General features: G+C 45.3%; 2 protein-coding genes across 3 annotated transcripts; both read left to right on the forward strand.

Annotated features, from left to right (window-relative positions):
* Nucleotides 1-52,015: 52,015 nt before the first annotated feature.
* LOC126546955 (uncharacterized) lies at nucleotides 52,016-93,918 on the forward strand. 2 transcript variants are annotated; one of them, XM_055062918.1, is made up of 5 exons: nucleotides 52,016-52,891; nucleotides 66,735-67,288; nucleotides 71,941-72,792; nucleotides 89,572-89,615; nucleotides 89,732-90,146. In XM_055062918.1, the coding sequence occupies exons 1-5, from the start codon at nucleotides 52,189-52,191 to the stop codon at nucleotides 90,060-90,062; spliced, it is 2,484 nt and encodes an 827-aa protein (XP_054918893.1). In that variant the 5' UTR covers nucleotides 52,016-52,188; the 3' UTR covers nucleotides 90,063-90,146. The 2 variants fall into 2 exon arrangements, with proteins under 2 accessions (XP_054918893.1, XP_050050640.1); XM_050194683.2 differs by lacking the exon at nucleotides 89,572-89,615 and having other exon boundaries at nucleotides 89,732-93,918.
* Nucleotides 93,919-105,760: 11,842 nt separating this feature from the next.
* Nucleotides 105,761-107,693, forward strand: LOC126546897 (kinesin-like protein KIF18A). The gene has a single exon (XM_050194616.2). It carries the CDS (start codon nucleotides 106,047-106,049, stop codon nucleotides 107,109-107,111), a length of 1,065 nt encoding a protein of 354 aa, XP_050050573.1. The 5' UTR covers nucleotides 105,761-106,046; the 3' UTR covers nucleotides 107,112-107,693.
* The last annotated feature ends 13,756 nt before the right edge of the window (nucleotides 107,694-121,449 follow it).

The raw sequence follows: 121,449 nt of genomic DNA on the forward strand, positions 1-121,449 counted from the left end.
TCCGTCATTCTTTTCTGTTTTCTCCTCTCGAACATACTAACATTGGCTCCATTATATTTAAAGGTGTGAAACTGTGCTACAGTGACTGTTGAACTCGCTTGATTGTTAATGTCCACCTATCCAAGCCTGTGTCCCTTCGCTCCTCTGTGAAGCAATGTTGTCCCTTATATATCGCCATTACGTTTTGCCCTTTACTTAGAAACACTGAGTTTAAGCGTAATACACTCTCGCAATATTCATGGCTTCAGTGCTTATTGGAACAGCGGTAAAGGTACTGGCATGTCCGGACAACCTCGCTTTCTTTTGTACAGGCAAATCTAATGTCAGAATTGTGGTGCCCAAAATAGAGAACTTCGGCGCCATTTCTAGCGCACGAATGAATACGCTATAGAAGCTTGACTTGGCTCATGGATCTTTAGGCCGACACAGTTCGCTGGTACTTAATGGTCTTGCGAGGCAGCAGAATAACTGGTCGTTCCGTTGGACGCATATAAGTCAAGTGCACATTACTAGAAAGAACGTGTACCAACCCTAAGGCGTTATGCCCAAACATTCGTTCCCCATAATCTCTCAATCTGTGGCAGAGTTAAAGCGGGCAATTTATTTTTGCCAACAAAACTCTTGTATGTGCTGCAAATAATTCATTGTTCCACGGTTTACATTCAGCGGTTTCGCCAAACCTTTGCAACCTTCATTTGATCATCAGCTTATGAGCCAATGAGGCGTGACAATATTTTCGGACCAGTTAGTGCAGACGGACTTCGACTAGTTGATCTTTAGGTTAGACAATACGTGTCTCGTTTCTTCTTTTTCGTGACTGTTCTCACCTATTACTCCGGGCGTTCTTGCAAGTTAACCTCGTCAACGTTTTCCCAAACCTGCTAATTTCGGCAAACTTTGCTTCACGTCCATATCTACAGGGACTCAGGCGTGAAGTGTGCCTTTCAGTGCGCTTTCTGGCAGTGAGGTTCTCAAATGAATACTTTTCTGTCTCACGGAAAAACTTGTATAAAGATCTTACTTATATGCTTTTTCCACCTCTGTTATACTGATCACTGTACATCGGCTTACATGGACATTACGTGCTTGCAAAAGTCTGTAAACTGCCTATTTCTCCACACTCCAAAACTTTATTTTAGAAAGTGCATACTGAAACGGTACCTGTTAAAGTCTGGTTAAGTAGAAAAGGCATTTTTGTATCTACGATTAACTCTCGTCCCTGTAATGTAGCGGACACTATAGAACACTCGTTTATTGGCTACAAGGACGCCATCTTGTTTTGGGACGTTCTCCAAAGGACATTTAATAAAGGATCTTGATGTAAAACTTCGTACAATACGATAGCTTATGCCACCTAAATATGAAGATGGGCCTTTTGACATGCTGCTACTTATGGCGTTGCACAGTTTATGGAAACTCGGATGTTAGATCGGAATACAGAACCAGTTGTATATTCGCAGTCGCATTTCATTCAGATCATTTCACAAATGAAAGACTTTATGATCAAAGAGACTTCCAAGAAGACTGGCATCCGTTGTTGATGAAGTCTATCCTTTTGCTTCCCTTTTAGACAATTGTTTACTGTCATAAGTGTACTACGAAGTGTTTGTTCTATGTTTGAAGACACGGCTACGACTGTTTTGGCCGCTATGTAAATACCTTACGCATGTATGTTTTATAATTGTAATAAATATCATAAAAGAAAAAAATTGATCATGGCCTAGTGGTTATAGAGCACCGGGCTGCTACGCTCCCCGGGCATAGGTTCGATACCACCCTTGGTCCCACATTATTTTTTTTATTAAACCGAGGCAACACAGGCAACCTACTGCAAAGTGCCAAGAATGAGGCAAAGCATGGTTTGCATGAAACAACAACAAAAAAAAAAATTATTGAGCCCGCTTCGACGGCTCAGTGGCTATGACGTTCCGCTGATGAGCACGAGATCGCGGGTGCGATACCCGACCCAACGCGGCCGCATTTCGGTGGGGGCAAAAAAGAAAGGAAAAGAGGGAAAACGCTGGCGTAGTTAGATTTACAGGTGCACGTTAAGGAGCGAACGCCAGGTGGTTGAAATTAATTCGGACCTCCCACTGTGGTGTCCCTCAAAGTCTCTATCTCGGAAGCCTATCATATCACCAAGAACGCCCCCCTATGTGTAAGCCAGCCTTCGTTATTACTGCATGGCAAAGAATTCAGTTTTATTAATCGATGTTAACACGAGTCTTGGATGCATGCTTGTTTTGTACCTCGTCGGGACATGCGCGATGAGTCCATTTTCTATGTATGTATTTTTTCCATACGTGCATTAATAAACATTACTTGTGAGTGAGCGCATGTGGTGTGTGTTCCTGTTCTACGTCCTGTGTGTTCCCATAGCGCTTTAAGTTTTTCTAGCAATCTCAAAGTCCGTGTGTTGCTTCGGAACGCATCTGATTGCGCTTTTTCTTTTTCCTTTCCTTTAATAAGTTCGTCCACCCCCTACTTACGTAACTAGGTGCTCTGGTTTTTGTAGGTGATAGCCTATATACTATAGATTATACCTTCGTGTTCCTCGCACAGCTATTCTGACGCTGTCAAATGCGAAGCGATGATGCACGCTTGCACCGCATGCAATTTAGGTCGCTCGTAAGTTATACCAAAAACGACGAGCCTTCACATCGACCTCATGCTAATGGCTCGGCGGACGCTCGCGAGCGAATGAGCAACGGAACACAGGAAGCGCAAAATGACGTTAAATAAATGTATAGAAGAGAAAGGGAGCCGCGCTGAACCTCGCCGGAAGCGGGAGAGCGTGGAGTAGAAAGGTTGGGGAGAGGCTACGCGGGCAGGCAAGGCGAAGAGGGACTGGCGCCACGTCAACTTAGGCCCCCGCGTCGCACACGAAGCACACGAGCGTACTTTCTCAAAAGTTGTGACGCGTGGTGAGAAAGCTGTGGCCTCTGCAAAAGAGGAAAACAGAGCCATTTAACACGGTGCGTGCTGAATGTTTTAAGGTGTCTTTACTCACAAGCATGTGGGTGTGTATATGTGTGTGTGTTCCTCTCAACAGTAATGTATTTTCTGGGGGGGGAGGAGGCTTCTTTTTTATTCTTTACAATTTTCTCCTTTTCCTCGAAAAGAAAGAACGCGTGAAATCTATTAAAATGGACTCGGCGAACAATTTCTTTTTCTTTTTGCTTTTTTTTTTATTTCCCTGTCTTCCTTTCCCTCCCCTCCACAATACGAAGACGCACAAAGGAATTTTATCTGATCTTTCGTGACCTTTTAATGAGCCTCGCCCGCATACCAGGCACGAGATGCCGACCTGCGCAGATGGAAGTTTATTATTCTTTGTCTCTCTGACATTCTGAAGCGCCCGTTGATTGTTGTATTTGCGTCGCTATAAGTACACACGGACGCCCCTTGGGGCCACCACTTAACCCAACCCGGCTCTCGTCGATGGAAGTAATTGTGCCGAGAATGCACATTTCTTTCCATTTCAAGCAAATCAAAGCGCATGAATCAACGCAGCCACTTGAAGTAAGGACTAGCGCATTCAGCGCCGTTCACATTAATTGTTTCGCGTGCTAGAGTACTGTTTATTAGCGTCATTTTTTTTTCTCATCGCAGCAAGCTCGCGAAGCCAATGAAAATTTTGCACGGTGTCCTTCCTCGGCACTGTCTGTAAAAGAAAATGTCAAAAGAAACTGCGAAAATAAAACGTGGCTTAGGACATAGGCGGATCAGGTCATAAACAAGTAAATTTCCGTATTAACATTTAATCTAAAGATGTTGAGGCTTGGAATTTCATGTTCCCCCTTTCAGAACAAACACTTCAGCCTTGTCACGACACGCGCGAGGGTCTACTTTGTCCTTTCTTGTTTTTTGTTCATAGGTCCCGTTTTTTTTTTTCATGGTTTTTGTTCCATTGTGGTATATTTCATCGCCACCCTATGGACATACTTGAGAAAAATGAAGACCTATGTCATGTCGCCACCTGTTGAAAGAACGCGTGCGTCGCCAAAAGAATCCGTGAACCCTATGACAAGAACAATGATCGATCCCCTTTCGGTCGGCATCCGAAGAATGCGTCGTCGCTCACGGACTGTTTGGATGCGCAGCTAAAGTTCCACTTCGCAAAACAAATGTCGGCGGCCGACGTGGTCGACGGCGGAAATTGCTGTGTGGATATCGATTCCTCGCGAAGCGGCACGCAGCATTCCGTTACGGATGCAGCGAGCTTCGCATTCGCTTTTTTTCTTCTTTTTTTACGTCGCCGTGACGCAGTCCGCAAGATGCCTTTTGTTTCTCGTTCCATAGCGCGTTCTTTACCTATACTTGCGGACAACCTTCTGTGGCTATGAAACCAAAGCTACGGGCGCGTGGCTGCTGCACTTGTGTTACGGCCCCAAGTAGTCCGGCAGCGTTGATAGTGCCAGTGGTTGCTGCGAACAGATGCTGAATTGACGCAGCATCCACGTGCGACGGTTTCACGTTTCCCGCAACGCGGAAGGGAAAAGTCGCAAAATAAGTAAACTTTTACACTCAGAGGTGTGTTCTGTCTTATTTAACTGTTGCTAATAAGGAGTCTATGTATTCTTTTCCCCAGCCTAAACCAACGTGGATTAAAATGCCGGACTCTTTTCAGAAGCGCTCTCACTTGTGCGCGCTTCGCTTCCGTAGTTTTCCCTTCATAGCAACATAAATCCGCGAGATAGGTGTACTGCGCCTGCAAAGAAAAAAAGTATTGAACGTTGAGGTTCCGCGAGATGTACGGTAACGTTGTTTACAGCGAATTGAGATTCAGTAGTGCACTTTCTCAGAGTGTGGGGCTGATGCGGAATCAGTTGATGATGTAGCATATTTTGCTGCGATTACCGGCTGCTTATAACGTCAACGGTAGTAATACGCAAAAAGTGAAATAGAGGGCACGTTCTGCTGCGTAATATTATCTTCGTTAAGTGCACTATCTGGCGACAAAAAGAGAGATACTCAGATGACGCAGTATTGCGCATATTGTTTTGAGCATCCATGTTTGCGTTCCTCTCCCTCCGCACTTACCCTGCACAAGCTATGCGCTTGCTTGAGTCGTAATCACTGTATCCCAACTTTCTGTACCTGGAGCTCCATTAAGTTATATGCCGCTTGCAAGCCAGAAAAACACGTACACATTACATAGTTTAGGCTGATTTTCTTCAGGTTGCCCCGGTATAGTTCAAACATTGCTGTCTCACTATTTTTAATTGATTATAACAAGAGCGAGACGTTTTGGGGATTGGGTTCATAATTATTTCAGCAAGAATATGCGAGGCGGTTTGAAAACAATAATGTCTCACCAACAGTTAGTTTCAACAGAAACTGTTACTTGATGCCACTGGTAGTTTCTTGTCTTTTCTTTTTTATTTATTTTTTACCCACAGAGTAGCGTCACTTCAAGAAAAAAATATAACAATCAGGAGGAAGCAGGCAGCAGTATAAAAGAATGTATTGAATCTCTGGGGTTCTATAATACGTGCCAAAACCTCAATATGATTATGAGGCACGCCGTAGTGGAACTCTGGATTAATTTTGACCACCGGGGTTTCTTTAAGGTGCCCCTATATGTAAGTACGCGACCATTTTTGCATTTCGCCCCCCTCGAAATGCGCCCACCGCGGCCGGGTTCTAACCAGCGATCTCAACCTCAGCAGCGCAACGCGGTAGCCACGTGTAACCACTAAGCTATAGCGCGGCTGGTCGCGCCGCAGTACAGGATTAAGTGACGCGTGACGTCACCGCGTGATGATGCACGATGTCTTGGTCAGTTGTCTTATGAAATATAATACCGAATAGCTGTGCCGGAAGCACGGCATCTGCTGCTATACAGCGTACGCATGTCATACGCATAACGCGGCGTTGTGCTAGCTAGCGCACGGTAGTTGACACTTTGGGCATTTGTCTTTGTTCGTCTAGCTTACGTTGTCTCGCCTCGTTCACTATCCTGCTCATGCACATGTGGGCGATCATGAGCATTTACGACAGATTTTTTATTCATTTTTTTCGCTCCTTTCAGCACGCCCGAGAACAGCTTGTAACATTTGATAAGTAACAAAGATAAGTACTTTTCGCACGATTTGCCATCCCTGCTCACAACTAACACAAGAAAATTTTGGGAATCAGTGTGTCCGGAGCGACAGGACATCAACATCATTTTGCATGATAACGACCACGTTCCCATTCCAGACAATGACTGTCCAAACGCGTTCAATTCATTCTTTTCGCCAGTATACAGCATAGAAGACGACTCAAACGTGTCTGAGGTAGCTGATCTTGACTACCCTTTTTTACAGCCCATCGACATTACTGTCGACGGCATCGCATCCATTATAAATAATCTGAAAGTGTCCACATTAGCAGGCGTTGACGACATAAACTCAAAGATACTAAAAAACACGATATCAGTCTCGAGTAAAATATCTCATATATTCCGACAATCGCTATCGACAGGAATGCTTCCCCAAAACTGGAAAATCGCTACGGTCATTCCGATCTTTAAATCTGGCAATAGAAATTCGCCACTAAACTACAGACCCATTTCACTGACTTCCATCTGCTGTAAGATGCTAGAGCATATAATCACCTCCCATATTTACAATCATTTAGAGAATAATAACTTTTTCTTCACAAACCAACATGGATTTAGGAAGGGTTTATCGTGCGACACGCAACTATTTGAGTTCACGACTGAAATACATATTAATCTGGACAAAAACCTGCAAACTGACTGCATGTTTTTAGATTTTTCAAAAGCCTTTGATCGCGTAGCTCACTACCGACTAATTTCTAAACTGTCTTCGTTGTCCTTAGATTCACTAACGCTATCTTGGATTCGGAACTTTCTTACTAATCGGCAGCAGTTCACCGTGGTTAATAATATTTCCTCCCCGCTCTCTTACGTTTCCTCTGGTGTGCCACAGGGCAGTGTCCTCGGTCCACTACTTTTCCTGATATGTATTAACGACTTACCGAATAACATTTCTTCTCATGTGCGGATCTTTGCCGACGATTGTATAGTTTACCGAGAAATTGCTAGTACTGATGACCACGTAAAAATGATCTTGACCTTATTATCAGTTGGTGTAGCATCTGGCTAATGTCGCTTAATCCAGATAAACGTAAAGTGATGTCTTTCACTCGCAAAAATTTCCTTTCCGACTTCTCATACTATATTAATAACAATCCTGTGTCTGTAGTTGCTTCTTTCAAATACCTAAGCGTAACCCTGACATCAAACCTTTCCTGGACTACACATATCAACAACATCTGCGGAAATGCCTCCCGATCCTTGGGATACTTACGCCGAAACCTCCGTAAGAGGCCGACAAATGTCCGCAAATTAGCCTATCTTACATTTGTTCGCCCTAAACTTGAATTTGCTTCTTCAATATGGTCCCCTCATTACATTTATTTAACCACTATGCTAGAATCAGTTCAAAATAGAGCCACTCGATTCATTTCACAAAATTACAACTGGAACGAAAGTATAACGCAAATTAAGAACAATCTATCAATTCCTTCATTGAACAATCGTCGTGATGTAGCACTTATATTGCTGTTTCACAAGTACGTTCACGGACCGAGGCCATCAAAAATAGCTCTGCAAGTTTCTCCATTCACCTCACAAAGATTGCATAATCATCTTTCTTTCACGCGCATCTACGGCAAAACAGACGCTTTTAACTCATCTGCACTTCCACGTCTCATCCGCTTGTGGAACGACCTTCCCGATATCCTGGTAGCTGAAGCTAACAAAGAAAATTCCGTCACGACATAAACATTCATTTCCTACTTAAAAAAAAAAGCTTCTTCTCTGCGTTGCTTCTTGTATACTTTTTTTTTCTTTTTATCTTAGAATTTTAGAGTTTGTGTAAACTGGACTGTTCGTTGCTCTTCGTTGTATTATTATTAACAAAGCATTGTATAATTGTATAATTTTGTATAATTGTTTGCTCTTTATACTGTGTAAAAAAATTTTTCCCTTACCCAATGCCCATTCTTCGGGCCTGTAAAGTATTTTGAATAATTAAATAAATAAATAAATAAATAAATAAATAAATAAATAAATAAATGATATTTAAGATTAGAATTGTTGGGCCACAACAGCCTCACGTCCGGAAAAAGGTAGGGCACCACAGTATTGATGTCAGAAACCTTGACAACAGCAGCGTAAATAATAAGAAAACAATACACACTTATATAAAAACTAAATGTCAGGAAGCATGTTTAGGGAAAACACGGGGAAGGTGGGAGATGGAACTTCCAGACGATGAGCAAAACGAGAACAAGGTAAAAGCGGGAGCCAACGCTCCGACAAGACCATTTGTCGAAACATTGGCTCCCGCTTTTACCTTGTTCTCGTTTTGCTCATCGTCTGGGAGCATATTTGAGATTCCTGTGTGTGTATATATATATATATATATATATATATATATATATATATATATATATATATATATATATATATATATATATATATATATATATATATATATATACCGCCATCAAGCTTTCCGTAAAAATGCAGTTGTACTAGTTACTCTTTAAGAGAACGCCATTTTATGTACTGAAGATTGAAGCACAACAGTAACTGGAACGCCCATGTATTTCGTCCACACTTTGGGAAATATCTCGAAACTGGTGCCATCCTGGAAATTCATTTCAATCGGATATGTATTGCAAGCTCTCCGGTTACAAATCGTATTTGCAATATGTGCCGTAAAGTGATTGATTCAAAAGTGAATTAGTGGATATTTCTTAATTAGTTGAATATGTCTTTTGATTTCTCGTGCAAGTAATGTTTGCCTCTGAATAATCCAGCTCAAGGACTAGAATTATGTTATCTGCAACAGGCGATTTTTAAAAATTTCTTAAAACTTAAAAATGATCACCCGGTATAATCATTCACACAAGGTGCCTTCGTTACCTTCGACGAGAACACTCATGCAACACAGAAACGTTACTGATAATAAGCTATGTTTAAACAAATCCTCACAATATATCGCTACCACCGCTGCTGCGTTCATGTCTGCTGTGTTCCGATACTCCGTTAAGGGTAATGGGGTATACGGACATGCTAAAGCTTCGTATACTGTTCTCTTTCCATTCATCCAACGTGCAGGATATTTCTTTTCCCCTTTTGTTTCTCAATCTAACATTTGGCGCGACTTGCGAGACACGGGTAGAGCCAAAAACAAGCATTTCCAGCGCACTCATTTCTCCCTTCATTGCAGAAATTTATTTCAGTGGTGGTTTCTTACGAAACAGAGCAAGGCATTTCGAAGACGTAATAAGGTCATGCTATCTCACCCCCACTAGTACTCTCGAATCCCAATGACGCCTTTGTTCTTCGTTCGTGTCTTTCTTTCTTTCTTTCTTTCTTTCTTTCTTTCTTTCTTCGCATTGGTCTTACGGCCCAACGCATGAAACCAAGATTCACTCATGAATTTTTTTCACTCTGCACACCGCCCTAATCATTTGCAAGGGTCGGTGGCGGTAGCTTGCCCGCCCTCGCTTTCAGAGTTCACCCTGGCCGATCGACCGCAGTGTGGTTATCGTGCTTTAAGTCTTTCGGCCGCCTTAATGTCTTAATGGGAGACAAATGAAACATAAAGCAGGGACCTGCGTGTGTTGCTCGTGACTCGCGTTCTCCCTTTGCCCCGTTTTCGCCCTCTCCCCCGGATTCGTGCACACTTTCTCGTGCCACGGGCAGCGCACACAGAGCACGCTGGCGCGCGACTGCGTATGCATGCATGCATGTAATAGCAGGCAGGTTCAAGAAACGCGGTGCGCGACGCCTTTCCCTCGTAGGCGCAATGGAAAAAGGACGAGAGGGTGCACCAACAGGGGGCACGGTGGCTCCGAAGGTGAGGCGCGGAGGTCAACATACATTGCGCCACAGGCGCGAGGGGCGGCTCGATTCGTTACGCGACGGCCCGCGGCGATCGGCGCGAGCGAGCCGCGGCGGCACGCGATAACGCAGCACGAGCAACACGCGCCGAACACGCGCCTGCTCTGGACTCTTTCAATTGGAAGTGCTAGGAACCCGACACGCACTGCATTCTCGCGCCACCAGTGCATCGGGCGACCCACGGTGGCGAGTCCCCAAAGGGGCCGAGGCCACTCGCGCGAGCGAGCGACCCATGACAGCTACAATAACGCTGGCCTGCTAGACTTCGCCGAAATATACGCAGACTCGGATTGAAACAGTCGCGGCGACAGGACACAGTATTTGAATGCGGCGCTTTTTAATGCGCGTGTAAGATAAGCTGTCTGAACGAAACACTGATGGCGAAGTGTCGGTGGCGCTAGCACGGAACACACTCGTCAAGGTAATTGAACGAACGTGAATGGTACATGCAAACAAGAATATAACTCACTAAGGGTGGCGAAGCTCGGTCTTTAAGGATTTCTGTAAACGGGTCCTCTTGAACAGAAGTGTCATATAACTTTAGCCACGCATATACCACGTTGCGACGTCTCTAAGTCCGTGTGTCCAGCCCAGTGGCTTGTAGAAAGACTTCAGCTGCCATCGTAATCCCGCCTGTGCTGTTTGCGCCAAGCCAAGGACCCAAAATAAAATAATCAGGTAGTGGCCGGCTATCGACCTGTGGCTGTCGAAGGGGCCAGCTTCTGAATGTTCTCGAGTGTACGCGTGACAAAACGCCTAACACGTCCGAAAATGTTTGAGGCGCTTGAGAATGCTGAACTTTTGGACCAATTGATGTCACTGCAACCAATATTCACTTCCTTCTCTTCAGTCTCATCACTCTTCATTTTTCCCTTCCCCAGTGCAGAGTACAGCAGGGCAGAAGTTATAGCTCAGGCCGACTTCCTGCCCTTTCTGCAACTATCATGCATATAGAATCCTCAACGTAAAAAATGGGACCGCACACCTTGCTGTGGCTTTACTTCTCATACTCAAGCTGTGGCGTTTACGTAAACAGCGATAAAGGATTAACTCTACAGACCTTCCACAACAACCCTGTGCCTACACAAGCTAACATTTTGTTCGCTCCACCAAGGGCGTGCCAACTATAGCTCGAGTGGGAGGGGGTGGGGGAAGGGGGGAGGCAAGCCGCGAGCTTTGTGACCTTCTTTTTCTCACTCACGTTTATTTATTTATTTATTTGGAGCATTGCGAATTACAACTGCACTGAACGAATGAGGCTGAAAATGCCTCATTAGGGACCGGGTAAATTATAAGGCTTTATTCGGACCTGTGCCCTGCCCTTAGGTTACAGATAGCAAAGCTGTCTCTGTGTTTTCGAAGGTGCTTAGATGAGCCCAAGACAGACAGACAAAGAACGTTCTTTACAAGGTCCTGAGAAGCTTTGCCCTAGGGCAGAGCTGCGGGCCGCTCCCACGTGGGGACTGGTAGGCCAAGCCTAACCACCGCATCGTGGGCTCTCTGGACAGCCCAAGTTTGACGTCAAAGTTCTGAGCTCTGGATGGCAGAGCTCCATTCTTCTTTCGTGATGCGATTGGGTCTCTATAACGAGGGGCATCGCCAGAGTAAAGGAATTCTCAATTTCCAAGAATAGACCAAAGTAACATTCTTTTCCCATAAAGCGCAACTGATGTTTTGGAGCACAAAAGACAATCCTCACTGCAGACGCAGAGGATATGTAATTACATCCTCTACTAGGGCCATAAATGGCCTCACCTGTCATTTTGTTTTATTTGACAGTGTGCAGGCAACAGTGCCCCCTTTGAAAAGTGTGGGGGAGGGGGGGCAACAACCAGCAAAGATACTTTGTCCCCACACCACGTTTCTCTGTGGTCTGGGGGCACATTTAAGTGTTGCTCAGCGCCACTAAGAATGTCGATCTCGATACACGAGATTCTGTATATAGACCTGCTCCAGTTCCATCAATGTTGGCACAGAACCGGTGAAGCACATCCACAGCAAAAAGCGCGTTCTGAGGTGCCGAGCCAGGTGGCTCTTCACCCTGCAGCGTTCAATATATCCAATGTCCAGTTCGTTATGGAGCAGCTATTTTGTTAATATCGGTCAGTAAGTTTCAAGCGTTCGATATAGGGAATAATTTGCTTTATCCGGTTTCGTTCTATTTGCGTCACACTGTATACATCCCTTTAAATATACTGACTGACTGCTGGATCAAAGCTTCTTTAGGCTGCACATAAATGTTACAATTAATGTGGAGTACCGACGACCGGTCAGCACGGCCATGCCGACATGCGAGGACCGAGTTCACAGGTGCATTGGTTCGTGCATTGAGCACCGTATTGAATTTCGCGAACCAGCTGCTGGATCAGCAGCATATACTCTGGGGCTGCTCAACTCTTGCCGAGCACCGTAGAAGAGCGATAGCCACCCTCCCGCCTACTCTGAGGCCTCAGGATTTGGACGTCTGGCGCCTTCCCACTGGTCCCCCCGAGAGCCGGCGCCTCATATTCCAGTCATTCCTCCGATTTCTACAAGACTCAAAAATGGTCGACAATATCTGAACTGACCTTCCCCTTCGTCGCTCCCCCCGCCCTGATGGATCTACTTCCTGGGGCGGAAACTTTTTATGGTTATTTTAATAAACGTTTTAACAACAACAACGCGCACTTATCATGTATCTTATGGCCGGAACTGTATATGTAGGCACACTGCTTGCATATAGCGGCACACAGCGGTAGGTTGGCATGTCGAATTTCAATCAAGTAACGCTGCAGAAATAACACAAAATATACAAGCACGCGGTGGAGCAGGCGACCGGCTGAGATATTTCCCTTAAAGGGAAGCTGAAACGGTTTTCGATTTCCATGAATTGCTGGGATTGGGAAGAACAGACCTAATAATTTACGGTTCCGAAATTTTCTCTTCGTTTTGTTAATATAAGGGGCGGAAATCGCTTTCTAAATCACCCCCGCGGACACGCCCCCATCGCTTCCCGGAGCGCCGGGTGAGGTGGTTGCCAGAGGAGAGAACCGGCGAGAGTGACGTCATTCGCGGGGACCGAGCTGCCGGACCGGCGTGCTGGCATGTGCTGGCATGCCTCTTTCCGTCCTGCGCTTTACTGAACGACGCTACGAGAGATCTGCCGCCGCCGCCGCTCACGTTTGTTTTCTTTTGCGATTTTCGTAAACTGGTTCTTTCCTTCTGTGCTTCGTGAGTACCTACAGCCAAGGGCGCCCAACATGCCCTCCTTCTGTGCAGCATTCGGCTGCGCGAACACAGGCGGGCGAAGGACAAGAAGCTTGCAGCGCAATGGGTGCGTGCGGTGAGGAGAGATAAGTTCGTGCCGACGAAATCAACTGTGCTGTGCTCGGACCATTTCCGCGACAGTGGCTATCACCGGAGCTTGACAACGATGCGGGCAATCGGTATTCCAGTTAAATCGGCGCGACTGAAGCCCGGCGTTGTTCCGTTGTTCCGCTTGAGATACTTCTTGCAGTGGCTGCGTTCGCACTTAGAAAACGTTCGGTGTTTCTTGAGCCGATTTTTGAGAAAATTTTTCATATATAAGCTCAGTTCTGAATGAAAAAAAAAAATTACCCATGGGAATAAAGAAACCGTGTACTTATACGGCTGCTAACACGTTCTTTTAAATCAATTTTCTTTTCGATATTTTTTAATTGCAGCCCGTCGCGGCAGCTTCACGTGCATGCTCGCGCGAGCAAACGCCGCTGGCACGCTGCGAAGCATAGACGGAAACGCGCGCAGTAATAAATTTTGGTGACCGGACTTCGTGCGTAGCTTCCACAGCGTTGCACCTGAGGTATGAAATGGAGTATAGGCTTGCCTAGTGACATGCGACGTACGGTTGCAGTTATCGTGTTTACCACACGGCGGTGCGAAAACTGCCTAATATCTTTATGTCAACACTAGCATGGAGCACGCATACCGATTCTTGATCGAGCCACAATCGCAAAGTCGTCGAACCATAGTATGAATATTGCACATTTAATACCTCTGGCCATCTCTGGATTTGTATGATAAGCAACTTCCATGACTGTACCCCGCAGCACTGCATGTGCGCGCTTTGAAACGCGGCACTTATGTTCGCGATCGTGTATCAACACTCAAAAAACCACGGGACTACTTTAGACAAGCAGCGGCAAGGTGCTTGTCATCGCGGAATTGCACCCGTGTTTACAATCTAATGAGAAGTTAGTGCATCGGCATTCTTCCAGCAGCAAGTTCCCGGTGACATTTTAGCGCATTTTTTCTCCCGTCATTGGAACGTGCAGCTACATGAAAAAAAAAAACGTACGTACCAGCTAAGATTTCCAACGCGCGAGAAGGTGCACACATCACTCTCGCTGTTGGCACACTCAACATCGCCGTTGCCGCCGTTGCCACCATCGTTTTCCGTATCGGCTGTCGGTTCGAACATGTACGGCGAAAAAACAAGCCGTCCGAGACCGCGAGAACGTTCCGTAATGCTTACAACTCAGCTATGAAGCCAGAACAGAACAGCGTGCTACCGTGCTACGCTCTGAAACGGCGGCGCCGACCGGCGACTGCCGCGAATGACGTCACAGCGGCCCCGACCAATCACGGGCAACAGCGGCGTTCGCGCGATGCCCTGAGGCGCTGGTGCGCGTTTTCTTGAAAAAACAGCCGCTTGCGTTTGTTTCCGCCCTTTTTGAACGAGATATTCGTGTTCAGGGGACTCAAAACTGTAGAATGCCGCAGAGAACTCATTTTTTTCGAAAAGTGTTTCAGCTTCCCTTTAATATACGTATATCTCTCAAAAACAGCTTCGCCGGAAAACAGCGTCGTCTGACTGTAGCAAACGGTTGTCGGCTTTATGCAAGTCTTCTGCAGAGGTAGCTCTCCTGCCAGAGCCGATGAAACCAAACCGAGTTGACGAAAAATTGAAGATATTTCGAACGATAGGATCACGCCTGCTTCACCGTTTGCTTTGATTTTGTGTGCCTGATTCTGCCAAGTGCATGTGTGGCCACGCTTGAGTGGATAGCTAGTCTAGAATTAATGCGTACCCAGTTAAGCAGGGCATAGGTAGTTTTTACATGCGACAGGGCCTAGACTTTGGGCGTGATGCCGCTAATAGCAGCAGCCTATTTTTATGTCCACTGCAGGACGAAGGCCTCTCCCAGTGATCTCCAATTACCCCTGTCTTGCGCTAGCTGATTCCAATTCGCGCCTGCAAATTTCCTAATTTGATCGCCCCATCTAACTTTCTGCCGTCCCCGATTACGCTTCCTTTCCGTTGGCATTCCGTAACTCTAACTGTCCACCGGCTATTTCTACGCATCACGGGGGCTGCCGAGCTCTACACCTGTATTTTTTTTTTTCTCTTAATGTCAACTATAGAATATTGGCTATCCCCGTTTGCTGTCTGATACACACCGCTCTCTTCCTGTCTTCTAACGTTACGCCTACCATTTCATTGCGATATCAATTGCATGGACACTCCAGGCACATTGCCGCAGCCGTCGCCGTGATGTTCCCTATAAAGTTCAAGTATGCTGTGGTGCGAGTGAAAGCTTGCGAGGGTGAGCCGAGAACGGTGGCTCGATCTCGCGCCCTCAATGGAGGAAAGTGGGGAGGAAGCGCGCCCTCTTCCATCGCGTGCAAGGCACCGGAAGGGAGGTTACTCCAGCGGCGGCTGCGAATGACGCGGCTGAGCGCGGCTGCCCGGACCCTGTCTTGAAAGCAACCTGCGATGGGTACAGGATCTAGGCGCGCCGAGGGCTGATAGCCTCGTGTTCGCTGTGTTCTCGTCGCTTAGTTCGCGCTAAAGCGAAAGGCAGCACGAAGGGCAATTCGATCGCTGCTGCTGCCGCTCTCCATCACTCCAGCGTTTTGATCCGCCGTTACCGAGTGAGATGTGTTCATGTTTCCCTGTGCGCGCGTGACACTATGCTTGTTAATTTAGTACGCGAATGTTTACAAGTTTACACCGCCGATAGAACTACTATCCTTACTTCGTAGAGCTGTATATGCCATCGCAATCGATGCTTCGCCTTTCGGGCGAAACTGCAACTTATATCGTTACAGCGCTGTTAGCGTCGTCGTTAACTTGTTATTGAGCATCTTAGTTAACATGCAATTTTCTGCCCCATATGTTAGCCACGGTAGAATGTAATGACGGTACACTTTTCTTTTCAACGACAGTAGTAAGCTCCCAGTCAGGGTTTGTTCTGCCGTATGCACTCCAACCCATGTTTCTTCTTCTGTAAATTTCCTTCTCGTGATCAAGGTCTTCTGTAAGTAATAGGCCTAGATAAACGTAGTCCTACACAGACTCTAGAGGCTGACTGGGGATTATTAATTCATGTTCCCTTGCCAGGCTATTGAACATTAACTTTGTCATCTGCATATTAATCTTCAACCTTACTCTTACACTTTCTCGGTTAAGGTCCTCAATCATTTGTTGCAATTTATCCCCAGCGTCGCTGAACGGGACAATGTCATCTGCAACACCAAAGTTTGTTAGATATTTGCCATTGATCCTCACTCCTAAGCCTTCCTAGTATAATAGCTTGTATACTTCTAAACATGCAGGGAATAGCATTGGAGAGATTGTGTCTTCTTGCCTAACACCTATCATGATAGATAATTTCCTACTTTTCTTGTCTAGGAAAAAGGTAGCTGCGGAATCTTTGTAGATTTTCCCAAGATATTCACGTATGCCTTCTGTACTCCTTGATTACGCGATGTCTCCCTAACTGCTGGTACCTCTACTGAATCAAATGTCTTTGCATAATCTATGAAAGCCATATAGAGAAGTTATTTGATTGTACTCCGCAGATTTCTCAATTACATGATTGATGACATGGACGTGATCCATTATAGAATAGCCCTTCCTGAAGCCAGCCTGTTCTCCCGGTTGACTGAAGTCAAGTGTTGTCCTCATTCTATTGGAAATTATCTCGGTGAATATTTTATACAATACTGAAAGCAAGCAAATGCGCCTACGATTCTTCAATTCTTTAACGTCTCCCTTCTTATGGATTAGTATAACGTTGGCACTCTTCCAGCTACCTTGTACACTTGAAATCGTGAAGCATTGCGTATAAAGGGCCGCAAGCTTTTCAAGCATAAGACACACTCCAGCTTTGATTAAATCGACTGTTATTCCATCTTCTCCTGCTGCTTATCCCCGGAACACGTCTTGCAAGGCCCTTCTAACTCCATCGCTAGTTAAAGAAGGAGCCTCTGTATCCTGTTCATCATTACTTCCAATGAAGGTTTTGTGGCTGCACTGGGTACTGTACAGCTAAGTATAGAATTATTCTACTGCTTTTAGTACACATTGAAATTGCTGATGGCACTTTCCTGCTTATTTTTCACTCCATACGCCTTGCCCTGTCCTCTGCCATGTTTTCTTCTCACTGATTTCATGCTGCGGCTATTTTTTGCTGCTTCCTCATCCTTCCCAACGTTATAATTTCGAATGTTGCTTGCTTTCTCCTTCTTTATCAGCTTTGACAGTTCAGCGGATTCTACCTGATCTCTTGAGTTACACTTTAATGTATTGTCGTTTCTTTATCAGATCCGTTGTTACTTGGGAGAACTGACTTACCGGTTGCCTTCTTGCCTTACCTCGCACTTGAATTGCTGCTTCTGAAATCAGCCTAGCTACAGTTTCATTCATTACCTTTGCGTTATTTTCATCTTCCTGTTCTAAAGCTGTATGTTTGTTTAAGAGCACCAGCCTGAATTAGTCTACTTTTACCCCTACTGCGCCTAGGTAGGCCTATTTCTTTTTGATAAATTTTTCTCTTTCTTCAAATTAAGGGTAATCCTAGACCTCACTAACCTATGATCGCTGCCCTTTACCGTATACCTGACACTTCTACATCCTGCACAAATATATCTCTGCAAAAATGTTTACACTGTTAAGGGTGTTGGCTTGTCTCATGGGTAGCATACCTACCGTTAGGGCTTTATAAAATTTTATAGCTCACGACAGTAAGCTCAACTAACACGTGCGATGAGAAAGGCATGGTGAAAAGCTGTGTAATAATTCTGACAGATTTGGCTGCACAGAAATATCTGGCAAAATAATTTAACAGCGATAGCTCTGAAAGGTTGTTTAATGCACTTTTCGTGTGGTCTGTCACAGCTACCATCATTTTTAGTTGCCACAAAAGTCGGCAAAGAAGGCGCCTTCATTGGTCCCAACCAATGATTCGATCTTACCCCTTAAACGTGAGAGTGTTAGGCATGAGACAAACAAACGCGTTTTATACCACCATAAACGTGTAAAAATGTTTGCTGTGTACGTAATGCCTTAATATGTTCTGGCGCTACAGATAGTGCGAAAACTTTTTGCGAATGTTTCTATTTAGCATGATTTCGCAGCTGATGGACTCCACATCAGCCTCTACATGTTCACACGTCAGTGTATAGAAACTACAGGACTGAATTTTATTAGTTCTCTAGTACGCCTCGTACATTCTATGTCGCGCCTGATTTTTCTGTCAAACGGGTTCTTGCAAGTCTCATTTTTCAATGATTTAGCAGAAATGCACCATTTGACACATGGTAACATGCAAGGCTTCAGTTGTGACTGCCTTGGCTTACTGGCTATAGTATACCAAAAACGATTGCTCTCCAATGCTGCCTAACGGGTTTCAGCGCACATGCATTCAGAGCAAGCTCGTCTGCCCAAAACGACCTTTGCTTGGCGTATACTACCGATGCATACTCTGTATAGTATATACTTCGTGCTCGCGATATCCTGGCACTCTGTGAGGTTGACGTGAACATTTCCTACTGATATTCTGGCTCTTTTTTTTTTTTTCTCGTGCCGCACGGGGCCACACTGGAGGTGGCCAGCACGCACGCATTCGCACAGGTGCAATCGAAAGGGTCAAATTAGCCTGACGGGTCGGCAGCGTACGCGCAAGCGTACTCGCGCGCGAGTTGCCGGTCAGTCCAGGGACGGTGGCCGGCTGCCGCGCATCCGATCGGCGCTGACCCGCGACAGGGGCTTCATTAGCGGCCGGCACTCGCACCCGCTCTGACGCAACCGGTTCTGCCGGCGCGGGCCTACTACAGCCGCCTCAATAGGTCGACGATCGCACGCCACCGCTGCGGCCGCTCCGAGCACGCTCATTGAAAACGAACGCGATAGGGGTCCGCGCTCTCCGGCTCGTTCCCAAAAGGGGCGCGCACGCCGAATTCGAAAACGCCGGCAAAACGCACCCCTTTGTGTTCTATATCGCGGGAACTACGGCGCGCCAGCTTGCGGAGAGCACTTGTTGAAAGTGTACCGAGTATGACCGGGGCTTTCATGGGCGTTGCGTCAGCAATGGTGTGTCGTTATTAGCACGCCGCTTCGCAAGTGCGGGAATCGGTATGTTGTAGCACACGTTGCGGTTCCGCGAGAGGCGCCAGCTGCATCGCCTATTTCGAGTCATGAGTCTACGGGCACCAGGAACCTTACTTACTAGCCCCCAGTCCCGTGCTCCTTATACGGATACAGAAGAAGGCACAAACGCTGTTACAAATGTAAATGCTTTTCATTGATGGGTACGGACGGCCGTACTAGAACACGGGACCGACTGTGCGGCGAACCGTGAATGGACAGGACACACCAAACTAAAGCAAACGATGTATCAAGCGTGTGTCCGTTGTTCATAATGTCGTATTACTTCTGTCAACACTCCTACAGCTTGATAGCACCGCGAAACAAGCCCAGTGCTTGCCGTTTTGCACTTTTACATGTAGAAATAATTATAGACTTCCCTTTGGGACACTGCAGACGTAATGAGAGGCACATTTTATGTAGCCCAACATTAGCTGTGAGTAAATCACATGCTGAAAAAGCCGTGAGTAAGCCCGCTCTGTCAAAAATTAAATTATGTGTTTTTACGTGCCAAAACCACGGTTTGATTATGAGGCACGCCGTAGTGTGGGACTCCAGAATAATTTGGACCACCAAGGGTTCTTTTGCGTGCACCTAAATACACGAGTGTTTTCGCATTTCGCCCCAATCGAAATGCGGCCGGCCTGGCCGGAACTCGATCCCGCGGTTTCGTGCTTAACAGCCCAACACCACAGCCACTAAGCAACCGCGGCGGGTAAGCCAGCGCTACGAAAGGTGTACTGTGTGTGGAAGGTGTACGCAGTACACCTTTCACAGACTCTGAACAGTTCCTTCTTGCATCATTATGGGATGGCAATCGCTTGACACGAATAAAATTGAGACAATTAATAAGCATCACGCAGTGCATGTACGCACGCTGCACTAAGCAACAGATGCGGAAAATGTTGACAGGAAGCGCGCAGCCAAGTCTTGCCGCTAGAATAATCACGGCAGGGGCGCCCTTATCAACTCGACCCTGAACTCAGCGATTTAAAAGTTGTTCTACAGGCTATCACTATGAAGCGTATCAAGAGCTAAAGTAATGCTTTTTTGGTTTTGCGTTCCTTCTATATAGCAAACCAGGATAAATTTGAGAGCGAACAAACGGACCGACTCCAACTCGGCAAATTTATCGAGAAAACACCGCATCATGAAGAGCAAGGCCGACAGATCAAAATGTGTGCGGACCAAGCTTCCTAACGTGAGCAGGCCAACGGCAAATGATCGGCGTTGCTCGAAGAGCTTAGAGGAGTCGCGGCATGCACCCGAAAGACCGAATCAAGTGTGCCTCCGCGCTCGAACAGCGATATAAATTTAACGTGCATCCTCGGCTGGCTCTCCGTCCACCTGATTGCGTAAACACGTGCGCAACGCTGCAGTTTTTCCGCGGAGACAAATCACCCGACCATGTCCTGCAGAGGCCATGCCACTCGTAAAGGAGTCTTGCCAGCGAGCGATTGCCGGCCGTTGGCGGTACGGCAGCCGCAAAATGCGCGCATGCGCGCGCTGGTTATGGCTCCCACCGAATGGATATCCGTGTTTATCTACGCAGCCCGCTACAAAGTGCAGCCATCATCGCTAGGAGTTGCCCGCGCACGCCATGTCCAGCGAATTCGGCGAAGCATAGCGCTGAAGCCGCACGAAAAGGCGCGGCCGCCAAGCCTCGCTCCCGGAACTTCTAACAGCTTATATGGCTCTCCGAGCAGGTGGCATCGCAATCGTTCTTTAACTGGCGTTGCGTAAATTTCCTTAATACCATGATGTGCACATAGTGTTGCTGACATGAAACCATCCATCGGCGTTTTTGGCAAGTCCGTTGACCTCAACAGGGTACGTACCTGACTGATCTTATTGTTACGAAGCTACGTTTAAGACCTGAAATCGGATGTTGTAGCGTAGAACTCTGGCTTAAATCGACCGCGTGGAGTTCTAAAATCTCGGCGTCCGTTCATACCGCCCTCACAGGAATGGCGGACACCAGGGCCGGAAATCCGAACCGCAACATCGTTCTCAGCAGCGGGACCTTACAGCCCCTCAATAACACCGTATAAGTCTATAAGCCATAACTTTCAGTGCTTGTAAGTGCATGGCAGCCATATTTTACCGGGAACTGGTGGAATGAACTGGTGCGATAGAGCTCAGCCGCTTTATCTCACATGGTTTCCACCAGCGTTCGCTCGCCATGGGTTTTCCGTCAGCTGCCAGGCCATCAACGCGTAGTCAGTCCCTACGCACCCCGCGCCAGCAGATGGCGACTATAGGTCGAGGCCAACGCTTGCTCTAAACCGCGCTCTGAACGGACGTACGAGAAGCAAAAAAGAAAAAAAATCAGGTCTGTTCATAGAGAGTAACAAAGTAGGTCAGGCTGCTTTGGTTGCGAAATGTCCACAATGTTAAACGAACAAATAATGTGTCTTCTTAGCGACGCCTTCATCAGAATGGCTATACATTTCTGCAAATTTCACTAACGTGCAATCGGCTGGTACAGGTGCACGCGGGTCAGTCACTTTCGCATTTCCTCAAAGCAACCAACGCGGTGAGCTTAACGAGAAATTGACAAAACGTTGGTGAACCCTATCGAGATCCATGTTGCCATTAAAAAAAAAGAAAAAGATTGTTTGGTTCCATACGTAAGAATGTATATGCTAAATTCAAAACAGAATACTCCAATAATTGGCGCTTGTACACAACGAGAAAGTAGGGGCCGAATTCACGAAGCTTTTTTTTTTTCTTATTCTTATTCGCCGGACGCCTTCGCTAATAATATGTCGAGCATCAGGATCGGCTCGCTTATTCTCTTACGATCGATTCCAGTGCAAGAGTTTTCTGTGAATGGTCTTTTCTGTGTGAACGTGGTCTGTAGTGCAAACGTAACGGAGGGTTCGCAGGAGGATGAAAACTTGAAGTGATCAACGGCGTGTGAACCAGGGATGTCTCACGCTGGAGATGTTTCGATGCTTGTCTTCGTCAGGACAACAACATATCTGTTTCCCATTGTAGAAATGCCGGAAACCCTGAGGCTTCCCTTTGTCATCAGCAGTTGATCACACCAGGTCTGTAGCACGGAACACCGAAGTTGTCAGCAGATTTGTGGATAGCTATGGCCTTGTTCAATGCGTCTTGTTTTCGCGCTTCTTGGATAGCTACAAAGGTCATACAAACTCACCTAACTTTCCGTTCTTGTGTACTTCTGTTTGTCCAGTCTATGTTTGTGTTTTATAAACTATTGTAACTAGACAATAAACACTAAGAAATTAATATACCTTGCGGAACGTCATAAGGATGCCTGTGGTGTCTGCTCAAGCGGTGAAATGAAGAAAAGTCGCCGGTGACGGAGAGAGCAAACGCGAGGAGATAGCTTTCTGCTTTTTTCCTGGGCGCTTTGCAACGAGAGAGAGAGAGAACACTTTATTGAAGACCATGGGAGCGGGAAGCGTCGAAATATTCATCGCGTATCATTACGAACGCGAGCTCGATGCGCCGCACTTTTTTTTTTTTTCGAAATCTTGAAACCTGTTTACTCGCCATCCTCCCCTTTATTTAGATGAGCTGCGCCATCGCGGTCACTGCGTCCGGGCAGATGACTTGAATTCTCAAGGCACGCGAACATTTCAGTTTAGATTTCTTATAACCGCCGCGGTGGCTCATGGTATTGCGCTGCTAAGCACGAGATGGCGGGGGAAAATGGGGGGCGAAATGCAAAAACGCCCGTGTCCCGTACATTGGCGGCACGTTCAAAAACCCCCAATGGTCACGTTTAATCCGGCGTCCCCCACTGCGGCTTGCCTCACAATCAAATCGTGGTTTTGGCACGTAAAACCCCATATTTCAATTATATTTCTAATCTAATAAGGAACGACCGAACGTAGTACACATACTGCGGGCCGGTGCCTCGTATGAGCGACAGCAAACATTTTCTGCAACATGAACATATCGCCGCGCGTCCTGCGACTGCGCAGTTGGCGATGATAGCCTCTCCGGCCAGTGATAGCCGGGATAGCCTATAGGGAGGTATAGCCTTTTGAACCGGCGCACTTAAGACGTGGCGAGAGCAAAACACAACTGCATTCTGCGCGCAGTAAGAGCCTTTTTTCAAAGAGCCAATCAGATGAGCGTCACGAGTGAAGGAGATTGAAAACGAAATAAAATAGCCTCTCGAAGATCGTGTGGCCGTGTGGACGTTATACGTATAGTACAAGTGCGGCGTTCTGATAACACCCTCATGAAGTGCACATCTCTCCCATTTACATCGCAAACTGAGTCGTCAATGACGAACCCGCCATCACCTAACCTCATCTCGGCGATGCTCATCTGACAAGGTGTAGCAAAAGCGCGCGGAACCCCGCGCGTCATCCACGCTGTAATGCGCATTGTAGTCAGCCTCCTCTAAACTACCGGCAGTGAACCTCTATATAGCTAACTGGCAGCGCACCTAAGGAAGCGAGGGTGGACGAGGGAGATTGCTATTGGAGAGAGCTAAAAGAAACAAAATAAGCGCGGGCATATAAGAAGATGAGAAAAGGAGAAAATGAGCGAGCCGTGGCGCTCTCTGCGCAGCCGGCGTTGTCGACATGCAGCATACCACAGCGTCCGGTGGCGCCTCGCGGCCTAACCATCACGACCGCTAGTTTGGTTGACCACCACCCCCCATTTACGGTGCTATTGCAGCTCGCGGCTTGCTCACCGTCGGGTGCTGGTTCGCCTTCGTTGCGCCTGCCTTGTCGCTTTCTTTCTTGTATTATGTCTTTTGCTCGATGCTTGTTATACACGCTCGTTGTCTATTCATTCCGTTGCTTATTTTATTTTGTGTCTTGTTTCTGCTATGCTGCGCGCGGTAGCGCTTGTCTCCGTCTGTTTCTCTTGTTGTTTTTTTCCCTGTCAATTACCCATGCACAGAACGGCGGGACTGGTTCTGAAAAAGAAGTATGCTTGTTTGTGCGTTTCTTTTTATTTTTATTTATGGTAAGGTGTTCGTGCGCGTGCAGCCCGCTTTCTTTATTCTCACTTCGTCTCTTAGATCACGGTGGCAGCGAGCACTTGTTCTTTTATTCTTATCGACTGAATTCCCACGCAGTTTTCTTCTTTTTTTCTTACACCCGGCGTTTTCCCCCACCCTTGGCACGAGAGGGCCAGCAGAATTCGCATATGTTTCATCCTGCTTCACCCCCCCCCCCCCTCCACCCTTCCTAACACCACTCTTCATTTCTTTTTTAATTTTGTTTGCGTGTCTTGTCTCATGCAAACTGTTCTCTCATTCCTGTTCCCTCTACTTCTCCCCCCCTATCCTTCAAGTATTTCTGTTTTTTTTTTAATTTTTTCTTGTGACGACGGACAGTGCCTTTCTTTTCCCTTCCATCCACTTCCGCTTAGTGAAGGGGCACGAGACCGCTACATGTGGTGTGACCTCGAATTGCTTCGCTCCTGTAGCATCTGCTCAGTCACTGCTCGAGCATCCTGCGCATCCTCTTTACAGGTGGCGCATGCATACTCAATCACTCTCTCATGCACTCGGTTTTTTTTTCTTTTATTAAGTATCCATGTTTTCTTGTTTTACTTCTCTCAACACTTTTTGCACCAGTGCCGTTCGTAGGCAGGTCTATTCTTTCTTCTCTGTCTCTCTACAGCAGCAGCAACAGCAGCAGCCCAAGCGGTTTAACTTACCCAAGTCACCCGACCCTTCCCTCGTATATCGCTCCCTAGACTATTCCATAATCTCTCTGCAGAAACATTCTGGCATTGATGTTATCAAAAGTAGTGTGTTGGGCACACTGTGCAATATAACGCAGCTGGTCAGCATCAAAGTCCGGTGTCCCATACCCGAAGACGCTGTCACCACAGTCGGCATCACCTATGATATTGACATGGATACACAAAACACGAACCTTCCGATATTTATAATGCTTGCTGCCCACTGGTCGTCTTAGGAACACGCGATATTTCAAAGTTATACCGGGTGTTTCTGCAGAGATCTTAAGCAATATTTAACAATACCAGTTCTGAGATAATCGGACGGTTCATTCGGAAACGTGTCGTCAGCGGTGCCGGCCTCGGTGGACGATTGGTACGTCATACTTACTCGGTAATTAACAAGAAATCAATTAACTTTTAAACTTTTAGTTTTAGCGGGCCTATTGTAATTGGGAAATTGAATCTAACTTTCCTTACAAGCCATATCAACTTATTGACCTAGAAAAATACCATTACCCGCGAAATTAGTCATCTTACAGTCATAGATAGAGGTGCAAGGTAGATTTTGAAGTGGGCAAAAACCATTAAGGGGATGTGCACAAAAGTGCTAGATAAAAAGCTTGTATAGCACACCTGATTAAATCAAGCAAGCTAGGTAACTGTTTGTCACTACCTCGTTTCGAAGAGGACATCATTAAATCATCGTCATCTCAGCGCACTCCTTTGTACTTTCCCCGACGCGCGATTCCCTTCACCTCCAGGTGCCTTCCTCCTCCGCTTCACTCGCGGCTTCGAACAAACATTCGCCGATTGCGCTAGCTGGCCTGTTAGGCTTGCGCGTAAAAGAAAAATAACTGAGCGGGTCATGAGCACATGCCTGTCGAGTATAGCGTCCAGCGACACAGTCACGAGTGCTCACTGAAGAACTTAAAATTGGTTCTAGTTGGCACGGGTTCGTTGTGGTGTAATGGGCGCCGAACAGAACTCACACACAGGTAGATTCATCAATGTTAGATTGAGAGAACACGCTTAAATTGTCAACAAGAAGTCCAGAAGCCGAACATTGTGCAAGTTGTGGCTGCCTTCCTTGGTATCGCACAATGGATATCTTATTACGGCGCACAAGAAAGGGTGCCCGAAAAGTTATGGACGCTTACCATATCGTCAAGAAACTCGGATGATTGTGTTAGTTGCGTCTGTTGCTTTGTCTATCAGGGAGATAGACCAGTTAGAAGGCACGTTTATAGTGTTGCTCTCTGCTCGGCCCCCCTCCGCCACTCCTTGTCTGGCCTTTTGAGCCATGCGTGAGAACTGTTTTGAAATATGTATTTGTGTGGTTGTAATAATGTCTTTCAGTCCGTCTCTTCCCTTGTGTGCTATGTTTGGCGTCCATTACACGAAGATGAATCATAAGCGGTCTTGTAGTGCAATAGCCTACAAGGAGCGAACTAACACAGTGGAAGCCTCGCACATACAAAAATTAATTGAATTCTGGAGTTTTACGTGCCAAGACCACGATATGATCATTAGGCGGGCCGTAGTGGGTGACTCCGGGTTAATTTTGACCACCTGGGGTTCCTTGACGTGCACCCAACGCAAGGTACACGGGTGTTTTTGCATTTCGCCCCCATCTAATGCGGCCGCCACGTCCGGTATTCGATCCCGCAGCCACCGGCTTAGTAGCGCAACACCAAAGTCACTACGCCACCACTGCGGGTTACATACAAGAGTCCCCAAGGGTCTTCTGGGAACGGCTGGGTCTGTCAAGTCAACGGCTCAGACTTTCACGCTGACAGACTCATTGACAGTCGAACGAGCAGTGCTATACACAATGCTACATTTTGTTCATGGACGAATAAAATCGACTAACAAGAAAGAAGTACAAGAATGTTTTTTTATGCTAGATTTGAAACTCTCTTTGTTCGTAAGAAGCGTTTGTTATTGGCTGTAGCCTTTGCTGATGTCGTTCGCTATCATGATTGGCCTGCTGGCGCCATGAACTTTTAAAAGCGCTCTTCCACAAACAAATGAATTTTTATACCCGGCCCGTTTTATTTTTTTATTATTGCAAAGCGAATGCAGTTTCGGGGCAACAAATAATCCGTCTCACTCTATTCGATCCATTTCTATCAAAATGACGAAACGACAAAACCAGTGGAAACGATATAAATTGTTGCACTGTTCAGGTCTCAGGCGTCGTCGGATACAGTACGAGCTCCTTTGCCTTACTGAAGGCCGTGAAAAGAGAGGCGGCCAAAACCATGCGTGCTATCTAGCCGCGCTGCCGTGGTGACGCCCTCATAGCAGAGCCAACAGCGGGGTCACGACCGTGACAATAGTTCATCGTACAGCGCTCGCTGAGGGATCTGGGATCCCTTGTTCGGTCTGAGTCCCTGTCTACGACTACCAAAAGACGACCAAGGGGCCAAAAGATGCAATTCAAGTTGCCGCGACCATGCGACAGCAACCACGAGGAGTGAGACATTTGTATAACCACACTCTATTTTTTTTTTTTTTTTGAATGCCAAATCAACTGCGTGTGGCTGAGTCTACAATATGTAACCCTCACCAACGACATTTTTTTACCGGCCGGAAGAAGACCGCCGAATGTTAGGCATTTAAGCACAGAGACCGTCCTGTTTATGAAAGAATGCGATCTGATGAAAAGTGAAATTTGGAACTGCTCAGCTTGCAACCCTGCATTTGCGCCCATGAACAGATGCAGCGTCCTTTTTGGGCTGCATAATCAATTTTTTACACAGGTGAGCATGGAGACTGGCGGCAAAGCCTTCTACGCATGCAAATGAGGCTATGGAAGAGTTGGAAGACACTTATCAGCAAAAGTAAAAGCGCGTATTCGCGCATTATGAGAAACCGGAATGATTCGCATGTGGCTGCGATCAATTCAAGGCGCAATAGAATGACTTGCTCAAATGGGGATATCTAGGATTGCGAGCAGCTGATTTGGTTCGGCGCCAGTGATATACGACAGTACTAGCCGTGAAGTACATAAGTTGCGCCCGAGTATGCCATACATTTAAGAGAATTGTGCTGAAATATAATCTTAGTTGTGGCTTTATAGCAACTTTTCTGACTTCGATCCAATAAGCTGCATGCTCATTGTTTATCTCCGCGGCCTGTTAGAGCAGTTTTGGTTGACTTTGATGCATGCAACGTGTGTTTTGCCTCTTGTCCCCGTATTCAGAAGCAGGCCCGCTGGATACTCGTGCCGTCACTTTGTAATGGCTTTGAGCGTTTCAAGAATTATCCTGGCAAACAAGTGCGTCCTTGCGCATCTTCATAACCCCGAGAGGTTAAATGCTTCTCAAGCTAGTTTTCAGCGTCATGAATCACCACTTTTCGAGGGCAACATTGCCACCGACGACATTTACGAAAGCAATCTTTCCGTGTTCGCGTTTGGGCTATGCCCATGGCGAAATAACGCACGGTGATTCCTGCACAGCTGCGCACACAAAGCGGCCAGTGCTCAGGGATCATACGAAACCTTCGCGCGAAAATGTGCAACGACGCCGACTTTTGATCAAGGCGTGACTTCTCGAAGCAAATCGTGTTGCATGTAATAATGTAAATCATGTAATGTAAATCATGTAATACCCCTTCTGGGGCCTTTAGGGATATTATGAAATAAACATATACACACTCTGCGGCTGCGCTTGACGGCGAAGTTCGCCGAAAGCACTTTGCTTCGCATTTATTCCAGCGCTACGTGCTTCCACACTGAAGAAGGATATTAAGCTGCAATAATATATAACGCTCGCGCAATAATGAAATGGCACCTTATCCGGAGAAAGAAGGCTTGGCCAAAAAGAAGGAAAGGCGGGCGGCCGGGAGTTGTCGCATCAACTGGCCGTGTTTGACAGCATCTACTCGAGTCCATCTACTCGAGGATGGTGGGAACACTGTCCTAGAAAGATTGGCCGCCCTATATACACAATGCCTCATGACCTCAAACGTGCCGGAATCTTGGAAGAACGCTAACATAATCCTAATCCATAAGAAAGGGGACGCCAAAGACTTGAAAAATTATAGACCGATCAGCTTACTGTCCGTTGCCTACAAAGTATTTACTAAGGTAATCGCAAATAGAATCAGGAATACCTTAGACTTCTTTCAACCAAAGGACCAGGCAGGATTCCGTAAAGGCTACTCAACAATAGACCATATTCACACTATCAATCAGGTGATAGAGAAATGTGCGGAATATAACCAACCCTTATATATAGCCTTCATTGATTACGAAAAAGCATTTGATTCAGTCGAAACCTCAGCAGTCATGAAGGCACTACGGAATCAGGGTGTAGATGAGCCATATGTAAAGATACTGGAAGATATCTATAGCGGTTCCACAGCCACCGTAATCCTCCACAAAGAAAGCAACAAAATCCCATTAAAGAAAGGCGTCAGACAGGGAGATACGATGTCTCCAATGCTATTCACAACATGTTTACAGGAGGTATTCAGAGACCTGGAGTGGGAAGAATTGGGGATAAAAGTTGATGGAGAATACCTTAGCAACTTGCGTTTCGCTGATGATATTGCCTTGCTTAGTAACTCAGGAGACCAATTGCAATGCATGCTCACTGACCTGGAGAGGCAAAGCAGAAGGGTGGGTCTGAAAATTAATCTACAGAAAACTAAAGTAATGTTTAACAGTCTCGGAAGAGAACAGCAGTTTACGATAGGTAGCGAGGCACTGGAAGTGGTAAGGGAATACATCTACTTAGGGCAGGTAGTGACCACGGACCCGGATCATGAGACTGAAATAACCAGAAGAATAAGAATGGGCTGGGGTGCGTTTGGCAGGCATTCTCAAATCATGAACAGCAGGTTGCCGCTATCCCTCAAGAGGAAAGTGTATAACAGCTGTGTCTTACCAGTACTCACGTACGGGGCAGAAACCTAGAGGCTTACGAAAAGGGTTCTGCTGAAATTGAGGACAACGCAACGAGCTATGGAAAGAAGAATGATAGGTGTAACGTTAAGGGATAAGAAAAGAGCAGATTGGGTGAGGGAACAAACGCGGGTAAATGACATCTTAGTTGAAATCAAGAAAAAGAAATGGGCATGGGCCGGACATGTAATGAGGAGGGAAGATAACCGATGGCCATTAAGGGTTACGGACTGGATTCCAAGGGAAGGGAAGCGTAGTAGGGGGCGGCAGAAAGTTAGGTGGGCGGATGACATTAAGACGTTTGCAGGGACAACATGGCCACAATTAGTACATGACCGGGGTAGCTGGAGAAGTATGGGAGAGGCCTTTGCCCTGCAGTGGGCGTAACTAGGCTGATGATGATGATGATGACTCGAGTCCATTTACCTAGCAAGTATCGAGAAATCTTCCTGGGCCATAATGGCACAAATACGAGAAAATAACTTTTAAATCCGTGACGTCATATGGACGTACCGGCAGCTGAAATTTAGGCCCGAAATTCAAGTATACAGCAAGTTTGGGCTTCATTTTTTCTAGCAATTTATTAACCTTTTCCGGTGAAATGAATTAAGATAGACCTTTAAGAGCATACTTTGCGAGACTAAGGTAAATAAGCGCTGTGCTTTAGGGTGCTCTTAAAATAGGAACAAATAAAAGAGAAAACGTCTTTATTTATTCTTTATTATCTTTTTTTTTTTTTACTTTTCTTGCCGATTTCGTGCCGGCCGGGCTTTCGAAAACACCGCAGCGACTACTCAGCAGTTAAAAGAGCGTCGCACACCTTTTACGCAGATAAGTTGTCCATTTCACTTTTACCCAGAGTTGCTGCTTCTGCAAATAATAGATTTTAGCACACATTCGCCAGACGTAAGAAACCACTCTCGCAGAGGAGTTGAATACTATAGCTGGTATATCTTGCCAGGTGGCAATCCGTTTGTCAGTGAAGCATGGGCTAGGGCTCTCGAACAAGACCGCCATCGGGTGATCGGTCAACACCTAAGAACTATCAGCAAAACAGCTCCGAATTCTACCAACTAAATTGCAATTCACGCCTGCAGCTTTCTCCTCCAACCCGTCGTGGTTGCTTAGTGGCTGTGGTGTTGGGCTGCTAAGCATGAGGTCGCGAGATCAAATCCTGACCGCGGCGGCCGCATTTCGATGGGGGGCGAAATGCGAAAACACCTGTGTACTTAGTTTTAGGTGCACGTTAAGAAACCTCAGGTGGTCCAAATTATTACGGAGTCCCCCGATTCGGCGTACGTCATAATCTGACCGTATTTTTGGCACGTAAAACCCCATAATTTAAATTAATTTAAAGCTTTCTTCTCCCAACTTTGCTATATAAAAAAGTTTATAAGAAAGAAAGAAAGAAAGAAAGAAAGACCGAGCGTAGTTTACATACGAAAGAGGGACAAGTAATTCGGCAGTGCAGACTACATCAACGCAGATGTGGTGGTGGCGGCTGGAGGACACATATGCGTGAGGACGGAACAGGTGCGTATGAATGGACATCTTTGGGTGGATGTGTATGGATGGACGTATAGATGCATGACCCAGGAAGCAGTGGCGCAGGCACCCGGGAGAGCCGTCCCCGCCCAATAGGATGGGCGCGCGAGAGGAGCAAAGCCACGGTGGTGCCTATATACCGCGTGTGGTTGGGGCGTGCCGGGAATCTATGACGATGTCTGATCGACTGCAGAACGAGCCGGGAGCAGAGGAACGGACAGAATGAGGGCTGCCGTTCGAGAGGCTTGCGCCTGCACCTTTCGCGGCACAGGTTAACGTCGTGAATTGGGTTGCTCATCTGCTCGGGGAGCCTCATCTATAGCCGGGCATTTATTTGCGCTCCGCTTCGCAAAACGGGCGCAAGCAAGGTTCTGGCGTCGAAAACGTTCAACTCCTGTACGCCTAGGCGGTTGTTCCAGCTGCCGAGGTCTCTCTCGTTCATCGTATTCTGCACAGCTTGCGATATAGGGGAAAAGAAAAAAAAAGATAGCGAAGAAAACGTGATGGCTATAGAATCAGGAGCCCACCCATGGCCCTATACCGGCACCTCTCATCCGCGATGCCGCTGAACGAGGGTTGTCAAAGCGGGTACGCCGCGAATAATATCACGCATTCAAAGGATATATATATATATATATATATATATATATATATATATATATATATATATATATATATATATATATATATATATATATATATACACTGACTACTAAACTTCCCTCACAGGATGCGCTTGTATTGAAATAGAAAATAAACGTGAACCTAATTTCGCAGCACATCTGAGAGATAACTTGTATTGTACGCAGCAACGTGTATTTATTTGTTCATTTTTTTTCAACTACTGGTGTGCTCAGCTGACTCAGAACTATATATAATGCGAATTTCTCAATGCAATCGAACCCAGAAGTTATTACGCTAAATATGTTCTAAAGATTAAATACCAGTCAACTGTAATACAGGACCCGCCGTGGTTGCTTAGTGGTTATGGTGTTGGAGTACTAAACACGGGGTCACGGTGTCGAATACCGGCAACGGCGGCCGCATTTCGATGGAGGCGAAATGAGAAAACACCCGTGTACTTAGATTTAGGTGCATGTTGAAGAACCTCAGGGGGTCCAAATTTTTCTGGAGACCCCCACTACGACGTGCCTCATAATCTGATCGTGGTTCTGGCACGTAAAACCCCATAATTTTTGGTAATACAGGACATATTATTAGTGAAGGTGGCCTGACAGTGGCTAACAGTACTTGCGAATGAGAAGGTTTGTGAATACAGCTCCAAATGTCACCGAATACAATAATAATAGTAATAAATTTATTTACATCATAGGCAACATACATGATGCCGCAGTCGAGATCGACTGCTTCACGAAGCCACAGGCCCCGATAAATAGTAGCTGTACAGTTTACATTATGCCACATACACAAACAGTCGCACACTTACCGATGCATATTAACAACGCTAAGGTACAGAATGAACAAATCGCGACTGTTTAGAAAGAACACATTTACAGCCGCCAGACACACCATTAACGAACTCCGAGGACCCCTAAGCACTTCTTATGAGTAGCGAATGTGAATGCATTAATGTCCAATTGAACGCCACTGAGCGGTCCATCAAGTTTTGCGCTGCGAGTTTTGCGGCCGCCGTGTATTTGGAGGGTTGCTGACGACGGTAGACTTCACTGCCTGCTTCTTCGCTCGTTTCGGTGCGTTCTGCCGCTCCCTTATTTCGTCTGCGGCGTACTGGCGTGGGCAGCCACGTTTACCTACTGCCATGGTTGCGGCCGCCGCCGATTTAGATGCTTCAGACTCCATAGCGGTACGTGCTGCCAGAACCAGCAAGCGCAAGCCAGCGTGACGTGGAGTCGTAGCCAACCGGGAAGTTGGGTGGCGTTTTTTCGCTTCTATATGCAGACGCCGCCGGCTTTTTCGCTCAATGGGCCATTTGACGCTTTCGCATCAAAAAGTAATGTCCCGTTCACAATTTATGTCCCGTTCACAATTGCCACCTGGCAATTAAAGCCTCGTAATCAACATCACGCGTGCCACCACCTATGCGGCGTGTGGTTCTGGTCGCCTTGCCCGCCGGAAAATATAAGAAACGTGGAAATGCGTGCACCTATACTTGCTCACGCTTGCGCCGGCAACACTCATGCCACGTGGTGTGCCGCAGTCTTATAGGCGTTGCTGCCATATATTGAAGCAGCCGATCACGCACATCTCTTCAGAGCACTACGCGATAAACGCAAAAAAAAGAACTCCCTGGCTCGCTGCTCGGCTACAAGTGAATTCACGTGGCACTAAGTTTCCACCAGGGGCTCGTTCGGATTAAAACCGCTCGTATTGAGTGACATTCAAAACGTGACATACCCGGCGTTCGCACCGTGGCACGGAAAAGTTCCGGCGGCGAAGGCTAAGGAGCCGTCGAATGGGGCGACAGCCACGTTAGCCCGCCTTTCGACAATACATCACGAAAACCGTGACTCGAGCCTTTTGCTGACGTTTTTTGACGTCACCGCCAATCAGCGAAAAGTCTCGTCAAGCCCACTACATGCATTGCTCGTCGGTTCAAGAGCTCTAACGGTAAGAACACATACACACGATGACGAGCGCTTAGCTAATTGCTCGTCATCGTGTGTGTGTATGTGCGTACCTGCTTACGCTGGTCATCTCTTCACGTCACTCCCGTATAATCATTAGACAATCAAATGTTGACCAAAAGCGGGCGACGAAAATTGCCAACATTTCCCATGTCATTCAATAAGTCAAACCATTTCAAGAGTATGAAAAAAAAAAAAAACTGGAACGTGGTCGGGAATTCTGCGGAGTGCTCCTTAATTAACAGCACTGCTTCTGTTATTCTGCGCAGGCAAGAAAAACAAACAAACAAAAAACGAAATCCGGGCACTTCAGTGCCAGAGAGCCCATGTTGTTTGGCTCATCGCAGGTCACACTGTTCCCAGGGCGCTGCCCCGGCGAGCCCGCGCCGCGCTTTCGTCTCGTCGAGCACACAGCTGGGGTGCGCGGCAGTGCAGCAGCGGGGACGGTGTCCCGCTGCGCCGGGCTCCGGCCGCGTGCGCGCACAGGCGCGCGCGCTGCGCGACCGTGGCGGGTCACGCCCGAGCGAGCGCACAACTCGAAGCATGTCAGGGACCCGTCGGCGAGCCCCGAACACCTGCACGCGTCTGCGCTGCCAGAGGGCATTGGGTTGTTACGCGCGTCTGTGCGCTCGAACCTCCTCGTATAGCCCGCGGCAGCGACCCGTGGGGTGACAGAAGCGCGTTGCGAGAATGGCCACAGTTCGCGGGGCTTCTGGAATCAAATTTAGGCGAACATTTACGTTCTCGAAAACTGTGTGGCAACTTGGACGGGCGGCCAAAGGCAATAATGGGTATTTGTCACGATTCGTCGGCGCCTATTCTTACGAACCACTCTAGCGCATATCGCAGCTGGGTGCATCAGGTCATTTATTTATTTATTTATTTATTTATTTATTTTATTTATTATCTTTCTGTTGTAGAAAAAATGGGATGGTACCCTCTATAGAGCGGGGTATCCCAACATCCCAAGTACACTACTCAGGTAAGACTAAAGAAGAAAGAGAAAGCAAGAACAAAATAATATATCAACAAGCACTGCACACACGAACACAAGTCACAAGCACACAAATGGACGAGAAGAAAGGGAACCGAAGGGCCCGAAAGGGCCCGAATTTTTCAGCTACAATTCAGTACCTGGGACACTTACCTATCACGTAGAAGCGAGTAGTTCACACAAGTCATTTCATGTATACATATATGCAGTATGTTGTTGATGTTGTTCCGTAGTCCTCGTCGTCGTCGTTAATGGTGGAGATTGTGGTGGTGGTGACATTGTTACTGGGGCAACGATACCTGATCGACTACATTCCTGCGAAGCCTGGTAATGCTTCTCTTTTTGAACGTATTCGTGCCGCATCCGTGTACTGTTCTTGCTAGTGTAAGTGTATGCCTTGTGCGATGAAGTCGTGACTGTCCTAAATACTAGACCGTGCCTTCGGTTCTGACGCCCGTGGTGACATCACTTGTGTGCTCGTGACTCGTTTTAATGCGTGTACTGCTTATTATTTTCTGCTTTCTCTGTCTTTATTTTCTTTCGAATCCTTTGCCTAGTGTATTTTGATATTTTGAGATAGCCAACTTTAAAGAAGTCAACCTTCAGCTGCACCAGATCAGCTGCACCAGATCAACAAATATTTTCGCTCGTAATAGCCACTTGTTGCTTGCAACCGCTACAGCGAGAAGCGGCTTTGGGTCACCATATCAAAATTTACCTGCTCATTTCTTCGTAACATCCCTTTTGCAATACGAGAAGACGGTAAAAAAAATGAAAAAAAGGATGAAAAAGTGTTTCGCACCCAACACAGGAGGGCTCCAAGGTTAGGGTTTGGCTGCACTTCTCTTCAGCGCTGCATCTTGTGCCCTTGCTTGGCAACTGCAGTGGATTCGGGACGTGATTTTCTGGAAACGCAACTATAACAGCGCGAAAAACACAAAAACACAGTAAGGGGACACATGTAGAGCTGGGTGTTTGTTGCCTTATATAGTGTGTCCTGTGTTTCCGCGCTATTATAGTTCCGTTTCCAGAAATACCGTACTAACCAGCCCAGGTCACTATCCTCCTTCGGACCCGCCGTGGTTGCTCAGTGGCTATGGTGTTAGGCTGCTGAGCACGAGGTCGCGGGATCTAATCCCGGCCACGGGGGCCGCATTTCGATGGGGGCGAAATGCGAAAACACCCGTGTACTTAGATTTAGGTGCACGTTAAAGAACCCCAGGTGGTCCGAATTTCCGTTGTCCTCCACTACGGCGTGCCTCAAAATCAGGAAGTGGTTTTGGCACGTAACTCCCCCCCCCAAAAAAAAAAAAAATCCTCCTTCGGACGTGAAGTTTCTAAGCTGTGCTGACGACGTCAGATTGTGGTCTGCTCGCAAAGATGCCACACGAAGAGGCAAGCTCAAGAGCTTCAAGAAACGCTTGATATTCTTTAGACATATGCAGAACAATAAGCTTATTAAGAAATTTTGCCTAAAATGTCCAGCTATTTCTTATAGGGAAGACGGCACGGCGTAGAAGGGTCACGCACTCTCCTTATACACTGAAACTTCAGTTGTCCTCCTCATAATGGGTCATGGTAATCACCACTCCGGCACCGGGACGCACTGGCTCTGTAAGATGAGGCAAACTTCCACAAGCATGTTCCATCTTATTCGTCTACAGCATCAAAGTTTGCGGGAGAGACATAGCGCGGCGGCTAGTATACGTGAAGTATTGGAACCGCGAACTCTATACCAGGCGCAGTTTGGCGACTTCTTAAGACTCAGTTGTAGCCACTTAATCGGGAGGCTATGCGCACAATCACAGTACCACCACGCATTATTCTGACAACGCCCACCCAGCACATTTCGCAGGATAGAGGCGGTTCTTCTTCGCCGAGCCCAGACCGGCCAGCTTCTGTCACCAGCAAGGCTACACCTCATCAACCCGCACTCATACCCGAGCCCTAAGTGCCCGGCATGCCCGGCCAGAGGTACGGCCGAACATCTTCTGTGGAGCTGCTCTGCCTTTGACATGGTCCGAGGACACTACGCTCCCTGGGCGGGAACCGACCTGGCACCCTGCAGGAGTGGCTCGACCCGCCATCGCACATCGGGCTCAAGGACTCAGTCCAGCTTTGGAGTGCTTTTCTTGACTTTTTCAGGGACAAGGAAGGGCCTGGCCGCCTCTTTGCAGAGCCGACCTCGGGACCACTCCACCTCGAGGAAGAAGAGAGCACCGGTCCCCCTCCCCCATAGAGCACCCCTTTTCTGCCGCAAGGCTTGGCCTATTAAACGCAGAAATAAAGACGTATTAAAAAAATTCTGACAACAACTTTACAGGAACATTTTCATTTAAATACAATAAGAACTAATTTCGCAGAGTTAAAAGCTTGCGAGCTTAAAAAGGCCCACGTGCTGGCTCTCGCTGGGTCGCGTGTGCATTTTCAGCATGACCTCCGGATCAACAATCAGTCCGAGCCAATGCCTCCTATTAATTTCACCAACACCACCCCGAACAAGACAGCTAAGTTGCGACTCAGGGATACAGAAAATAACCCCTGCAAGAGCCTCACCATCACGCCTAAACAGATGCTGCTATCCTGCCAGATAGCGAGATGACATGATTTCTTGGACACAGATTATTTCAAAGCCAGCGCTCTAGTAATAGAACTTCAAGCATCCGATGCGGAGAGAAAATTGGGATCTCTGTATAATCCTGCTTGCAGCCAAACACGCCAATGTGTTCACAGATTCTTTGGCAGCCCCTTCAAGAGCTCAAAAACATTCACGAGGCACTGTAATTAGTTTGCTAGGTGATACACGCCCTTCATCGAAATAAAGTGCCTGCGTCAAGGTGCACTGATCATGCTACCAACCTTCACAATATTGCTGCTGACCAACTAAGCTGGCACACAATTCATTCCATTCAGTTCCTCCGTCCATCTCCATCGTGTGCATCAATCCCTCGCCCTGCGCCCGCCTAGGTTCCCTACTGCAGGACATACGATATAGTCTTTGGGAGTGTGGTCTCGGAGTTGGGCGTCACGCTGAGGGTCGCGCTCTAGCCACCGGTGTGTCTGGGAACGGGTAGCTGGCCCAGCTATGCTACCATGGCGTCACACGGAGCCTTAGCGGGCCCACGCCGTCGTCCGAGCCTTCTTGGCGAGGGTTGTTTCTTAGTGATGAGTGCGAGGTCGAGAGGTTGGAGGAACGGAACAGGCGATTTATTCACATAAGAGATGCAAACTTATTTGCAGAGACAAGTCAATACTCGTATTCGCGGCAGCACGGAGCACAGCACATCGTAGCAAGCAAATTTACATGTCGGAGCTGCTACATCGTTCTGGGAGAGCACCCTCCATACACTCAAGATGTCTCTTACAACCACTCCGCCTTCCCTAGATCACTCGCTATGGAAACGGGTAATGTTCCAATCAACCAGTCCGGTGGTTCGTAATGGCGCAGCACACCGCCTCCGAGGAGAAGGATGACACAAAGCACACACACCGCCCTCATGCTGATCCTGGAAAGGGGGAAGCAAGCATACCCGACCCAGTGTTTCACTGACGACCGGGGAGAGGTCAACGTCCCAAGCTAGCCAGAAGGTAAAGCCACTCCAGGTCCTGGCATCTCTCGCTGAAGTTCTGGGAATCCCTCCGCCGCCTCTTTGCCACGCTGAAGTCTACCAATTTGCCGTCACTGAAAAACTCACCTTCTGGTAGGAAGGCCAAATCTTTCAGCATTTCAATGTCCGCGTTGACTCGGTGGAATACTGTTTGACGTCAGCACAAGAATGACCCCAGCCTCCGCTCTTCGTTGAATACGCCAAACCTAAAAAATTCACGCAGAAACTTATCCGGGAGTTGTCTAAGTATGTGTAAGCATTTTGCCACTTACTCATCGCAGCCCGATGCACGCAGCCCGATGTCGTTATCAATGTTATGAAAATTGATCGCACCACTATAAACAATTATCAACGCTTATCGGTCGCTATCAACGTAATCGCATTAGATCCGACCCTTATCAACCCTTTTCGGTCGGTATCAACTTTATCTTAATCGATCCTATCCGTATCAATCTTTATGTCCTTATCAACTTTATCAGACATGATCCAACGCTTATCTACTCTTATCAGTCCTTATCAACCTTATTAAAATTGTTCCGACCATAATAAGCCTTTATCGCTCTTTAGCACCTTATCCATCCGCGTCGAACCATTATAAACCGTGATGAGAACCATGTAACCCCTCATCACTCTTTATCATCCTTTACAACTCACTGAGTGCTTATCTGTCTGTGTTGCGCAACGTCAAGCGTATGAACCCTCAGGGGTCGGTGGCACTTCTGTCGCTGAACGAATGCCCCAACGAAAGGTGCATACCGCGACCACCGACACGCATCGGGGAGTTGGTGTGTTTGGCATCAATTTTCAGAAAATCGTAATTTTCCTGATGTCTACAATGCTCTAAGTTGGCTTTACATGTGGTCCTACCAAACCTTTCAACAAAGCCTTCATAGAAACTGTTCTCCTTTGACATTAGTATTGTCGGTACAGCACATTCATATGGTTCACGTATATTCACCTTCTGCAAGCGTGGGTGTTCAGCCGAGTGCATATGACACTCGGCTTCTGAGCCTGAGGTCGCAGCTTTGAAACTCACTGAAACGTTTGTTCTTTCGAATTCGTTTTATACATTATTTTTATAGCGATTCGCCTTACAGGACGGACGGACGGACGGATGGACGGACAAGTTTCCTCGTTGGATATGCATTAAAAAAATGCCGGAATGCGCCGCTGTTTCTAACCGGATTGGGAACCAAGACGTCCTCCCGCAAAATTTCGCGGCGAATAGCGGCTGAAATTTTCGCCTTCTCGCGATTTCAAAGCAGCGCTCGCATTTAGGCTGTCTAGTGCCAGCTTAGTGCTAGCGGAACCTCCCCGCCACCTCCTGCCAACTGTCGAGAGCTGCGAAGCTTGTTCTGCATCGTTCATCCAGACGGCAGCACTTGGCGCCGCGGCCATCCGTGGGGACTAGTTGCCGAGCCGCTTATTCGAACACCAAAACGATGTAAAACTGTACGCAGTGTTGAAAACTGTTGCGCGCTCACAATAAAAAACTAATACGTAAGAACTGTTGTTCACTGCCTTATTGTATGATGACTCGCACGCGGGCATTGTCGCTTTTGGAACGTTCAGGAGAAGGAGAAAGAAGCAAATACAGTGCATCAGCATTACAGTGCATTCTCGACAGGAAAGTAGCGAGCGCAGCGTTTCCAAGAAAGGAGACGCAAGCAAGACAGATGACGATTATCATTATATGGCAAATATACACCACAAATGATGTACATTTGTTTAAGAGTACACTCTTAAAAAATTGCACCCTTTGGGGCTTATCTCGACCCACAACGATACACTCTAAAAAAGTTTGCACCCTTTGGAGTGTATCTCTGCCACACAACAATAATCGCCATCTGCCTTGATGCATTTCCTTTCTTGAAAACGCTGCACCCGCTGTTTTCGTGTCGGGAATACTATGTCATGCTATAACGCGCATGCCGTTCGTTACTGGAAAGTATCGGGCTCGCAGCGTTAAAGAAAGGAAACGCATCAAGACAGATGACGATTACCGTTGCGTGGCAGATATACACCTCAAAGGGCGCAAATTTTTTTTTTTTTAGTGTAATCGTCATCTGTCTTGTCCGCATTTCCTTTCTTTAACGCGGCGAGCCCGGTACTTCCAAGTCACGAACGGCATGCCCGTTATCAGCATGACAGAGCATTCTGGACAGGAAAGTAGCGAACGCAGTGTTTTCAAGGATGGAAACGCAAACAAGACAGATGGCGATTACTGTTGTGTGGCAAATATACACCCCAAAGGGTGTACATTTGCTTAAAAGTGTACCCTGTAGCGCTCTGTCTCTGCCTTCGTTTGTCCGTACACCAAAGTATTTGTATTCATTTGCCCGAGGTATTTCCTGGCCCTGTATTGACACTGTCTGTTCACTGTTTTCATTGAGTACCACAAAACCTGATTTTTTAACGCGAAATTTTAATCCTAAATTCACAAATTCCTGTCCACAGATATTAGCCAGATGTTGCATATCCCTTTGCTTGTTAGCAAGCAAAACAATGTCGCTTGCATAAACCAAACCTGGAAGTTGCTGCTTTGCTGTTGTTCCCGCCTTTTTGTATGAGAGATTAAACCCCATATTGATTCCTTCTAGCGCCCTTTCCATGCTTACCGTGTACATAATAAACAGCAGTGGGGATAAAGGGCACCCATGCCTCAGTCCCTTGTTGATATCAACTTTCTCTTCGCTCCTCATTAGTTCACATTCAACGCAAACTGTATTTTAGGTAACTCTCTCTCAAAAGCTGTAGACAATCGTCACCTAAGCCTTCCCCTTCCAGATTATCCCACAAAATGCTGTGTTCTACGTTGCTACACGCTCCGGTAATGTCTAAAAAAAGCAACATGTAACGATCTGCTTCTCTAGATATTTCAATACACATTTTAATAGTAAGGACAAATAAATTGTCATCCAGACGCCTACCTATTCTAAAGCCATTCTGAAGTTCTCCCAAAATGCCATTATTTTCTGCCCATGCTTGCTGCTTTAATTTAACTGCCGGCATTGCTAACCTGTATATTACAGATGCAATGAACAACGGTCTATACGAGTGAATTCTAGCTTTCTCCCCCTTACCTTTATAAATTAAATTCATTCTACTTTGTCGCCAACACGTTCTCGTATTCGTCTATCTTTTAAACTTTTTTCTAGTGCTTGCAGCAGAGTTTCCTTACTTTTTGGACCAAGTTCATTAACCAGCCTAACGAGAAACTCGTCTAGTCCTGCGGCTGTGCGCTTCGGAATTTTCTCTTCGGCTTTCTTCCAGTTGAAATTTGTCAGCACCAGCTCCTTTCCCATCTGCTTCTCTCTCATGTTTTTTTTTTTTTTTCCACATTTACAACCGCTTCATTGCCTGGGAAAGATTCGGCTGTTATTTTTCGTACGTAATTTAATGCCACGTCCCCTTCCAGTTTGTTTCGATCTTCGTCTAGGATATGTTGTTGTATTATTCCAGAATTCCTGCCCAATAAGTAATAATAATAATGTGGTTCCAAAATATTCTAGGTGCGGCCTTCTTTTTCTCACTTATTTCTGACAACCAATGTTCACTTTCACCTTTTATCTTTCCTTGAACCAGTATTTGAACTGTAGATTTTTTTTCTTCCGGTATATTTTCCATTTTCCGGCTATTTCATCCTGCGGCAACTGCGCTTTCTTTTGCCTGCCTGTGCTCTCGGGATGCTTTCTGTCGTTCGGCGATCGCTTCTCGTGCTTCCCTGTTCCGCCAGCTTTTCGGTTTCCTTTTTTCCTTTCCAACGAGCATGTTCCTTCTCTTTCTGTATTTCGGTCGCTATTACACTTAGAAGTTAACTATATTCCCACTCTTCGTCATTTGCCAAGTTCTTCCTCGACTCTTGTGACAATATTTGTTATTTGCTCCACGTTCAAACTTTATTTGTTATTTGCTCCGCGTTCAAACTTTATTTGTTATTTGCTCCGCGTTCACTGAACTTGGACTGGTCATTCTTCGCTGCTTTCTCTTTCCCAACTACATATCCCATTTTCAAAATGATGCATTTATGGTCATTCCCTATGCTGCTATACCCTTCCTCATCAATCACCATTTCTCTCAGCTTATCAAGAATTCCTTCTGTCATCAGACAGTGATCAATGGTCTATTGCCGGTTTCCCACTTCCCACGTGGCCTGCCCGTCAAGCTTAGGCCCTGTATTGACGATAACGAGGTTATGTAGCTCCCAATATCTAGCATTGACTTCCCCTTGTTGTCGGTATAGCCATCTAGATCCTGTATGTGGACATTCATGTCAGCTGATAGGATAATTTGAGCATCATTCCCGAAACCCTTAATATCAGCACTTAGGCATTCCACTAACTTTTGATTCTTCTGTGTGCAATTATTTCCGGTCCACAAATACGTTACGTCCAGCCAAGGTTTCTTTCCACTCATCGTACATGATAACCAAAGATGTTCTTGCCATTTTCAATTTACTCTTTTTCCATTTGGCTCCCCGATGGATGAGCTTTCCGACTCCCCCTCCCTTTCTTTCCGATTTAGTTCTGTTTCATCGTTCCCAAACATAATTCTCAATCACTGGCAGCTCTTCCGAGTATCTACGGTGCATTTCTGTAAGCGCATACACCCCTATTTGTTCTCTATATAACTGCTCCTCAATCTCTACCCACTTTTCCTTTCTTCTGCCGACCTTCATGTTTATCTAGCCTATTGCATGGCGAGCTCTCTTTCTTGTTTTCCTCCTTTTTCTCTCATTGATGGCGATGCTATTCCGAGGTTCCCCTAGTGGACCTTCTTCATTACTACCTACACTGGCCTCCTAATCGCCCGTGGGCCTCCCAAAAAAGCAACAGTGCGACCAACAATTCGCCAGCCCATTTCTCGTCCAAGCCTGTGATTGAAATGGATCCCGTCTCGTTGGAAACCACCGCACCTTCTCACTTCCCAGTTTACTACTACAACCTCGAAACCTTTCTCTCGGCTCATTGTCCATATAGCCTCATTAGCAGCCACTGCGGATCTTTGTACGTTATTGTGACGTGCAGGTACATGCGGCACCGTGTACACCACGATCTGCACCTGAGGGGACAACTCGCGCAAGTCGTCTACCCCCTTCGCCAAGCGCTGGGCTAGCCCTGTCCCTTTTCTGTTTAGGATGTCATTTAGCCTACCTGCTACTACGACAAGGTTGCGTCACTGAGCATTTTCCATGAGTTTTGCTTTTGCTCGCCCCATGGCAGCGCCCAATGTCCGTCCTGGAAATGTCTCTATACCACCACTCTTTTGTCACCTTTCCCCCTCCCCACAATTGCCTTGAGCACCTAGCCAGGTTTGAGTCGCCGGCGATAATCGCCCTTTCACTCTCTCCTACTGCCGAGGCCTCTCCCTGCTTCCCTTTGTCATCCTTTTCTGTGTGATTTGGCCTTGACAAAGGGTATTGACCCGTGCGTTCCTGCTTTCCCTTTGTGGCCACATCAAGGTAGGTGCAGCTCTTTCTCGCTACCCCCTCCCCACGTTGCGCGCATTCCACGTGCTTTGTTCACGCGCAGTCTCTCCTGTCACGTAGGGAGACTGCGTTCCACGGAGACTGCGCCATGGAGACTGCGTTTTATTATGGTCCCTAAAATACTGGCTAGTCTGCCGTCCGGCGAACGGGAGCGAGGAATGTTTTCGAATGACGGTGGCGGTGGCGCGGCGAGCAGTCCTCATGCTAGGGCGTGGCGCTCGGCCAACCGGCTACGTGTTGGCGAAGTGCGCTCGCGTGCCAGTCCTTTATCTTTTCTCAACGATTTTCTGCCGCTGTGTGCTTGTGCCGAATTAGAGCCATATTTGTTGCGCGTGTGATGAGATGTTTTGGCTTCGTAACGTGGTATTTGTTCGCGAAGACATTTGCTGAGCCGCATCACAAGCATGCCTGTGGAGTGGAGATAAGATTCTTCTACCTTGCTCGCTGACTTCCTCGAAGTCAAATGAAAGTTAATCAATGACGTCTTTGTTCAGGGAAAAAAATTATTTAGCACAAGCAATAATGAAACACTAGAAAGCACTTTCCTCTGGCCAGAAAGCGAACACGAAGCCTTGGATAGGTTGAGCATTCAATTTATTTGTTCATGCAATACTGCCAGCTGCCCTTTGGCAGCTAAGGTCGGGATAGTTAAAAGTGAAACAATAACTATCATAAGGTACAGGTGCGCGATTTGGCATAGTACGGGGTAAAAAAAAAAACATGCTCGTTCAAAACCTATACAAGATCAAAAGAAATACTTCTAGTTAAGGGTTAAAACAGCAAAAGCAAATTATAAAGACAAGATTGAAGAACCTTTAGAAAACAGTGTAAGCAAATTATAGCATACAACAACCGATGAAATGGCAAGAGGTTCGTGTAGAAAAAAATTATAGAAAAAAGACAATTACAAGGCCGCTGAGCGTGCGTCTTAGATGTGATGCAATTGTCAAAGTGTCATTATCTGCACCTTCTCATATATAAATGCTTTAGCTTTGCTTTCTTTGCTAGTCCTTTCATTCTTGAGAGACTTCATCAAAAACCGGAGATGCAGAAGAGTGTAAAACTTCATTGTCTCACGAGTGATTTGCTGTCCTTGTTCAGGGCAGGCTAGCGCAGGAAAATGAACCTGAGCAAGAAATTCAGCAAAGTTGAGAATGCTTTTCTCATGCAGTCTACTTAAACTGAAAAATGTGGTGAAACTGTCTTCAAGGACAGTAATATTATTTTTTAGAGGGTCTGAAAAGTACAGCTAGCCTCCATTATCACAATGCGATGTGAATGTTGAAGGTTGCTGTTATCTGTCAGCAACAGCGCACATTCCTTACATGAGATCTTTAAAGCCTTCCTTGCCGCATACCCTGTTACATAATATATGAGCTTGTCATGGCTTCTTGCAGTCACAAGAGCAGTGTGGTCCGAAAAAAATGCTTCTGCGCAAAGTACGACATTCCAGTGCACTTTCGGCATCGCCAAACTTTCCTGCATCAACCAATTCGTCCGTTATTAATATCTGATTTCCTGGTTTCACCTTAGCGACATAAACCAGTGCAGTGATACGTTCTGGAGCACAGTTTCCTGGTTTAGGTGGTTTCGCAAGGTTGTAAAACGTAAGTGAATTGATTATAAGTAAGAACGGTGCAGAAGTAGGGTGATCATTGGTTCCAGAAGATTACCTGACAATGCCAAACAAATTTTCGAGTGTGTCTTGGCTCAATTCAGCAGTAAGTACGTACTTGAAGCCAATGCTACCGAGGTGTGAAAGCAATTTCAGCGTGCTTTCGATTGTCACTCGGAGGCCCTCAGCGGTACTTGAGCTTGAAAAACCGCCAACTGTTGCCTATGCGTGTTCTTCCCATTTCTTCTACTACTCCAGGAACTCCTCCAGAAACATGTAGTCCAGTGCTTGCGTGTACAAACCCGCTCTTGGAATACGAGCAGTCATTATCCACAGTTTGTTAATTTTTTACAAGTTAATCTGTTGACTGAACAGATCCATAAGCTATTTCCAAGTAGGAGCGCTAAAGGAAGAGCCCCTTGATTACTTTGTCGCCAAATGTATGGAAAGCTGGCGCAGCCCTCATTGTTTGGAATGAATTGGCGTGGATATCACTGCTGGTAATCGTTAGCATTACTTTCAGTGAAACACTGTTATTACCCTTTTTCCTAGCTTCTTCAATGGGCCCTCCATGCACGCGACCTTCACGTCTGTTGAAGCCGGTAGTGACAAATGCGCTTCTAGCATGTTAAACTATGTGGGGAAAATATGGCAAGTGCAAATGACGAACTGTCACGCTTTTCACATTTGCCTGCGGACATTACGTTTTGTCAATCAGACCACCTGAGCACACACACAACGTAAAAGCACATCACCACTGGCGATCGCAGACCGCACCATACAATAAAGAACCAACTTTAGAGAAGGGAAACTGTACCTTCCACAGTGGTACGATAATAAGAAGCGGAAGCGCTTCTTATTTCTCATTAGCTGCCACTACGGCTCTTTGTACGTGACTATCACGTAGAGGCACGTCCGGCACCGTGAACGCCACGATCTGCAGCTGAGGGGAAAGCTCGCGCAAGTCGTCTACCCCCTTCGCCAAGCGCTGGGCTAGTCCTGTCCCTATATGTTGATTTGGTTTGCATCCCTGTTTTCCACATATCCCTCTCTGTCTCCTTAACCTTTTTCTTGACGGATGATTCCTTACCTGTCCACCCACTGCTGTCCAAGTATTTGCTTGACAATTTTCTAGTTCGCTTCCTCCACCTTGTGTCAACATTCCTCGTGTATAAGTAATTGAAAACCTTCCTAGCGCACCGCATATCCCCCATTTTTCTCAGTCGCTCCTCAAATGCTATCTTGCTACTAGCATCTCTGCCCTCGAAAGAAGACCATCCCAGATCCCCCTGCACCCCAAGATTTGGTGTCTTGCCATGTGCTCCCAGAGCGAGTCTACCCACACGACGTTGCCTAGTTTCCAACTGTGCCCGGATCTCTGCTCTCATACATAGAACTGCATTGGCAAAAGTAAGGCCCGGAACCATTACCCCCTTCTATATCCCTCGTACTACATCGTACCTATTGTAGTTCCACAGTGCCCTAATCTTCATAATCGCTGCACTTCTGTTACCTTTAGACCTTACATATTTTTCGTACTCTGTCAGATACTCAATTCCATTATTTATCCACACCCCAAGATACTTGTACTTATCGACTATATCAAGCATGGTCTCCTGTATCTTATTCTTGCCGCAAAAGTTATCATTAAAAATCATGACTACTGATTTTCCTTTGCTAAACTTCAAGCCTAATCTGTCTCCTTCTGTGCCCCATATGTCCATCAATCCCTGCAGATCTTCTGTATTGTCAGCCCTTAATACAATATCATCCGCGTACATCAGTCCTGGTAATGACTGTTCAATCAGTTTTCCTTGTTTGAAAAATGATAGGTTGAAGCCGAGTCCGCTTTGCTGTATTTTGGCCTCTAATCCTTGTAGGTATACAGCTAAACAACAAAGGTGACAATGGACACCCCTGCCTAAGCCCCCGCCAAATCATTACAGGCTCCGAAACCTGCTTTTCCCATTGTATAATCACCCGGTTACATTTATAGATATCTTTTAAGAAATTGGTTACTCCATCTTGCACTCATAAAGTTTCCAGAAAGCGCCACAAGCCCTCTTGAAGTACACTGTCATAGGCTCCCTTGATATCCAAAAAAGCCAGACATAGGGGTCTGTGTACCTTTTCAGCTATTTCAATGCACTGTGTCAGTGACAACGGATTGTCTTCTAGCCTCCTATGCTTCCGGAACCCATTTTGTAGCTCTCCAAGCATCCCCTCGTTCTCTACCCATGCCTGCAGTCTGTCCTTTATAATCTGCATAACCACCCTGTAAATAACTGACGTCACTGTTATAGGCCGGTAGTTATTTATGTCAGCTTTGTCCCCCTTTCCCTTATATATCATTCTCATCATACTTAGCGTCCATTTGTCAGGTACTTTACCATCCATTAGCATTTTGCTCACCACCTCCCTTAATGATTTCTTAGATTTCGGGCCTAATTTCTTTATTAACATAATTGGAGTACCACCCGGGCCTGCCGATGTGCTACTTGGTACCCTCTTCTCGGCCCTTTCCCACTCTCTTTGTCAAGCGAAAGCAGTGGATTGACCGGGCTATCCCTCTCCGACATACTGCATGTGCCATTTCTCTGTTCCGTAAATTTTTCCCTCATCATGGTTCCTATATGCTCCATTGCATGCCTCCTCTCCTTCTAACCGAGTACATTGAGCTGTTACTATATACCTCTGCTCTAGGCTTGTCCTACTACCCAAGGAATTCAGATGTTGCCAGAATTTCCTAGCTGCCTGTTTATCTTTTTTATTGCTTACTTCTGACAGCCATTGGGACCCTTTTGTCTTGATTTTCTCGTTGATCAAATATGACGCTTGCGTTCTGCATTTTATTTAGTTTACCCATTTTCTCTCCACTTCTGCTTTAGGTTCTCCCTTACCTTAGGAATACCTGTGTTCTCTGGAGGCTTCCTGACGTTTCTTTATGGCCTTAACCTCTTCATCCCACCAGCTCTTGAGTTTTTGTATCCCCTGCCTTGTTCTCCTGACTCGCATCTTACCTAGCTCACGCTCAAATAGTCTCGTTAACTTTGGGTAAATCCAATCAGTTTCAGTACCCTCTGATATTTGCTCTTCAATTTGTTTGGCCGCTATTTCCACTTGCTCTTCTGAGTAAAATATCCCATCTGGCTGTTCCTCACGCCTCGTTCGTGCTTTAGTTTCCCTGTTAAAACTCAACTTGATACGGTTGTGGCCGCTACCTATATTTCTGGAGCCCTGTTCGTCTATAATCATGGCTCCTAATCTATCGTACATCTTACGTGACATTAACGCATAATCTATTGTCGAGTGTCGACCCCCTACCTCCTATGTTATGATCCCGTCACACTTCTCAGTAGAGTTACAGACAACTAAGTTATGCCTCTCACACATATCCAGCCGCATGTTACCTGTGGAGTCTGTGTACCCATCCATATCTTCAACATGCGCATTCATGTCTCCTAAAACAATTATCTCACATCCTTTTCCTAGCTCATTGATGTCCGCTTCTATACAGTCCAACATTTTTTTGTTTTCCTCTTTAGCATTTGATCCTGCCCAAAGGTATACAAAGCCTAGAAGTGTTTTCTCCCCCACTACTTTTTCTTTTAGCCATAAATGCTCCTTGCATTCCTGTTTGACCCTTTGCCAATTTTTATTTCTATGAATGAGTGCTCCGATTCCCCCGCCCTTTCTGCTACCCTGCACTCTGTTGCAGTATTCCCATGCATAATCAGGGTCACAGGGCGGTTGTTCCATGTCCCTTAGATGTGTCTCTACAAACCCATATACCCGCCGTGGTTGCACAGTGGCTATGGTGTTGGGCTGCTGAGCACGAAGTCGCAGGATCGAATCCCGGCCGCGGCGGCCGCATTTCGATGGGGGCGGAATGCGAAAACACCCGTGTACTTAGATTTAGGTGCACGGTAAAGAACCTCAGGTGGCCGAAATTTCAGAAGTCCTCCACTACGGCGTGCCTCATAATCAGAAAGTGGTTTTGGCACGTTAAACCCCATAATTTAATTTTTTTAATTTACAAACCCATAGACAATTCAGTTCTCCTGCCTTAGTTGCTCTTCGATTCCCTCCCATTTTAGCCTATTTTTGCCACCTTGCATGTTAATGAACCCTATGTCTGACTTAATTTGGCTCTGGTGCTCACTTCTGTTGCCTCTCCTACAGTACCGATGCTTGCTTGTTTGTAGCTCCTGCCTCGAATCGTCTACGCCTACACTGGTTCCTTCAGGGCTCTGGATCCCCCTAAAAAAGCTGTTGCCTGGCGACCCATCCTGCCCCCTATCCTTTTGCCAGTGGCACCACTGTAGTGAATGCCATCCTGCACAAAAGGCCAGGAGCCGGCTCCGTACACGTCCCTGTTGACCTCCATCACGCTGTACCCAAGTCGTCGGCTCAGACTCCTAATGACCCGATTGGCCTCAACCACCCTCCTTTCTATCTGGTAAGTCTGGCCCTGGACCTCTGGGATAGTGCATATATATATGGTCACATGCACACTCCCAGAGGCCTCTCTAAGCTTACGCAGCCAATGTGCCTCAATGTGCCTGCATGCATAATGACCAAGCTGTCGCTCTCCGTGTTGTCCCCTACCACTTCCCGCGCCTTGGTCATCGCTTCCGCCATGCCCTTGCCCGCTTGCGCCTCCACCTGCACTCGCCCGTCCGCCTTCACTCTCGCCATCACGCCTTCTTCAGCTCTCTCCACGTTGGAGTCCCCTATCACCAGGACCCTTCTGCGTGCGAACTGTTCGCCACCAGCCTGTGTCTGCTGCCCCTCTCTTCGCGCCCGCTGGCGCCCCTGTGGCTGCAGCGTCGCCTCACTCTGGGCGTGTTGCGCTGCTTCGCTATAACTACGCCGATTCACCGGCGGCGAGCCGGCAACCGCTTGCCCTGCCTTCCTGCCTCCCACTTCGCCTGTAGGGTCTACCCTACTTTGAGTTTTTGCCACCGGCTTGATGTCTTGACCCGACATTCTCCGCTGCCCGCGTCTCAAGCGCATCGAGCCGCCTTTCCAGTTCGGCGCTCCTTTCCCTCTCTTCCCTAAGCTCGGCCATGGTCCTTACTAATTGCGCGGCCTGGGCCGCCTCCACCTTGACCAAATTGTCAACTTTCGCCTGCAGTGCTTCCCGCTTCTCCTTCTCCTCCCTCGGGTCTGTTTTAAGCTCTTCGAACTTAGCCGCCCAAGTCCCTTCCAGTTTTTGGACTGCTTCCCTGACACCCTCGCACGACCTGCACGTGAAGCTAGACCCCTCCGCGTCTGCTAAACTCTGGAATTTAGTCTCGTCGAGGAAGCACCATCGCAGGCACTCGTAGCACTGCACTTGCTTCCCGTTCCCCGCGGCCTTCACGTTCTTCGGTTTCATCGCTAGGCCTACGTCCCTAGGTCCAACGGGCAAATTCGCCAGATCACTCGAGCAAAGCCGACCTTGACCGCTATTCCAAACAAAAATAAAAAATTAGCACTCCTTGCCCCATGTAAGAATACAACCATAGGGTGGCGCGGCGCCCTCTAGGGTTAAAATGCGCGCCTTAAAGGCTATGCTTTTGCTGGTTCAGTGCGACTGAACCGATTTCGGGAGCCAGAAATACGTCATAGATGTCGGGTTCACGGTGGTCGGGTTTCGGACACCACTAGAAAGGGTGCAATCTTTTCCTAGACAGTGCTAGACCAGTAGAGTTGACAGGATATTTGCAGGTCAAACGCACAAAGACACGGACTTCAAAAAGAAGACAATCAAGGCGCTTGTTATAAACTCCAGAGTTGACAGGTCGCGATGAAGCCGAGTCTTCCCAACGAGATGCAACAAGGAGGTTTATAAAAATAATTCTGGAGTGGAGATGGTGCCTTGAAAGTGAAGCCGGGCGCCGCCATCTGTCTGTGTCACTCGTTTTAGATCAAAATTGAACGTCTTGACAACTTGTTATGGGAGATCGCGATATAACGACTAAGCCAATGGCAATATTAAAGCCCGAAACAACAAGCTTTTATTTTTCAATCACTCGAGAATTTATGATCACAGAGCAAGAGTAGCTGCACTGCCACTATTCTTAGCCTATTTCAGCACGCCATTAATGATGAAGTAAGGGAAAGCGCTGGCTTCACCTTTGCTTGTAAAAATCTGCGGGAGTTGCCACTCCAGAATTTTTCGTAAAACCTCCTTGGACTCAACCACATGCAACGTCGAGTCAGCACCAGTCGCAACAAGACAATACAATCCACTTTGCGTTGGCGCCATCCAAAACTGTCACTTAGGTTGGTACTGCGCTGTACAAGCGTTGTCCGCTCTAATCTTTTGGTTACGTTCTTTTATTTAATTTATTTTTGAACACTAGCGTGATTTGAGTTTGTCAGGTGTATAGCCGCGTATGTTATGCAGGATAATTTGAGTCTTCAGCACGATGACGGAGATAAGCGACGAGTTGACGGGGCAGCCCTTCAGTCAAAATATTCGCGTGTACGTGAACGTCAAGACGGACGCATTTTGCACCGACCTCATCTTTCCTTTCGGGATTCCAGCTAACGGTGTTATTTCTGTGTTCGTGGGTGACTTTTCGGCTTCATACTCACGAGAATGCTGCGAGCATCCGGAAGCTGCAGAGAAAGTCATCAATCAGAAACTGGTTGTCATGTGCCGACCGCACCAGGGCAAGCCCACCTGTGTGCCTGTGCCCTGTCCCATGTCAAGCCAAGGCGACGATGTCACGGGAGAGTCGAATGAAACCACTGTTCCTGCGCAAGACTTCATGGAGCCCGTGTGGAAGGAAGCCAAGTCTACGAATGATAGATTGACAGTCAGCGCGGCTCACTTGAGGGTGCCCGGTACTGAGCTTGAAGAAAATGAACAAAACGACGGCTCTTTTGAGATGGATATTGAAGAGTTCACTGATGGCTCTCCAGTTTTGAGTGTAGGGGACGCTAATGCGTCAGTGTCACGGTCGGAGTCTCCAGATGACACCGAACTGCCACATATCATTGACGTTACTGCGCCGGCGTTTCACTTATTCTCTTCTTCAGAGGAGTCTGACGACGATTCACCCTGCCTAAAACAACGAAAACTTCGCCGCAGAGGAGGAGATGCAGCAGTGTCGAGCTCTGTGCAATGTTGGTAACAGTTCCCTTGTTATTTGCAGAAGTATTTGAATGCGAAACAGTATGTCTTTTGACATAGTGTTGATATTTCGCTAAGGATATAAGTGAAGCGAGTGATCGTGCTGAATTGGCATAATCTGCTTCTATTGTTCTAGTGAAGTGCTGCCTAACTAATAAGCTTTAGTTCACACTTACAGTTCACACTTTCCCTGCCATGAAGTAGAGCTTTCAGTTTTTGTCAGTTAAAAATTGAATACTTTGTTGTTTGTGGTAGCATTCTTGCTGCCTTTGGCTTATGAACTGTCGAATACACAAAAGTTAAACAGCATTGATACAATGGCAGAACACTTTGGTTGATTTACATCAAAGTTCAAAGCACACTCACATTGTGCTTCTGCCATGCAGTAAATTTCAATGTTTATTGAGTAGTTGACACATGTATCAAGTGACAATGTTTGAACAAGTAGCGCGTAAAGCACTTTTCAACACTATGCTGTGTTTATGTTTAGAATTAGCCACAAAAATGCATTAAGGTATATATTAGGCTGACACTGAGTAGCACTGCTTACTCTCACTACACATTCTTTAATAACACAAAAATACTGGTGTATACCAGGGTCCTTCAAGTTCCTTCAGAACTAGATTTTTGAACCATATAAACAGTTACATTACACCTATTTTCTCTCCAAGGACCTTCCAGGAAACAATGAAATAGTGGCGTTTCTAAAGTTTGTTTTTTGTGCGTAGAAATGGAAAAGTAGTTCTGAATGCGCTGTGATCAGTGTACTATTCCTGCCACCCATAGAAGTACAAACATTTCATACTGGCGCTCTTCTGCCAACATACTTTAATCATGTTGTCAGCTTTAAGGTCTGGAACACTACTGAGTTAAGGACTACTGGCACAAATGTTCGAGCATGTAGAATCTCTACCACACATTGCTTGTGCATAACAGAGTTACGCTTATAAGTATGCAGGTTGGGAACCACAAGATATTTTAAGTTGATACTAAATTTGTTCCAGAAATGCTGGACCTAGCATCATCAACATTATTGTGACGATCTGAAACAATAAAATTTGCTGATGTTATGTAGCAATAAGGCTAGGTATGGCAGTGTTGCTTATACATAATAACCAAGAGTACTGTGGGCATTTCCTCTGTCTGTTTGCTAGTGGCAGCCGCATCAATTGCAGACAAAGTGAGCCAATGTATCATGAGGCATCCACTTCCTTTGTATGAAATTGAAACTGCTTTGCAGAAACAAGTATTATGTTAAGCTCGTAGGTTCGAGTGCCTTAATTAACTATATCTTAATTAACTGTGCCTTAATTCACTTTGCCTTAATTAACACCAAAGGTAGTGGGTTTGACTCTCGACCTTCACAATGTCAATTGAAATCCAACATGGAGAGACCGGTTGGCCTATATCTCCATATTGGGGCATGGGTTCAACTGCCTTAATTAATTTGCCTTAACGCCAAGGGTTGGATTCCCACCAAGGTTGAGGGTTTGACTCTCGACCTCCACAATGTCAGTTGGAATCCAACTTGGAGATATGGCCAGCTTACCCATATCACCAAGTGGGTTCCACTCCCACCAAAGGTCGTGGGTTCGACTCTCGATATTCGTGATGGCAATTAGAATCCAACTTGGAGATATGGCTGGTTCATCCATATCTCCAAGTGGGTTCGACTCCCACCAAAGGTCATTTGTTCGACTCCCTATGAATTTTGGTGCCATAACGCCAGGCAGCGTAACACCAGATGTCGGATTTTTCATCCCATGAGCCATCTGAGGCTTTCACCTTAAGTTGAAAATGGTTCGAGTACTCCTTCAAGGCAGTCATGCGAGCTGTTTTGCAAGTGCTACCAGTCAGTGCCGTGGCTTCAGTAATAGCTTCTCTGAAGAGCTCTGAGCAAATGTGTGCTTCAAGTGAGGCAATACTTTTACCCCTCAAATTTTTTTAGGAAGGAATTAAGGGCTCTACATATAACATATTCGCCTGACTAAAGTCCACTGATTGCATATGCTTAAATATATTTTTAGTGGGTATGTGTTAATAAATAAACATTTTTGTTGTATAGATGCAGACTGCGCATGCTTTCATATTTCAAGGTAATTTATTACATTGGAGCAGGCTCTTTTATGAGTCAAAAACTGTGATTGTCATAAGGTCACATGCACACGTAGTATGCGTGGATATGGAGGGCAGCTTATGGGGATGTTCGTATATGGGTGGTGAGTTTATTTAGCATGAGCACATGTCCGGCTGTTGTCACTGGCTCTCATATCACCTGATTTACACAGCACCAAGGTGTTTAGTAAGTTCAGTATGTTCGACCTCCTCTTAGTCTGTTAGCCTTAGTGACAGGGATTTCAATGCAGTTTATGGTGTATTTTTACATATCCTGATCAGTCTCTAGGTTACTATGCTATTGTGAAAAAGGCAATGCATATGTTGGATGCAAAGCATCTGGGGAAAACTTTTGAAGCCGAAAATTGGGGGAGGGAGGGGGGACTTTGAACACCACATGTAGAAAATAGCATGAAAATACAGTGTATGAGGCTACGTCTTTTCTTGTTCTTTTTTTCATTGCATGTTTGTTTAATGAACTTGAAGGTACCAATAGCAGTTCCCAATGCATCTAGAGAACTATAATTGCTATTCACATAACCATATTAAACCCTGGATTGTAGTTTAATGTAGTAGTAGTATTTGAGTCTCAAGCTGGATTCTGTTTAGGTGAGCATTAGAAGGGAGAGAGGGCAGGAGATAAATGTTATTAATTTCATGATGGTTACGGTAGCCACTCTTGACAGGAGTTATCCATAGATGGAGTGGGTGAGGTGTTAGGTTTAGAGGTATGAGGGCTAAACATTAGATGGTCTCATGGACCTCCTTGACTTTTTCTAGCAGCCACTTTGGGTGTTACAATTTAGATGGTCAGATGGAAGTCGCAGAGGCTGGTTCTTGATGAGCCTGTGTCTGAGCTGAGCAGTGGCCATGCAATCCTATTAAGTGGGATGGGTGCCTTCTGAAGTATGCATTTTGCATTTAGAACAGTGACCTATCTCAAGTACACAGAGTGTCTGTGCTGAAAATGCAGCTGTAGAGCTGGTGTGTGGGCCATAACCATCCTTAGCCACTTCAGCATCATTGTTTGCCGATGACATAATCCCTCTAAAATTTTGTGGTCTTTGATTTGAAGAAGGTTTCACAGGGCCACTTTCTATTCTTGTTTTCTTTGGGCTTATCTTTCGCATTGATCTGTTAGGTTGTTCTCTTCTTGTAGCTACATGAGTTACATGAATGCGCTATGTCAATGAGAGCAGCCAGTCTAAATGACCTGAAAAAAAAAAAAGCATTGTTGGTATGTGATTTATGAGTGCCCTTTCTACAGAAATGTTTGACAAAACTTATTGCAGTGTCTGGATACCTCTTGTATCGGGAGGCCACCTCTCAATTAAACACTCAAGAAAAACTTAGTCAGCTTGTAATAGTGTTCATTTAATCATAATTTAATACCTTCACGGCTTTGGTTTCGATATGTTGTGAAACAACGTACATTATTTGATCTTTTATCTGATTTCTAGTTTCATTCTTTATGCAACTTAGCACCCTCTGAATGTGGCTGTGGGGATGGAAGGGAGGGAGCATTCACATGCAGAGCTTTGTTCCAGGTTTCAATCATGGGAAGCACTAGAAGAATACAGAAAGTGGCAGTCTTGGCTGCCTAATTACGAGCCATTTCTGATCATTAGAGACCGGATTTTCAGGCACCAAAAATGTGTGATTTAGATGGCTAAAACAGGCACTTGAATCGGGACTCATTTTAAGCACAATGGGGGTTGAAATAGTATGCACGGTAAATTGGCCACAAGCCATGACCTCTTCTATATATTGAATGTACGTAAGCCATTTTCATAGTAAGGAAACTGATGTAGCATTCAGTTGTGAAGTTTAAAGGTCAACTGCAATGAAATTTTGGACTATGTAGGAAGCCTAGTTTAAGATAGTGTAGATATAAAGGAGCCTCCATGCAAAATTTTACATTTGAAATATGTGAAAGTATTACGAAAAGCTTGCAAAAATAGCCGCTTGTGCTACCGAAACTAAAGAAAAGAACAAGAATGCCGCCATTACCACTCGCTCAAAGTGGCTCATCACCTAAAATGTGCGGCTGCATGGCATGACCTCAGATTTTAGAAGCCGCCCGCGGCTGCTTACAGCTCGTTGAAGATCTCAGAGGCAACCTGCTGGGACTTTCATCACAGCCGCTAACCACCAGGTGTACACATTGTCTGCTTAGGTGCGGTTTTCAGGCTGCGAATAAAAAAATTATGCAATTATCAGCCCTGCAGCTTTATCAGGATTGTTTGAGTATTGTAGGCTACTTATTGACAATAGATTCAGCCAAAGGGAAATTTTTTTGCTGTTTACCTTTAAAGGCCACAACCATATCTAGCCATCACTTCACAGGTCTTTGTTGGGTACATGAGAGGCTGCTTTTTGTCACGTCACATACTGCAGCCAACACTTTTTGAACATATAAAAACATTGCTGATCTGTAGACGAGGCTTGTGTGAACATGTAAGCCAAATATTAGTGCACTGCATGCTCCAGCGACTATACCATCTCAGGCCAAAAACAGTAAAAAATAGCTTGCTCTCTCCTTTGCGATTTCGTTAGCAGCTTCATCGCAAGCAGGAGCAAGCGCACCCAATAGATATTGTTGGATTTCTTGATGGCGAGAACATTATCAGTAATACTATTATTGCTAACTTTGAGTTAAATAAATGAGAAATTTATGTCTGGGATGTCAAAAATACCGGTAAAGTATTAATCTTTGCACCTCCAGTCTACACATAACAGCTATGCATAGCCACGTTTGCTGCGCTTGGCCTCCGATATCGTACCGGTGTGCTGCATAGCGCAGATACCTCAACTGCCACGGGGTGCTGCAACAAGCCTTCTTGCCGGTGAGATGCTCTAACAACCACTTACTCTGATTGGTCTCTGGGTGGTGTAGTTCCAGGCGAGTGCCGACGCGAAGCAGCCCAAGCGCCCACCTCGCATTGAGAGAGCGCCGTATGCACCTGAACCAGAAGTAGCATCATAAAAACAAAAAATGAGAAGAAATAAATAAAAAAAGATAAAATGAAAATGCCCAACTCTTGGGTGGAGCCTTGAGCCCTTGCCATCTCCCCTGTGTAGCTTCCAGCGTGCTAGTGGAGATGAAAGGACAGAGAGAGCCGGGTATCGGTGGGATAACTACCTCAAATGCTGCGGGATAACTACCTCAAATGCTGCTTATCCTTTCAAAATTTGAAATGTTTTTGCAGCAGGAGATACATGAGGCGGCATCCTTTAATACAGTAAAACCTCGTTAATACATAGTTGGGGGGGAATATGAATCCAGGTATGCACTAAGTGATGTACTAATTAACTGATAATGGCAGATGAGCAGCTATAGATTTACTGAACCAAGCGACATTTTAAATTTTAACTGAAAAACACTTGCTGACAAGTTTTATTTGTGAGCAGGCAGCAAAAAATCTCATTTGTACTTGTCGCCCTGGTGGCCTTGCATCGGCAATGGCATCCACAAACTCAGCAAGGCCGTCAGCCAGTTTCTCCATCATGCTCCACTTCTCTGCGAACACCCTCATGATGGTCAACACACTAGCCGCATCGGATATGGAAGGGATCATCCATGTTGTCATCCATGAGGATGACATGGAAGCCCTAGAAGCTATAGGAGTAGGAAAAACATCATGACTGATGTTTTGGTGTCACTATCGGTGGCAATTGCAGTCTGGGAAAGGTCCATGCTCTGCAATGTCTGTCGCTATCTGTGGTCTGCGCATGACATTTTGCCGATTCCACGCTTGTAGAACTGAAAAATGGAGTGACTACTATGTGCTAACCGTTTGATATGCGTTAAGTGACTACATCTTAAGCGGTCAGTCAGCCCAATAAATGAAAAATTAAATTATGGGGTTTTACGTGCCAAAACCACTTTGATTATGAGCCATGCCGTAGTGGAGGACTCAGGTAATTTCGACCACCTGGGGTTCTTTAATGTGCACCTAAGTCTAAGCACACGGGTGTTTTCGCATTTCGCCCCCATTGAAATGTGGGCGCCGTGGCCGGTATTCGAACCCGCAACCTCGTGCTCAGCAGCCCAACACCATAGCCACTGAGCAACCACGGCGGGGGTAGCGGTCAGCCAATACATTAGGTTCTATGGTAATAGGGCAGGGGATTCATTGCAGCTATGTTTAAGCTGGAATTGCCTATTAAGCGGGTACATATTAGTGAAGTTTTACTGTAGTGTGATCATTCTATGATTAGTTATAAAAGTGTCTTACTGCATTTTTTTTTGTATACAATGAGCAAATATTGTATACTTAATATTTAAACTTCCCTCCTAACAGTGGTAAGCCATGAGAAATGCAATGTACATCAGGAAAGCTGCTAAATGGTTAATGAGAGAAGCTAAACTCCATGCCTAATAGATTGAACCCAACGAATTTCCCAGTTAGAAAAGAAGTGTTGAATAGTGCACGTTAACAAATCTTTGCAAAAGTTATAACACATGGTTATCATCTCTAGGCTTTGGGGTGCAAGGTTGTGCCTATTCTCACACCGAGTAATCTTGTAGGCTGAAAAGGAGTGATCAACATCGACAGAGGTGAATGAAGTGTTTTTGTATTTCTGTAGGTTTGGCAACTTCAAACACTTTGGGATTCTTGAGTGCTCGCCTGTAAGAACCTCCAACATTTCTCCGAGCTGAAAAAACAAAACGCGTTTCTAGTTTAAGACCGACTGCAAGTTTGCACAAAATTTTTCGATAGCTGCCGTCACACACGTGAGATAGATTAAACTTTTGCTATGGCGTGTAGCTATGTCACAATTCGAGAACTGTTTACAAGAACCCTCCCTAAGCACTTTTAGTATATCGCTGCGACCTTACTTTTCGCAAGGGATTTATCTTTTTATCACAGAGGAGTATGTATCTCCCTACATGCACTTATTTAAAATAAAAAGAGCCGAGGAAGGCAGATTTTATTGCTTAGCCATTGCAGAGTTTAGATACGCTGCCATCATCTGGGCTGGTATTTTGTAGTGGTGCCTTCTGCAATGGTAATGCCTTTCAGCACTTTTAACATTCGGGAGTGATCATGGTGGAGGCTCTGCACAAGGTGGAGTATTACTTGACCACTCGCGAATGTGAAAAGCACCGAAAGGCATTAGTATTGGCGAAAGGTATTGCTACAAAATCGCTGCTCTGGTATGTCCGTGCAACCACAAAACGAGCAGTCACAAAATAAAGGGATCGTGTGACTGCTGTCAACAGTACTTCCAGCAGACCTCTCAGGCTTCTGCCTAACGCATGCACTGCGCAATCTGCAGTCTTTATGAGCTAAATTCTGCTCTACATCTTTCTCAAAACGCTGTGCGTTTCTCTCTCAAATCCTCACCTACAGCATAACATGGAGTTGTGTGTCTGTTGCTGAAGGAGGAGACTTTTGGTGATCTTTTTTTTCTTGCAGTGCCTGCAAAAGCTCGACAAGTGTTGACAACACAAGTGTTTATTTGCCGAGTCACATTGCCAGATGTGTTGCCGCTGGCAAGTGTCTTCCAATGCTGCCAGGTCTCGTGAAATGAAGTAACCGAATGTGCTTTTGAAACAAAAATGGCACCTCCTAAAAGTGTTTCCAGGTACTAAAAGCAAAAATAGGCATTTATAGGCACAATAAAGTGAGTAATAAACTACTTATTAACCCATAATTCGTGCACATACACCAAAAGGAGGGGCCCTGATGTGTGGGAACAGATAGGCATTTACCTACGATCTGGTCGCTACTGATCATTATCTGGCAGCAGTGTGAGTCATGGGTGCGATACTGTCAAATCAGTGTGCCCCTCTTTCGCATTATATGACCCCACACATGCCTCAACAGAGCGTGCAAAAAATTCAGTCCATCAGAACAGAATGGCTGTCATCCATGAATTCAAGAAAGTGTCAGCCCTGAGATTGTAAGAATAAAGTGGGGCATTATCTCATTATTTCTTGCATAGTTGTAAAAAAAAGGGGGGGTCTAAGAGTGTATGAATAGAGTGTAGTGTTGAACCTGACTGCTTCCATAACAAACAAGCCTGGGGTGCTTCTTAAAAAGAAGGTGCACTCATTCATGTAAATATAAGTCTGTATCAGGTTATGTGTAGAACCAATTGCTTTTTTTACCCTAAATGTATGCAGCTGTGAAGCTCTAGGGCATATGTGTCAGGTTTTTATTCTATTGTGCTTGCCGCTACATTTGAAAGAAATGAATCAATACATATTTCTGTGCTGATCCTTGATATACAAAACACTTTCAAAGCACATTCTGGATACTAAAAACTACTGATGTGCTTCATGAGGACTACAGAATAAGATAGACAGGAGTGCCAACTCCACCGCCAAGCAGCGGATTTGCTCTGGACAAATCGTGAAACATAGATGCTGGGCTTCTTGTTGGCTCTTTGTTCTCTTCCTCCACTTCCTAGTGTTAGCACATGCTTTCTCCTCTCCTTCCGAGCGCAGACAACTACTCTCCTCGAGCAGCGCCATCTGGTAAGGTGCGTGGAAACCATTTCCACAGCTTGCTTCTGGAGAATGGCGGCAGCAGCAGCGCGGAGCTGCTGGGGCGGCGCACGACGAGCTTGTCATCTGCTAGAAACTCGGGCCCTCGGCATCTCGATTCAACAGCAATCAAACACAAAATTATATGTGCACAAATAAAAAAAATGCAAATGAACACATGTCCATGCCTTTTGTGCACGTATGCAAAGCATTTGTACTTGTCCCTAGAGAAAGCACACAAAAAATTAAGTTGTACCAAAAGGCATAGGAGAAGTACATGCTTTTCACATCCGGACGTCTGTGCAGAAGTGAAGGTTATGTGCTACATACTTTTTGTGTTTGGCACTTTGTTTAATATGTGTATGTGTAATGATGCCCAATAGAATAAGGCATGTTGGTACTCGTGCTTGATAAGTTGGAAGACCAGAACAGTAATTGATGTAGTGTTTTTTGCCCCACTATAAATCTGGATATGGCAAAGGACGGGAGTTTTTTCTCTTCACAGCATTATCTGATCTGCAGCTGCTGCAGCAATGGTGACAGAAAATTTCTGAAAGTAACTACTTAAAGCAAAAGACAAAATATGTATGCGAAATTTCTAGTAGCACCTGATTTTTGCTAAGTACTGCTGTGAGCATAAAAGGGAATGTCCTATTAGAGGTAAAAAAAAGTGCCTTGATCGACTTTGAAAAGGAGTCATTTCTAGGATTGTCAATAGAAGCCAGGCGCAACTGATGCTGAACACCAAGAGCAACCAAAGATGCTGATGTGGAAAGGCCAAAGGCGAACAATTTGCCTACAACTGCACACACTCTACATTCGTTCCCATATTCAGGCACATGCCATAATGGGTACTCTAAGCCATGCCTTCAAGAAGATTATCCCCACGATTTGTAGACTGGATGCTACAGGGATCTGTTCAGCGAAGAGAATGGTTTGAGTATGCCTTGCAATGGTGATTTTGCTGAAGAAAGTGGTACAAGCAGCACCACAGCATGGAATGACAACAGGGCAAACTCTATGAACGCAAGTCAAAGTTCACTTTTGCCGCAACAATTTGTGCATCCGCAAAGAGTCTAGGATGGAACCGCCACAATATATGGATAGAACTAGGTTATACGAAAAGCATAGTGAGAAAAGCAAGCAAAGCGTCTGTCTACTTGAATGATGCTCAGATAAAATTCGCAGTAAAAGGCACCCTTGCCCTAAAAGCTTGTTTTCACTGTCTTCTGACAGGGAAAACAAGCTTGACACTGCACAGGCTACCATTGTATTCCCCCTCCCCCATTTTCTGGTTTTCTTTTTCATTCGTAGTCTTCCTATTTCGTTAATTTTTTTTTTTTCGTTCCTGTGCCTAGCACATTTCCATGTACCCTCCCTTAATTAAGTCGGCGCTCTTTGGCCACTACTGGCCTTTGCGCCAATAAACTCCGATCATCATCATCATCCCTTAAGGCCTGGGCATGGAGCCTGTAAGGTGTAATGCAAGTAAATAAAATTAAATGACATGTTTAATCTTCTAACGTCTCTCCGCGAACCGTGGTATCTATGTGCGCTACTGGTGTCGGGGCATGCACTGAGCAGACGACTCAGCGAATGCACAAGGAGGTGTGGGAGCATGGCCAAGCACGGCCGTGTGCCATTGCTATAGCAACGGCAGAGAGACCCAAGGTTGGCGCAGCCACACGCCCATTCTATCAGTTGATTGGAGCAGCCTCCTCGCTCCACATTTTTCTGCCATGCGTAGCGTTGTCTGTCAACTGTGATGTGAACCGGCAACAGGCGTTTCAGGATCTGTCTCTTCCAGACAAGCGGAGTCAGCGTTCCTTTCTGTTCTTCTCTGTGATGACAACTAGGGATAGAAGATACTAAACTTCATCTTGTAATGCTACTAGCAATGTATCTTTGATAGTGCCCATCCCCGATCTTTGCATGCTGGTGAAACGTAAGGGAAGCAGGGGTGTTGGGTTTTATCTCTGTTCAGTAGGAATGGGTTCAGCCTAATAGGAGCAACAGTACTTTAGTTGAAATTTACATTTAAAAGTAGAACATAACCATTTAAGAGTGAGGCCTGCCATTAAAAAACCCTGTTTTTCCCAAATTCTTACTGCAGATATTTCTCACTTGAAAAGACATAAAAACAAGAAATAGAAAGCCCAGTATTATGACTTCCATAAAAGAACTGTAGGACACACCTGTGAACCCACTTCTTGCTGCTCTTATTGAGTAATTAAGTCATTTATCGAGAATGTGTTGTTCATAAGTGTGTGCATCAGCAAGCGCAGTGTGGCCTGTCTCTATGTTTAAGTGTAAAAACGATTTGTCAATTGTTTGTGATTTCACACATTAAGAAAGCTAGCACCTTGTAGTTGCAGTTGTGAGAACACAAGTTCATTAAAGAGGCCGTGCAACACCTTTTATGAAAAGTCTAAAGTCTGTCTGGTAGCTGCAGCATCACCTCACGAATATTTTGGAACAAAAACCTTGAATGTGCCTGGCGTTAACAGCATTATCAGCGTTCAAATGCTGATGCACCCTCGTCCTCGTGGCCTTCCCCTTCCTTTTATCATTACCACTGCGCTCAAAGCTTTAGGCACATGGAAAAATGTGCATCGTGTTCCACCAATCATTCTACTGTGTGTTGGTATTGACACGAACTCTTCTTGGGTCTCCTGATCTGAGAGACTATAGCATTGCATGCCCACTAGCGTTTGGCATTTTATCTTAAAAGGCCCGATTTTTAGAGCTCTTCTTTGATTGTCATATTGACGCCAGATATTTTACAGTTTTTGTTTGCATCTAGCTTAGGGCAAAACAGATTTTAAGAAAGATACAAGTACAGTTACTGAGCCATTTTTCATAGCCTGATTTTTCAGACCCGTCGATTATACAGACCTATCCGTGCAGCAGCAAGACAAACTTATAGAACCAATGTACAACGTTAACCAAATCTTCCACTACCGTTACATGAATATTTCATTAATAAACCATAGACATTTCTATTTGTCTATCATTCTTATCACTCTTGCTGACACTTTATAGCAGGGCACCTGTTCATAGCATCCTCACAAAGCAAAGTCTGAAAATTTTTAATAGACAGTGTATTGAGTAGTCAAACAATCTTTAGTATTCTTCACCAAATTTTAGTCTGTTTTTCTTTGGCTTCTATTATAGTATTCTTTTTTTTATTTCAGGATTCGCAGCTCTGGTATTGTAACAAGGGACATATAGCACACTAATGAGATGTTATGAAGACGTCTGCATGTGTAGTTAAATTAACAAAGACTAGAGGGAGAAAACGACATGACAGATTATTGTAGTAGTGATTTAACACAAGAGATTTGCCCTGTGGTAAAGGACTTCGGGCAAATGTGTCTGCTGTAGCATCGGTAATGTCGTATAGTTCTGTGCACCCACTGTAGTAGCCCAGGGGCTATGGCGTTGCGCTACTTAGCTCGAGGTCATGAGTGCAATCCTAGCTGCGGTGGCAACATTCCGGTTGTTCCATTCCGGTGGCTGCATTCTGTCGAGGGTGGAATGTAACAATGCTCTTGCACCGTGCATTGGGTGCATGGTAAAACACCCCAGGTGGTCCGGAGTTCCCCTCTACAACATGCCTCATTAATCGGATCGTGGTTTTGGTGCATAATTCTTCAGAATTAATTTCTTTTGTATTTTTCTGTCCAATCATGTGCTGCCACTGCCTCACCATTGATGCATTTCCTCTGCATTTGGTTCTGCCAGAGGCACTACTACTAGTACTTAGCTATGACGTTAAAAAAACAGAATGGCAAATGGGCTGTTACTTTTATCGTTATATATCAGTATGCATGAAAAGTGGCAGGGATTTCGTGAAGTTGAAGGAAACGGGAGGTGTCTTGAACAGTGTTGTAAGCTCAATGCTGCCAGCATTGAGCTGCCGGTAGAGTCGCTAGCAACCGCTCGTCCTGTTCGCTCCTTCGTCTTACGTCCTGTCTGAAGTTGCAGTTCTTTTCCTCTTTAAACAGAACTAATATTAAGCTGAGATGTTTGTGATGGCATTGTCTGGCGACTAAGCAAGTTTATTTACCAAGCTCAAAAACATGTTGCAGGTCTCCTAGCATGTTACGTGTTCTTGTGACATGGTATCAGAGGAATGTGTGCATTATTGAATTGCACTGTATGTATTGAGTCATTTGATAAGATATAAGCACGCTTTGCCCAGAGCGTAAAGTTTTGTGGTCCTCTGAAACTGCTGCCACTATCTGATATGCCAGAACAGTGACAAAGTCTCATTTCTAAAACCTTATTTTTAGTGTCCTCAGTAATGCTTGACTCTGAGATGTAGGAATTTTCTAATATTGCAAAATACAAGCATAAAAGAATATACCACTAAATTATTGGGGATTTTTTTACTTAGAACAGATTTATTTTAGATCACCTGTGACAGATACTGCTGCTCTACCTTTCCAAGTGACTCTTTCGAAGCGGCAAAAATTATCTGTATGAGAAGTCGCAGTGTACAGGTACCTATTAAAAAAATTCACTGATTAACTTTCTAATTATTTGATTTAGTGCTTAGGGAACATATCGCAAATGCATTATCAGAGCTGAAGGGCACGGAAGTCATGTTTGCTTAGCAGAAATTCTAAGGCTAGCACCACTGTCGAGATTCCCGTCCTTAAAGCAGGCTATGAAATACATCGCTGTTTCAGTTAACAGTTTCCCACAAGTGTCCCTCTTGCAGTTCAGGACGATCTAGAGTGCCAATGAATTTCTTTACCAGATTTTAAGGATGGATTAGCTCGAAGTAGTGCTAATCTTAAAATTTTTGGTAAGCAGACAGGACTTCACTACTGCTCAGCTTGAATTTCGCTATTCCATGTGCCTGAAAGGGAATAATTAAAAAGGTAATTAGTGAATTTTCATTATCTATTTGGAGATGCAATTTGTTGTGAAGTAATGTCTGCCCCTTCAGGTGATCGACTTGAATAGGCTGAATTGGACTGTATGCTCCAAGTGATTTTTAAACAGTCTGTTCAAACTGGAAAAAAAAGAAAAACGGTGTACTAGTGCACACACTGCCTGTGTGTGCCCAGTATGTTCCTTCATGTTTCAATTTTTGTTCTTTCTTTTTTTCGGTTTGGAAGTTTTTTATGCCAGACATGAACCACCTACCTAGCTGAAGCTGCTCCTACTGCTGAGGTCCTATGTTGAACTTATGTTGTGTAAACACCATCATGCAGCCTCCATTCGCAAGCCATTGGGTGACTACGAAGTGGACGAATTCGTTTGCGCTATCTGCAACAAGAGCTTTCCAACGCGGCCACGTTGTCAGCACCATGTGTGGAGCCACCTTCACCCGGCAGACAGCATCCTCAAGTCCTTCAAGTGTCCAGCATGCATTAAGGCTTTCTCCAGCCGTTGGGCACTGCGTTTCCATTACAAGGCAAAGCACCTGGGCGGCAAGCATGTGTGCTCACATTGCGACGTGGGTTTTGATACCTCTACAGCGCTGTCCCTACATGTGCGTCGCATGCACACTCTCTGCCTTTGTGTGTACACATGCGAGTATTGCCTGCACATGTTCGAGCGACGTTCCGCTTATAACATGCATGTGGCTAGCAAGCATGAAGATGGGACAGTCACGATGCTAAGCCGCTTCCCTGAAGTTGAACTTCGCTGCTCCCATTGCCCCAGCTTCATCACATCTTCCGACTTGGTACTCACTCGGCACCTACAAAGCATGCACCCCGAGGTCGAGGCATTTGGTTGCAGGATGTGCTCACTCGTGTTCCAGGTTCGTATAAAATGGTGGAATTAAATAAAAAAAAGTGCTTTTAAGTGGGATACAGATGAAAGACAATAAGGGTGGGCAAACAGTAGTGTTTGAGACCAACTCGAACATGAATGGAATAGTGCTAGAAATGAATTGATTCAATTATAAAATATTTTTCTAATAGCTTGCAAAGAATGTATACCCTTCTCAACATTATATCAAGCACGTTTTACATCCTGGTATCCACAACATTTGAAAGATTGCCATTACACTGCACATTATAAAACATACTTTATTAAAAGTACAAAGGGAGCTTTAGGAATAGGCAGTTTGTTTGCAAACTCAACGCACCTGGAAGCGTACGCAGTCATGCATTATCATACTTATAAAGTTTAAGAGTAACCCTGTGGGCCAGTTAACATTTTTGTATGCCTTCATGACCAAACCAAAAATGCAAATGCATATTATCTGCGGTGGTGACAGAGCACAAAAAAACTTTTTCTCTAGTACGAATGGTTGCACAGATGGTGCCTTTATTGTATCAAGTATATTGCAATAAAACATATTCAGGCTTCATCTGATGAGAAGACATAGGTGCTGCATCTCTAAATAGTACAAAACAATATCCACTGCTGAATGCCATGTTTAAAGAAATTTTTTTTTTTTTTGTGATTGATCATTATTCTGCTGGAAAAGTTGGCTTCATGAGCAACTTAGCTTGCTTTAGTACGTTATGTTCACTCTGGATGGCATGAAAGTCATTGCATTTTTGCTTTGATTTCATGTTTTAATGCGCACAATGATGTTATGTATTAAAAAAACTATTAGAAAATTATTTAGATTTTCGAACAATTACTATTTGATTAGAGGATCGGATTAAATACAATAAATACAATATTCGATTTGTTATTAAAATGTTTTCAAGTATTCGCACATGTGTTTGTAGCACCTTTCCGTTTAGCATAGGGGACCTGTTTACTGATATCTCATTGTCTGTTCCGCGTTTTCTTCTTGAGGTGCCAACCAAGAAGCATATGTGAAGGGAAAGCGTGGTGTGCTAGTAGGTGGACCCTACGCAGTTGTTTTTGGTCAATGAAAAACAGTTTTAAATATCAGTTCTGTAGATGAAAAATCTAAGAAGTTGTTCAGGTAAACAATAAACAGAACGTTTTCTTTATGTGCTATGAACAATGATGGTAGTGCTATGCCAATTGTGCCAAACTGTGCTGTGAAGGAAGTGCGTCTAAATGCTGCACCAAATTGTCACTTATTGCATGTATTACGTCACATCTGCCCCGGAACTCGCCTTCTCTGATTATGCTAGCTGAAAAAATAAAGAATTAAGAAAAAAATGTGTTCAACTTTGTTGGCCCTGAAGTGTATGAGCATAACTTAGGGTCCGGGACCCCCCTCCCTTTCTGAATCCACCAGTATCTGTGAAGAACACAGCAACGCTGTGGGGAAAGCCGAATAATCGGAGCCGGTGCAAAAAATCGATCAGCTGTGGGCAAACTGCAATAGCACCAATACTTCGTCTAGTTGGCTGAAATACATGTTTTTTCATTTATTTTAACACGATAGTGTTAATGGCCCCGTGTCACAGAAAATCCGGTGATGGTGCTGCCGCCGGCATCTTTGGCCGAGAAAATCACTTCAAACCACGCATCCCAATCCACGCACGCCCTCCGCGTGCCACATAGGTGTTACTGAACTCATTGCATTTCTCAACGTAAATTGTGTCATAAAACTTGTCAAGCACAACTTGCACACAACCTACAGACATGATAGCGTGGGATTGCAATTTGAATATAAGGGAAAACATAATTGTGTTGCGTGGAGACTCAAACACAAAGACCTTTTAACACGGTAGTGTTTTCTAGCTGCAGTTTGAGGTCTTAATAAGAGCAAAGCAGCTCGCTTGGTTCCTTGCAACACCAAAAAAAGAAAAAAAAGAAGAACCACAAAGCTCACCTTCGTGCTCGTATAGCACGAAGTATAGCGTCATTATTCCGCTAACTGCACGCGGAAATTTCTGTTTACACCAGAGCAATAAGTTACTGCTCCAAAGCAATGTTTCCTTGCTCCAAACAGCAAATTTTCTTCTCAAAAAGCATGCATTTCATCTCCGAACGGTACCCGCCGCGGTTTCTTAGTGGCCATGATGTTGGGCTGCAAGCACGAGGTCGCGAGATCGAATCCCAGCCACGGCGGCTGCATTTCGATGGGAGCAGAACGCGAAAACATCTGTTTACTTAGATTCAGGTGCATGTTAAAGAACCACAGGTGGTCCAAATTTCCGGAGTCTCCCACTGTGGCATGCCTCATAATCGGATTGTGCTTCTGGCGCGTAAAACCCCGTGAGTTAGCTCTGAACTGCGATTTTTCCTGCTTCAAAAACTGCTCCAAAATACCAAGTGCCGCTTCCATTTCTGTATAAAGAAAACATTATGGCCTCTATTTCCCACCAAATGGCGATATCATGATCGTGGTTTTGCCAGAAAAGTCTGGCTTCCTGAGCAATGCAGCTATATATGTATGTAGTATGTACAATACAAAGAAAAACAGCATCCAGTTGTTTGCTCTCTTAGGGTAGTAGTACAGGCTGTTACAAGCACCGTAAATAACAAAAGTTTACTGCAGTGCAGTGAAAGTGGAGGTACACTGTAACATTTGTCACTGCTTTTGGTGAATATAATAAGCTTCACAAATTTCACGAGTGAGCTGCCCATGGTGCCAACCTAAATTTTGCATTTTTTAACCTAGGTATTGTATTGGTCAAACTGGCCAATGCATAAATAACAGTCTTGGGGAACATGCACACTTGCTCAAGAGATCTGTTGTGAATCACTTTTCAGAACTCTAAAAAATGTTGTTCTGAACTAATGTTTAAACAGTATGCAGCAATACCCCAGCATCACACTCGTGAAAATTCAGAAGCCTGTCATATTAATCAAAAGCAGTAACTTGTCTTGCAGTGGAGCTTACCTTTTGCTGCACTGCAGTAACATTTTTATTTTTATGGAGCATGTGACAGCTCACCCTACAACAGCGACGACATAGCTGTTGTTTTCCTATGTACTGTATGTGCTTCTTATATAATACCTATTCTTTCTTAGTTTGAATACATTTTGAAGGAATTGCATATGACACTTTATCAGGGGTATTTATGGAAGAAGTGTAAATTGCCTACATGAGGAATTTGAATGTCCAGGTAGCTAAAGAAAAATACTCGTAAATTAACCGTCTAATTATTCACATTAGGACATGTGTTACTATTGCAGAATTGAAGCCGAGCAACATAGAATTCATGTTTATCAGAAATCCTAAGACTAGCACCACTTTCGAGATATACAACCTTAAAGTGTGCTAAAAAATATTGATATGTGTAATCAATTGAATGCGCGATGTGAATTGTGTAGTAAGTTCTGTGTAGTACGTGGTTGTCCTCGGAGAGCCGCAGTGCTCTTAGCCAGTGGACTCATGGCGACACCTTGCGGTGGCCGCGGTATCTACGCCATGTAGCCGACCGCAGCTTGATGTCAGCTATCGGCCAATAGCAGCCGTCTAAGGAAATGACAAAGTAGTGCGTCCAGAAGAGAGTGAGCGCAAGACCTCCTGTTGAAAAGAAAGTGTTTGAGAGAAAAGTGACTTCGCGATCCACTTGTGAGCTCCGTGCACCATGTACGGCAGCAAAACTTGGCTGAGATGTTCACAGCAGTGTATGCTACCTGCGGACTATGTTATTTCACCAAAGCCGTGGGGTGGTTCAGGGCTCCTTTGAGGGCTGTGTGCGTCTTTCTTATCTTCGTCATGTTTGTGCTGTTCATTCTTGATTCTGCAGTGCATGTCAAACCCTGCACAACATTCTTCTGAAATTCTGAAGTCTGTTTGTTGCTTTATGTCTGTTCCTCTTAGTACTTTGAGTGAACTAATTTCCTTTGTAAGTGTTATAGCATTCCTCTTGTGATGACAATGCAAACTACACAAAACTTACTCCTCAGACTTAGAGTTACATGGTGTCAACTTCAGTTTGAAGGATGTGCTTTTATTCTGGAGAGAGAGAAAACGGTGAGGCACTGTGCAACCTTTTTATCTCGCCAAAAGTTTGTGCACAGGCTGTGGGGTGGAGATGTTTACAATAAACCATACTGGCCACTTCAGCTTTCTCACTGAAATACTATCAAATTATTAAGTAATACAGTCGAGCGCCTTTACAATGAAATGGCCTGCATAATAAAGGAATAATGCTGTCCCGCTTATATTGTGAGCTGTGCGATGCCCAACCTTTACAATGAAGTGACTTGTATAACAAATGATTTGAGACTCCCTAAGCACTTTGTTATAAAGGCGTTCGACTGTACAAACAGAAATGATTATTTTTACTGCAAGGTCAGATAAATAGTAGTCTCAGAAATGTTATAGCATTTATACAGCATTTGCATGCCTATCATGAGTTATTTTTGGTCTGTAGGACTACAGAGATGCCTTTCTAATCAAAGAATGGAGTTTTAACTGTAGGTTAAACTCTTGTAATGAAGCCTACCACTGTGAACCAGTAGATTAAATGGGCTTGAAAGGAACTGGTTAAAACAGATATAGGCACTTGCCAAGAAATAATCTTAAGTTAAGTCAACAGCAAAGTCCCTGTCACCTTGGTTTGTTTTTCATTGCAGGAGCAAAGAGAGCGAGAGGAGCACGAGCAGACTGTGCACACAGTTAAGCTTAACCGCCTTGGCAGTCAGTGCATCTACCTCTGTCGCATCTGCGACAAGGCCATCACCACACTGAGTGGCCTTGCCTGTCACCTTCGACTGCACTTGGGTCAGCGTGAGAAGTTGTTCTTGTGCCCCACATGTGGTGCACAGCTTGCCACTGCTACTACACTCCGTATACATATGATGTTGCATGAGAAAAGCCCTTGGCTTCAATGCCCCCACTGCCCCCGTCAGTTCCATCTCCGCATCTGTCTGCGCAAGCATCTGAGGCGGGCCCACGATGCACACCTACGCTGCACCTGTTCACACTGTGGAAAAAAATTTGTGACCACCAAGGAGGTTTGCAGGCACCTAGCCACTGTGCACATTAGTGACCTCTCGCAGGACGAAATGGCACTTCTCTCCAAGCTGAAAAAGTACTCCTGTGAGCTGTGCCCATTTGAGACATACAGTAACAAGGGTTTGCACACGCACATGTCAAACCACCCAGAGGCGCAGTGGCTCAAATGCAGCCGATGCCCATACTACTACCCAACTGAGGCAGAGCTGCTTGCTCACGAAGCACGGTCACACAAGACGGCTCCATGCAAACGCCCTTGTCCACTGTGCCCACGAATTTTCTACTCGAAGGCTTTACTTGATGAACATACCCAGCTGCATGCAGACGGTAATGGCTTAAAGTGCCTGCAATGTGACAAGGTGTTCAGAACAATCCCGCAACTGGAACGGCATGCAGAGTGCCACGACCCAACCATCACTCAAAGATGTGGAGACTGTGGACGCACATTTAGCTCTATACAGAGCTTACAGGTGAGGAAGCCATTTAGATGTTATTTGCAAAGTTTGACCTTGTTGCAATTGTTAAATGCCCGTGTTATAGAATTGCAGATATAATTTGTGGTGCTTTAGAGCTTATTTAGTAAAAACGAGGCCACATGCATCCTGTGGTGAGAGCTACCATATTGTGGTTTCTCTGTACAGACGGGATAGATTGCCATATGCCAGCCTGGTTTGCATATGCTGTTTTTAGATTAGAATTGTCGGCCTGGAAGTACCTCAAGCTTCCATTGAAGTAGTGACACATGGCGTGACTACAAACACCAATCCTCTACGGGTGAAATATCCTGCCCTGGTAATGAAAAGAAATCTGAAGGAAGAGAAATGGCAACTGTTGGTAGTCTGGGCCTTTGTGAAATGCCACCGAATAGGTTCTCAATCTATCTCCTGCTAAGATTCTGGACCTCCTTGGTAGGGGACCTTTGAGATGCTTCAGAGGCTGTGGAGGTAAACCGTAGCTTCAATCCCTCAGCTGTCAAAAATTTCAGGTGGCTGATTCCACCTTTTCTGCTTGATCTGGTATGAAGAGACGGGCATAACTTATGCAGTACATCATTGTGATGAAAATCGTAGTAGTTTATTTTCTCTTTATTGTACTGCGTTGTGATTGCGCATGGGAATGTTCCTCGCCAAACATTTGCATTCCATTAGCTTGATCTTGTAAACTTGGCACACTCTGGGTCTTTTTAAGAGGCATAAGGTGGGTGATGTGCAGTTTGATTCATGTGCAGTTTGATTCACACATGCACCACTTTCTGCACCAATTCAGGGTGCTCTGCACCACAGCACTTGATCCTCTGGTGCTTATGTGAGGCCCTGCTTTGTGGTCCTCAGTTGTGGAATAAGCCAGAAGTGGTGCCATTATGGTGCAGAACGTCTGCATCTAATGGCAAGGTGGTGTAGCTTGGTTGCAAGGGGACTTGCAGACAGTGCTCACTGAGTTGGGGTTTGTCGACAGAATGAGCATTTACAGAGGATCTGTGCAGGGTTTCTAAACTTTCAATAATGTTCCTACATAGCTGCAATTGTCCACCAATTAGAAATATTTTGTCTTGCTACTTACCGATGTGTTTTTAAGAATGCGTTAGATTTGTTTTCTTATTTGCACTGTCACATCAAAAAAATAAAAAGGAAAGCAGTAGTTTTATGCAAAATCTTAGTAGACATACCTTAAGAACAGTGTCAGTTCAGAGAAAGCACTTAAGTGCCCCCAATGTTTTCCAAATGAAATCTTTAGCTGATGCTGTACTCTGTAAAGGTCACTCAAGTCAGCATGACATTATACAGTCGAATGCCTCTACAATGAATGCCTCCACAGGGAAATGGCCTGTACAATGAAAGATTCCGTATGTCCTAGCTGAAGTCTTATCTACCATATGTATTGTGAACGCCTCTACAGTGAAGGCCACTACATACAATGAATTTGCCTGTTCAATGAAGGAGTATAGACATCCTCGAGGGCTGATCTTTTTCTTTACAACAAATGCACTTAACAGTGTTGCCACTTCCCCCTTTATTGTTCTTATTCTTTATTTTTTACCATTGCTGTTGTTTAGAGAATATCTGGTTTTATATCATAGACTGATGTGCTTGGCCTGCTCCCCATCCTATTAGCTGTTTCCAAAAAAGACCATCCTTGGGGCACATGACAAAGACAAGCATTAAAAGTACCTTCATATTACAGCTTGCAGGATTGTTAATCATGGTCAGTTAAAGCTACATCATATAGCCTTCCATGATAACGAGTTGAGGATTGTGAGAACGTAACTGAAGCTGCAAAAAGCACATTGCAGAATGTCTTTCCTGATAAGCTAAATTTCACTTACCTGCGCTTGCAGATTTTGCGATAACAGATACAGCCGCATAATCTTCTATTGTATAGTTAAATAAGTAGGCACTAAGTCAAATCAAAGATACTTGAAATTAGTGCATATGGAAATGCACATAGTGATGTTATCACATGGAAGTGACAGTTGTAGGCGGGCATTTGGGTCACAGGCAACAAGGAACATAAAAGATGAAAATTGTTTATTGGGTGAACTTGTGCTTGCAACAGAAATGTAACACTGCAGCAACAATAGCAGTATTCTTACAGCACTGGGAGGCAATCATAGAATCAAAGAAATTGGTTAATAATAAGTTGTGTACTTATTTGCTGTCATATTGTGCAACATGGAACAATTAACCAGTGGTCCTGTCAATTTCTTAATGCACTATGTACATTGCTTATCTGTGATAGTGATTGGCTCATCGTGCTGGCTACTACGCTCATGTAATAGCAGTGCGATACCCATGCATGTCTCGTGCAGAGCGAACAAAAGCATAATAACAGCATAATAACATGGAAAACATGCTGTCATATGAGAAGAAAAAACATCACAAGAAGCACATGTGGCAGTACAATTCTGAAGTATTAGGTAGATTGTAATTTCCAGTCACAGCATTTGCTTTATTTACAAATCATAAACATTTCATCAAGGTCAGTGAGCACATATAGTGGCATAATAAGTGCAAAGCAACATAGGTATACAGTCTACCCATTCTTTAGCAATACCGAGTGAGGAGTGACTGGCCAGCCGGTTAGAACCTTCTAATAGTGCGAAGCAATGACATCAGCAAGCGTAGCGCATACGCACCAAGTTCACTGGAAGCCGTTATCTCCGATAAGCCGAGGAGCTTGTACAAAGTTAACCGTGCAAGGGGCTGTGTTGTGCTGGTGAAAAGAGCCTAGCAGACGAAACTTGCACTTCTAGTGAACTTGGTGCGCATGCGCTGCTCTTGCTGATCTCGTCGCTTCGCGCTTTTAGGAGGTGCTGACCGGCCGGCCAGTGGACACTTGCGCGGTAGTGTTACAGAATCGGTAGACTTTACATACTGTATTGGCTATGAACAGCCTCTAGGATTTGCAGATAGGTTTTTCTTTTGCATCGCTTGTCATGGCTGATTACGGCCTTTGATGTTGCTAAGTTCATGGTACTACATGCCAATGTTGCGACCATGGGTCCGAAGATGTGAAATGTTCATTCACCATGGAGGAGTGAGGGAGCGTGGGGCTGGGCCTGACATCGGGGATGCTTAAAACAAACGTTTATATTAAGGTGAAAGCCTTAAGTGGCTCATTGCAATGGCTCATACTTAAAAAAATCATGAGCCATTCCACTCTGTGATGGTGGTTGACCAGCGAAGCTGTTTAGCATACGACATGGAGATGACACATAATTTTGAAGAAGGTACGAACTCATTTATTGTCTTGATGGGTGGTCACCATGACAAAAGGTACGCATGCTCATTTATTGTCTTGACCAGTGGTCATTACTTCACTCGCAACTGCAACCACATTCTTTGATAATGTCAAATCGATACACGTACACCGCTGGGGGTCAGTTGGGCCGAATCCATGTGGCATCGCAAGGGATATGTCTGCAACACTGAATGTGTAAAACGCTCTCTTTTCGGTACCGACACATCCACATTGAAATCACCAACAATGACAACAGGGATACTGTCATCGCAGCTTATTCACACAAAGTGAGTAGCCATGAACCTTATGGGACTATGAGTCATTGCATTTTTTGCTTGCTTACGGGGGTATGAGCCATTGATGATGACAGTTTCTGACATGCTGTTCTGTATGTTGTATGCATGATTAGAAAGAATTTAAGCACTGTTCGCTTCACTTTGCTGAGTGCTTGTAACCTCTGCCTTACAGGGTTATGAGCCATTGCATTTTTTGCTTGCTTACGGGAGTAGGAATGCTTACGGGGATATAAGCCATTGATGATGATAGTTTTTGTTCACGGAGAACAAAAGGCACAGAACCCTAGCCATATACAGCTTCGCTGTGAAACGTGGCATCTAGTCGAGTAGTACAAAAATATCATCATCATCAATGGCTCATACCCCTGTAAGCAATGGCTCATACACCCATAAGCAAGCAAAAAATGCAATTGCTCATATTTTTAAGGCAGAGGCTACAAGCACTCAGCAAAGTGAAGCAAACAGTGCATACATTCATTGAAACCACCCATAGAACACAGCGAACAGCATACGTTTCAATAAAGAACAAGCTCAAAACAAGCATCCGAACCATCAATAAAGCATTGCATACCCCCTATGTAAGTACGCTGCAACCGAAGTTGCTCGCCAAGCAAGAATTGAGGTGCGACGTGTGAAGCGGCGGGTGCGAGGCATTCAACCACTAGTGCTGCTTTCCCCTGCTGGGAGGATGCAACGTAAAGTCAAAGACAAAAGTCATTGGCGTGAGTCTGACCCCATTATACGGGCACGTGAAGCTGCAGCTAAGCATCAAAAACGAGCCGAAGAAGCTAAACTGTGAAAGTAGCAGCACGATAATGTGAGACAGCAATGTAGAGAGGAGGCCGAAGCTCGCAGACAATGGCTTGCCACACGTGTACTTCGTGCTCTGGTTCATTATGTCTTGCAAGTCTGACCCCTCCGATTATATAACTTATGCATTGCCAAGTGTGCAGCAGGCTTTCGCCTTCACGGGTTACAGGAGTGTAACATGCTGCCGAACTTTTTACATTTTGTACAAGAATGATGATGAATACTGAAGGTAAGGTCATCCCGTTCACATTCCAGCTGCAGATCGCTTTGCCAAGCGCCCGTCTCCTCTTTTAACCCCTCTGTCATCCTGGTCCCGTCACCTTCCCCCAATCCGGCATCGGGAGATGGATCACATCATTCCCTGCCAATCCAGAGGTTGGTAGCCCTTCTCCTCCATGGAAAGCTTGGCCCAAAATACACACACATCATTGTGCATGAGCAGGGAAAGAGGGAGGCACAATGAGCCCAACTCCGTCGTGGACATGGCAGTTTGGGCTGATGTCAGGTGACGTGAAGGAATGTCCCCTTGGAAATTGCCCAAACCCTTCCTGGTGAAGCCCAATTGTTTGCCATGAATCGTCGCAGTTGGAGATTGCTCTGACGAGGTCGTTGGCTTGTTCACGATTGTTGCATCCACCGTGAGCGACTGGTTTCGCGTGGTAAACAGCCAATCACAACACCACTGACATGTGCACCCACACCACGACCATGACGCTGGAAACCGAGTGCACTGAGCAGTCAATTGGATAAGAGCATAGAAAAGTTGAAACGGTAACTCACTGTCTCTAGAAAACTGACGGCAGCAAACCAGGTTTGACCCATGTAGAATGTGGAGAAGAAGGGTTGGCAGCCAAAATGAAGGACGATTGACGGGCCACTTTGGTAGTGCATGGCGGGCTTTTGGCTACATGGTCATTGCACGACCTCCAACTACTGCATTGGTCTGATCTGTGCTTGTAACGCCACATGATCATCAGCTCCCATTTCCACAAAGTAACCGGCCTCCCGCTTCACATCAGCAGCGACGCTGTACGTAGTGCATGTGTAGTGGCCGCCTTGGAAGATGAAGGAAAAGAAGTTAAGTGACGCAAAACACATACAAGAGCAATAAAATTCTGTAAAGATATTCAATGCTGATACTCCGTTCTTGTTTCTGCCCCGCGCCGTCATAGCTACAGTGGTGACCCTGATGAACATGCAGGTGTTAGCCTGGGGTGATAGATGACAGCACTCATGCTGCCAGTTATATGTACTCCACAGCCGCCAGCTTTGCCACGTCTGCACTTTGCAATGAGTTCTGACCTTTCTGGTCTGGTGACTGTGGCCTCTGGTTTCTTTAGGCCACAGCACGTTTTGGTGTGCTAAGAATCACCTCTGAACGGACATGTTACTTCCACATCATTTCAAATTTGCCTATTGATGTCATCACCGAAGTTCACAACTTTTTGCCACTGCACCGTTTAAGGCTTCCTACATCAATCTGAATGAAGTGCTAATTAAACTAGGACTTGCATTTCTGAGCAGAAATTACTTCCACAGCTTCTCGTGGCCACAGAAAAGCTCGGTAATCGTACACCAATGCAATTTCTTTACCTCATGTAGTGCCTGCTTGGTGACAAGGGAAACACTACCTGCGTGAGCTTTTCCTGAATATTTGCTGGCCAATGTGCGCCTGATCCTTGCTGTCGCAGAAGATGCTGACCTCTCTACAAACTTCCACAGTTGATGGACAAGATCATGGAGGTCCCGGTGTCTTCCATCTTAGCCATCTACATTCATAGCACCAGGGATCCCAAAACAGAGCTGCAGGCAGAAGTTTCCCGCCTTGCTGACATAATCGCCCCTCTGCAGGTTCATTCCCACTGCAATACAGTGTTGTGGCAGTTTATCATTTTCGTGATTTCCTTGAAGGCTTCTGCATCCTTAGAAATCACAATTCTCTGATGTTTGCTATTCAGTCCCTGAAACCTGACTGACGCCCCCACGCAATTACCATATAAATAGGAATATACATAGTTCAATTCCTGATCTTGACTTGGCCATACGACAACTCACAATCTGCTGAAGACTGCTATATAAGATGAGGGGTGACTTAGCTGTGTTTCTTTTTTCAGGAAAAAAATCTCGACCTATGACCTCATATATATTCCAGTTTATATGGCACTGTACTTCACAAAGTTAAGATGCCAGTCTGTTTGGACACCATCCCGTGTGACATGTTGACTGCATTCCTTGTCCTTTTATGTCTGCATGGTTTAGGCACTTAGTCTTCAATGCACTACTTCCCTTTTCTCATCCAGGGAAGTTAGACACCGAGTGCCACATCGGTGACTGCTACGTATAGCTGAGTATGGACCATAATGTTCACCAATGGACTCGCTCCTGCATCACGTGCAAGCAATGCAAGGTCCAGCGAGCGCCACACTACTCCCACTGTTGTCGAGTTCCCCATGCCAAGTGCCCATTTCAACCACAATCACTTGTTCATCATCAACACCCTACTGTCAGGCCGTGGTGCCAGTTATTTTTTCACCTCTGTAGATCATTTTACACACTGGCCTGAGGCTATTTCCCTACCAAATATCGCTGCCGATACCATTGCTCAACTGGAGTTCCTGATTTGGCCTACCCTCAACCATAACTACCGATTGTGTACAGCAGTTTGATATTGCACTGTTCTTCCACCTGAGCCAGCTGCTTGGTATTGTGCAGATTTGAATGGCTCCCTACCATCCAGCCAGCAAGAGATTGCATTGCCAGTTAAAAGCAGCATTGAAAGCATGTGATCCATCAACATGGAGTGTTGCTCTACCTCTTGTGCTGCTTGGCATCTGAACTTCCTGAAAATCTGACATCGACTACAGTTCAGCAGAACTTGTCTACACATGTGTGCTATGCTTCTCGGGTGAATTTTTCATCGCAACATCAAACATAAACCAAGATTCAGCCGACTTTATCACGAAGATTCACAACACCATGCAATGCTTATGGCCCGTCCCATACTGCCATACATTATGCGGGTTTTTGTCAAGGACAACTTGTCTATGTCTATGTAGGTTTTTGCCCAACGCAGTCTGGTCTGCAAACCTTTGGTGCCTCCCTATAGTGACCCTACAATTTCCTCCAACGGAGCCCATGAGCCGTCGTGGTTGACATCAATGGCCGAGACAAAGTCATAGCCTTAGACCATGTTAAACCCACCTACATTTCTGCCATTCCTCCAACCTCATCCATGTGATTTTGTTGCCCGCTGCTTTTGTGATCCTTCACATAAAATGTGTGGGCCAAGTCGACACTCAACTGCGCATTCACTGGTCCCCTAACTTAATAACATTTGAACTGCTAACTGACTGTCATTACCAATGTGAGGGAACGTACATGTAGGGGCCGTCACTAGGGGGTGCTTGAAGATGAAGGCAAAGAAATGGTGCAGAACACGCTCAAGGGCAACAACAAGGCTCAGTAAAAATGTTCAACTTCAATATTTGGTTGTTGTCTCTGTCTCACCCTGTCGTAGCTTCGCGTTTCAACATGATGGCATTATAAAATGGTACAATTACTGATATAATATGCGCTGAAGAAATTGAGCCTTTATACTACCATTACAGAGCCAACAGTGACCTAATCAAACAAAAAAAATAAGGCTAGACACAAGTTTCATGTCAGTGCTTATTTATAATCTTGGAGACGGCAACCCGTTTTCACTGTGATGGTGTCTCTCAATATCATTGCCAGTGCAACTAGCTGATTTAGCTGCTTCCGGTGCTTCTGTTGGCTCTGGTTCAGGTCCTTGCTTTAAAGCATGAAGTTCCCCCATGCAAGAAAGAAATGCTGCTCTGTGGGGCAGCTGTCCTCACTCATTGGAGTGACAAAGCGTCACTTGCAAACAACAGTTGAACACCTTTTCTTAGTGGCAGCTATCTGGCTTGTCATGGCATTGTCAACTTTGACATTCAGATTATATAGCTTAGCCATTGTAGATAGAAGTGTACTGGATGGAGCTGCTTGAATTGGAACTGAGATGTCTGTCATTCTTCTAGCTCTGGAGAGACAACTACATCATTTATTGTCTGCTAGTTAAGTTCACTTAGACAAAGATTGTTGTTATCACTCATAATTTGTTGCAGCACTTTAGCTTTCACTGTTTTCGCAGCACTGTCATAGAGGGAATTCACCTTATTGCACAGTCGAGAATCAGGTCTTTTAGTTAGACTTTCTGTAGTGATGTTACTACATAGTACCATTTGTTTGCTCATTTTTCTAGCAATGCTTTGCACTTTTTCCATGATTTTGCTGGCTCCTCTAGACTGCTATGCATCATACACTGTGAGATGAAAAGTAAATTTAGCACACATAATTCCGTCATCTGAGAAGAGAACAGGTTCTTCAAGGTAGGATCATTTTATTTTTCATTTTACAGCAAAGCTGTATATGGCTAGGGTTCCATGTATTTTTTGTGTGCATCAACAAAAACTATCATCATCAATGGCTCATAGCCCTGTTAAGCAGAGGCTACAAGCAGTCAGCAAAGTGAAGCGAACAGTGCTTATATTCTTTCAAATCAATCGTACAGCATACAGAATAGTATGTCGAAAACTTTCATCATCAATGGCTCATACCTGCATAAGCAATGACTCATACACCCGTAAGCAATGAATACCCCCGAATAGTGCATTTCCTTTGTGTTCTGCAGTTGCTATGGGAAAGCCACGTATAGTTAGACAAAAGATCTTGAGCCATTCCACTCTGTTACAACTTGGCAGCGTGCGACCTGCTTCGGCTATGCATATGCGCGTACTGCCCTCTCTTTGTGCTCCGATCACATTTGTGGCTGGTTTCCTCCGGCTCCCCCAAGGTTGCGGTAGTCAATGCTGGAGGGCAAAAAAAAATAATAAAACCAGCAGCTGCCGAGCAATGCATTCAATTTGTGTTCTGCAGTTGCCATAGGAAGGCGACATATAGTTAGGATTCTCGAAGAGCAACGCACCTACGAGGAAAGACGAAGGGAACAGCAACTGGAATGTCAATGGCACTGGAGGGCCGCAAGCACCACTGAAGATCGTGCAGAAAATGCCAAGCGCATGCGGCAAGCCAGACAAGACAACGCATGTCGCGAGGCGGAGAATGCGTCAAAAAGACACAAGCATCATGCTACTCCAATGGAAATCGTTAAAGACAATAAATGTGTGTGCTTACCTTTCATCACAATGACCACCGATCAAGACAAAAAATGAGTTTGTACCTTTCTTCAAGATTCTGACACCTCTGTGTCGTGTGCTAAACAGCTTTGCTGGTCATCTACCTTCACAGAGTAGAATGGCTTAAGATTTTATTTCAGAGATTTGATCTCTTTAGAGTGCTTCCACATTTTGTGTTTATTGTTATGGTCCAAGAAACTGATGGCTGTTAGGCAGATTTTTTTTATATGTTTCAAATTATCAATGCATTTGACAAGAGGAAAAATTATCCTCAGCGATGCTGTTAAGGGTCAGTGTTGTCTGCCAAATACTAACTATAATATGTGCCCCCACAGGGGTATCTGTGTCAGCAGTGGTTTGGTGTGTTGTGACTCCACGTGCCCGAGCTCATGAGGGTTAGACCCTCCCACATGTAGCTGTGCGCTGCTTAGCTGTGTCTGGGGAAAGGGGGATTCTAGAGGTTGAGCTGACGCCGGGTGTTCGGATCTTTAAGGTCCCCTGATGAAGGCAACACATCTCTTCGGCCGCTGCTTCACATAGATGGCATCTCCAGACTGACCCACCTGGAGGAAGCTGGCTGTCACCTTTTCCTGTCCTCCTCCTTAATCTTTTTGCTTTTTCTCTCGCTGCTTTTTCTTTCCTGTTTTCTTTTCACTTCTTCTCACTTCCGAATTTCTGGGTGGCAAGGGTTAACCTGGCGTAGTTATCCAACCTTGGGTATCTTATATATTAGGTCATAGCGGCGATGCATGGCTGGCATCTGGAGGTATTCTTTCAACCTTGTAGTGTCCCCTTGTTGGCCTCAGTGGTGGGTGGCCACCGTCGCCGCTGAACTTCCCAAGGATTAGATGGCAAACGCTTTTCCCCCCTTCAAGGTCGCCCTCTGAGAAGAGGGCGCACTGAAGCAACATTCCAGTTCTTTTTGAAGCAAGGTGACAAGACTTTCCCAAAGTACCATGCCTCATGTCCTTCACAGTGAAGGCAACACAACTGTAAAAAAGCTGTCACCTTTCCTAGTATCGAAATGCCTACCAAACACGATTGGATCGATCTAACTACAAAGCCTCAAAGATGGCAAGCGAAGACCTCCTCCTCAAACTGACAAAGAAAGACTAAGTTTAATAGTTTTCTGAACTTGCAAGTATCGGTGACATTAATGTCACAATTTCTTCACATCGTTTGCTCAACACAAACAGAAGAGTAATGTGGGAAGAGGATTTTCTGAACCTCAGTGACGAAGAGCTCCTTGCGGGATTCCAGGAGCGAAACATAATTAAGGTACAAAGAATAACACTATGGCGAAACGACCAACAGATCCCCATGAAACACGTAATACTCACATTTGGTACCAGTACTGTGCCCAGTTCACTTGATGCAGGATATTTGAAAATCAACATGAGACCATACATACCGAACCTGAGGCAGTGCTTCAAGTGCCAAAGGTTCGGGCATGCATCACAATTATGTAGAGGCAAAGAAGCATGTGCGAAGTGTAGTGCCAACAACCATCCTTCTGACAATTGCAATGCTCCTGTCCTATGTGTCAGTTGCAAGGGAGACCATCCAGCCTACTGACGGAGCTGCTCTTGCTGGAAGAGAGAAACAGAAATGATTGCAATTACTACAAAAGAAAAAAATCTTATTCTATGAAGCGAGAAAAAGGCTCGGGCTTTTACCTCAAATAAGCTATGCCAGTGCGACGCGGCAGGGCGCAGTGCCATGCCAGGTTTCAGCGGTCTACAGGGCCTACATACGATAGTCCTGTAGAAACTCCATCCACCCCCTTGGTGGCAGCAGCCAGTGCTGCCCCATCATCATCGAAGACTGGCCTGCAGACCACCATGTCGAAAGGCACGAAGCTGAACTGAACTCCACGACCCAAGACGCGCGTCTTGCTGCCTGGGTCTCAATCGTCTAGTGCCTCGGAGAAGGCAATGGAAGTTGACCCGAAAGCCTTGGCGTCCTCGATGCTGAAAGATCTGCACTCCTTGGAGCACGCCAAGAATAAACCTTGTAACTGCACTGAAAAGTGGACAGGTTACCTGAACAGTTACTGCCATTGATGAGAGTAATCAACTTTTTAATACATGTTGCCTACAAGGTCTAATAAGCTCGCACAGCTAAGTAAATATTTTCAATTCCGTTCAAATGGCTTTAGTCATTCATTGGAATTGCGTAGGCCTAATCGACAATCTAGACAACATCAAAGGCATTGTAAATCAGTTATTACGAGTAGCATTCTGCCTTCAAGAAATGAACGTAGGCCCCAGAAATACACATTTTCTTAAAGGTTTTATTGTCGTACGAAAGGACCGTGAAGACTCCAGCCGTCTATTGGGAGGTGTCGCTATTGTTGTGCAAGGCGGCATCCCCACACAGAATGTTTTAATAAATACCCTGTATGAGGCTGTAGGCATCACCGTTTTATCATATAAAACTGTCACCATCTGTTCACTTTACATTCCACCCCATCCCCATTTCACAACCGAGACCTGGAAAATTTAACAGATCAATTGCTGGAGTCTGTTGTTTTATTAGGAGATTTTGATGCTTATTGTGCACTCTTTGGGGCAGTGATAAAACTGACTAAAGAGAGCAACTTATCTTTCATATCTTTCATTTTAACAAATAACATTTGTATTTTGAACTCAGGTGCACCAACATATTTTTCACCCATTTCCTGTATATTCAGTAGCCTTCATTTAGCCTTTTGCTCACCTTCTGTGTTTACCAATTTTAAATAGCAAGTACTGGACACATCATGAGAAGCCAACAAACACTGCCACCAAGGACAACATAGGGGTAATTACTTGTGCTTAATAAATGAAATAAAGAAACGATAAATTAATGGAAATGAAAGTGGATGAAGAAACGTGTTGCTGCAGGTGGGGAACGATCCCACAACCTTGGCATTTCGCGTGCGATGCTCTACCAATTGAGCTACCGCGGCGCTGTTTCCCCATCCACTTTCTTGGGTATTTGTGTTTCCTAGTCGAACCCTGGAAGTGTTATCCAGCTCCCCCACTCGCAGACCTTGGCGGCGGATGTGGAACATCCTTTCTGCCGTAGGCGTCACGAAAACGGGATCTCTTTAGGTGAAGGCAACCGCTCAATAAACCCACACATGCTACCTGAAGGCGTCAATGTTGCCGGATTCAAGACCCTCGTTATGTAATAAACGAGAAGAAAGAGGGTTAACCGAGGGGTCAGATTTTTATTAGTTATATCATAAGAAGCCAACAAACACTGAAACCAAGGACAACATAGGGGAAATTACTTGTGCTTAATAAATGAAATAAAGAAACGATAAATTAATGGAAATGAAAGCGGATGAAAAAAATTACTTGCCGCAGGTGGGGAACGATCCCACAACATTTGCATTTCGCGTGCGATGCTCTAGCAATTGAGCTACTGCGGCGCTGTTTCATCATCCACTTTCTTGGGTAATTGTGTTTCCTAGTCGAACCCTGGGAGTGTCATCCACTCATATCCATGGCAGCGTACAAAGTTATAACGAACAAAACACTTCCTTACAAAGATAGTATGCAAGCGATTCGGAAGGCTTTTATGTTAAAATGGCAACACGAATGAGATTCTTGTGCAAACAACGAGGTACATCTTACTAAACCCGTGCTTGGCAAGTGGAAATCTTGTAATCACCAGGAAAGGTTTATTGAAGTAATTTTATGTCGACTGTGGATTTGGCACACACACCCTACACACAATTTTTTACTTACAAAAGAAGACCCACCAACGTGCGGAAAGTGCCAAGAACTGCTAACAGTAATGCACATCTTACTGACATGTACACATCTTGAAGCACGCAGACGAAAATTGTTGCACAATTTGTATAAATTACATGAACCTTTACACCCTGCCTTAGTTTTAGGAGATGATACACTAGTGCCAGTACCTGAGCTGCTTAAATTTTTAGAAGACACCGGCTATTTACACAAGCTATAGAGCAACACAGCTTTTGCTGTTTTTCAGTTGGATTTTATAACACCTTGTGTTTGGCGCAGCATAGCCTTAGTCGCTTCTGCACCACTAAACCCCATTTACTTACGTACTATAATGTATGCTCTTCCAAACCAAAATAAAGTTTTTTTTTTTAATTTTCTTTTTTAAGCAGCGGTTGTTTGCTTGAATTGTGTTGCCTCATCTAGAGCAAATGACTCCAGAGCTGTGAATAAATTTAAATTTCTTTTTTTTTTAAATTCTATCCTGTGCTTTTACATGCTTTGGTGCCTTTTCTGTGAATTCTGTGCAATTATTGCGGAACAGTCTCTATGTAATCTGAGTTGTCTTCATTCCCAATATGACTGAAGTCTATTCTGGTCATTTTATCTTTTTGCATACGATGTAAAGCATGGGAAATTATTATCATCGCAGCGAAAAAGATAATTTACTAACAGATGCAACTCCTTTGCTTTTTTTATTCTTTGAATGGCATTAAGATAACACAAGTGTTCCAATTTTCCAGTTATTTTTACAGAAAATCCTTCTTGGTTTAAAGACATTGAACATGTAAACAAGAAAGTACTTCAAAAACTAAGTTTCTTGCACTGCATTTTAATACTAAGCCCCTGCACAATAGTAAACTGCTCTTATATGAAACATGAATTCACCCCGTTCTTGAATATGCCTCCATGGTTTGGTACACATACAAGAAACCCGCCGTGGTTGCCCAGTGGCTATGGTGTTGGGCTGCTGAGCACGAGGTCGCGGGATCGAATCCCAGCCGCGGCAGCCGCATTTCGATGGAGGCAAAATGCAAAAACATCCGTGTATTTAGATTTAGGTGCACGTTAAAGAACCCCCAGGTGGTCCAAATTTCCGGAGTCCTCCACTACGGCGTGCCTCATAATCAGAAAGTGGTTTTGGCACGTAAAACCCCATAATTTAATTAACTACCCATACAGAAAGTGAAAAATTGGTTTGAATTTGTGTAAAGTAAATCTGCTTGTTTTATCTGCCACAAATACAGTTGCAGTTTTTCACTGACACAAGCACTGCAGTCCCTGAAACTCCAACCACACTTGCTGCATTATCACATTGAATCTAAAGTTTGTGCGCATAATTATTCACTCCATCTCCTGCTTTTGCGGCTGCAGTCATATTGCACCTGCTAAATAAAATTGTGCTTGTCGGGCCCGTTCTTTGAACTAAATACCTTTTTTTGCTCATACTAACACGTTCCAGTACAGTTTCTTTTTCTATGAATGCAACACTGGTATTCATTATCAGGTACTAATTATTCCTTGCCAATAAATTAGTTTTTAGTGTCCACAAGAGAGTACTTTTTAAGCGTGGAGGTTGACTTAGCTGGATTTTTTTCTTCTTCTTTTCGCTTGTGTTTCCTATGTTAACCTGCTTTTAAATTGTTCACTTGTGTTTCTTCTCTTTATGCTAATTTGCTGTTCCCACTCCTGCTATAGCTCTATAATAGAGCTGCGGTATGTGCAGCTAAATAAAAAATAATGAATAAATACAGGTACGAATTGGGATGTGTTGTGTTAACTACGTTTAGCAAGAGTGAATTTGTGTTTTAGTTGAAATGCACCAAAATATGACACTCTGGGCCCGTTGAAACGAATTGAGACTCTTGCATCACTGATAAGCAGTCATTTGGTGGCAAGGAATGCACCATACCTTAGCATGATGATGTATGAAGTTGTGTGGGCCATTGCTCCATCTCACTTTACATCTGTATAGCTCAACACAGAAAAAGATGACAAAGAAAGGGAAGGCTACTAATGCGTGGCTTGGGCAAAATTAAATTTCCAATAACTCTGTTTCTACAAAGCTCATATAAAGCTTTTTTCTCCCAACTCTGCTTGTACAAAGTTCACTAAAAAAATTATTTTTTCAAGACTTGTGAGGTGATGTTCAAAGATATCTCAGATAATTGACACTCTCTTTCAAGAAAGTTTAAATATTTCTTTGACTCTGCACCTAGGTTCTGTATAGGGAATTGACAGCGGATTGTGGTGAGCTGGCTGCGAGATTCTTTCTTCATTGTCGTAAACAGCAGGTGTCGTGCTACTGTCTCATGTGCATAGCTGTGAGCAAAACTTTTCAAAGCACCCTATGCACTTACCATGCTGCTCTTCTCTAACAATGATAGAACAGTCCTTGTTTCGCTACTTAGGTAGTCTAATGTGAATTAATATTTCGTGGTGGTCATACTGTGGTAGCTGATTAGGGTTGCCAACTCTCGAGTGGATGAAGTTGGGACATGCAGGGGGGGGGCAAGAGCTGCCAGTCTGTGCATGCAAAATTGCAAATGCTTTTTTTTTTTTTTGCCTAGCTTGGCATGATTTTGACAAAGGAAGGGCAGTGGTTGCCTGGCTAACACAGCTACCAATACATAAAGGTACTGTGAATAAGGGCCTACAACAGCACTAGAACCACAACAAAAATGAAATTGCCTTTTTTTTTTTTTTTTGACAGAAATGCAACAGGAGACAAAAAAGAAGAATGTGCAACTGAGCTATCTGTCAGACATTACAATAACGAAATCTGGTTTATTGATTGTTATTCAGTAGGAAAAAAAAAAAAAAGTCAGGAAATTTGGCCGTCCTAACTGGGTCAAGTTGAGACTTGGTATTTTTAATCAAAATTTGGGACTTTCCTGCTGAAGTTGGGATGGTTGGCTGACGTGTGCCACCTTTAAATGTTTTCTGCACTTCTGCGTTTTCTGGAAGCACACCTTCCATAGAGAACCTTGCTTGTAGATTCAGGTGGTTTCCTTGTATATAATCAGTCATTTGACAGGTGAATCTTTGTGAAGGTTGCTTTCTAGAGGGAGATAAGCTTGGAATTGACTTTCACATTATAATTTTCAAGCTGACTTGAAGCACAAATAATTAAACGGAAGTGGGTGTCCCTTTACTCAGATTTAGTTACACTTTAAAAAACCGTTGTTCATTGAATTTGTTCCCCTGATGTTATCCGTGTTATTGATTTGCAAAATTAACCTTCCTACTGCTGCTGTAGTTTTCTTGAGTTCCTCATTAATGAAATTTGAGCTCTATCAGTATAGAAGTAATTTTTGTCTGTTTTAAGAGGGGTACTACTGTTCTGCTCTTTTCCCTTTTCCTGTTGATCAGACTTTCTAAGCATTGTTGATTTTCACAAACAGGTTTCTGAATGTAATGAAGTATGCAATGAAACAAAAAACTGGTTGTTCAATTGGTGTGCACAGCTGCTGCTCCATGGTCAACCCATCGTATTGGATCAAGGGTACCTGTGAGTGAAATTGATTTAGCTGTTTTTCATTATGCAAACAGTCGTTGTTGACTGTTGAATTAACTGCACAGGAACAGAACTGCTGCACTTTGTGTAACAACAGTTCTTCACTGCAGGTACATCAGCGCTCGGTGCACAAGAAGCGCAAAAGGCTGCAGTCACCTAGCCTTCAAAGCCACACCACTGACCATCGGTGCCCACATTGCCAACGGCAGTTTCAGTGTGCCAGTGGCCTGCAGGCGCACAAAGTTTACAAGCATGACTATGTGGACTCTCCCAGTGGGAGCAAATTGCCCTGCCCGTTATGCAGAAGGATGTGCAGCTCTGAGGTCGCCATGGCCGTGCACTTGCGGATCCACCTCAACGAGCGGCCATATGTGTGTGAGCTCTGCGACAAGAAGTTCACTAGCTTTGGGGCAGCCAAAGCACACAGCGCACGCCACCTGACAATGCATGAGTGCAGTCAGTGTGGCAAGCAGTTCTTCCAGCGAAGCAAACTGGATGAACATATCCAGTTGGCACACTCTGTCTCACTCGGAACAGAACTGTCTGTTCTTCCCAACGCTGGTCAGCCGGAAGTGATAGAGGAGGAAGCAGTGGTAGAGATGTTGGACCATTCTGCTAGCGATGCTCATAGTTCAATGTCACAGCTGTCGCTGTAGAGCCAGTGGGGCATCTTAAATGCCATGAAAATTTGCATGCAAGCCTTACTGTGCACACTCCACTGTGAGACACACAACTTCCATGATGAAGGCACTGCCATGTGATAGTTCCGGGGCAAAGGCACATGACCAAGTATAGAAGGTGCTTTCTTGTGGTAGTTTATGTAAGTTTGTTGAGAGCTATCAGAGCTATGTTTGGAAATACACAATGCCGTCCTTAAATTAGCACAGTTAACTGGTGTAGCTGTGTACTTGGAACCATAGATATGCCAAGTACCCATTGTTTAGTCCAGCCAATGCACACAAAGCACAGCATCAGGTAATGCAGAGTAACTTTGTCTGCAAAGAAGATAGTTATTTTATGCGAACTAAATTCTAAATTCAGGATACTCTGTCTTAAACTTAAGGCGTTCTTAGGTGTGGGACAAGTTGTGCTTAAGCGCGTAAGATTTGCTGCAACGCATATGCACATGAAGCTGTTTAAATGTTTAAGTTAGCATACAGAGTGTCCCAGCTGTAAGTTAGTTGGGATACTCTGTATAACACGCGTTACTGTGTCAATTTTCTTTTGTTTTTCCATTTTTTTCCTCTTCTTCTTCTTTCTCCTTTTATTCCCTTTACCCCTTTCCCCAGCACAGGGTAGCCAGCCGGTACTTACACTGGCTAACCTCCCTGTCTTTCCTCTCCTTTGTCTCCTCCTCCTGTATAACACACACACAAAAAAGAAGACTAAAGGCAAGTAAATTTCAGCTATTGCTGCCTTGTGTTTTCTTTTTCTTTCTTTCTCTTTTGTTGCAACAGAAATACTGTTAATAATTAGGCAATGAAATGTAGAGTTCCTGAACATGGCTCACATTCTTTCGTTTAAATATTTTTTAGCCAGTGAGGCTATATATTTTGATTAAAATGATGAACTCAATATTTTGTTGCATCATGTGAGGGCATGTGCAGAAATAGCAGCAGCTATGGTGTTAATTGTGTGGTGTGAGAAAATGTTAATGTTTCATAATTATATCATGTTTTATTTTGGTCGTTATTTGTGCTTTTCGTCTCCTCTGAAATGCCATACTTCCATTCTAGTACTGCTTGTATCAAGTGTCGGTCAGTTCGGAGCCTTTGAGATTGCATAATTTGCAGATGGAGACTGTAGAACAACAAATTTTGCTTTTTATCTGCTGACGCTTTCATACTTGTATGACAACAAATCTGAGATGACCTTCTAAAGGATTGCACTTTGTTGCAGTTGACCTAAATGTCACCTGTAATATCATAGAAGTGCAACATCATAAGCTTGCACAGAATCATTGCAATGTGTCGCTACTGAAAGTTGTGATTGGTTGAAGCAGCTGAAATCATGCTACAGCAAAGAACATATGTATTTTATCACATGTTGGGAGATTGCATGCACCTATAATAATTGATGACGTACACAGTGCTATAAGGAATGATGTGCACTTGTAATTTTGATGTGCCTGCTCCTGCAATGCGACCTTTGACAAGTTCATATATACATTTGCTGCAGAGAGATACAAGGGTCTTGTTGGTGCTTGAAGCTGAGCATGCAGGTCACAAAGTTCAGAGCATGAAAAAATTTAACAGCATATTCTTTGTAAATTTTGAACAAACAGAGCGCTGTATACTTGAAAAAGTGTGTGACAGGCATGGTGCAGCATGTGTACTGCCTGGATTTTATGTTGAATTTGCTGCTTTAAAAACAATGAACTGTGGCAGATAGCACAATTCCATATATTCAGCGAGCTTGCCTGAAGTGGCAGATACTAACATGACAAATCACCCTGCACATTTGGCAAATTAACCAAATTACATAACACTATCATTGATTTGGGGAACAGAGTGCAGTTGCATAACTGAGTATGGTAATGCAAGTTCAGAAATATCCATCCCCAACGCATGCCATGAAATATATTGGCACTGCACATAGTTTTCCGCCGAAGGTTGGCTGGAAAGATTCTTTTGGGACATGATTAAACATGCATTATGGGGCATATCTATCAAATTTGCTAGCCATAGAATTTCATACAATTACTAGAGGGAACTGTGGCACTAATGTCTATGCGGCTGCTGCAAGCAGGGCAGTTCAGCCAGCATAGGAAGGATGAGTAGTACGCGGATTTGCCTAAACTTCATCCTTCTGGCTTTAAATGATTTCGTGACTTTGCAAATTGATCAACTTTAAGAACGAACTGCTTTACTAAAATTGTCTGACGGCAGGATTCAAACACACGACCTCTAACACAGAAGCAAGATATTGAAACCATTACGCTACGGCCGCATGGAAAAGCGTAACCACAACAGTGAGCAGCGATTATGCATGCTTGCAGAGTTTTATTACCTTCTGCATTAAAGAAAGTATAAATTGCTTTGAAATTTAGTCCAATTTAGGCCTAGATAAAGCATATAAACTAAGCTAAAAGAATGCCTGACGCCCCAAACACAAAGATCAGACAAATCCATGTATTACCCATCATTCCCATGGTAGCTGAACAATCGCAGTGCCAGAGTGCCCTCTAGTAATTGTAGGAAACTCTATGGTGCAAGCCACAGAGTTCAGTAAGTTGTGTCACAAAGCAATTAAGTTAGTTTAACTTTCTTATAGCTGGTGCAGCATGGTCTTAGTCGCTTTTGTGCCATTAAACCCACATTAACTAACTTTCTTAAAGCTAATTGCACATTGGGATTTGTTATGCAAGTGAATGTTTACCTCTTTGAGCATTCCAGCTCTGTATACGAAACTGGGTTATCTGCCATAGAAAATTTTTGGAAAATGCATTCATGTTTTAAAAGAAAAAGGTGGTATGTGAATAATGAAACAAGCGAAAGCCAGTAGTTATGTCACTTTTTTGATAACACAAACAAATACGCAACCTATGCCTTTTGCACATCTTACTGTACCTTTACAGTAGAAGTATTTATATTGGTATCTGTTCACTCCATTGACAGTACCTTGGGCTTGTTCAAGCAAGAGTGCTTGCTTGAGATGCAATAGTGGTTGATTATAGCCTCAAGATTAGTATGTAGGTGGGCTAGCAGAATACTGCTGGAATTTTGTTGCGAGCATAAAAGGGTTAGGCCATATGAGAACAGAGAATTGTGTTCATTAGTGTGACTTCTCTTGTTTTATCTACAGTCTTGGTATGAATGTGGCTTGCATAACGAGTAGTTTGTAACTTGTTCAGCTAAGCTAATATGGCATGCAGCTACATATGCAATTAAGCACACAGTCCAAAGCACAGTGTTGTGTTGTCTAAGCAATTGTGTCCATGCATCATGGTTTGAAGGTGGCTCAGGCAAGTCAGAGACGTAGTGATCGTAACAACAGTAAGCACAAAGCGTTGATTATGATGCAAGAATGCAGCACGAAAAACTCATTGAGTGAATTTAGTGAATGTTCTACTGCTGCAGATTACAGAGCCGTGTGTTGAATAATTCTAGAGAAGGCAGCAGGATTTGAGTGCTATTCAAGCCACACAATTTATTCCAGAGTTTTGCAGTTCCTTTTTATTCTTATGTCACTTGCGTTACCTCTTGCATGAAGGAGACTTGCAAGAAGCAAGTCGATTGTATTGTTATGAAGACAATAACTTATGATGCCTCAATAAAGTTTTATATTCTTTACTGAATATTATTGGGTGAAGTCCATATCATGACTGCTTGTGCAAAATAAAGGCAGTTTCTGTAACTCATATAAATTCTAATGGAAAGTTTTGTCTATGTTGTGTCTATCTGGGAGAACTAAACATAATGAATGGGGCAGTGCTTAGCAGGAATTAATTTACCAGGAGCAAATTAAAGAAATTTGCCCATGTAGCTTTGCTTGAAATCGATGGTTCGGCGATAATTCGTCTGGTCGGGAGGAGCCATAATGAAAAGGAAAACAGAGAAACACCAACCAAAAATGAGAAGATCTAAACTTCAAGACGTTTTGGCTTACCCAAAGCTACAAGGCTTCCTTGTACCTTTGCTTGGCTTGCCAAAGTTGCGCGACCTGTTATACAGCGGTTCAGTTGTGGAGTCTGCATGCTTGTAACTGTGCATACATGTATGTGTTCTTTTGGAGAGGATTGCGCTGCAGGTTTATAAATAGGTTTTAACCACAGTGGCATTTTTTATTCACTAACATTCTCTTATGTCTCTTAAAAAATCTTTATTATCCAGCTACACATAAAGTGTACTGCTTTGCAGCTGCACATGCCCTTGGTAGATGGAGTCATTGGATGATCTGGAGCTTTACTTGGGTTCAGGTTAAGGTATACTTGAGCCTGGGGCACAATGCCTGTGGGGATTGCTCTGTTTATTTATTAGTGTTACCCTCAGGGCCAGAGGCATTATAGAGGGGAGTGGAACATATGGGAAAAAAGACACCATACAGGTTTTTGTTCTGTTAATACAATGTTATCTGAAAAGATGAGGTAAAAGCAGGAAGCAACAAAAATTCAAGCAATTGACCGATAACAAATATAATTACATACTTGGTTAGTTACATTGAAATACACTTGTGTTTAAAACATGAAACGGAATGGTGAGCAGTGGACATGACTGATCCCGGAAGGTGGTTCCAGTCCTGTGAGGTGCGGGGTACAAATGATTGATAACATGTTCGCGTTAAGCATGACATTATTCCCACCTTTTGTGCATGATCGAAACGAGAGGAAATGTATGATGGAGGAAGAATAAAGTCGTTGTGCAGGGCAGGACTGTAGTATATTTTGTGGAAGAGACATAGGCGAGAAAACTTGCGGCGACAGGCGAGGAACGCAAGCTGTAGAGACTCTTTCAATAAAGTGATACTGGCAGTACGACTGTAGTTTCCTAGAATAAAGCGGACAGAGTTATTTGGACAAGCTCGAGGGCAGAAGTTAATATGGCAATGCTGGGGTCCCAGATGGAAGAGGCATATTCGAGTTTACTTCGGACTAAAGATTTGTAAAGGAGGAGTTCTAAACAAACAGGAGTAGATGAAAAATTGCGCCGGAGGTAACCTAACGAACGGTTTACATTGCTAATTATTTTTCTAATATGAAGAGACCAAGAAAGAGAGGAAGTTATGTGGACACCTAAGTAGCAATAGGATGTTACGGATTCGACAGCAGAATTCTCGAGCAAGTAGGAAGTGGGGCAAGAAGTTGGTACGGGAGATACGTAGTACCTTACATTTCGTTGTGTTGAGTTCCATCAGCCAGACTTTACACCAGTTAGATATACAGTTGATATTGTTTTGAAGGATCGTAACATAATTTTGGTCAATAATTTCTAGGAAGATTTCGCAATCGTCGGCGAATAAGTGAATGTTAGAGGTCACGCATTGCGGCAAGTCATTAATGTAAATGAGAAACAGGAGAGGGCCGAGCACTGAATCTTGGGGCACACCAGAATGAACAGGGAATTAAAAGTCTTAGCAGACAGAAATTGTGAGCGTCCGGTTAGAAAATATTCGATCCAGGAGAGAAGTTTCCTATCAATGTTCAATTTGCTTAATTTAAAGAGAAGTAAACTGTGGCAAACTTTTTCAAAAGCTTTTGTGAAATCCAGGAAGACACAGTCAGTTATAGAACGACGATCAAGAATTGTATGTAGTTTGTGGGTAAAGGAAGCTAACTGTGTTTCGCAGGAAAGAGATCGGCGGAAACCATGTTGAGCCTTCGAAAAGAACGAGTTAGCATCAAAGAAATTAACAATGTTTGTGTAAAGGACATGTTCGAGGATTTTACGCGGAATACTAGTTAGTAAAATCGAGCGGTAGTTTAGGGGTGAATTTTTACTTCCAGATTAATTAACTGGAACCACCTTTCCGACGTTCCAGTCGTATGGCAGTGTGGATTCATCAATCGATTGTTGAAATATCTTAGATAGCATAATACTAGAATATATTCTGGTACTTTTTAAGAATTTAGCATTGATAAGGTCAATTCCTGGGCTTGAGGACACTTTCAATGATTCAATAATTTTTTCGATGCCAAGGGGTTGAATAATTACTCGATCCATTGTTAGAGAATCAAAACACTGCACTTGGGAAACGTTGTAGATTAGGTTTTAACAAAATTAAGGCAAAATACATAATTTAACACCACAGAGCAATCGGTAACATTGATTATTTCACCAGAAGAGTCGAGTGACGTGATTTCGCTCTTACGGTCGGGGTGAATGGTTCGCCAAAACTTTTTTGGATCATTACTGAGCATAGTTGGCAAAGTATTTTGTAAGAAATTACTACGAGAACATTTCAGTGTGGAGACATAAGCATTATTCGCTTTCACATATGCATCCCACCGCTGCTCAGAGGGAAAATGCCTGGCAGAGCGATAGAGCCAAGTACTAATAGAAGACGGATGGGATACTGGTACGGTGAGCACTTTGTATTCTCACTAGGAGGCACTTTGTACCTGATGTACAAAGTACCTCCTCACCAACAATCTGTCCCTGTGTCTGGTTATTTGTTTCTGGCCCCCTGGAAGTAGAGAAAGGTGGGTCTCCTCTTCAAGGTTTGGGCTTCATACCAGGCCTAGGAGAGTGTTGTGAAATAGTCTATATTGCTCCTTGTACATGAATATGCAATTAAGCTGAAGATTATTTTCTTTTAGCTTTATTATCTGAAGAAAATAATTTTAATGCTGACTACAGTTATTTGAGAACATGAACACACATAGCCAAAACTGCTGCAAATTGCAATAAAGTGTAGATACTTGCATTCTACACATCCTTGTGCATGTGCATTCAAAATTTGGCTGAGATTGGGCCACATGAAGTACAAGAGTTTCTCTGGACAAGCAGTAAAAATGGTATAACATTGAAAAAAAGGGGAAGTTATAATTAATTCTGAACTCCGTTGAGTGAAGCTAATCACAGCAACTAACACAAATGGACACAACAGGACGAGAAAGCGTTGTCTGCTAACTAAGTTGGTAGTTTGTGCTTTATCGTCTTGCCATGGCTTGGTAGTTCATGATTTCTCCTCCTACCAGCCGTGGTGGTACAGTGGCTTTGGCGTTACACTGCCACACCCAAGAGCGTGGGATCAAATGCCGGCCACGACAGCGGTATTTTGATAGGGCAAAATGCAAAAATTCCCTTTTGCCATGCATTGTGTGCACATTAAAGAAACCCAGGTGATCAAAATTAATCTGGAGTTCCCCGCTATGACGTGCCTCATTATCAGATTGTGGTTTTGGCACAAAAAAATGTTTTTTCTCATACTGCTCATTGTGTCTGTTTGTGTTAGTTGCTGGTGATAAGTTTCATTCAGTGCATTGGACATGCGCACATTCTCATCCTGTTTGTTGTGTCTATTTTCTGTTAGTCGCTGTGATTAGTTTCAACCAACCCAGTTCAGAATGAATGACCAACTAGCCCAGTTGTTCGCTTTACTCAACGTTATGTTTCTAACACACTTGTTACTATTGCAGATGATCAAGTTGCATGAAATTTGACTTTGTCATAGCGTCTAAGGAAATTGAACCAAGAGCCGTCTCACTTATTATTGTGTAGGAAAAAGTGACAGGGCTTTGTGGACACTGAAGGAAAGAGCAGGCAACTTTTTTAGTTAAAACTGTCGACTGCCTGCTACACCTACAGGAATATTTGGCTGGGATATTCATGATAGGATTGTCTGGCAACTAAGCAGGCTTCCTTACCACATTCAAAAAGAGTTACTGGGCCATTAAAGACAACAAAGTGAATGTGAATTTTGGATTTATGTCGTCACATTGTAGAGATCACTAATGCACCATTCTACTGGAGTATACAGTTCTTATTTGTTTATCATATGCAGAAAGATGGGGACACAACGTGTGATTACAATGACATCGGCATGAACTGCTGCAAGTCATGAGTCAATAACACTCATGATTGGAATACTGTACTATCATATTTTTGTTGACCACCTCGAAATATCATGCATTAATGTTTCATTCATGTACCGGGTGTTTCTTTAGGTCTAAAATTTTATAAGTTGCCTGTGACTGATAACATAATTCTAACACTTGATCTAAATTACTCGATGAGGCAGCCATTAGTTCTATGAGAAATCAGAATGCTTCATTAAATTGTATCAATTAGCTTTTTAATAATTACTTTAGAGCACATATTTAAATCTACGAATTACAGCCAGTGAGTTTGCAAGGCGTATCCACTGAGAAGAAATTCTCACGACTGCACCAGTTTCGAGATGTTAATTTTCTAAGTGTCTTGACGAAATGCATTGGCATTCCAGTTACTTCTTTCAAGAAAACGCTGTTTTATGCATTGAAACACAAAAGTAAGTGGAACACCAGTGCATTTTGTTGGACAACTTGAAAATTATGATCTCCAAACGGAATATTAACTCTGATACTGTATGCTTGAAATTGAGAATTTCGGTATATTCAAGTTCATTATGTCGAGGTATAACTGTACATGTCAAACACAAGCACAACATCCATGCGAGGAATACAATAAAATCAAGTCGCACAGCATTATTTCCTCAGTGGCATGACAGCTGAAGGTGTCTAAGCTCCGTGTCTATGAGGAGGGGTACTGACACAAGCATACTTTAAACGTACAATTTTTTAAAAGCAAAGCTTTCTTTGCCTCTTCCTTCGACTTTTGTGCTGCTGTTGGTGCTGTTTCCATGCACACCGCGTTGGGGGTTCAGAGCGTGTATACACCTGGCAGGAGCGGGGCAGAGAGGAAAATCGATGCAAGAAACTCGTTTGGACCTTTCCATCACGTGGCATGTACACAATGCCCTCTGGAGCTCCCTGGGTGTCACCACAGCCTCTTGACAGCTGTAATAACCATGACCTCTCTCAAAAGCATTAGTAATTATAGCGACGTACATAGGCGACGTCAATGACATTTCGGTATAATGGGGCCACAATGTCCTCTGACGCGCCCTGTGGGACGCAACAGTGCACTCTGAACACCGAAAAAGCATTGCAGGAGCTGCTGCTCTTGCCTTCGTGCTCACACGCAACAGCAGTGATAATCCAGAGAGGAGGTAGGGATAATGTTAGAGAGGGAGTACAGAGAGAGGAGGTAGGGGGAATGGGTAGAACCGGATACCGTACCGACACAGTCAGGAAACAGGTGATTAACCTCACCCATCTTGGCATGTGTGCAGCACACCTAACATGATACGGCAGAAAGAAAATGCATCGTTAGAAAGCATCGCTCATTAGGACTCTCTTCAGTAAAGGAATGAACGATTGAATGACACATGTCTCTGTGTTCTACGTGGACAAACGCAAGTGGTGCAGGCAATGTAACATTTTAAAGGAACCCTAGGCCGGTCTGGACGCGCTTGCTCTCATATGGCCTGTGTGAAGAGGCGCCACTACTACCTACCACCGCAACTCTCCAGAGGCGCTGCAAGCCTACCCTCTTTAGGGTGCCTCGATGAATAAAAGGGAGCGCACACATTGAGGCACCCTAACCCTCTCCGCTTAAGAGGAACTGCAGAAATGTTTGCTCGAGCATGGCCGGTCATGACGCGCGCTGGTTTGGATACCTTGCACAGGTTTCTGAACAGCTGTTCCCAGCATTAAACATGAACTTGCCAACCGTAGATGGAACCCAATACATTGAGGTTGGCATGCAGAAGTGATGGCGCATAGCATTAGCGTGCACGGATGATCATTTGTGACTGCCAGATGTAATAGTAAAGCAAGATACTTCAGTAAGAAACCAAGGTTAGAAAACATTTATTTTTATCTTAAAGGCAAGCGCAGTCTTTGGTGGCACTTGAAAATATATTATAACAGCAAAAGCATTTGTCACTGGAAAACATTAAAATGTATCTGCTCAATCTGTTCTCATTGCACGAAACACACTAATAAGATGCTTTTCCGTTTGAAGCTCCGACAACGTTGCACCTACCTAAAGGAACTGAAAGCAGTAGTAGGCACTGCTTGTAATAAACTATACAACATTCTCGTGTGATTCGCGGTGCTCAGGCATGGCGTTTACAGCCTGAAATGCTTTCATGTTGGTTTGTGGGAGAGGGCTTGTCAGAGGGCTTGTCATTTTGGTCTGTTAATTTCTTTGTAGAGTTGACAAGAAAAATTAAGAGAAACTTCTTGGAGATTGGATGTGTTAAGTGTTTGGCGTAACTCCTGTCAACACCTTCCGGGCAGCACAGGAGGGGTGAATCTTCCAGATGCGGCTCAATGATTAGCATCAAGGCTTCAAGAACCTTCGCTCGCGGGGGTTATTTGACTGCCTTTTCAAAAGACGTCGAAATTGTTTCCAGGAGAACAAGAAACTCTGGCCTTGGATAGGGAAGTTTGCCTTGCTCTTGTGCACGCAGAAGTTTGTGAAAAGGACTGCTAGTCATGTTCGTTGTCGCAAGTATGACGCAAGCATCACATCCAAGATCACTGATAAGCTTGGCAATATAGCCACCTACATACACCAAGCCTGAGTAAGCAAAAGACGGAGCTGGAGCCAGAGGATTTGCTCCCAGAGCTTTCAGTTCCTGAACTAAATCTTGAGAAACAGAGGTTGCCGCTTCTTCAGCGTCTTCACCTTGTATGATGACTTCTTTCGATGGCACTGCTTCCTTCATTACAGAGTGATCCCCAGCTGCTGCAATGGCTGTTTTGTCCAACGCATCATTACCTCGGTACATAAACAAGTTTTCCAAATAATGACTCGAAAGGATCACTGTTGAGTCTCCTTGTCAGAATGTAGTTCAACCATTTTCTCAGCAGAAATTGGGCTACCTCCACTGTAGACTTTGTGCTAAAATGTAGGGCATTGTGTGTTTCCTCTATGAAGCTCTTAACACCAGTTGTGGTAGAACAGTCTTGAATCTTCTTCATGTAGTTAGAAAATTTATTTTGCAGCCACAGTAGTCAATCATCATTTCCCCTCAAAATGGGCAGTCTGCAGTTGCTTCCCTTGTATGTTGTCATGAATGATCACTTCACATGGCAAACCATTCATTCATGCATTTCAGCACAGTGAAAAAAATCACCCCATGGAAAAATGTGCCCGCTCTTGCGCCTACTTGTTGAAAACTGGCTCCGGCACCACCACAGCCCCACCACCAAGGGTTGGCTTGTGGCTTCATCCCATGGAGATCAGTGGTGCAGCAGTGCGAAAAAAAAAATGCATTGCCTCCTCAACACCTGCTCAGGCCGTACCACATGTGCTAAAGTGGGCAGAAAGCCATTCCGCTTTCATTTGTAAATATATATTTATACAGAAACATTAGGCACATTTCGAACAATTGCCTCGGCAGCACTGCCTGGTCAGTTCGGATTCCCCGTCGTGAGCCAGAAAATCATGGTTGTGTGCTGCTTGTGCTTGCCAGAAAGCACACAGCACAGCATTTGTAATATAACATTGTGCCATGTTTTTTGCATATTTTAGACACAGCTACAATGAACTGAAATTTTAAAGTTGACGGTGCCTCGTATATTTCCCTTTTGATGAAAGTGGTCTAGCTGGACAATGAACAGCAATCCTTTCACGGTCGGCTTTCGTTAATTCAACCTTGCTGGGACCTGCGAAATCGACCGAACATCATCCAGTGATTGAAAATAAAAGGCAAAAAATATGCTGAAACACTTATTGCCACGTTTTTTTTTTACTCTATTTACCCGATCCCATCCGCCTGCAAATCTCATGCACACGTAGTTTTTCTTTTTCTTTTCTTTTTGTACGCACTTGACCGGGGACGGTAACCGGAAGGGTTGAAGGGAGGGGGGCTGGGCAGGCCGCATACTAACACAAATTTTGCCAGAAAGACGAAAACAGACAACACAAGTTTGTTAATTGCCACTAGCTTAGCATGTGAAATAACTTGCATTATGAATGAACTTTTGTAGTCAAAGTCAAAGTGGTGTGTCATCATCGCTATCCTGTTGTAGTGTAACACGTGATCTTAGGAGAGCAGACACGGGGCTGATAAACCCTCGCATGCTACCAAATGACATCAAGTCTGTCGTATTCGAGACCCTCACAATGAATAAACGAGGGTTTGCGAGGGTTTATTAGCCACGTGCCTGCTCTCCTAAGATCACGTGTGATGTGACGCCACCGGGCAGAAACAGGTGTTTCACATGCTCCCACCTTCGCTCTGAGTGGTGCTGGCTAGGCTAGATCTAGTAAACATAAATACCCAAGTTAGTGGATGAATTTATAGCCATCGCCATAGCACAATTGGTAGTGCAACTCATGCGTAATGCGGATGTTGTGGGTTCGGCTCCCACCGGCGACAAGTTATCTTTTCGTCCACTTTCATTTCCCCTTCATTATTTTCTACGTTTCAATTTATATCACAGTTAATTTACCCGATACTTTCCTTGGCTTCGTTGTCTGATGGCTTTATGTGGTCACGATTAAAGGGGCTGACAACCAATTTTCATGGTACCCATTCTTTTTAGTGCAATGGAAAGCTTACCAGTCAGTGTGTTTAGTCCTGAAGTGCTAATGTGGAAAACGCCATGGAACATTTTTTATCTGAATTTCTCGATCAACAGTGAGGATGTAAAAGCATAGGAAGTTGTGCGAGTTGTGCGGTAACATATTCTTGGTTTGTAGCACGAAGTGACAAACACACAGACTCGAAGATTTAAAAAACTAAAGAATAATAATAGAAGGAGAAGGGGAGGATAGTGCTCGTCTTGTCTTCTTCTAGTCTGTGTGTTTGTCACTTCGTGCTACAAAGCAAAAATGTGAGGATGTACTAGTCGTTCACTAAAAGCATGCTGAAAACGGTGATAGGTGAGCGCAATAGCGAATATACTCTGGCGTTAGTGGGAGGCAGACGACAAGTGTGGCTGTGCTGTAACAAAGTGTAATTTTGTTTGTCAAGTCGATGTTACCGCGATTCATGTATTTCAATTTTAAATGATTTCTGCAATAATACCTACGTGTTTTCGTGGCTTCCTGTCCAACTGCTTTGGTACTTAACCAGTCAAAACGATACCAATCGGATCGAAAGCGAAACTACGCCTTTACGCATGATACGGAGTTCAGTGTGTTGCCGTAGAATAAGCATAGAATAATGCGCGAGTGTCTAATAATATACCAACGGCAATTTTAAGCAATAATTATGATGTACTTAATAACAGTTGACTTACGTGCAGTAATCTCAGAATACATCCGAAGTACCAAGATTTCACCGCCAGGTCTCGCCACTTACTGGTTTTTGATAAAACCCCCTTAAACATCGTAAAGACACTCCTGTCCTCCTCGTTTCTACTCTCACGCTCCCTTCTCGACCGTGGCACCGCCTACACCGCTCGAGCGTAGGAACGGCGCCAACATGCGCTCCTCGCCACTCCGTAGGCGCTTCTCGAGCGAAAATGGCTCTGAAGCACGGCGGAGGGGCCCCCGTGATGCTATTAGGCCAATAGCGATGCGGCGTCGGCCTCGGCCAGAGCGCGCGAGGAGGAGGCGGCATTCTTCAAAGCGTGACGCTACTTTACGAAGTTTAAGGGGTTTTAGTTTTTGAGGCTTTCTATGCCAATTTAAAATTAGAGTTACTACTGAACTCGCGAACAGCGTGCTGGATTCTATCACTATAAATCATGGTCATTTCAGCAACAGAGACGCTCAAAAAGTAATCACGGCGCGGGTCTTCGTCGTCATCTTCAACGTCGTTGTGCCACACTGCGGGCCTATCATCGAGTCAAAGGGCGCTCACCCGCCCCCCTCCCCCCCTTCCTCTTCCCCCTTGTTCTTCTGAAGTGATTGCCCGTGTGCTGGGCTTCAAACATGCACTGACGACCTTCAATGTTCTAAGAAACTGCCGACCGTTTTTCGTGAGTCGAACTGAGGAGTCCGGGGGCACAGAGCACCACGACAAATCCACTGACAGCCTTAAAAATTCCGCAGAACTGCTGTCCCCTGGCCGTGGAGATCGATGGTATGCAGCTTGGACTTCTCCTGCGACGAAAGAGGAAGGCAACGCGATTGACGTCAGCACCCGTCTCGCCTCGGTCCTGCCAAAGGCATTTAAGGCAACACCGGCCCATTTTTAGAGAGAGACTCGCCACCAGCCGCTCCATCGGTCTGGTGCGCTCTTCGGCACCACTGTATTTGCAGGCGACGTGTATTACCTGCTATATGTACATATCGTATAAAGCTTTTCGTCCCCTCTTCGCCTGCTCAAAGAGTCCGTCTCTCGTCCCGAACCCCGAGTCACAATAACGTGCCACAGAAACCCACAGGAGCGTGCCTGCTTCACTAAAAAATTGTTACAGAAGTTTCGTAGCTCTGTTCTGACGCGTGTCGGCAGCATACACTCCGGCGGCTCGTAACAATGCAAGTTCAAAGCTCGCGCCTGTCTGCTCCGGCGAGCTGACTGGAGGCGCAAAGGTAGACGGGACACCAGCAAGGCTGCATTTCCGGCTTCAAAGACGTGACGTCAGGGCCTCTCCTGTTTTGTTTCTTTCCTCCATGCTGTCAAGAATGCTATGCCACGCTGATAACGCGGGTGCTGTTTGTGACCTGAAGTACAAGGCGCACAGCGTCTAACAAAGGAAAGACACGTAAGAAAGATTACGATTATTGTTTAAGGACAAGATATGTGTTTCGATTTGTCGTGCAAGTCCGCCTCTCTGAATAATGCTGCTGAAGGACTACAATATTATCTGCTACAGACGATTTTTAAAAATTCCGGAAAACTTAGAAATGATCACCCCCGCGTACATATATTTCTGGCAATGTACGTATGTATGTATGTCTGTATGTATGTATGTATGTATGTATGTATGTAATGTATGCATGTATGTATGCGCCTAGCCTCTTTCACGACAACTTGGGGCACTGGGTATGTGCCGCCTTTCATAATAATCATCGCATGAAACATATATCATCACCGATTGCCCATCCATCATAAGAGATTGCTAATCGCATTGAAGTCGCCAATCATCTCCAAAAGAAGGATGCGCCGTCAATTTTTTTTTAATCTGTCAAGAAGCATATGATAATCATTACTGCCATGTTTGCACTAAGTAGAGTGTTACAAAACTGTTCATTTCGTGTCGGGAGTGCTGGGGTTTAGTTCAATTATTCATTATTAAATAGGGGGTAACCAGAGTGCCGGACAGCGTTTCTTTGTGTTCAGACACAGCTACGTAATAAAATCGAAAAAGTGGTGGAAGTGGGCTGTGAGCACGCAGATTGCTTATATATGTAATGAAAAAAAAATTAAGTCTGTGACTTCGCATTTTTGTACTCGTAAAATTGTAGAACGGCCAGCAGTTGAACTACTTAACTGCTAACGTTTATACCTGTTGAGTTTAGTCGCATTGTTTTCTGCACAATATATTTTCTTTGCTCTGAAAACCTTATATCCGAGCGTCAGTCGTGCTCTGTCTAGGAGTGGGCACTAACTTGACCACGCAGTATACTGCAAACGATGTGGTCATCGGCACCCTGAACCGCGCGGCGGTCTTGGGATGCCCTTCTGTAGTGCCACTGCTCCAACGATGACGAGGAGGACGAAGTCAGCCGAGCACACGTGGTAGAGAACGCTCCCGCGCCGAACTGGACGATCGCCATTTTAGGTCATCACGCCCGCGTCTTTGGTCAGGCCACATCCCTCAACATCGAGGCACTCTACCACAGAGGAATCTACACTGGTGCCGCCAAACCTCAAGAGGCGTTCTATATGTAGACCGTGCAGTCGTCAGCCCCGAAACGCTGCCGCTCAAACAAGGAACCACCGTCACCCTGGACACAGGGAGTGCGTGTGCGCTTGCCGAGCGATCGTGACTCTGAAACCGCCAGCACGGCCTGTGTGGTCATCACGCCCACGTCCATGGTCAGGCCGACTCCCGCGACATCCAGGTACGCTACCACGGAGGAATCTACAATGGTGCCGCCAAACCGGTGTTCTAACGAGACTGCGCAGTCGTCAGCCCTGAAACGTCGCCAATCGAACAAAGACCCGCCGTCACCCTGGGCATGGGTAGACGTGGCAGTGCGCGTGCGCCTACTGAGCGATCGTGGCTCTGAGATCGCCAGCATCGTCCGCGTTGTGGACGGCAGGTGCCATGTGTTCGACCCCAGGGGCGAGGCGGAGTCTTTCCAATTTCAAGAACAGCGGACATGTGGGGATCTCGCCAAGCCCAATGAAGGCCAAGGCTTCATGTTTGGTCAGTTATTTGATGAAACAAAATACAATGTGTATGCGTTGGAGAGCACCACCAAGGACATGCTGATGATACTCATTGAAGGGTGCGATTGCTCTGTATACACGCGCATTTCGACCGTCACCAGCAAAACTTTCGCAATGCTGGGCTCCGAGGAATGCCCCGGAGTGGTCTCCTTCATAGCCAGCGAGTTGTACCAGTGCGTGGACAAGCTCCGGTCAGAGGGCCAGACATGCGACGTAGCAGTCGCCTATCTGGAAGTCTACAACAAGTTTGTTGGAGACCTGCTGTATTTTGATCCGGCCAAGAGCATTGCCATATTGAACTTCATCAAACACAATGTGAAGGACGCTGGCACCCTCCTCCAGCTGCTATTGAAAGGAAACAAGAGCCGGACGCATCATGTCACCGATGCGAATGCTGAATCTGCATGGTCGCACGCCATCTTCCAGAGCTACGTCGCACTGGCGGAGTATGTGACAAGCACGAGCAAAGAAATTCGCGCCTCGATGTGCTTTAGTGACCTTCCCAGCTTGGAGGGTGCAGCTGCGGCCAGTAGGAACATAAAGGATCAGATGCGCGAGAGTACCAAGCTCAACCCGTCGCTCCTGGCCCTCGGCAACTGCATCAACGCCTGCTCGAAGAACTGGACGCAGCAAGTTCCGTACCAGGACTCCAAGCTGACCCACATCCTCAAGGACTCGCTGGGTGCCTCGTGCAAATCCTCATGATTGGGACAGCGACGGCGTTGAAGCTCAGCTCCACGGAAACGTACAACACCCTGTAGTATACGCTGAGCGGGCCATGAAGATCGAGCTGCGGGCCAAGAAGATTGTGCTCAATGTGAACGTGCGCATGTCTATGCACAGAGAGCGCGCTCTTAGAGGAGTAAAATGAGAAGGTGGAAGGCTTTAGCATAAGCTCGAGAAGGTAGAAAGGTGGACGGCTGTAGTGGAGGCTGAAGTGCGAGGGTTCGAAGACCATCTGGTAGTCAAGTCGCCCTGCTGCGAGCTCGGAAGACCGCAGCGGTAGTGGCAGTGGTCCGTCGAGGTGTAGAGACGTGCTGTCCACAAATCCCATCCTGTCGCCCATCACGGAGATGGGCCCAGTCTCGGAATCTCTCGAGCGCTCGAGCCGAGCTCGTTGTGCGTCGCATAGTGATCTGCGCTGAGCAACAGGCATGATAAAGCAGCATTTTCGACCCGCTCGGGACTTATTCGGAGAGCATCAGTGCGGCTCTGGACTCGTCTTCGATAAAACTTTTTGGTCGTTTCGTTGAATCGTAATTATTGATTTATAAATAATATATCTATGAAAACTCGAATCACTCGTCGTCGTGCGTGTATATCACTTTAGCAACTTACGCTCAATTTAACTGTGCATTTTAAGTGCGGCGGAAAAGTTCGAGTCACAAAGAGCAGCAATACTTCTCATGGGAAGCGTAGTGTCATGCACTGCTGTGCAAGAAACAGTCATAAACCGTCACTGAGGGCAAAGATTTGGCGAATGCGATGACGCAAAGTGAAACTTCATGTGGTCGGAATCTTGGGCTAAGCCATGTAGCAGGGGTAGCTGACAAATTTGTGGACCAGTAACACAATCATCGTGACCCCTAATAAAAAAGATCCGCTGTGGTGGGCCAATGACAAAGGGGGGCTGCTGCTGCATGCAAGGTCGGTGGTTTTATGCACAGCGCGACAACCGCGTTTTGATTGGGGCAAAATGTAAACACGCTTCAGTACTTATAGGTTAAAGAACCCCAGGTGGTCCAAATTAATCTGGAGTCCCACACTACGGTCCTTGTGTTGCTTCTGTATATTGAATCCCATGATTTGATAAGAAAAATGGGTTCTCCACGCTTGCCGAAAATAGGCTGCTAGCTTAAGCGTGGACAATAGACAATCGCTGTGGGCAAGAGAGTGGAACAACTGGAAGCGCTAGAGCATGCTATAATGCATCTTGCACGATGCCTACCCAACCCAAGTTTGTCCATCGCCGACAACGATTGTATTTCCCCTAGCTGAACAACGAGAACGTAAACGAGCGACTGGCACCGCGTACGCCCCAGCCGCTCTCGGTCGTGCTACGCGTGAGAGCAGCTTCTTTTTTCGATACCCATGGGAACGCGGCCCACATTACCCAGCGAGGCAAGTTGGCGTCGGTTCATTGAAGAGCGGCGCATACGCAGTGGTTCCTGAGGCACACGCCCGGTGACACACACCCAAGTTTTCGTCAAGGAGATTAATTGAAGAACGACACGTACCCAGAGGCACATACCCACTGGAACGGCCAATATTTTTAGACTGCGCTACCTTCGGAATCGGCGCCCTTTGTAGACTGCGACTACCTTCGTGATTGGTCCGCATTTCAAGACAGCAATTTGGGCAATCGGCCTAAAATTGTATGCCGTATATATCCACGGGGAGGGCCCATATGTTTATACTGCACTATCTTCTGGATCGGCCCAATAAAATGACCAGATGCTTTGATTTGGTACTTACGGATATGGCTCATGACCCACTACGGGGGATCGGCCACGAATCGGGCGGCAGCAGGTAAAAAGGGAAGAATACTTAAATAGAATTTTGTAATTTAAGGATGACATCAAATGAATACTAATCGTTAATATCAATTTTCAGGCTATAATATTTTAAGATTTGCAGGTTATATTTTCGTGTTCATGTTGAATAAAGTAAAACGATAAAATTGAGGTGGCGGTCTCTTTGTTTGACTTACAAATTAAATATGGCACGACATACTTTCCTATTGCAGTGTCCTAGTGCCGACACCCCAAGAGACAGTGTCACAGGAAGCGCAATTACCAATCCAAATTGGCGAAGGGAACATTCTAGACGTCGTTTTCTGCGCACGTCGAACTTACGACACCCTGTAAAGAAATGTTCCATAGTTTCAGGTTTGTTGCTATAAAAACATTGAGGGGAAGGTGCCATGCCAGACCTGTGGTAATAAAAATTAAGGATTGGTATTGGGCAACGCATTCTCGTGAATGAAAGGTCAAATTTTCTTTTTGAACACCATCTGCTGTGCTAAGGGAATCTAAAGTGCTGAAAATTGGTGTTACTTGTTACCCGTGATTTGGCGTGTTCTTCGTGGAAACAAAATTTTTAAAATCTTGCAGCCGTGATGTATGCCGAAGGTTTATGATTCTCAGTAACCGGCTTTTAAGAGATGCCGCCGCTAGTGCGTCTGCTGACTCGTTTAAAGTGAGTCCCATGTGTACTGGTACCCATACCGAACGGATGAGGCGTAAATGTTGCAGGATAGACGAATAAAATTTTTGAATAATGGTAGATGAATTTGGTACTGATAGAGCAGAACAAACGATAAGGATTCGGTTATGATCACGTCTGAATAAATCGGTTAGGGTAGTTTTCGTAGAGCTATAGAATGATAGCCAATAACTCTGCCTGAAATACTGCATGGTGCATATTCGGGCAGTCGAAGAGAGTAAGACCAATTTAATGATGGCGAATAAATGCCCACTCCTGCCTTCTGTTTAGTGACAGAAGCATCTGTGGCTATTAGTGCATTTATATGGAGGTCCTCAAAGTTTTCATCTAAGTAACCTTCCAGATATCTAATAGGCCGAAGCATAGCGTTATTTGGAAATACATAATCGAATTTCACGCTTACAGTCACAGTAGGTAAATTAGGGAAAACCACATCACGTATTGATACTCGTAATGGTTCTAATGGCTACTGCACAAAAATTACCTGGGGACGATGTAGTCGAGTCCATCGATTCGCGAAGAATGCCGTTGGCTCTCGAGTGAACATATAGGACGAGCGTCTCTGGGGACGAGCGTACGCAATCAGCAATGTTTCCATTCGACTGTCAGTATCCGAAATTGAAATTTAAGAGAGGGCAAGTGAGTTTCATAATAGAGAATGTTATTCGCTACAAATTTTGGAACGCCAAGATATATACTTAATGATTCGCGTTCTAAAATAACTAGAGGGCGTAATTTATAAGCAGCACTTCCAGAAAATAACACGCAACCAAACTCTAAAATGTGGCTGACATACATGCAATAAATGATATGCAGAGTCTGCCTGCGCATTCTAAAACAACTGCTGCTGAGTCTTCGTAATAAACCAAGAGCATGTGCTCCTTTATATAGATGCGATGTATTCTATGTGCCTCCGCCAATTAAGCTTTTCTGTATAAATAATTTCCAGATATTTTAATGATTGTACCTGTGGAATTATCTCCTCATCACACGTCAGTGTTATTCAGATAGGAAAAGTTAAGAGGAAGACAATGACTGCACTTTTGTTTACATTTAGCGACATTTGTATTCCTTTAAGCCACATTTCAATCTGATTCAAGTAGGACTGCAATGCTTTATAAAGGCTATGTATATCATTTGACACCAAAAAAAAAAAAAAATGCGATATCATCAGTGTATACGTATACCTGCACATTATGGTGTGTCGGAATATGACTCCGTAAAATATTAAATAAAACGCGGTAGAGTACTGCGCTTGAGGAACACCGCATGTCTGTAACATTGAGAAGAAACGCCGTTTTGGTAGCTATAAAATGTACGTCCGATTAGGAAATTATGACTCATGCAATTATACACTGTAGGAGATTCACACTTTCAAGTCTGTTGATCAAGATGGTGTGCTCAACACTGTCACACGCCTTCGCAATATCTAATTTCACTGAGGCCGCGTACTAGTTGTTGCAGCGAGCGAGTTGAATTCGGCTCTCCAAGTCAACGTGAACACACCAAACTGAGCACCCAGGCCTGAATCCTATTTGAGACTATTTGAGAGTCACATAATATCTGGTTGTCGCCTATCCACCTCTCGATTTGATCATACATATTCTCTCGATTAAGTTTACGAGATTTTAAGTCAGAGAAATAGGTCTAATGTTATCTTTTGTATATCCATCACCCTGGACTTGAAGTAGCGGAATTACTTGGGCAACTTTCCAATCTGGTTGAATTTATGCATTCTTAATGTAAAAATTCATAAATTTAAGCAAATCCTGGGGAGACAATTCGAACATTATTTTTATCATTGCTGTAGTTATGCCATCAGGACCTGGAGCTGAAGCTGGCAGTAACTTTACCACTTTCATTAATTCTTCTATCGTGGCTGCTACGAATGCATCAGCTTGTTCAGGTGCCGTCATATGATGGGGTAGAAGTGACGTAAATCAACTCTCTAAGCCTTTTGCAATCTCCTCCAGTGACTGTACCAATTACGTGGAAGTTAAACTAACAAATACTACATTTGTTGGTGCTGAAGCAATCTTTTTAGACAGTAGAAACTTAACAGGGCTTTTTTTATTACTAGACTCGATAGATAACTGTAATGTTTGGCGTTATACTTTTTTTCGCTTTGTCAACTGTCTGCCTGATTGCAGCTGCAACAAATTTATAGTCATTCCAATTACGTGGACATTGGTACAGTAACACTCTCCGCGCTGATTTTATTCTACATTTGCGCTCACAGTCAGGATTCCACCACGGGGAATAAGTACCACCTTTGGTTGACTGCATACTGAACCTGGATTTTTGATAGCGGTCACTTATCACTTGACACAAATTAAGTCATTTTACTTCGCCCCTTAGCCCTACCTGTTTATTTAAAACTGATCACAATTAATCTTAAAATTTGCTATAATAAATTTAGGGGCGGACATACTTACTGACCAAATTAATTTGGCGCGCGATTTCAAAAATTTATTGTAAGATAGTCGCTGTTTGTGGCCGAGGTGATAGACCAGGACAAAATGACACAACCCGAAATGGAAAAAGGTCTAGCACAGAACGCGATTTTCCGGATACATAAGTTGGGGGTTCTCGAATTTACACACTTGAGGTCATTTGATGAAGTTTAATCTAACAATCGTTTACCACAGGAATCGGACAGATAGCCCCTTGATACGTGGTGACATTTGAAATCACCAGCTATGATTATATCCTTTTTGCATGCAACCACGGCATCAAGAGAACCTGCATTCATAACTCCTGTAGGAAAATAAACATTGACTATACAAAATGGGGTACATCCAGGCAGGATTACGTTAAATGCTAGAAAATCACTTTCTGCAGAGAGTGACTGGTGACCAATCTTTGCTCTATGACAAATTTTCGATGAGATGAAAAATACCAAACCTCCTCTACTAGAAGGGCGATCCAGACGAAAACTGCGATAATTCATTAAATGAAGACTTTTTTCGGTGGATAACCACGTTTCTTGCAAAATAATCAAATCGGAGAAAAATTTCACATAGATATAACAAATCAGTGGCTGCAGCAAAAATGGAACGACAGTTCCGCTTGCAGCACTTTTAAGATGCCTATGTTGACGACATACCGGCAGTATTAACTGCCGCCTGTAGAATGCTGTCTTTTAGGAAATCATGCTTTGATTGGTTGTCATTTCGACTCTTTTTACTCTTTAGTTTATGAAGGATAGTAGTTCTCGTGGAGTGCGTAGAAACACGACGTTTACAAGTTCGAGCATCGAAATGCATGTTCTCCATGTTTTGTGAACTGGACTCGCAGCTGTTACCACCCCCACATTCGACATGAGAGGCGGAAGGTTCAGTGTCGTCAGGACTGCGGGGTGATGCCGCTGCCGATAGACATTTGTCTATATTATCATGAGAAACTATAATCCTAGAAACAACACTTCAGATGCGTTGCTTTAAAAAGGAGCAGTTCGCTGGTCTTCTACTTTACAGCAAGAAATGCACCTTCCGACCTTTTTTTAATGATGTTGTTGTTCTAGGCAAAATCGGGAACAATTTGACCAGGCTGATCATTGGAGCACAATACACAGCAATATATGGTGATGCATGTATTAGCGAACCATTAATCTCATTATCAACAAAAGAGTTCAAGTTCTTTAGCATGCTATGAATGTTAATCATGGAATCGGAATCATGCATGTCGCAATATGGCGTTGTCAGTCTGGTCATAGCACGGTGTTTTGTTACGCCCCTAGTAAGGTGTAGTATATGCTTCCTCCAATCCCAGAAATAAGCTCGTTGAGAGTCAGCGCCGTGTGTGTGCTCTGTTTCGCGCTTTTCTTCTGAGTCGGATGCGCTACGCCTTAGGCCTTTAGTACAGACCACTATTGCATCCACAGCGACAGAAACAAGATGGACGCAAGTTCCGGTTTTAGTTTTATTACGATAGCAGTTATATGGACACTCGAGGCACATTTCTGCCGTCATCGTTGGTGTCGTCGTGATGTTATGTACAAAGTCCAAGTGCGATAACATCGCCACCGCGCGCCATATGCTGTGGGCGCGAGTAAAAACGTGCGAAAGCGAGCCGGGATGGTGGCTCGCTTTCGCACCCCGGAGCGCAAGGCACCGGGGTGCGTTCTACTCCGGCTGCGGCTGCGCAGTCCCTATCTTGATAGCGATCTGCAGTGAGTAGAGGGTCCAGGCGGGCGGAGGGCTGATAGCTTTGTGTGCGCTGTGTTCCCGCCGCTTACTTCGCGTTGAAGCGAGAGGCAGCGCCAAGGTCAAGTCACCCGCCGTGTTTGCTTAGTGGCTGTGGTGTTGGATTGCTAATAAGCACGAGATCGCGGGATCGATTCCTGGCCACGGCGGCCTCATTTCGATGGGAACTATTGCCACCACTTTCTTTTATGTTATTTTTAAATACCGGGCCGTGAAGAGTTTGGAGTGGGGACGAAATGTGAAAGCACCCTTGTACTCATATTTAGGTGCACGTTAAAGAACCCCTCACTGCTGCTTCCGCTTTACCTCACGCCAGCGTTTCGACAACAAGTGTCCACAGTCATCGAGTTAGATGCGTTCATGCTTGCCTGTGCGCGCGTGACATTATGCGTCTTAATCTAGTTAGTAGGCGAACGTTTACAAGCTAATATGGCCGATAAATCTATCCTTACTTCGTATAGCTGTTTAAATTTTGCTATCGCAAATGATGCTCGCATTTCGGGCGATACTTAAACTCCTCCCCCCCCACCTCCCCCCCCCCAAAAAAAAATAGTTACTGCCGTGGAAAGTGCTCATAATAAACAAAGCAGAGAACCAGGAAAGTAAAGAAAAAAGGTTTGCTTCCGCGTCCTTTAGCACAGTGTGCTGCAAATATCACTGTTTCACCACCTCTTCCGGTTTGCTTGTTTCTGAACGTCGTGTCCGCCGCTCTGACGGGGTGCCTTGGCGTTCTGTGAAAATTCGGGTGACATATATGCATTGCGGCTTGTGTTAGTTACACGAATTTTCACATAAAGCCGGCTTGTATCACTGCAGTCACTCCACGTGCACTCGCAGCTCCAATCGAACGTATCTGCGCAGTAAATCAGCATTGACACACAAGGCGCTCAGCTTTGCCGTGCTTTACCACGCCAGGTTTTACCACGCCACGGTGCGCACAGGCATTGTTCATCGCAAGCGTGTACTTTCTTTTGAATTGGCGGTGATCTGATTGACTGCACTTCGTTCTTCATCTTCTCTTCTCGTCTCGAATGTGTGGGGTTCTCACACCCGTGCTCTTGGGACAAAGGAACGACAATACAGTAGTGCAAACAATCACAAGGGCATTTATTGCACCTTTCATAGATCAATGCCTGCTAGCCCAGTTGCTATCCCCAAAATATGCGGATGGGCGCGCGACAAATCGCGGAAGTCCGACCCACCGCGACCGGATACCGAGCGAATATGTTCGCTCAATGCTGGATCCCAACGCCTGGTCGTTCGCGTGTACGGTCACGCGAACGGTGGCGCGTTCGAAGGAGGCCTCACGAGACGGTCTCGCAGACCATGGATCGGCGCACGCGCGGAACGTCCCCGCCGCTTGACGAGCTCAAACCAAAGCGGGAGCGCCTTGTCTTTCCCGCACCCAAGTAACCCCGCCGTGAGGCGGCGTTAGTAGTGCAACACTCGCGCCATCTCTCGCACTGCGCTTCAACCACTCCGACCACCGCGGGCGCCAGGCCACGCGGCGAAGCCGTACTGCAGGAGACGGTATCTGTGCGGGAAAACAAGATATCAGGGGACGTGTGAGAGTCGCGCATCACCACAAATGAGAAGCAATAATGATCTGAGTCAACAACAACACAAAATACGTTGCGACAGATATATATCGGATAGGATAGGGATAACTTTAATAATGTGCCGGCAAACAACGGTTTACCGCGTCGTGACGCTGGCCAAGCGTCTACCCGGGGTTATACCCTACTCTGCACTAGCCCAATTGGGCCCGTTTGTAGTGGGTCATGAGGCTTGTGCTTTTCGAGCGCATGCCGGGCCTGCTGGACGGCCCATAGTTGTGAGTCCTTGTCTGCAGACTGCAGTGCACAGGTATCCATCGCGTCCATTTCGCTCTTCGTTGAAAAACGACTCCGCCGGACGGATCACTGAAGTCTGCAGGTTTTTTTCAAGAGTCAAAAACTTGAAAAGCATTGTTGAAACGTGAAAGCAATGTGAGCATTAGGCAACATATTTATTGTCTATTGGTAGAAGCTACCTATACCATTCAAAATGAAGTTTTTACATCTTACTTTTTCATATAAAGTTACCATAAACTTTTTCGCATGTAAATTGTCGTGCCGTGAGGGGGGGGGGGAGGGGGGTTTCAAGTATCCTTGAAATATGTCCGCGGCGTAATCACGCCGCACCTTTCCTTTGGTCTCCGTGAGTCACCACTGTGAGTCGGTGGTACGTGACGCGACTGCTTGCCGCCGCGTCGCGTTAACTACATGATGTTTACGGAAGCGCCGGCGGCGGCACAATAAAATGTCTTGGCGCAAGCAGGACCTTCCAGTCCCCCAAGCGCTTTTGCTAGCTCGAGATCGGGAGCGAAAACGTCTAGCCTGCACCACAGTGTTGGGAATCGCACCGCTGGCACGAGTTGTTGCAAACTCAGCGCTGACACCCGTTGTTGCAATCGGGTCGCAAGCCCCAAGGGTAGCGTTGGCCTGGCGGCCTGGGGCACTGGAAGCATCCGAAGGTCTCGGCAAAGCATGAGTCGACTGGTAACAGAACAACTGGTTTATTCTAACATCGCAAAAGAGCGGGCGGTCAGGTCGACCGAAGTGAGAGACGGGAGAGCACGTAACTCGACAGAAGAAATCGGAGCCTCTCTCTTGGCGTCCGGGGGCAGCTGCTCTTATAGTCTCGGCGTCGCGGGCAAGAAGGAAGGTCACGGGATGAGACCACGTGACGGCGAGGCACGGACGAGCTGAGATACATGTTGAGACGAGTGTAGTGACTCAACCGCCGGCCGGGCGCCGGACAGACCTCCTCGCTTCACACTTGGGGAGCTCCTCTCCCCGGCTGCCGCGCTTTGACAAGCGTGGGCACACACACACACACGCACACACGAAGACACGTGGCACTGAAACACGCCTGGACGCGCTTGGCGGGGAGACTGCGGGAGCTCCGAACGGGCCAAAATGTCCGCCGCTTTGAACGAAGCTCCGGCGTCCGTTGCATCCGCGCCGGCTATACCGCGCGTTGTAGGCGAAACGTAACAGACCGCCCCGCCGGGGGAAGGAGATCCCGATGGTCAGGGGACTGCATCCGCTGTCCGGAGGGATGTCGCTCGATGATGCTCATAACCGAAGTCGGGCGTCCTTCGGCGTTTCTTGAGCGCAGCGCACAGAGAAGGCCTCGTTCTCTCGTTCAGGTTCACACAGGACACTGCAAAGTGACTTCGGGAGAGTTGACATTTTTGTTCTCGTGCCCGGCAAGCGTTAGAACTACGCCGAAACTCGACCGCTCAGTCAGCAAGCACGGCACAACCCTCACTAAGCCCTGCCAGGCTCTTTCCCCTTTTATACTACGGCCTAGTTCCTTGCAGTAGTCTAGCAGCACTCAGAACGCGTCCACAAATTGGAAAATTGCACTAGAAAGCACGTCATCACTTTGAAACACTAAACAAAAGCAATATGTTAAAAATCCTGCCTCAGGAAGAAAAACATCAGTAACAAACAACTCTGAGGCTGATTCCTACGTTAGAGGCTTCGACTTAAGCCATCGGCGTTACCGTTGAGACTCCCCTTTTTGTAACGCACCTCAAAGGAATATTGTTGCAAAGCGAGGCTCTAGCGCAGGAGGCGGCCATTTGTGGAAGAGATAGTCTGCAGCCATTGGAGAGGGCAGTGATCCGTCTCGAAGCATGCGAAGCGGAGAACGCAGCGAGCGACCGTACACTAGCTCAGCTGGCGAAAACCCCGTAGCCGCATGCGGCGCGGTCTTTAATGCCAACGTCACCCCAGGCAGACACAGCTCCCAGTCAGTTTGTTGTGCAAAACACAATGCTCTCAACACGCGCTTCATGACGGAGTGGAGCTTCTCAACGGAATTCGACTGGGGGTGGTGCACTGAGCTGTGTAACAGCTTTACCCCGCACCTTTCGAGAAAGGCTGTCGTCAAAGCGCTAGTAAACACTGTGCCCTGATCTGATTGGATTTCCGCAGGAAAACCAACTCGCGCAAATATGGACAGTAGTGCATTGACTATCTCAACTGAGCTGAGTTCCTTAAGCGGTACTGCTTCAGGGAACTTTGTCGCTGGGCAGATCACAGTCAAAATGTGTCTGTACCCCGTGGTTGTTACCGGCAGAGGTCCCACTGTATCAATAACGAGCCGTCTAAAAGGCTCCGTAATGATAGGTACCAACTTCAACGGCGCCCTCGATTTGTCCCCTGGTTTGCCCACCCGCTGACAGGTGTCACATGTCTTCACAAAGTGGTCTGCGTCCCGAAAACACCCTGGCCAATAGTACTCCTGCAAGAGACGGTCCTTAGTTTTCTTAACTCCTAGGTGTCCGGACCACGAACCCCCATGCGACAAGCGCAACAGATCCTGACGATAGCATTGAGGCACGATCAGCTGATCGAACTCCACTCCTCTGCGGTCTAGATACTTTCGGTACAGGACCCCACCTCTTTCCACAAAGCGAGCATTTTTCTTGGCGATACCTTCCTTGACAATGCAGCGTATGTTTTCTAGGCTGCCATCCTTCTTTTGCTCGGCTATCAAAGCCGCCCGGCTGACTTTTAGCAACTTATTAAGTCCGTCTGACGTAGGCGCGATGAGCAAATCTGCAGATAGCTCTTCTAACTTTCCCGCATCGGGAATTTCCTCTCCAGTATCTGGTGCCTTTAACGCTACAGGCTCAATTTTATTCAGTTTGGACGTGCTCTGAACATCAGCTTGCTGCGCCTCTGACCCTTTCTCATTGTTCGACAACGTCGGCCCCGCAACTACCGCCTTTGCAGCGAGCTCCCGAACCTTCGATCTGGTTAAGGCCTGAACGCTAGCCTCACCAAACAAAAGCCCCTTCTCGCGCAGGAGGTGATCGGACCTGTTCGAAAATAGGTACGGGTACTGGGGGGGCAGCATAGATGACACTGCCGCCTCCGTCTCAAGTGCTCCGAAAGGTCCTTCAATAAGCACTTTTGCTACGGGCAGACACACGCTATGAGCTTCCACGGCTTGCTTGATCCATGCACACTCGCCCGTGAACATATCGGGTTCTACGTAAGAGGGGTGAACTACATCCATCGTAGCTGCGGAATCGCGAAGCACTCGGCACTCTTTCCTGTTCACGAGGAGGTCTCGCATGTAAGGCTCTAGAAGCTTCATGTTCTCGTCAGTGCTGCATAATGACAAAAACACGACTTTTGTTTTTGTTTCTGGACACTGCGCCGAAAAGTGACCCGGCTTCTGGCACGTATAACAAACGCGCGCTTGCCTCGTCTCGAACCGCTTTCTGCGTTCGGCTTCGGTTGCCGCCATCTCCTTACGTTCGGTCGGATTGCTTTCACTCGCATCCGAACTACGTGTGTCCCCCTTTGCTCTCATGGGCGTGAACTTCGGCCTCTCAAACTTGGAGCCAAATTCACCCTTTTGACCGTCCTTAGCTCCGCGAGCCCGACGCGTCACAAACTCCTCGGCTAGCTCAGCGGCTTTAGCAACCGTACTAACGTCTGGCCTATCCAAGACCCAGTACCGCACGTTCTCAGGTAACCGACTATAAAACTGTTCCAGCCCGAAACACTGCAGAACTTTCTCGTGGTCACCAAACGCTTTCTCTTCTTTGAGCCACTCCTGCATGTTTGACATTAGCCTGTAGGCAAACTCTGTATATGACTCGCTTCTGCCTTTCTCATTTTCCCGAAACTTCCGACGAAACGCCTCCGCTGACAGCCTGTACTTTTTTAGCAGACTCGATTTCACTTGGTCGAAATCCTCTGCCTCCTCTCTTTTCAAGCGAGCTACTACGTCGGCCGCCTCGCCGGGTAACAAAGTGAGCAAGCGCTGTGGCCACGTTTCCCGAGAGAACCCCTGCTTCTCGCACGTTCGCTCAAAGTTAACCAGGAACAAACCAATGTCCTCTCCAAGCTTAAACGGCCGCATCAGGTCAGTCATTTTGAACGATACTCGTTCTCCTCCACCGTGTGCCTGACTTCCATTACGAGCGCGTTCCATCTCTACCTCGAGACGCTTCATTTCCAAAGCGTGTTGATGGTCGCGCTCTTCTTTTTCTTTTTGTTCTTTTCGTTCGCGCTCATCTTTCTGCTCTTTAAGTTCGCGCTCCTGTTTCTCTTTTTGCTCTTTTTGAGTCTTCCTCTCCTCAATGGTCTCAAAGCATTCCGACAGCTCGTCATCCTCAGCTTCTAACTCAAGAATAGCCCTCAGCAGTTCTGGTTTTCTGAGTTTGTCTGAGACATCCAGACCCAACTCTCTTGCAAGCTCCAGCAATTTCGGTTTGCGCAACGACTTCAAATCCATGGCTGCTCTGAATGCTGCTTTCTCTACTGCCTACTATTATTGTCTTGCCGCAAACTAACCCGGCAGCAACGACAACCACAATTACCAGCTCTGTTTCTGACATTAACAAAAGCCTGGCAAAACTCAGAAGAAGAAAGTCCCGCACTCACCAAACCTCGCAGCCAAGAATTCAGCGCAGTCGTTCCGCTGCAGGCAACCAGTCATCACACAGGGCTCGTTGCACTGCTCCCGGATGGTCGTTGTGCTGCTCAGCATACAGTCAACCGCATATCTTCGCTGCTGGCCTCCGTTGTCGCGATCTCACCGCTGGCAACCAGCCGTTGGGAATCCCACCGCTGCCACCAGCTGTTGGGAATCGCACCGCTGGCACGAGTTGTTGCAAACTCAGCGCTGACACCCGTTGTTGCAATCGGGTCGCAAGCCCCAAGGGTAGCGTTGGCCTGGCGGCCTGGGGCACTGGAAGCATCCGAAGGTCTCGGCAAAGCATGAGTCGACTGGTAACAGAACAACTGGTTTATTCTAACATCGCAAAAGAGCGGGCGGTCAGGTCGACCGAAGTGAGAGACGGGAGAGCACGTAACTCGACAGAAGAAATCGGAGCCTCTCTCTTGGCGTCCGGGGGCAGCTGCTCTTATAGTCTCGGCGTCGCGGGCAAGAAGGAAGGTCACGGGATGAGACCACGTGACGGCGAGGCACGGACGAGCTGAGATACATGTTGAGACGAGTGTAGTGACTCAACCGCCGGCCGGGCGCCGGACAGACCTCCTCGCTTCACACTTGGGGAGCTCCTCTCCCCGGCTGCCGCGCTTTGACAAGCGTGGGCACACACACACACACGCACACACGAAGACACGTGGCACTGAAACACGCCTGGACGCGCTTGGCGGGGAGACTGCGGGAGCTCCGAACGGGCCAAAATGTCCGCCGCTTTGAACGAAGCTCCGGCGTCCGTTGCATCCGCGCCGGCTATACCGCGCGTTGTAGGCGAAACGTAACAACAGCTAACGCTTAAATATTCGCCTTACACACGTGTAAGCGTTGTGTGGTTTTTTAATCTATCCCTGTAATTCATTTATGAAAGACGGCGTTTTAGGCCATCATCATCATTGACATCATAAAAACATGGCGCTTGATTGACCAAGAAGCGCTAATTTCGACTAAGGTGGCACGTTGGGCTTGTCGGTGCGTCATATTAAATGTCATTGGCGTGTGTTTTTTCTGTGTCCCTTCGTCCCGTCTTAGATGCGCTACTCCAACGGCGCCTAATTTCGAATTGAAGCGGTAATTGTGACTATGCATTGACTGCA

The sequence above is a fragment of the Dermacentor andersoni genome, chromosome 1 (assembly GCF_023375885.2).
Source record: "Dermacentor andersoni chromosome 1, qqDerAnde1_hic_scaffold, whole genome shotgun sequence".
NCBI lineage: Eukaryota > Metazoa > Arthropoda > Arachnida > Ixodida > Ixodidae > Dermacentor > Dermacentor andersoni.

What these genes read in the sequence shown, in the direction of transcription:
- LOC126546955 (XM_050194683.2), top strand. Translation starts at nt 52,189, where the DNA reads ATGACGGAGATAAGCGACGAGTTGACGGGGCAGCCCTTCAGTCAAAAT. An exon ending in AGTGTCGAGCTCTGTGCAAT is followed by an intron (nt 52,892 to 66,734) that starts GTTGGTAACAGT and finishes ACCATCATGCAG; the next exon opens with CCTCCATTCGCAAGCCATTG. An exon ending in TGTGCTCACTCGTGTTCCAG is followed by an intron (nt 67,289 to 71,940) that starts GTTCGTATAAAA and finishes TTTTCATTGCAG; the next exon opens with GAGCAAAGAGAGCGAGAGGA.
- LOC126546897 (XM_050194616.2), top strand. Translation starts at nt 106,047, where the DNA reads ATGGTCAGGCCGACTCCCGCGACATCCAGGTACGCTACCACGGAGGAA.